The sequence below is a fragment of the Daktulosphaira vitifoliae genome, unplaced genomic scaffold (assembly GCF_025091365.1).
Source record: "Daktulosphaira vitifoliae isolate Bord-2020 unplaced genomic scaffold, ASM2509136v1 Scaffold_3, whole genome shotgun sequence".
Lineage (NCBI taxonomy): Eukaryota > Metazoa > Arthropoda > Insecta > Hemiptera > Phylloxeridae > Daktulosphaira > Daktulosphaira vitifoliae.
In genome coordinates this window covers 33,755,451-33,899,629 of record NW_026099574.1, presented here as the reverse complement: position 1 = coordinate 33,899,629, position 144,179 = coordinate 33,755,451, and the positions used below count along the sequence as shown (strand labels likewise).

At 25.0% G+C, this 144,179-nt stretch overlaps 15 protein-coding genes across 30 annotated transcripts in view; 7 read left to right on the top strand and 8 right to left on the bottom strand.

The window, feature by feature from the left end:
• The window catches only part of LOC126900583 (agrin-like), a 70,901-nt gene extending 68,729 nt beyond the window's left edge, over positions 1 to 2,172 (top strand). The window contains exons 24-26 of the mRNA XM_050676400.1: positions 1,388 to 1,555; positions 1,621 to 1,862; positions 1,927 to 2,172. Of these exons, the coding sequence (XP_050532357.1) occupies positions 1,388 to 1,555; positions 1,621 to 1,862; positions 1,927 to 1,943 (427 nt within the window). The 3' untranslated portion in view covers positions 1,944 to 2,172. The remainder of the gene's footprint in view (positions 1 to 1,387; positions 1,556 to 1,620; positions 1,863 to 1,926) is intronic.
• An 876-nt stretch (positions 2,173 to 3,048) lies between these two features.
• Positions 3,049 to 9,500, top strand: LOC126900611 (protein giant-like). The gene is made up of 3 exons (XM_050676452.1): positions 3,049 to 3,275; positions 5,793 to 5,977; positions 9,248 to 9,500. The coding sequence occupies exons 1-3, from the start codon at positions 3,119 to 3,121 to the stop codon at positions 9,386 to 9,388; spliced, it is 483 nt and encodes a 160-aa protein (XP_050532409.1). The 5' UTR covers positions 3,049 to 3,118; the 3' UTR covers positions 9,389 to 9,500.
• A 1,186-nt stretch (positions 9,501 to 10,686) lies between these two features.
• Positions 10,687 to 13,276, top strand: LOC126900606 (RNA polymerase II subunit A C-terminal domain phosphatase SSU72). The gene is made up of 5 exons (XM_050676446.1): positions 10,687 to 11,010; positions 11,262 to 11,405; positions 11,518 to 11,657; positions 12,878 to 12,996; positions 13,058 to 13,276. Exons 1-5 carry the CDS (start codon positions 10,934 to 10,936, stop codon positions 13,157 to 13,159), a joined length of 582 nt encoding a protein of 193 aa, XP_050532403.1. The 5' UTR covers positions 10,687 to 10,933; the 3' UTR covers positions 13,160 to 13,276.
• Positions 13,277 to 14,271: 995 nt separating this feature from the next.
• LOC126900590 (cell cycle checkpoint protein RAD17) lies at positions 14,272 to 16,574 on the top strand. Of its 2 annotated transcripts, none has more exons than XM_050676411.1 (2): positions 14,272 to 14,523; positions 15,020 to 16,574. In XM_050676411.1, the coding sequence occupies exon 2, from the start codon at positions 15,023 to 15,025 to the stop codon at positions 16,448 to 16,450; it is 1,428 nt and encodes a 475-aa protein (XP_050532368.1). In that variant the 5' UTR covers positions 14,272 to 14,523; positions 15,020 to 15,022; the 3' UTR covers positions 16,451 to 16,574. The 2 variants fall into 2 exon arrangements, with proteins under 2 accessions (XP_050532368.1, XP_050532367.1); XM_050676410.1 differs by lacking the exon at positions 14,272 to 14,523 and adding an exon at positions 14,530 to 14,684.
• A 46-nt stretch (positions 16,575 to 16,620) lies between these two features.
• Positions 16,621 to 17,610, bottom strand: LOC126900615 (cytochrome c oxidase assembly factor 5). Of its 2 annotated transcripts, XM_050676459.1 has the most exons (4): positions 17,505 to 17,610; positions 17,284 to 17,424; positions 17,135 to 17,230; positions 16,621 to 16,777 (listed from the first exon to the last, which is right to left on the bottom strand). In XM_050676459.1, the coding sequence occupies exons 2-4, from the start codon at positions 17,383 to 17,385 to the stop codon at positions 16,736 to 16,738; spliced, it is 240 nt and encodes a 79-aa protein (XP_050532416.1). In that variant the 5' UTR covers positions 17,386 to 17,424; positions 17,505 to 17,610; the 3' UTR covers positions 16,621 to 16,735. The 2 variants fall into 2 exon arrangements, with proteins under 2 accessions (XP_050532416.1, XP_050532415.1); XM_050676458.1 differs by having other exon boundaries at positions 17,284 to 17,547.
• Positions 17,611 to 22,450: 4,840 nt separating this feature from the next.
• On the bottom strand, positions 22,451 to 23,086 carry LOC126902122 (uncharacterized). The gene is made up of 3 exons (XM_050679147.1): positions 22,705 to 23,086; positions 22,505 to 22,619; positions 22,451 to 22,457 (listed from the first exon to the last, which is right to left on the bottom strand). The coding sequence occupies exons 1-3, from the start codon at positions 23,084 to 23,086 to the stop codon at positions 22,451 to 22,453; spliced, it is 504 nt and encodes a 167-aa protein (XP_050535104.1).
• A 5,316-nt stretch (positions 23,087 to 28,402) lies between these two features.
• On the bottom strand, positions 28,403 to 32,245 carry LOC126900593 (uncharacterized). 2 transcript variants are annotated; one of them, XM_050676418.1, is made up of 6 exons: positions 31,950 to 32,245; positions 30,886 to 31,114; positions 29,691 to 29,864; positions 29,381 to 29,621; positions 29,014 to 29,307; positions 28,403 to 28,948 (listed from the first exon to the last, which is right to left on the bottom strand). In XM_050676418.1, the coding sequence occupies exons 1-6, from the start codon at positions 32,084 to 32,086 to the stop codon at positions 28,734 to 28,736; spliced, it is 1,290 nt and encodes a 429-aa protein (XP_050532375.1). In that variant the 5' UTR covers positions 32,087 to 32,245; the 3' UTR covers positions 28,403 to 28,733. The 2 variants fall into 2 exon arrangements, with proteins under 2 accessions (XP_050532375.1, XP_050532374.1); XM_050676417.1 differs by having other exon boundaries at positions 28,405 to 28,948; positions 30,886 to 31,156; positions 31,950 to 32,244.
• Positions 32,246 to 33,217: 972 nt separating this feature from the next.
• On the bottom strand, positions 33,218 to 37,223 carry LOC126900602 (uncharacterized). Of its 3 annotated transcripts, none has more exons than XM_050676439.1 (4): positions 37,091 to 37,223; positions 34,990 to 35,289; positions 34,795 to 34,900; positions 33,218 to 34,729 (listed from the first exon to the last, which is right to left on the bottom strand). In XM_050676439.1, the coding sequence occupies exons 1-4, from the start codon at positions 37,206 to 37,208 to the stop codon at positions 34,354 to 34,356; spliced, it is 900 nt and encodes a 299-aa protein (XP_050532396.1). In that variant the 5' UTR covers positions 37,209 to 37,223; the 3' UTR covers positions 33,218 to 34,353. The 3 variants fall into 3 exon arrangements, with proteins under 3 accessions (XP_050532396.1, XP_050532397.1, XP_050532398.1); XM_050676440.1 differs by having other exon boundaries at positions 33,218 to 34,726; XM_050676441.1 differs by lacking the exon at positions 37,091 to 37,223 and adding an exon at positions 36,786 to 37,084.
• A 12,009-nt stretch (positions 37,224 to 49,232) lies between these two features.
• Positions 49,233 to 87,450, top strand: LOC126900601 (potassium channel subfamily K member 1-like). 5 transcript variants are annotated; one of them, XM_050676433.1, is made up of 5 exons: positions 49,233 to 49,502; positions 84,105 to 84,245; positions 84,321 to 84,719; positions 84,786 to 85,019; positions 86,187 to 87,446. In XM_050676433.1, exons 1-4 carry the CDS (start codon positions 49,331 to 49,333, stop codon positions 85,013 to 85,015), a joined length of 942 nt encoding a protein of 313 aa, XP_050532390.1. In that variant the 5' UTR covers positions 49,233 to 49,330; the 3' UTR covers positions 85,016 to 85,019; positions 86,187 to 87,446. The 5 variants fall into 5 exon arrangements, with proteins under 5 accessions (XP_050532390.1, XP_050532394.1, XP_050532391.1 ...); XM_050676437.1 differs by lacking the exon at positions 49,233 to 49,502 and adding an exon at positions 80,738 to 80,930 and having other exon boundaries at positions 86,187 to 87,450; XM_050676434.1 differs by lacking the exon at positions 49,233 to 49,502 and adding an exon at positions 80,968 to 80,991 and having other exon boundaries at positions 86,187 to 87,450.
• Positions 82,130 to 82,867, bottom strand: LOC126900614 (ATPase inhibitor mai-2, mitochondrial-like). 2 transcript variants are annotated; one of them, XM_050676456.1, is made up of 3 exons: positions 82,730 to 82,867; positions 82,426 to 82,567; positions 82,130 to 82,351 (listed from the first exon to the last, which is right to left on the bottom strand). In XM_050676456.1, the coding sequence occupies exons 1-3, from the start codon at positions 82,849 to 82,851 to the stop codon at positions 82,265 to 82,267; spliced, it is 351 nt and encodes a 116-aa protein (XP_050532413.1). In that variant the 5' UTR covers positions 82,852 to 82,867; the 3' UTR covers positions 82,130 to 82,264. The 2 variants fall into 2 exon arrangements, with proteins under 2 accessions (XP_050532413.1, XP_050532414.1); XM_050676457.1 differs by having other exon boundaries at positions 82,426 to 82,528.
• Positions 87,451 to 89,909: 2,459 nt separating the features above from the next.
• LOC126900604 (60S ribosomal protein L13a) lies at positions 89,910 to 93,666 on the top strand. Its single transcript, XM_050676443.1, has 5 exons — positions 89,910 to 90,074; positions 90,661 to 90,791; positions 90,873 to 90,982; positions 93,195 to 93,463; positions 93,531 to 93,666. The coding sequence occupies exons 1-5, from the start codon at positions 90,045 to 90,047 to the stop codon at positions 93,627 to 93,629; spliced, it is 639 nt and encodes a 212-aa protein (XP_050532400.1). The 5' UTR covers positions 89,910 to 90,044; the 3' UTR covers positions 93,630 to 93,666.
• A 14-nt stretch (positions 93,667 to 93,680) lies between these two features.
• LOC126900598 (rhodopsin, GQ-coupled) lies at positions 93,681 to 116,600 on the bottom strand. Of its 4 annotated transcripts, none has more exons than XM_050676426.1 (5): positions 116,168 to 116,600; positions 100,602 to 100,785; positions 100,181 to 100,401; positions 98,129 to 98,343; positions 93,681 to 93,931 (listed from the first exon to the last, which is right to left on the bottom strand). In XM_050676426.1, exons 1-5 carry the CDS (start codon positions 116,576 to 116,578, stop codon positions 93,889 to 93,891), a joined length of 1,074 nt encoding a protein of 357 aa, XP_050532383.1. In that variant the 5' UTR covers positions 116,579 to 116,600; the 3' UTR covers positions 93,681 to 93,888. The 4 variants fall into 4 exon arrangements, with proteins under 4 accessions (XP_050532383.1, XP_050532386.1, XP_050532387.1 ...); XM_050676429.1 differs by having other exon boundaries at positions 93,785 to 93,931; positions 98,073 to 98,343; XM_050676430.1 differs by lacking the exon at positions 93,681 to 93,931 and adding an exon at positions 97,625 to 97,804 and having other exon boundaries at positions 98,073 to 98,343.
• A 14,175-nt stretch (positions 116,601 to 130,775) lies between these two features.
• LOC126900587 (alpha-taxilin-like) lies at positions 130,776 to 135,096 on the bottom strand. 3 transcript variants are annotated; one of them, XM_050676407.1, is made up of 10 exons: positions 134,795 to 135,096; positions 134,051 to 134,104; positions 133,696 to 133,983; positions 133,494 to 133,640; positions 132,730 to 132,936; positions 132,510 to 132,638; positions 132,283 to 132,441; positions 131,892 to 132,225; positions 131,555 to 131,835; positions 130,776 to 130,997 (listed from the first exon to the last, which is right to left on the bottom strand). In XM_050676407.1, the coding sequence occupies exons 2-10, from the start codon at positions 134,102 to 134,104 to the stop codon at positions 130,962 to 130,964; spliced, it is 1,635 nt and encodes a 544-aa protein (XP_050532364.1). In that variant the 5' UTR covers positions 134,795 to 135,096; the 3' UTR covers positions 130,776 to 130,961. The 3 variants fall into 3 exon arrangements, with proteins under 3 accessions (XP_050532364.1, XP_050532363.1, XP_050532365.1); XM_050676406.1 differs by having other exon boundaries at positions 134,051 to 134,167; positions 134,795 to 135,095; XM_050676408.1 differs by having other exon boundaries at positions 132,742 to 132,936; positions 134,051 to 134,167; positions 134,795 to 135,095.
• Positions 135,097 to 136,056: 960 nt separating this feature from the next.
• LOC126900589 (coiled-coil domain-containing protein 174) overlaps positions 136,057 to 144,179 on the bottom strand; it is an 18,754-nt gene continuing 10,631 nt past the window's right edge. The window contains exons 5-7 of the mRNA XM_050676409.1: positions 137,741 to 137,962; positions 136,701 to 136,841; positions 136,057 to 136,621 (exon numbers count right to left, since the gene is read on the bottom strand). Coding sequence (XP_050532366.1) covers positions 136,128 to 136,621; positions 136,701 to 136,841; positions 137,741 to 137,962 — 857 coding nt within the window. The 3' untranslated portion in view covers positions 136,057 to 136,127. The remainder of the gene's footprint in view (positions 136,622 to 136,700; positions 136,842 to 137,740; positions 137,963 to 144,179) is intronic.
• Positions 139,515 to 144,179, top strand: part of LOC126900605 (uncharacterized) — an 8,052-nt gene continuing 3,387 nt past the window's right edge. Inside the window, exon 1 of the mRNA XM_050676444.1 lies at positions 139,515 to 139,761. Coding sequence (XP_050532401.1) covers positions 139,707 to 139,761 — 55 coding nt within the window. The 5' untranslated portion in view covers positions 139,515 to 139,706. The remainder of the gene's footprint in view (positions 139,762 to 144,179) is intronic.

Below are 144,179 nucleotides of genomic sequence, written 5' to 3'. Positions count from 1 at the left end.
TTCCGGAATATTTTTAAAAGTTAAGTTTTGTAAAAAAGTTTCTATTTTGAATTCTCCCCTGTGTGTAGATAAAGGGTAGGATTATCAAAAAAATTATATCAAATGAAAGGAAAATGCCTAGGGTTTTAATATAAAAAAAAATTATTTTGATTTGTTAATAACTCAAAAAGTTATGGCAGTTTTAAGTACCAAAATAACATTGATTTTTACACGAAAATTACATTTTTTGTTCAATTTAGACGGTTATTTGCACATAGCAGATAGGTCGTTGGGACAAATTTTTTTTTTTTTAAACTTATATTACATAATGTAAGATTTAATTTAACATATGTTTAAAGAACTTCAGTATTTTTAAAACTTAAGTTGAAAAAGTTAAGTTTTGTAAATAAGTTGCTACTTTGAATTTATTCTTGTGGGTATATACAGGGTCGGATTATCAAAAAAATTATATCAAATGAAATACCTAAGGTTTTAATATAAAAAATATTATTTTGATTCATTTATTCATTAAGTTATGGCAATTTTTAGAAAAAAAAATTTCAAAATTTACCAATTTTCATAATCGTAATTTTTTGGGGGATTTTCACCATTTACAGGGTAATAAGGGTAAAATTTTTAATTTGTGAGGGTAAAACTAGATACGATTTTTGATCTTTTGGCGTATCGTTGAGAAAAATCGGTCCAGTGAGAGCTGAGAAAAAGTAGTGACAGACACAAAATAAAAAAATAAACACATCATAGTAAAATAAAACCTTCCCATCTTTGCATCAAAGCTAAAATTTTAGGACTTTATTTTGTTTTCATGGTGAAAACGAACATTATGGTTGATAATTAAAAATACGATTTTTGTAAAAAATTACAATATTAAATAATTAAATATCAATTTCATACTATATTTAATTTCTATAATAAATGTTAAATCATATATTACACTTATAAATCATAAAACTTGATATAAATAAGGAAATAGGAGATCATGTTGCTTTTGGAATAATCCACCATTTTTTTTTTTAATTAATCACTATCTACAGATTTGCATCGAATCGTTTTTTATGATAGTGATTTCAATCGCTGTCAGATATCATATATACTGAACCCAACTATGCTGCATCCCCACTGTGTTAGGTTTTTTTGTCTCATAACTCTTTTGACACGATAATCATGTTTAAAAGGATATGATGTATTAAACTAGCACCCCTTAACTAAATGTGCTTCTGTGTATAATTAAATAACACGTATTTTTCTAAAAATGTTAAAAGTATAATGTTTATGTAAGGTTTTTTTGTATTTTGATATTCCTAAAAAAATTTGGTATTTAATTTTAAAATAATATATTGTATTTTAATAATTTTTCATGTACATATATACAACTATTTTAAATTTCTAGAACGGAAAACCGATTTGTAATGTCTCCAAACTGGAATTTATTGAAAATAAAAAGATTTGATAATCAAGCATCTATTCAATTAAATGATGGCAATATCACTACGGGGCATTCAAATTCGCGGCTAGTTGAATTAAATTTAGAATTACCTTTGTACATCGGAGGTGTACCGTAAGACAATGTTTAAATAAGTACTCTTACTAAACTATAAAATTATTATTTATTTACAATTTTAGACCAACAGTACAGCTAAATCAAGAATCTTCCGTTATTCCACCTTTTACTGGAGCAATACAAAGAATAGTTCTAAATGAAAAAGCTTGTAATCTTTCTTCAGGTTATAGTCAAGGAATAGAACATTACCGAGGAGCTCCATGTGGTTATACTCCATGTTTAAATGGAGGTACATGTTTCCCAGTTCTTTCTAGATTTTTATGCCATTGTGGTCCACGCCATTATGGACCATTATGTGAACATAGTAAGTTTACAATTTGACAAAATTTCTTTATAAAATCCATTTATAAGAGTTTTTATAATTACAGCGCACAACACGTTATGAACAATTTTTTAATCAAAAGGTCATTTTATTGAAAAATGAACAACTGAAAATTTGAAGTATCAAAAATCACATATACCTAAATGTGTACTATTTAAGTTTGAATTGTTTGTATATATATTTTTGTGGAAGTTCCTAGACATTTTATAAGCGAATAAAATTTTAATTTTTCTGAAATATTTATATTTAGTTAACGGATAATTTATAAATATGTATTATAATTTTTGTACATAATTTTTAATTGGTCAACCTTTTTGCTACCAATTACAATTAAAATAATTTTTGAAAAATTTGTTGAGAATTAATTTCTAAATATTTTTATGATAAATGTAAGATAATATCTATTTCTAAGAAGTATATGTTATTTTGACATAATAGAGCTATAATATAACTTTTTTACATCATAGATCATTAGAAATATCTTTTGGTTTTTAAAATATACATTCGACTTTTGATGAAATTATAATCGAGGCTACGCATTTATTAGTTAAGGTAGATTTTATAGTTATTTTCAAAAGGAAATATGTCAATTTTAATATTAATTCATGAAGGCAAAAAAGTAATATGAAAATTTTATAATATCGTATGCAAATATAATTTTTTTAATATAAAAAATAAAATTTGTCGATCAAATAGACTTGGATTTTTAATGTACGTCATAGAACAACTTTTTGTGACTTATGAGCTTTAGAGTATGTCACATAAATTAAATTAAAATGTCAAGTTAATTAAATTAAATTAAACAAATGATTGATTGTAAAGCATAACTATCCATATTATTTTTTTCTTATAATATGATTTAATTAATCTTGATATTTAACTACCCCAAATAAAATTGTGGTATCCATTTCATATCTATTCATATAATTGTTAATTCCTACAATTAAACAAAAAAGATAGAAAACCGTTTTAATTATTATCAATATTTAAAAATTGTTAGTTTACGTGTCTCAGTAAATATTTCTATTATTTTGACATTAAAAAAATGGTGGATTGTTAATAATTCCATATCAATTAATTTTGTCTGTTTTATGAATGATTATGGTATTACTCACCACAATGTTAAATCGCTTGCAAGATACAAAATAAAGTGACTAACAACCTAAAACACGCATAATAATAATTATACGTTTAAGCTAAGCATAAAAAATGTACAATTTCAATAAGAAAAAAATACTATGTACAATACCGCTAAGTTTAAATTTGTATCATTGTTCCATAATCCTTCTGACATAATTCTTTTTACTCCAGTTAATGTTTTTAGAAAACTCCGAAGAATTCTTTTTCACTATAGAAATTTAAATACCTCTATAATACATATGAATTTTGTTAAAAGTAAGTAATTTTTTATTTTTACTTAGGGCTTGACCTAATATTTTTTAATGAGATTGCTAATACATTTTTTTTTGTTCTAACAGTAACATAATTGAATTTTTGACCAAATAGACCTTTTTTGGCTCATAACTATTTTTTGTTAAAACAAACTCCAAGAATTATATTTGTAAAACTACTGCCAGTGGTGATTTCATAAGAGTTTTGGGGGGTAATACTACCCTCCTCCACAAAATTATATTAATAGTAAAGTTATTATCACTTTAATTGCCCTTCTATGATAGCCATTTAATAAAGTAGATTATGAGACTACTTTGGTATCAAATTTTTTCGTGTCAAACTTTAGTCTATGATTATCTGAGAAGGGTAGAAGTAATATCATCTTTACACCCTAAGTATAACATATAGATGAGGGAATTTTTTTTCATGAAAATTATCCGTACTTGAATGAACGCCTATAATTTTATAAAATAAAAATTTATAAATTGAAAGTAGTTGTTGCATTTATTAACACTTGTATAGTTATCGTAAAAGAATCGATTTTGTTTCATTAACAATTGATAAATAATTTTATATAATATATCAAAATTTTGTTATAAAAATTGTAATCAAAATCAGCATTTTTAACTTGAAACGGATTTCTAAAGAGCCACTTAAGTTTTATTAAAAAATTATGTATATCAAATTATAATAAAATGAAATTGCTATTAAATATTAATTATGGGTTTATTATGATTATACAAATTCATTAATTAATTTTAAAGTACAAGGCAAGTACTTTTCTGTCATACATTGTTATACAATATATTTTTAATAATATGTTAAGATATATATATAAATTACAATTCCACGATATTAAATAGTACTTTTTAAATAGAATTGAAAAATTGTAACATTTTATTAATGCAGCCAATGATATATTTTCCACTTCAGTTATAATCAATTTTTCAAGCACATATTATTTTCATAGAAAAAATACCTATACCTACTAATTTCGTTAACCAATATTTATTGTGTAACGCTTATGTTACTTCTATTCTTCTCTTATTTCTCATAACATGTACTGACAAGTCCTATAACTTAAGTTATTGAATTTTTCAGACCATAGTGGGATACTCTATATAACATAACTTCCTATGAAAAAATTTTCAGTATAAATTATGACCTCATTGTTTCATACGATACATTATACGTAGGTTATCGCAGATTTTATTCATTGAAAAAGTAAATAAAAAACTAATAACTGCTCAACTTTACATTAGAGCTAATAAGAAATGAGTTTAATAAAATACTTAAATTAAATTAGATTCTATAAATTTTTTATAATTTTACTTTTTGAAGGAATCTTTTATTATGTAAGACAGCTTGTCTTACATAAGATTTAGACATTCCATCCATGGATGGATATGTGTTACAAATATAACGTATTTAATTGAAAGATATTACTAATAATAATTAATCATTTTGAAATTTTATTTTTATTAGGAAACAAATTAATTTAATATTCAGATAAGTATATTTGAATTATATCAAATGGAATCATTAGTTTTAAAACATAATCATATGAACTCAAAATGTTCATCTTGTGTATTATATAAACTTAATACAGGTACTACAATTTTCTATAATTTTACATACATATAAGGTAACGATACCTCAGATGAACTTAGTTAGTATAAATTCTTTATAAATTTACATTTTTACATATAACCTTAGACTACATAACTTATAGATTATGAATCCTATAAAGTCTATACAAATTATAAACGATATGCAGTGAACGTTTTGTAAAAAATTCCAACATCATAACAATTTTTTATCTTCTTAAATAGAGAAAATATAATTGCTTAAGAATTTTAATTTTATTAGGGTTAAATACTAACATAAAGCGCAAAGCTTTGGGGAGACTTGGGGAACTGCGGTCACCTTAGCAAAAATTGTTATAACTCTGGTTCTAAGGCTCTAAATGTTATGCTATTACAACATATGGATGCATAAACATATTGACTACATTATGTCAAAGTCTCAGATTTTTAAAACATAATCTTATATGTATAAATATATATATATATTTTTAATGCAAATGGCTGATATTCCGTCTACCCTGGGGAATATCGGCCATACATAAATACATGCAAAAAGCTAAGGAAACAATTACTTTTAAAAATATCACTGAAATATAGTTCATATAAATTATAGATATATAATATTTTGTTTACCTTAAATTAAATTTCTTAAAAAATTTTTTTTAGATAAATAAATGCTGAAAATTATTTTTACACATTTAAACGTGAAAACGTTTTTTTATAATATCGTTCTAATAAGAATAAGGTCTTTTTTATCATTCTTAATTTATACATATGGTCAACATAATTTTAGATGCATGAGTTTATTAGATAATGAGGTGACCGGTATTACCCACTGACCATAGTTCCCCCAGTCTCCTCTAAGCTATTTGGTTAATCAATCATACTATATTATGCATAATAGGCATGGTGATAAACTATTTCACATTTACAGAATCTAAAAAATGGACAAGTGCATACGAAAAAAGCAGTTTAATCGATTTACACAGCAAACAATATAGACGTTCAGATGTAGTCACTGCAAGAGAAAATAAAGATTCTAAATATTTTGAACGTCGAAAAAGAAATAACTTAGCTGCTAAAAAATCTAGAGATGCCAAACGCAGGAGAGAAAATGAAGTTAGCTATTTCGTTTTCTTTTATCATTAAAAAAAAAACCCAGCACAAGGGGATCGCGGCATAGTGGTGACGTGGCATAGATGGGTCAATTATAATGATATCTGACAGTGATTAAAATCACTATCATAAAAGACGCTTCGATACAAATCTGTAGATAGTGTTTAATTTTAAGAAATTTGTGGATTATTCCAAAAGCTACATGATCTCCTATTTCCTTATTTATATCCTGATTACAAGTTTTATGATTTATAAGTGTAATATATGAATAAATTAATATCTATATATATTTATAATATTTAAATATATAAAGGGAAATGGTGTTATTTAAAAAAAAAGTATGTAGAATGAAAGAGGGATATAAATATTATTTCTCATAAAAAAATTGTATTGATCCATTCACTTTTCAATAAGTTATAACATTATTAAGATAAAAATGTAAAATATAAAATCGAGAATTTCCACACAAAAATAGCATTCGATAACTACTTTTTTTTTTTTCATAATAAAGTACATTACATTAGCTTTAATTTAATATATATATAAAAGTGTTACTTTCCAGAACACTTTTAAAAGTTAATTTTTGTGAACAAGTTGTCATTTTAAATCCTCCCCTGTGGGCAGTTAAAGGGTCAGATTTATAAAAAAAATATACCAAATGATAAATAAATACCTTATGTATCTATAAATAAAAAAATTGATATTGATTTGGTCATTTTTAAAAAAGTTGTGGCAGTTTAATGTAAAAAAAATGTTGAAAATTAACGATTTTTAAATTTGTAATTTCCCCTATTTACGGGGAACGAGGGAATTTTTGAGGGTAATGTCTTCGATTAGATACGATTCATGATTTTTTGACGTATCGTTGAAAGAAATCGGTTCGGTGAGAGCTGAGAAAAAGTGGTAAAAGACACACAAATAAAAAACATTATAGTAAAATTAATACCTTCTCAGGTTCCCATCGAAGCTAAAATTAGGTTAGGTTTTTTATTATGACAATGTTGTTATTCCTATTTTTAAGAAAAAAGTAAGATTTGAGAAGAATTAGTGAAATAAATTTCAGAATTAGAAGTTATACAGTAACAACTGGTTGAAACTCAATCTGGAAAGTATAATGAAATTATTGAACTCAAAGAAAAAATGATCAAATGCCAATTAGATGATAGTGATGAAGAAGATGATGTTTTATCTATTATTTTATTCTATAAAAGTTTAAATGTTATTTTTGTACAGAAGAAAAATTGTTTATAGTTATGATAAAGCAATAAAAAAATATAAACAGCACTTATAAACTGTTTTTTAAATTATTAATATTTAAAATCAAAACACTGAAACCATAATATAATAAAGAACGATTTCATCCATTGAATATAACCACTTTGTAATGATAAAGTTTTGTAACAAAAAAAAAGTGATTTCTTGTTAAGCCCTCAAAAAAAAAATTCCTATTAGATGAGTGATTAAGATGATGCTTTATTCTATAAAAGTTTAATTTCTTATTAAATTTTATTCTTGAATATATTTATTAGTGTTCAACAACGATATATTTTTAGATATCGATATCGTACCTAATTTCAGCAATATTATATCGCAATATTAAAAAAAAAATTGTATCCGATATCGTATGAAAAAATTAATTAATATCGAATAAAAAAATGATATTCAAAGATTAAATTTAATATTTAAATCTTTAATCATTTTTTTTTATTTTCAAGAATACCGTTAAGTTACCATTGTTGTAAAAATCAGGCTATGGCATACCAACCAAATAAAATGATATTAATATCAAAAAATTATAGTTATTAGCTACATCTCATAATGATAATAAAATATTTTCAAATTAATTATTATTATAAAGAAATTAGTTTTCTTTTGTTACAAGACTTTATGATACAAATTGGATATATTAAATGGATGAATTTGTGTTTTTTGAATAATACTATTATATTTTCAGTATTCTGGTTTTAAATTAAAAAAATTATTAGTGCTAATCATATTTTTTTTATTACATTAAGTCATAATTGAAAACAATTTTTCTTCTTTTCAAACATAAAATTTAAGCAAAATAAAACATCGTCATCTTCATCTCTATGATTTATTAGGGATTTTTATTTGGGTTCAGTTTCATTTTATTTTCTAGACTGAGTTTCAACCAGTCGTTGTTGTAATTCTTCTAAGTCTAAAATTTCTTTCTCTAACTCTCCTCATACCTTACTTTTTTCGTGTTTTGTTAAAAATATGAATAACAAAAATGTCATAATAAAAAACTTAATCTAAAAATAGAATTTTGTACCAATAAATATAATTTTTGGTCTTATCTCAATTCTATATTTCATAATATTTTATAAAGGATATCCTTCATAAAGGATGGACAATCAAGTAATCCTCCGTAGATGACCTTAGAGTCCTGTCTTTCTGGCGAAATTAAGTATCTGTCTGGGTCTTGGGTTTTTAATATCTTCTTTTTCAGGAAAAGTTTACTAAAGGAGTAGTTTGATCTTAGTATGGACAAGGCTTCACATTCGCACAATATGTGAAAATCAATATTTATATAATATATTCAAAGTTAGGTTAATTTTTTTTTCGATATCGATTTATTTTTTCATACGATATTGGGAACAATTTTCTTTTTCAATATTGCTATATAATATTACTGAAATTCAGTACAATATCGATATCCAAAAATATATCGTTGGCGAACCCTAATAATTTTATTCCTAACACTAGAATTAATTTTAGAACGTTTCTAATGAAAACATGGTTTAAGATGATAATAACATTTAAAATTTTGTATTATCATAACATAATAGCCATATGGCTATTATTATGTTATTATTATTATAGTAATTTCTACATTAAATCCGGATTTAGAGAAGCCATAAGCAGGAGTAATATAGTCTATCAATGGGCTCTAAATTATTATTCTTAAGTTTTACAAAAATTACATCATAATTTTGATAAAAAAGATAATGATATCTGAACCACATTCAAATAGAAGTTTAAAGACTCCAGTGACGTATACAAATAGGTTTAAAAGGGTTATTGCACCTCCCAAGTACCTATTTATTACTATAAATAGTATATTAATTTGGTTCTATTAAGAGTATCTCATAAACTAAAAAAAGAATGTCCCCCAAATAAAGTTGTTAGTTATGTCACTATAAGATTCCTTTGCTTAGAATTCCGCAAAATTTTCCACTAACACGGCATTTTAATTTTTTGATTAGTTGTTTAATTATGTTGTACATTATACATTTTTTTGTAATATTTTAGATGACTTTGAAGCTATTTCTACTGGAAAAAGAAAATATGTTGTTGAAGCTTAGATTAAGCACGATTGTCAAAGAATTACTTGCAATAAAAAATTTATCAGTTGTTTACAACGTGAATAAATTTTTTAATAGCGTTCCATAATTAATGTTTAACATTGAATATTGTTTTTAGATATAACGTTTCTGCTGATATATAGCTACTACTTTTTTAAGGCATTCTGTTAACAAGCTTAAGTAAAAAAACGTAATATTTCGAAATGAGACTAAATATTCTATTTGTTTGTAGTCTACACATCTAAATGAATTAATAGTAATGTTGATTTTAGTTAGTATGAATTTATAAAATAAAATTTTGAGTTTAAGCTTATAAATAAGTATATGTCATGAATATAAAATGTATAGCAGGTATTTAAATTCTATTTTTTTTTTTTTAATATGATAATTCTCCAAACGATAAGTAGATGTACATTGTATACCAAAGCATACTTTTAATCAACATAAACTATTTAGAGAAATAATTTGTTTTTTTTTATTTAGCTAGTGGTTCGGACTAAGGCACTATAAAGATAAGTATGTGCATCCGGCATTTTGATTTTAAGAATACTAGTAATTAGTATTAACATGAAATATCGCGCTGAAAACAATCAAAAATATTTAACTCAAAAAGCCACAAAACAAGGTCTCTGAGGAGGACCTTTTATAAAGGAGTATTTTAGGAGTGTTAGTTTATTATTAGCACTGATGATAGTGACATAGTATAGCGATTTTTTAATATTTTTTATGACTTTTAGGTTAAAAATATATAATATTTTTTAATTTTAAATTAAAATTTTAAGAAATATTAGCCATAAGAGATTAGTTCTTATTGTATAGATTACATAATAATATAAATAGATGCTAACAACCCAGAAAAACATTCCATGTTAACAAAAAAAATGTATTATTATTAACAATAAATTTTAATATCTAAAATCAATAAGGAAGTATTGTGATAATTGAAGTGTGGTAATAATAGAATTACTTTTTAAGGAAGATTATTATTTTTATTTTTTTGGATAGCATTTGCAAAGTGTAAATAAATTATTCATAATTAAAATTAATTCAGTAGAAAAAAATTTAGGAATAATAAACTACCAGTTTTTCATACCTCTTTAAAGTATTAGAAAATTATTATTTTTTAATCATTAATAAATAGTCATATTTAATATTATAATTTCTAGAATTTTAATTTAATCATTTGATAAAAAAAAAATATTTTTCCTGACCATTTTCACTAATAACAGTGGTTAGTCGGGACCACAATTTACTTCATAAATTTATTTACCACCGAATATGTAAAAACAACTCACACCACTGGTTTTTATTGATAGTGTTATCAATCAGTCTAATATTGATAAGAACAACATCAACCAAAATGATAACTATCATTAAAACAAACCAAATGATTGTAAAATTGACCAAATTATTGAGAAAAACTATTAAAAACAATCAAATTATTATAAAGTAGTACCACTTTCACACGTATTTTTTACAATTTAACTAAAATTTATTACTTTTATCTAGTGTGTTAAAACCACAATATTGAATTACAATTTTATCTATTTTAGCTACTTCAACATTAATTTAAAATATTATAACACATAATATTTAAAATATATGCTCTACAAAAATTAATTTTTCAAGTATAATGAACGACAAATTGGAAATAGCAGTTGTATGTTCCAGCAACATGAATAGGAGTATGGAGGCTCATGCATTCTTAAGGTAATTATAATCATTATTATAAAATGAGACAATCAAAAGAAAAATCTTGTTGGCATCCTGGGAATCTAATCCCAGACGCCGTGTGATAAAACTTACATCTCTACCCAATAGAACAAGTCAACCCCACAAATTATAATTCATGTATATTAAATAAATTTTAATTACATTATGTTTGTAGTTTTAATTTTTTTTAAATAACTTACTATGGTATTAACATTTTAAATTTCTTCTAATTCAAATATTTATTTTAGTAAAAAAGGTTTCAATGTTAGATCGTTTGGAACAGGTGACAAAGTGAAATTACCAGGAACAGCACTTGATAAACCAAATATTTATGATTTTGGATGTTCATATGATGAAATTTATAGAGATCTCTATAACAAGGATAAATCATAGTATCCTTTGGTTATTTAATAAATTTTAATATTTTACTACACATTATGTTTTTTAAGAATCTAAGCAATTCATTTTTCAAGTTATAGTTTTCCTTAGTAATGACTATCATAGTTATACCCAAAATGGATTACTCAATATGTTAGATAGAAATCGACGTATTAAACAACATCCTGAAAGATTTCAAGAATGCGATGAAAAATTTAATGTAGTCATTACTTGTGAAGAGAGAGTCTATGATCAAGTACTTGAATGTAAGTTATATTTTGATGATAATAAAAATGAGTTAAGTTAAGATATTTATTGTTTAATGACAAACAATTACCATGAAATTATACCTAGAGTACTTTTGTTATTGATTAAAAACATGAAATGGAAGCTTTATATTAAGAAATAAACAGAAATAGAGAAGTTAATGGAAATAATTAACTCAAGATAAGTTAAATAAAAACAATACTGTATAGTTAAAATTTAAAAAATAAATTTTAATAGTTAGTTAAAAATTAAAGTGAAAATTATTATAAGCTTAACTAAGTTAAAAAAAAATTATTAACTTTAAATCAATTTGATAATCACATAAAGGTGATATTTTTCTTTATGATATCCTTAATTATGAGTAATACTAATCATACTATGGAGACCAAATGCACAAGTTAAAAAATTATTCTCTATCTTTCACTCAAAATATTCAAAGAATTATATTTATTGTTATATAAATGTATTGTTTTATGTGGGAAAAATGTCAACTTAGCCCAGCTTCAATCTAAAGTCTATGATAAATATTTGTAATAATCAAAATAACATGAGGGCAAATTAGTAGTTTTAATAGTTATTATTTTATCAATTTTATGTACATTTTACATCAATCTATTTTAAAATTATCCTTTTTAATAAAAATAATAATAATATATATAATAATTTTGACCTAAAGAAGTTACTTTTATTTTTTAAATTTTTTTACAGTTTTGGACTACATGAAAAACATTTTTTTTATTTCTTATAAAGAAAAGAAAATGTTTAAATAGCCATTAAGCTTTTCTTACAAAAAAAATGTTGATGTGTCAATAAGAACCTTAGGATAAGTATCCATTGAATTATAATACATTTATTTTGAAATACATAGAGTTAGGGCTGCATTTAGGGTTGGGGTACTGGGTGAGATTAGCTCGGGTGGAATTAAAATATAAAGTAATATAAATTATAGATTTGTAGGCTTTTTTATTGCTTATTCAAATAAAATAAAAAGGAAAAAAATATGTTGGATGAGCAAAGGTCATTAGGGCCGGCAAAATTAAGTACGCCATGTATTACCCCTTTGTGTCTATGATATTTTATATACACTTTATAAATATACCATGCTTAACAAATTAATTAAATTATTAAAGTTATCATAAGAACCTTAATAATATTTTCCTTTTAAAAAGAATTTTTACTAATTATTTTAATGTTGGCTAAAAACATCCTCTTTGTCTAGATTTTGAGTCAATTTTAAGTTTTGGAAACAAACCTGTTCATATAATAAATATTGATATTCAAGATAACCACGAAGAAGCAACTATAGGAGCATTTTTTATATGTGAACTTGTTACATTGGTAAAATTTATGCTAACCAATATAGATGAACATTTTTAAAAATTTTATTATTACATTTCAGTTATCTCGAAGTGATGATTTAGATAATGATATAGACCAACTAATAGTAAAGTATGAAGAAAAATGTCAAAGATCACTATTTCATTGTGTTCTCTTTTATTGATATACTATTTCAAAAAACTGTGCTTGATAGTACAGTGCTGTAAAAAATTCTATGTATAAAACATTAATTTACTGTATAATTACTTATATTATAATAAAATTGCCTGATTAACAAATATTTTTAAATACTTGTTATATTTATTAAAAATCATCAATTTAAAATTACAAACATTATATAAAAAGATATGAATACCAGTATGGAGACCGGGGGTCTATTTTTGAGCTTGCACTAATCATTGACAAATGTTTTAGTACACTAAAACATTAGATTACAATTTTAGTGCACTAATGGAAATTCGTATTTTTGAATTTTATTTTTTATCAGTCTAAATATAAATATATATTTACTTCAATTTATTTATGTTATAACATATCAAAATGTTTTCAATTGAAAATAGCATTAATATTTTTATTAATTAAATTATTAATCATTAATAAAAAAAACTAAATTTTTGATGATTTAATAATTGGCATTCAAATTTTAAAACAGTATTTCTATATAAGTTTCATAATCATTCCAGTTACTTTTAATATTTGTGGTCATTGGTTCTAGTAATATCCTTTTTAGTTACTTATGTATTTTGAAAATTTTATTTGATAAATATAATTGAATGGTCAAAAACGTTATATGAAATAGAGCTTACAAAATGTTTAATTAGATATAGTAATTAGTAATTACAAATATATTATATAGTATTATATTAATTGATATATATTTAATTATTGAATTTTTATAATTGTAAAATTATAATCAGCTAAGTAATTTTCATTTAAAATTGACTTTAAATACCAATAAAATTATTATATATTCTTTCTTAATAAAAAATCTTTTCTAAATTCTTTGAAGCTGAAAATAAGTGACCTACAATATAACAACTATAATTTAAAGAATAGGACAATTATAATTGTTATTTTTTTTCTTAATGAACTTTGTGAATAATGAAAATATGACAAATCTAAAAACTTATCATTATGTTGAATTTTTTTTTTTTATATTATTGCGTTTTTAGACTTACAAAATATATTATTTTTAAATTATTATAAAAGTATTTTGAAATCTAATGAAAAATCTTAGAATTTCGTATCTTTTGTATCTAAATTTCAAGATCTATATGAATTGTGAATTTGAATATAAAATAACTTCAATAATATTGTGAGGTCTTTTTGACTGCGTTTTTTTAAGTTTTTTGTTTAAATAATTAGTTTAATCATTGCAGCCGAAAACGTTTCAATTAGTTGTTGAGCTTTCGTCGAGTAATTAGCGCTCCTAGTGATTTACTCAAGTACATATCAATACTTTTTAATCAAGTGATAAGCAGAGTCCTGACACCTTAACGAATCCGTCTTGTTAAGAAATTAATTCTAGTGAGTGATAACTGACCAAAAACGTTTCTTAAAGTTTTCATTTTTCTGTTACTTATTATTTAAAGAGAAAGTTCTATAATAAATTAGCAATGAAGTTAAAAATAAAGACTTATATTAAAAGTCTCTATTGACATTTATCTTAATACTTTAACGCATCATTGGTAGGTAGAAACTTCAGATATCATTAAGATGAAATAATTATTTAAAACAAATATAAATCTATTATTTTTATTTCATTAATATATATTAAGTTGTTAGTACATAATTTAAAATATTTACTGATTTGCCCTAATCATTTTTAAAATTAAAATTACTTACTATAATATTTAATTATATTATAATACTAACATATCTGTTAGTAAATTTAACAGTGGGTAATAAAAGAAAAAAAAATTTTTTTTGAACTATTAATAAAGTTAATCATTAATATGTTTCTTATTATTATTTATTTTAGAATTTCTTATATGTAAATATATTTTTAAATTTATACTTTTAGAAAATGAGCCCTGAAAAAAAAGCATGGATTAAACCATTTTTTCAAGATAAGGTTTCATCAATACCTAAACCTACAGTAAATAAGCAACCTAAACCCATAAAAAATGTTAAAAGACAGCATTCACAAAGCAATTGTGTTAAATCAAGCTGGTGTGATAAATATGCTCCTCAAAATGTATCTAACTTGGCAGTTCACTCTGGTAAAATAAAAGAAATAAAACAGTGGTTTGGTAGCCTGAAAAATTGTAGATCAAACAAATTCCTTCTTGTAACTGGACCTTCAGGTTGTGCCAAAGCAACTACAATTCGTTTAGTAGGCAAAGAATGTGGATTTATGTGTGTGGAATGGGTAACACCTATAACAATTGACTCTATTTACGATCAATGTAGTGAAAACTTTTATTATGAAAGTGTACAAGATAAATTTCAAGATTTTATATGGGGTGCCACTAGATATAAAAGTCTTAATTGTAACAGTTCTAATGGTCAGTTTTTATTAATCAAAGATTTACCAAACATATTCTTAGATAAACCAGATGAATTTCAAGATATTATGACAAGGTTTAACACAGTGTCGTCATTTCCTATAGTTTTTATTATTAACAATGAAAAAATTATAAGAGATTTGTTTCCTAATGAAATATTTGAGAAACTTCAAGTGAAGCAAATAAAATTTAATCTTGTTACAAGAAAATCAGTATTATCTGTTCTTGAACAAATAGTTAAGGCTGAAAAACAAAAAAATTCTCTCATAAGATTACCAAGTACTTCTGAAATGAATAACTTATATGATGAAACTAATGGTGATTTAAGGTCCTCAATCATAAATTTAAGCTTTCTTTGTATGAATATCCAAAATAAAATTACTAAAACTTCTCTTAAGTCTAAAGATGAAAACCTTGATTTATTTCATTCAGTTGGTAGGGTCATATACCCTAAAAAAGAAATAGTAAAGTCTCCTCTCCAGTTTAAGTTTACATATAATCCAGATTATATTGCTGAAAATTTTGCAATGCAACCAAATACTGTTTTAGGTTTTCTCCAAGAAAACTATTTATCTCGTTTTTCAAATTTAAATGATGTGTGTGAAGGAGCAGATGCGATAAGTGTTGCTGATGTTATTATGAATTCAAGTTTCAAATTTGGTGTATCTATTTATGAAATTAGTCTATCTTCACTATCAGTAGCAGTTCGTGGACTTATGCTAGCTAATAAAAATCCTATTAAAACATTTAGAGCTATTATTAAGCCTAAACATTTTCAATATAATAACGATGTACAAATTTATAGGGATGTAAGAGAGTGGTATCATGATTCACATGAATCACCCAAAGATATATTGTTAGATATCATGCCATTTGTAAAAGCACTAGGAACTAACCAACAAAAAGATATTGCTCTTGAAAGGTGGAACTTCAAAAAACATTTTTGATGTCCATAAATATTTACAATGATTAAAAAAAAAAATCACATTTGATTTGTTATTATTGTTAAATTTAAATAATTGTTTACAAATTTTCTATCAAAATATAAATAGTTTATTATACTACTATGAATTTGTATTTAAATATGGTAACCGATGTGAAGATCAGTTTATCAAAATAATGAAACACTAAAAAATAATTGTATATTTACTAATGCATTATTTTTACATAAATTTATCAATTAAAATAAAAATTATTTAAAATACATCACAACATTTTAAGATTAGTGTAAATTAATATCCTTTACGTCCTCGAAATCTTTGTCTGTTATCCAACTAAAAAAAAAAAATGATTTAAACTAACACATAATTTATATTTAAAACATAATTTTTATTTAAACTTCATAATTTTAGGAGATTATAACTTAATATTTATAGTAGAAGTCACAAATGCAATTATCTAGGGGGATGCATTAGTAGGTCCAAATGTAAGGCATAGATAAAAAGCAATAGTCAACAATAGTCTCTTTTTACTAAAAAAAAATAAAGTTTTTAAATTGGGCCCCACAATATCTAGCATTGGCATAGAGTAATAACAGTATAGATATAAGTAATATAAAAAAATCTTTTAAGTGTAAACTTTTTCAATCTACAAAACTATCAGCCTTAAACTAAATATAAATATCTACTTACAATGGATCTTTTGCATTCAAAAAATGTATTTTGTAGAGCTATGCATTCTGGGGGACAATTTTTTTCTCTTAGACACTCTCGTGGCGTTTTCTTTTCCTTTTAATCAAATAGAAATTAGTTGAGTTTATAAATATTGAATTATAACTCACAATTTTACAACAGTCAGATTCCAATAGACACATTTTTAAATCTGCTCTTATTCCAGCACACGGCTTATGGTCCATAAGATCACCTTCTTCATAACGCATCATTTTACCAGTAAATTTTTCTCAACCACTAATTTTACGTCACTATTTCAAGTAAAAAAATAATTTAAAACTTATAAATACAACGACATTTAAAAATATATCAATGTAGATCTTTAAATTACTCAAGTAAAATTGAATGTATTTGTGGTCTGATAATAGCGTTCATAAGTGATAATAGTTGATAACAATTATCAAGTTTTCTTTTAAATGTAAATTGTATTATAAATATCGTCTTATACTATGTAATCACGTTTATTCAGACAGGTTTGGCATTTTGGATAATCAGTTGAATTGTTATTAATAGCGTTCGGGACGATGTTACATGACGTATTCAAGTTGAAAATATCTAAAATAGCTAATTCTCAATAAATAGATAAACTACATTAGAAACTTAAAATAATTTTTTCAATTGAATTTTTATAAGTATAAGAATATATTAAAGACTTGCTTTTACAAAGTGATACAAATTATTACAAAAATTAAACAAATAATTCTTCAATTAAATGACATTTTATTTTACATTATGCAGTGTTATTGTCTAAGTGGTGTTAATTTCGTGGTGAATCAAAACTATTTTCAATATTAAAATTCAGTAATAACTTAATTTATTGATCCTTAATAATTTAGTCGTACAATCCCTTTTATATTTATCTTGTTGTACAAATCATTATTAATCGTTCATTATAAATTGTCATCGTGATAAGAAGCCGCCCAGCTGATCACTTAAATACTGTCAACAATTTAACCAGTCCCAGGTGTCTGTCAACTATGCATGCAATGGTGTCGACGTTTTTTCCTTTCCGGATCATTATGTGTTGTCGCCGTCAAGTGGTCTGGCGGTTTTGTTTTTTGGTCAGTCGCCTAATCCATATCTCCAGTCATCTACTGATTGTTTCTTTTGTATACTTAAAATTTCCATGGCTTTTTAAACTATACTAATGGCCCTGGCGATCGAGCTGTGGATGGAGACACGTTCGTTGGCTACGGCTTGTACATCATTGTATTATGATTGTGGTAACTTTTGTACAACATCACTTTCTTTCGTCCATTAAATTTTTCTATATTCGTGCATTGTCACGAGGTTTTCTTTGAACATGTTTCGTCATTAAATTAACATACTTTAATTATTTTAATATGATTATTCTATTCTATCCTATCTTTCTGACACATTCTGCTCATTGACTATTCGTAAATCAATTAATTTTAAAACATCAATTTCTTTCGTACATTCGTACATTAACTATTTTGTAATGTCTAGTGTAAAAAAAACCTCGCATGTGTTTGACCAATATAGACGTGTTTAGCAGTCTTAAAGTTCGGTATAAAAGGCCTACATCCTTATTGACCGATGTCAAATTGGTCGTTTGAGTATTATTGCAATGATAACCATTTTGTTACATTAAATATTACTAAATACACTCCTAGTCCTTGGTCCAATAGAACATAGTCAAAACAGCAGTATCAGAGATTATTTTTCTCTATTTATTTTATTTGTCCTTGAGATCATTTAATAATTTGTAATAATTTTTTTATCATGAATTTAAATAGGTATTAATATAAAAGAATTTGTAACTTTGGTTTTATAATTTGATCTATGTATTTGACAAGAAGAATAAATTAAAGATTCTAGCAAACGTATTATTTGCATAGTATGAACAAATAATTTATATAAAATAATAATCAACAAAAATATTTTTTAATTTATTTTGAATTAGTCTATTAAGTAAAAAAAGTCTTCAAAAATAGTACTTATTTATACAAAAAAAACTTTGTTATAATTGAACCTTTTTGTTCTCAAAAAAATTATAAAATAATTACTGAGGAAGAGGTTTTATAATTATAATAATTAATTATGATATTGAAATAATTTCCGCGCATCTATTTAATAAGTATTAACACGATTAGGGTTGCAAAGACCTCAATTAAAATTCAATTAGGTTCCTTTTATCTTCGATTCGAAACTGAGTAGGTATTAATTTGACAATGATGATACCTAAGGTAATGATATAAAAAAAATGATTTTGATTCATTTAGATTTAAAAAAGTTGCCATACCTGTAAACTGTCATAGTTTAAAGAATAAAAAAATAAAAAAATGTCAAAATTTACTAATTTCTAAAATCAAATTTTTTTGTAGGATTTTCCTCATTTACAAGAAATAAGGGAGTTTTTAAGGGCAATGACTTCAATCAGATATGATTTGTGTTCTTTTGAAAAAAATTGGTAAAAGCTGAGATAAAATGGCGACAGACATAAAAAAAAATTATTAATAAACACATTATAGTAGATTTAATACCTTCTTAATTTTGCAACGAAGCTAAAATTTACAAATAATTTTGTTCTTATAATTTTTTTTATCGTATCAACCACCATTAGTTTTTTAAAATAGTTTTAAGATTCGGATTCTAAGTAGTAAATAATCTGTTTTAATGGGCCATAATTTATTATTATTACTTCTGTATACAAAACAGTAGAATAATAATAGAAATTTGGTTTAAAAACGTTTAACTTTAACAAGCTGAAACTGACAAACGGTTGATCGGATAAAAAAATTATGAGAACAAAATTGTTTGTAAATTTTTTTTCTATCATATTCTTAAGTTAAAAATAGGGTTTCTCATTTAAAAAACTTAATGTTATGATTTTTTATACCTGAACTAATGAAAAAATAATTATTTAACTACATATTATTCTATAGTTTTTTTAAACAAACAATATTTGACTTTACAAAAATTACAATTTTCAAAAGTTTCTGAGAACATGAGTATCCTTAATGAATCTGTCTGTATATGTATTAGTAATACTAATGTGATGGTGTTACGTTACCATTGTTGTGAAAAATTATTATAATAAAATACCGACAGTGCATCCACTTCTAGAGACTAATAAATAGACGATTAATATTTATTGCAAAATTGGCAATCGTCTGAATTACTTAATCCATAAGACCTGGCCATCGAAGTCAGTCGATTCCAATGCTTTGTATCATTCATCAGTCTCAGTACTCGGTTGTCGCCGTCCGGCTTACTACATAAAGTCAAGTCTTTGTTTTTCCTTTTTTACTTACCTACTCTAGTCCTCGACATTTCAGAGTACTTATGTCTTGTACTTCGTCTGCACCTCGTACTCTGTTATCTTCCTTACCTGGTACGCCAGGAGCCCAGAGTATGAGGTGCAGACGAAATGCAAAACACAAATACTATAGTATAAATTGCATATTTTTCGATTTGATGTTAAATTATGTTATGCTCGCGCGTAAAAATGTATCATTTAAATAAAGAGGTTCTAGGACTACAGAAGACGCCAGCAGGAAGCAAACGTGTAATTTAAAACCTCTATTACAACTTGTAGAAGTGCGCCAAGTTTCATACACAACCAGGCGTTTAATGGAATTGTCTTGTTCGTGTTAACGCCATATTCTATAGAAGACATTATATGTTTGTGCATACAAACCTAAACATCGAAATTTGAGGTCTATTCAAAAAATATTCTGCATTTTTATAGGCATATCTAATAAACAATCATTGATAACTAGTATGTTATGTAACATAAAAACAAAAAATTAGTCTTTATAAAAATTTAATGATACACAATTTATTTTAAAGTTCTAGTGATACTATTAATAGATTTAGACAATAATTTGGTAACTTACGTTTCATAACTATGATAGTTTTGACATTTTAGTTAAAAAGTGTGTATTTTCTAAAAGCTCAAATTATTATAAGAGAACAATGGATACAGTAATATAAAGAAGGTGTATTAAGTCACAAAAAAAAATTTAATCAAAAGTAATTGATTTAATAATGAAAAATTATTTCTGTATTTTTTATAATCATGCAAGTCATAAAAATGAGTTGCTTTACAATTGCAATTATCCTATTTAAAAGAACATATTTTGTTTTTTTTTTGAGGGGGGAGGGGCATATGTTAGTAGCCTGCTCGAGACCGCCCATTCAAACTGTATTTTACCTTAGAGACCGTGACCAGTAGGCTACATTTCATCAGACGAGCATCAATTCTCGATCGCACATCCCATAATGAGTACAATATCAAAACATGTTCTTTTAAGGTAGGTTTTATTAAAACTAACCTACTTTGTAAAATTAATTCAATATATTGGTTTGATAATTAACATTTTAAAAATAGACTAAAATACTACTTCTTTATTTTTCTAGTCATACCAGTTTTTAAAACAAAAAAACTTCTCATAAACATATAAATTTATTAAAAACAAATATAGTAACAAAAAATTTTTAGAGAAATAAAAACAAATGTAAGAAAAAAAAATGTATAACAATAAAATAAATTAGGCAAAAGGCAAGAAACGAAATGTGTACAGTTCGTATTTTTTTCTTTGTATATAAACAAAATATAAAATAACGATAATTTAATGATTTTAATAGGGATGATAAAAGGAACGTAAAGTTTTAAAAGTTTAACAAATTTGATTACATGAAATAACTTGGGGAGGTAACTCAATTAAAAATGTTCTTCGACACTGTTTGATAGATTATAAAATAATTTTAAACTTTTAAAATGTTATTCGTGTTCTGAATGTTCTTTAGAATCAGAATCAGAACTAGAATCGGAGCTAGAATCAGAACTAGAACCAGAATCACTACTAGAATCACAACTTGAAGAAGAATCACTACTAGAATCAGAACTTGAATCAGAATCACTACTAGAATCAGAACTTGAAGAAGAAGAAGAATCAGATTCAGAATCAGAATCGTCCGAAGAATTTATTTTTGAAATCTTTAAGACTATTCTGTCTTCCAATTCATCAGGTTGGGCCAAGTAAATCTCAACGCTACTCGAGTATTTGAGTCTATTCGATGATTTACATGCGTCGAGAGCGTCTGTAGACCGTGTTGTGTTAGAGAAAAGTCCTGTTGAATTTTAAGAAATAAAAATGCGAATTAAAATATTATTATTATGAATGTTTTCATTAAAGTGTATAAATCATTTTTTTACCATCGCAATCATAGTCAGTTTCTGAATAGTCTTTATTTTTCGATTCATCGTCTGAATCATATGTTGAAGATGTGGCCCTTATTTTCAATACTACTCTATTTTCTTTGTATTTACTCGAATGAAACTCCACACAGCTTGAGTATTTACACCTCTTTGGTGGCTCATATCCATCAAATGTATTTGCCCTTTTCAACGATTGTGAACTATTACATAGTTCAGTCGACTTAACCGAATTAGTAGGATGTATATCCATATTTTCGTAACCTGATAAATATTAACAAATTAAGCATGACTATTATTGTAAAAAATAACAAATATAGCCGATGATTAAAACAATTTTATTTCATACTTTTTTGACGTTCAACTACATAAGTCTCATCGTCATGTTCGACATTTCTTTTCGTAGATGATTCGTCAAATTGTGTTGAAAACAGTTCTACGAGTATTTCGTGAGGGTCCTTCCAATAAGATGCACGTGATCGGTCAATTTTTTCTATTATTTCTTTGGCGAGCGGTTCATAGTTTTCTACTGAAACTGCATTGGATCGAGTAGATTTGCGGTACGAACGCTTAGGCATGTCTTTTGCTGTAGTTTTAATATTGGATTCAATTTTAGGATTGTCACTCAAACACTTATTTTTATTGACAGGAGCCTGTTTCTTAAACGGAATTGTAGGTTTTCCACGCAATTTTTTGAGTTGGGCAAACATTTTTTTAGTCTTCGTGTTCATCGTTACAAATAATTTTAATAATTAAAACTTGAAAATGTCAACGACGTTAGTTTTGAGAATAATTAAAAAAATTGATGATAATGTTGAAAGTCAAAAAATTCTCAAAGTTAACCTGAGAGTAAAAGTGTTTGCTAATTTACAAATAAACAATTTTATCCATAGAAACTATTAACAGAAAACTTAATTAAATATATTTTTTTAAATATTTGGAAACGTACAAAAATTGCTTGTTTATTTTTCTTAGTAACATGTATGAAACAGCATTAATTGAACNGTTTATTTTTCTTAGTAACATGTATGGAACAGCTTTAATTGAATAATAAAGTGCTATGTATTAGTAGATTATTTCATTAAAATTTCAATTTAATATTTTGTGATTATGTAAAAAATTGATTTATAAAATAATTTAAATACAATTCTTTTGTCTACAATCAAATAATTCGTGAAAAATCTAGACAAAGGGAGTTGCTTTTAAACAGCCGTATTATCATAAATTTTCAAAGAAAAGGAAAAACCCAATTGTTTAAACCATGTGGACTTTATGTAAAATTTAATTAAATTTTTCCATCGGATTTTTAAGATATGGTTTAACTACATTTTCTCGAAAAAAATAAAAAAGTGATTTTTGTGAACTTGATAATTATTTCTTGTAATTATGTAGGTATGTTGAATATAATGAGAGGACCAGAACAGGATTTAGGATTAGAATAGTATACTATTGTAACATTACTCATGTTTTTTATGTATTTTTGAAACATTGCAGAAATTATATATGGAAAAAATGCCTTTTAGTTATAAAATAATTCATTCTCGCTTATATTTTTCCATTTTCCAACACTAGGTAGATATTGATCTAATTTTTCTTCTTCAGTTTTTACTCAAAATATGATACATGACAATTTTTTCTCGAGAGTCTGTAATACCATTGATATTCATTCGTGATCTCTATCAATACTAGTAGTTAGATTAGTGTCCATAATAACCAATTGTTTTAAGAATTTTTATTTACATTAGGAATTTCTGTCAACTATTAATATTAAAAACCCAGCACAGTGGGGTCGCGGCATAGTGGGGATGTTGCATAGTTGGGTCCAGTATAGATTTAATCTGACAGTGATTAAAATCACTATCATAAGAAACGCTTCGATGCAAATCAGTAGATAGTGTTTAATTCTAAGAAATTGGTGGATAATTACAAAAGCTACATTATCTGCTAGTTTCTTATTAATACCCTGATTAAGATAAAGTATGTCGAATGAAAAAGGGATTATTAAAAAATATTATTTCTCATAAAAAAATTGTGTTGATTCGTACACTTTTCAATGAGTTATAGCATTATAAAGTTAAAAATGTAACCAACCCAACCCAACATCAACTCCTATTTCCTTAATTATATCCAGATTAGTAATTATTTTAATTATATATTATATAATTTTTATAATTAATTATTTTCAAATTATTATTGATTTTTAATATGTTAAAAGTAATCATTTTGAACCTACTTCTTTTTGTTCTTTAAAGTGAAAGTTTTAATAAAAAAAAAATGAATTTATTACCATAACTTTTAACTCAACTTGCAAGTTTGAAATAAATATTATTAAATAGAAAAAAATGAAATTGGTAGATTATTTCAAAAACAACAATAACACTTATTCCCTTAATTTTACCCCGATTTATAACTATAATATATGAATACATAATAATTACAGTAATTAAATTGAGTATGAAAGTGGTATTCAATAATATAATATTGTAATTTTTACGGAGATATTATAAAAATAAAAAGGAGTTGTATATTCATATACTTTTAATGCGTATACAAATTTAAAGGAATTTATGCAATACTTTTTAATAAAAAAATTTTGTTACTTATGAATAAATACACTAAACAAAAGGAACTTTCATCAGAAAAAAAATATACTTTTCTAAATAAACTTTTCGTGATGTTTTCAAATGTGCAATTAAACTTTTTCTATTACTTCTAAGTTTTAATATTATTACTTATTATTAAAAAATAAGTATTTACATATAAAAAAAAATAATTAAGAACAAAAAAAATTGTATTAAATTAATACTGATTTTGATTTTTAATATGTTAAAGGTAATCATTTTGAACCTATTTTTTATTGTCTTTTAAAGTGAAAGTTTTAATGAAAAATACCTTCTCAGCTTCGCATCGAAGCTAAAAAATGAATTTGTTACCATAACTTATAGTTCAACTTGCAAGTTTGAAATTGACATTATTAAATTGAAAAAAATGAAATTTTTAAGATTAATATGCAATCTGGAAATTTTATAATTACTAATTACAGTACATTTGTCAGAAAAATTCGATTTTTTTACATTTTTATCGTAATAGATAACTGAAATAGAAAGAATAGTAATCATATCCTAATAACTTTTGGTGTTTAAAAAAATTCTGCAATTGAAATATTCAGAACTTAATTAATTTTAATAATTTACTTTAATTAAATGAACCAATCAAACCAAAGTAGTTAAAAAGATTTACTCAATTGAGCATATTATCAAAAATATAATTATAATTGTAAAACTCCATCGTTAACTTCAGGTGAAACTAAAAATCATTTTTTTTTTAAATTTATGATTTATATAGCAACATATTACTAAAAAATTTGGCATATTATAGACTGGTAGTAGCACACAGAAATAGAGTTAAAAAATTAATAAATTATAAAGTAAAATTATTTACTTTTGTAGTTGAATACTTTTATCATATCAAATTTAATTCGACAATAAATAATTTAAGAATATTAAAAATTAATGATTTTAATTGTTTGTATGGACAAATCTAGTTAAGCTACTTTTTATTTGAATAAGGAATATTTTTTTGATTTTTAAGAGTAATAACTTAAACTAATCATTAACTTAAATATCATAAACTTAAATGAATCATTTGACGTATCGTTGAAAAAAGTAGGTCTAGTGAGGGTTGGCAAAATAAATCGTAGCCAGAAAAAGAACCACATAGTAAAATAATATTAACATGAATATCAATTTCTTCTCACGAGGGGAGACTATAGTGATAAGATCCTTTATATTTATTGAAATTATTGAATCTAAATGAGATAAATATCAAATGATTTGAAAATTCTATTCTAACTCAAAAAAAAAATGCAAAATTTTAGAAGCCACAAACGGATTTGAACCTCGTACCCTAGGCGTTAAAGATCAAGGTGTTACCCATTCGGCAACTATTCGTTGATTTTTGTTGCATGATAAAATTGGCTATTTAAGCTAACTCAAATTTAAAAATTACTTTTTCGACTTTAAAAAAGTAAAAAATGTTAATAAGTATAATATCATATGTCTTATGAACTTTATTCTATGTCAATGAAATTATATAATATTCATGAAAGTCAGTTTATTCCCCTAATAAAATATTTTAAAATAAAATAAAATACAAAACCTAGAATTTTAATAAAAAATAGCATATTTTTAAATACGGTAGCCTTTTGCGCATAGAAGATAGGTCGTCGGGACAAATTTTTTTTTTTCATTTAGTAGTACATAAAATAAGCTTTAATTTGATATATGTTTAAAGGACGCAGTATTTCCGGAACATTTTCAAAAATTAAGTTGAAAAAGTTAGTTTTTGTAAAAAAGTTGCTATTTTAAATCCCCCCTGTGAGCAGAATAAGTGTTAGATTTTCAAAAAAAAATGATATCAAATGAAAGAAAATTACCTAAGGTTTCAATATAAAGAAATATTATTTTGATTAGTTAATATTTGAAAAAGTTATGGCAGTTTTAAGTACAAAAAACATCGTTATAAAAGGTGATTTTTATCGCAAATATTACATTTTTTTTATAATTTCGACAGCCATTTGCACATAGAAGATAAGGTGTCGGGACAAATTTTTTTTTTTCATTTTATAGTACATAAAAAAAGCTTTAATTTGATATATGTTTAAAGGACGCAGTATTTCCGGAACATTTTCAAAAGTTCAGTTGAAAAAGTTCTATTTTTTATACAATGTTTCAAAGTTTGAACCCCCCCTATATAAGGGGAAATTGTCTAATTTTAATAAAAAGTATGTCAAATGGAAGATGTACTTATAATGTATTTAGAAAAAAAAAAATTGTGCTGATACATGCATTTTTCGAAAAGTTATAGCATTTTTAAGTTGAAAATTAAAAATTGAAAATCGAAAATTTTAACACAAAAATAGTGTTTTTTTAACTACGGCAACCGTTTACATGCAGAAGATAAAGTGTCGGGACAAATTTTTTTTTTTCATTTTATAGTACATAAAATAAGCTTTAATTTGATATATGTTTAAAGGACGCAGTATTTCCGGAACATTTTCAAAAATTAAGTTGAAAAAGTTAGTTTTTGTAAAAAAGTTGCAATTTTAAATCCCCCCCCATGAGCAGGTTAAGTGTTAAATTTCCAAAAAAATTATATCAAATGAAAGGAAAATATCTAAGGTTTTAGTTTAAAAAAAAATTATGTTGATTTGTTGATTTTTGAAAAAGTTATGGAAGTTTTAAGAAAAAAAAGTGAAAAAAATGACAAAATTTGTCGATTTTTAAATTTGTAATTTTTTTGGATATTTCCCCCATTTGCGGGGAACGAGGGAAAATTTTTAAATTTTTAAGGGTAATGTCTTCAACTAGATACAATTTGTGATCTTTTGACGTATTGTTAAAAGAAATCGGTCCAGTGAGAGCTGAGAAAAAGTAGTGACAGACACAAAAAAAAAAATAAACACATCATGGTAAAATTAATACCTTCTCAGCTTCGCATCGAAGCTAAAAAAGAATACGTTTTATAACTGATATTTCTAATAATTCTGCATTTCAAACATTGTAATAAATGTTACAAGGAACAACTTAAATATATGAGATATTTAATTTAAGCAAAAAAAAAAATATTTAAGTGTATCAAAGTAGAAAATTTAATTAAATGTAATAGTAACATTGAAGAATTTTATAGAACAACAATTTTGATTATGATTTTCCAACGGAAAATAAACAATTATTTACTAATAATACTTCTTTAAAAGTAAAAATAGTTATTTTAAACTCAAGAGGGCGAAACATAGCTTTTTCCCGAATACTACATCAATAACGGTACAGTTGGTCTTGCATTGAAAGCATTGAAGATGCTGAAACTGTCTATGTAATAATCATTTATTACATAGACATATTTAATGCGTTTATATTTAAATGTATTTAAGTAAACTTGTGAATCAGATATCGGTAAAATTCATCATATCGATTTACTCTAATTTGTACTATTATAAAATAAAATATTTTACAATGGCAACAAAAAAAAACACACTTGCGTTATTACAAATTTTTATTTTATAAAACATGTAATATTTTATATAAATATTTCTTTTATAAATTTTAATGTAATTTCAATATTATATATTACGTATTTGTAAATTAAATACTTAAAAAAATACAATACGTTATTTTAAAGAATGATGATATATGTTTGGGTGTGCTATGAACTCAATTTAACCCCTTCTATTATTATGTTTAATAATCTATGTACAAAAATGAAAGTTACTTTTTTTGTTAATTAATACGATGTTTCTTTATTATGAATACTTCATAGTAACAAAATTATTTATATTGATTAAAAAAATGATTTCAGAGACAACAAAATTGTACATAATCATATAATAAAAATTGAACGATATACTCCTGTACATCCACACAGTCTTGCTTTGAGAGCCGGTAGTAACTTTGCTATCGACGTAAAGTCTTGAAGTAAATTTGAACATTCACACATCAATACATATTGTTTATCGCCATTTGATTGTGATTTGTGCAACGTAATTCTCCTAAGACCGGTAGATTTAGGTAGATAATTATATATCATGCGAGCACCTATATAATAAATTGGAAAACCTGAGTTTTAAGAACTGAAAATATCAAAATTTAAATAATTAGACCTGTCCAGTAGAGCCAATGTTTTTCAAATTTTTCACTATCATCACCATCGAAAACTTTGTATACAGAAATTATGTAAGCCGTATGGGAACCTCGAGGCCTTTTGGTCTGACTGATAGGAGGGCAAACAATGTTGGCGACTTCGGTGAAAAGATCAAATGTATGATCTGTTGTATGTTTAATAGCTCGTGGATCAAACTTTTTGAGAGTTGTATTCCGTACGTTTACTGCCACCTCACGCGGATTTGATACAGACGATTTATTTAAAACGTAGTATGTGATAAACGGAAAAACTGCTATACTATGCGTAATTAAGACTGATATGAATTTTTAATCTATAAATGTAAACAGTTAAATGGTAATCATTACCGTCTTTTTCTAAATTGGCTAACAACATTCCTTCTGATGCAACTTTTGTTCCGGCTATTTCATTAAGCAGCGAACAAGCAGCAGCCGTTTGTCTGGCCATAGGGTCTGATAAAGGAGATTCCAAAATTGGATCAATTGGTTCTAAAATTGTCATCATGTGAAACATGAGACAAGTCTTTGGGTCATCGACTTCAACCATATTCAAGGAATTAGGTTTGTTTATACTTGGTGAGATAGGAAGCTAAAATTTTAATAATCTTTAGAAATTTCATTTATTCTATTATTTTTTAATTTAACTATTGTAACATACGTTTACTCCATCGGGAAGAAACCTATCAAGGTAGGCTATTGGAATAATAAAGCAATCTTTATCCAAGTTAGAAATACTCGCAGAGTCGACTTTTCTAACATGTAAAGGCATTTGTGGACTAGTACCAGTTGGTGTGTTTGGCTTAGAGTACGAACCGTGACGACCTCTGCAACCCTAAAAAAAAGTAACCAAAAAAAAAAATATATATTTAGTAAATAGCGTATCCAACCCATTTTTATGAATAAGTTCTCATTTGAGCTTATTCATAAAAAGACTTTTATTTTATTTTGATTAAACTAAAACACCGGATAAGACACTGATTGCATAGCAAAATTATCATTACTTCCATTAACAGTCTCTTTAAAATTCCGCAATTGTCAATTTAATTTTTGGATAAGACTTTCTATGAGATGTGTATAATCAGTTCTAAATTTTACAAAGAATCAATTATTGTTTTAAAAATAATGGTAATGGATTTACTAAATGGAATAAATTAATTATTGTCAAGTATATGTAATACAGTCAATATAAAGATGTAATACTAGTCATAATAGAATATTATTTTAAAAAATAAACTTTAATTTAATAAGCTTGTAACCTTGACATAATATAATGGACATATTAATACATTATTTTCAAGGAATTACAAAATATTTATACAAAAAACTTTTGTTTTACATAAAAACCGTCAAGGTTACAGCATTACGCCAGTCTTCTAAATTATATATTGATAATATTAAAAGAACATAAAATGTTGATATTATGTATTGTATATGTTAATGTTAAATTTCCAAATTATTTCATAATATTAAGATAAAAAACATTTGAGTAACATCAAATACTATTCAGGTGGCGAGCATTCTTTCGTCTTACCTACACTAATAATAAAGTGAATAATAATTTGTAGCTTTTTATACGACGGTCTACATGTACTTGGATTTTTATAAATAGTCAACTTTTAGGAGATTTATTTGTAGAAAAAAAACTTTTTAAAAATACAGAAATACCTAATACATCTTTCCGATATCCATTCAAGTCCTACAATAAGTGTCCACAAAAAAATGCTTATTTACGCTCTTATCTCTTAATCCAAAATTCAACAATAATAAGTTCTGCTTGATATATAGATTATAAATTTTCAATAAAAATAAATTTTATTAAGATTATGTAAACTTTTATAATTTGTCATGCTAACCTTGTCATTTGTTGTATTATTTGAATTAGCAACATTGATAAAAGAATTGGTACCATTGGAAAATGAAGGAGTATTAGAAATAGTATCTGCTTTACCGGTTGACTGTTTTCTTCGAATCCATCGTATTAGTGGAACTGCTGAGGTCTGTTTAGGAGCTGTTAAAAGTGGTGGCCCAACAAAGTCTTCGAATTCTTGAGGAAAGTTTGCATGGCCTAGTAGAATGTGAGTTCTAAATGGGCAAGTGTGATCGGGATCAGCCATTGCCGAACACCTGTATTTTCAAAATATCAGTTTCGAAAAAACTATTTTTATTAATATAAACATTAAGTTGGTAAAATATTATAAAGATAAAAGAATTTTTTCCTAAGTTGTAGAATATTTTCACTTGAAATTGTAATAAATAAAACCTTTTTTTCCTTCAACATTAATTTCTATAACTGTTCTTACAGCTTCCAATTCCTCTCTCCTCATAAATAAAAATTAATTTGTTTGTAGATATATTATTTGAAACATTACAAAATATTTTCCATCATATTTTACACAATTTATATTTTCATATAATTTAAAAGTTTACAAAAATGTATTCTATATGATATAGATCTAATTTGAATATTATTAAAATACACAATAAAAATCTTAATTATCACATGTAAATAAAATGAAAATTTAATTTTCAATTTATATTTTTGTCCACGTGAGAGAGATTTTACGCTTTAATTTTTTCTTTGTTACGCTACCGAGATAAGATAATATACTATAAAAATATTTTTGAATTAATTCATCACTGCATTGTGTTTTCAGATATTATTTTATTCTAAAGTATACTACTAACTAAAGAGTAATACTTACAGTAATACGAAAAGAGATATCATAGGAAAATTTGCAATAAAACTATTATGCTGTAATCTAATACTATAATAATGTTATTCTGCGAAACATTTGTATTTTTTACACCTGGCTAGCGTATATATTTTGACGCGTTAAATAGGGTGCTAGGGGTATATTATTCAATTGTCAACACTAAACAGTATGAGATATGAATATAACGGTAAACAGCTGCAAACCTGGATTCTCTAGTTCTTCTTACAGTTCCTAATGCTCCTGTATTGCCTGATGTTGTTCTCCTACCCAAGCCACTGGTATAACTCCTCTCCTTGGAGGTACCTTCGGTTTGAAAGTTTTTACGGAATAATATATTCATGGTAGCACGGTATCCACACCATAAATAGACGTCACGAAATTTTTAACCAAAAAATAGTGTAGTTTTTTCTATTCATTTTGGAACATTGTGAGTAGGTTTTAGCACAATGAACAACGGCACGTTACTGCGTGTGTTTTTGGAACGTCTTATTAAACTAATGTGTAGCAAAATCTAATGCTGTCATAAATATACAGTGGCTATTTATAAAAGTTGGCGGTCCTTGTGGGAAGATCCCTTGCCAATTTGATTATAATATACACTCTAAAGTTTGAATATTATGAAATTAATGACATTCATTGGGTTCTAATAAAAACGTAAGTAGAAAATTTGATAACAAGTTGCTACATTTTGTTTGACATCAAACACCGGGTAAACACAAAGGACGAAACATAAAAAGTATACATTGGCAATGCAGTAATAGTATACATACAGGTCTTATGGTCCAAAAATCTACTTTTCAATCATATCTGCCCAATAAATATCTATTTAACAAAATTATCTACAATTACACAGTTGTCGTGAAACTACCCAATAATGTTAAATAATATTATCATTACTAATTTAACTCTCTTTTTAAAAGCAGTTACTGATTTATTTATTGACTATGGAACAACTACGTATTATTTTTTCTGTCAATAAAGAATTTTTACTAGACCAAAAAATTAAATATACCATAAAAGAAGCGCGAGTAGAAACTTATACACTAGCGCCGCTCTCTTAAAGATACATATAAATTTACATTTCTAACAACAAATAATTATTCAAAAGAAAATTTACATCATATTCATCTACCTAAATCTATTTATTTTATATTTGAGAAACAGTCAACAGAATTTGAAAGTCGAAAGTCTGTACTTTAGTTAATTTAATAAATATAGTAAACATTTTTTTGATTTTGTTGATATTAGTTATGAAGAAACAAAATGTCAATGTGGCCTTTATAACGTAGACAAAATATCATGGTGTAGGCTTAAAAAAGTAGAACAAATGTTATTGGCCAAAAAAATTCATGTTTTGACTAGAAACCAAAAACTATTAGACGATTAGAATATGTCCCATACTAACATTGTTTATGCATAATAATTAATTCTCTTTTAGATATCTATGTGTAAATCAAAAATTATTACACAATTATTCATTTAATAAAATAATATATTTAATAATACTGTGTATATTCCTTTTTATTTTTTATATTTTTAGTATGCATTTAAGAAGTACAATTTTACATAAAATAATCTATAAATGATACTGTAAAAAAATTAAAAATTACTAACAAAAAATTATAACAACTATATATATATAAAGATGATTGTAAGATTAAAACAATTTTAAATTACATTAAAAAAATGTTTAAATAAATGTTGAAAACAAAAATAATTTACAAAAAAATTAAATTGTTATTAATATTCATATATAAATAAGTAAAATTATTGTTAATTTAATTATTATATTAAAGTTAATAGTTCAGCACTTTTTTTTTATAAATTAAATAATTATATCGTTATTTTTTCAACTAGTTTATTTGATAAATTAATTAATAATTTAAACTAGAAACTCTTAATTGAGGCAATACAAAATATACAATTCATTGGAACAACAGTCACACAAAAGTTAAATTTATTTAGTCATAATTGTAAAAATAGATAGTAATGTATAAGTTTAACAAATTTTATTTAAATATTATTTATTGTAAAGTTTTATGAAATCTTTCAAATTTAGTTGAATATTGTCAATTAGAATTCAGTACAGTACGAAATATAGTTGTTAGTACTTAATTCATTAAAATTAACAATATTTAATTAATAATAATGACTAGAATAACTGGCAGAATATATATCACAAGTACAGAGTATTTACAAAAATAAATAAACATAGTTTGGTTGCAAGGAAATTGATATAGAAACTAGTTGTTAAAAGCTACTTCAAACATTTTTTTACTAAATGCATTTAGGACTGAATAATGTACATTACAATTACTCAAATCAATGAAATCCACAAGCCTAAAACTTACTAAATTTCAATAGGTTTTTTTAATAAATTGCACTTTCTGAGTGTGGTTAACTTATTCCTTAAATTACCAAAGCGAAAACCTTAAATATTTTTTCATAGTAATAACAGTTGGTATTGTCTAAGTTTTAACTGCACTGTACTAATCTTACCAAATCTTTGTTCAAAACAAGCATTTGACCAAAATTGGTAGCTTCTTATTGTTGTTTAAGGTAGTAAATCAAGTGGAATGTTAAGATAACACGACATTTATACTTTGTTTAAGGCGATTCTAAATCAGAAATTCGGCGTATTGATCTATATAGATTTAAAGGTGGCATATTGGGATGTTCTATTCTTGTAGGTGACGATACACGTGGTCTTATAGTTTGATATTCAGGTATGCGTCGAATAGTGTCTATTTGTTGGTATATATGCTGTTGATCATAAGGATAGAAGGCTCCGTTTTCAAAATTTGGATTGGCAATAGTTTGCGGATGATGATGTACTGGCCGCCTAACTGTAGCAGTTGTATCAATGTTGCCCGTAGGAGATAAAGTAGCCCAGAATGTTTTTGGTGATATATCTATAGTGTCATACAAATTAGGACTTTTCTTGGGTTCAGGACTGTAATCAGATTTACTCCAATGTTTTCTACTACAAAAAAAAAAAAATTATTTATAAAATTTAATTAAAAATAAAAAAATCAATATATTTATTACTCTTTTAGTCTCATTATAACAACTAATATAATGGTTCCAACTAGCATTACTCCTAATAAGCATGTGGATACAAACATCCAGAAAGAATATCCCTCAATGATAGGTCCTTAAATAAATTTAACATTATATCAATACTTTCTTTCTCAATTTAAATATTCTTAAACGATTCTATGGATCATATTTTTTTAAATTTACCATGCTGTGGTAGCTCTACAAATCCGACACCTTGATCTACATCGCACATTGATTTACAAGGTTTACCCGGTTCTAACTCATTTGTTTCGATTAGAATATTACTGTGCGGTGAATTTGATTCATTGTTTCCCAATTGATCGTCTAACACAGCGGCTAAAAATGAAGGCATTGGAGGTGGTGGCATTTCCAATATAGATGGTGGTGGACCTAGATCGCCACATTCATGCCCAGTGGTCCCAAAGCAAGCAGCCGCAGCGCCCAAACACAAGGCTGAACTGATGAGATAAATCTTCATTTTTTCTATATATACAAAAATAATTGTCAATTATATAAAAAAATTTATTTTACTTTAAATACCCTTTTGACCACCAAAAATATAGTACTTAATGTTTTACAGTAACATAACATATTTTTCTTGAATTTTGATTACTTGTATTGAATAAGATACTAAAAATCATTATTAATAATTTTTAATTATATGTAACACCATTTCAAGCTAATCAAATGGAATAACGGACCATTAAAGCTTTCTACAGCTTTATCTTTATCTAAATAAGTAAGGTTCATATCATTTGTTTTTTAAACATTTTCCATTAACTACGTGTTCCTAGTGAAAATGAAATTTTATATATAATTTGGAAACAATTGTATAGATAATAATTTTTGCACTCTTTAATATTTAGTAGATTAAATACGCTAAAAATAATACTTTATATACAATGACAATTGAAAAATAGGTTCAAGGCGGTGTGCATCATTCGATCTACTACAAGGGAGTTTGAAATGATGATTGACACTTTTGTTACTTATGGTACAATGATGTCACCTTTGTTCTTAAAAACAGTAACAATCAAAAGTAAATATTACTAAGTATGCATACAGCTTGACTTTTTTCCCTACATATTATTTATTAAAATAACTATTTTTGATTTTTTATAATTTAAACAATTATTGCCGCATTTGTTGTACTGTTATAAACATAATAATTATGACTATTATATTTTTTACTTTTGCTTATAATTATTGAGCTAATTATTATTTTAATAAAGGCTATTAAAAAAAACTATAATAATAATTAATTATACTACATGATATTTAAATAAAATTTTAGCTTAATTCTATAACTTGATTTATTTGTTCTGTCCAAATGAATTGTGTATCACAGTGACATAATATTAATTATTTTGGCTCGAACGCATAATTCTTAGTATTTTACTGCATTAATTATAAATATTTTATTTTAACTCCCGATTAATAAAAAATATATGTTATGAAAAAATTTCAAATAACTAACTATTTTTCTACACATTTTAGAATATTTATTTTTTTTTTTAAACGATAAAAATATTATTGATTATTTATTATCATATATACTATATGAGAAACTATTATTGGACTGCTAATATCTTTATGGGAGAATCTTTTATGCCACCTATATTACTTCTTAATTAACTTCCTAAATTAATTAAATTTTTTAAATTACTTAACTCCAAATCTCGGTAATTCTGTTTTAATATAATTATAAAACCCTTAGTACTCTTTTATAATTTATATAAAGAATCACTAACTTATTCATTTGATACAATATTATAAACAACCATATGACTTATTGTCATATTATTGTTATATTATTGTATTCTATTTTATGTTTATTCACCAACAGTATCAAATACTCACACTATTAATATTTTTACACGAAATTGTTTTAAAAATATTTACTAAGAATTATGAAAAATGTTCATGGAATTAAAATATCTATTTTAAACCTGGATATTGTACCATTAAATACGACTTACGCAAATATCCTATTCCCCTAGAATATTTGAAAATATACAGATACGCACACGCCAAATAATCTATTAGCTTTATTGGTTGCTATGTAGAAAACAATGCGGAAATTAGACGGTGTTACTGTATTTTTTTATGTTTAATATCAATAATTCGTGCACAAAATCTGATAACGGTAGACATTAGCCAATAACGAGTTCTCATCAATGAAAACGCTTAATAAGTAATACGGAATTTGTCACAGTAACGTTGTGTGATTGGTTTTGAAAAAGTATTTTAAGCTTAAATAAAGATAATAACATTCATAACTTACTTGTAACGTGATGTCTTTGTAGTTCGGTGACTATCTGAACTGGGTAACGGCGGGGCAGATGCGCAAAATCGGCTTTCACGACCCTTGTATCGATCTCCCCGCTCTGACAGCGCCCCATATCCGATCACCCTGGTAACCGTGTGGAAGCATACAAGGGAACTCGTTTTAGAGACAGAAGAAAAGGGCGCCTTTTTAAATGAGTCTGATGAAGTTTTAAAAAGTCTTTGGCGTTTGACTTTGTGATATCGGCATTGCGTGGGCCGTGAAATCGCAACAGTACGTACAATCTCCTACGCCTTTCTATTGGACAGGCAAATGCCGTTAATATAGATAATGGCGAGGACAATGAAACTTTAATATCCTATCATCCGTTTCACCATCAACTGTAATGAACAAATACGTTGTTTTTGCTATCAAAATAGAAATAATAAAGATAAAAGCACAAAGCGAGTAAGTGGCAGATGAAAACGAAAATATTATCATAGAATGCAGAAAGTACGCCACTTTAACATTTTTAATATAATACTGTTTATGAAAATTCTATGCAAGTCTGATCTCGACAGAAAAAAACATTGTTTATTTTATACCTATCAACTCGTGTTTTGAATATATTATGATTGTGGATTTTATCAGAACATTGAAACTTGGATATATCCTTATTTGATATTTTTTCCATCTGCCATAATCATATTATATACTTTTGGCTTCGAAACGTGTGTAGAAATATGAAAATCGGATTACTGATCGGATACAATGATACAGTACTAAATATGACTTATCAGTTATCATGTATAAATGGAGTGAAAATATTGACATTTGACAATGAGTGTTCCATGAAAATAAAAATATATTTATTATATGTTGTAATGTGTAGATACACATTGATTGTTTTTTTTCATGTTTCAATTTTTACTCACCATCATAAAAAATATGTAACCATCATTTATGATATAAATCTATATATGTATATACAAACATGACATTCTGTATTAACTGTAAAATATATATTCAATGAAAACATCAATTAAAGTTTTATCAGATTATTACTGCATAAAAATCAAAATGGACTAGAACCTTTTATATATATATATATATATGTATATTTATTTTACAGCACTTTCATTTGTTTAAATGTTAAAAATATATTTTTTTTATTCGTAGCAGTATATCAAATTTTAAATTTATTGAAAGAAAAGTTGACTTTTTTTTAATGTATATATATTGTAAAACTAATGACTTAAAAAAAATTTTCACAATTTTTATGAGTTGTAAAATAAAAACCTATAAAATAATGATTTCATATCGTAAAGATGTATAACTATCTGAAATAAATTTTAAATGTAATAAACTATTATAAATCAGTTTTGTTTTGAATAATTAATTAAAGTCATGTAACTAATTATAAAACTATTTAACTAAATATTTCAATGAGTAAAAATTATTTACTTATTTTTTACGTTAGAATATTGTTGAAAAGTTTAACTCTTAATTTATAAATTTTTTTTTTTTAATGATTAAAAATTAAAGGCAGTTTTTTTAAAACTAATTAAGTTAATAAGTCCATTTAATGAAAAATTGAGGATTTGTTGAACTTTAAATTGCAATAACTGGCATTTTTTAAATGTTAAATACTAAATCATAAATCTCAAAATTTTAATGATCAAAATTATATATTCATTGTCTCTAATATACTTTCATGTCAATATTGCAGTTTAAAATTTTTAAAATTAAGTATTTATCATTAATTAACAAAATTATTTGACTTTCTGAATGAACTAAACCCATTTACATAGAAGGTAAAATGACGCTGTAGTATTTGAGTGTTACATTCGGTATTTTCTTCATTAAAGAACGTTTTACAAGTAATGCTTGGTATAAATAAGACTAAAAAAGTTAAACAATTTAAAAGTAAATATTATTGTAAGTTGGCATTTTCAGCACAAGGATGGAACAGGACACATACCATGGACCTACGCATAGGAGAACTTTTAAAAGGTTCAATATTTGATTAAAATGAAACAAATAATAAGAAATAAATTAATGATTTTTTATTCTATTTAACTGTGTTGCTAAAAAGGCAAAAGTTAAAATGACGTGTTCAATTTGATACCGATAAGCTTTTTAATACATTCGTCTCAAAAAATTTAGTCTGACTTTTCAAACAAATTTTAAACACTTGCCTGTTCACGTAAATCATAAATTCATTACAGATTGATAAGTAATATTGATATAATTTTTCAACTTTTGAAACGCTTCGAAGAAAATATTATTAACACGAATATCTCCCTTATTATATTTCTATAAATATAACGGTTTTTCTAGCAAAATTATACGAGACAAGTACATAGCTATTTAGTTAAGTATCACATAACACTAAATTGTAGAGGGGATTTATGAGACAGCCGCTGGAAAGGGCGGTAAAGGGAATAAGCAGAGTTCACGAAACGTGATACAAATAATAAATTTAGTTTACAGTATTTTAAGTAACTCAAAATGTCATGGTTGTAGGCGGTATAATAATGAGTATGTATATTGATTAATAATAAATAGTGCTATAACAATTTGTTCTGAATAAAATGTTAAACTTTTTTAGTGTATAAATATTGAGTTTATTTTTAGCTTCGATGCGAAGCTGTGAAGGTATTGGTTTTACTAAGATGTGTTTATTTATTTTTTTTTTTTTTGTGTCTGTTACCACTTTTTCTCAGCTTTCACCGAACCAGTTTCTTTCAATAATACGTCAAAGATCACAAATTGTATCTAGTCGAAGACATTACCCTCAAAAATTGAAAAAAATGCCCTCGTTCCCCGTAAATGGGTGAAACCTCCAAAAAAATTACAAATTTAAAAATCGCCAATTTTCGAAATTTTTANTTTAAAAATCGCTAATTTTCGAAATTTTTTCAATTTTTTTTACTTAAAAGTGCCATAACTTTTTCAAAAATGAACATATGAATATAATTTTTTTTTATAGATGCTTGATGTCTTTACCTATCATTTGATATTTTTTTTTTGTAAATTTGACCCTTTATCTACCCACAGGGGGAGATTTAAAATGACAACTTTTTCACAAAAAATTAACTTTTTCAACTTAACTTTTGAAAATGTTCCGGAAGGTCTGACACTTTTATATATATCTTAAATTAATGCTAATGTAATATTCTTTATTATGCAAAAAAAAATTTCGGACTTTATTTTATCTTCACGGTGAAAATGGCTACCGAATGTTATTTTTGTGTGAAAATTTTCGATTTTGTATTTTACATTTTTAACTTTATTATGCTATAACTTTTTGAAAAATGTATGGATCAGTACAATTTTTTCATGAGGAGTAGTATTTATATACATCTTTCATTTGACATACTGTTTTTTTAAATCCGACCATTTCCCTATATACGAGGGGGGTTCAAATCTAATATAGAAAGTAGAAAGTAGAACTTTTTCAATTTAAATTTTGAAAGTGTTCCGGAAAGTCTGACACTTTTATATATATCTTAAATTAAAGCTAATGTAATATACTTTATTATGCTAAAAAAAAATTTCGGACTTTATTTTATCTTCATGGTGAAAACAGACATTAAACTTAATAAAAAAAATACGATTTTTGTAAAAAAATTCTTTTTTATATTTTTAACTTTATAATGCTATAACTTTTTGAAAGATGTATGGATCAATATAATTTTTTTTTTATAGATGCATGATGTCTTTACCTATCATTTGGTATATATTTTTTTTATATCTGACCCTTTACCTGCCCACAGGGGGGGATTTAAAATGACCACTTTTTCACAAAAAATTTACTTTTTCAACTTAAATTTTGAAAGTGTTCCGGAAAGTCTGACACTTTTATATATATCTTAAATTAAAGCTAATGTAATTTACTTTATTATGCGAAAAAAAAATTTCGGACTTTATTTTATCTTCACGGTGAAAATGGCTACCAAATGCTATTATTGTGTGAAAATTCTCGATTTTATTTTTTACATTTTTAACTTTATAATGCTATGACATATTGAAAAGTGTATGGATCAACATTATTTTTTTATGAGAAATAATATTTTTTAATAATCCCTTTTTCATTCTACATACTTTATCTTAATTAGGATATTAATAATGAACTAGCAGATCATGTAGCTTTTGGAATAGTCCACCAATTTTTTAAAATAAAACAGTATCTAAAGATTTGCATGGAAGCGTTTTTTTTTATAGTGATTTTAATCACTGTCAGATATCATTATACTTGATCCATCTATACCACGTCACCACATTGCCGCGACCCCCCTGTGCTGGGTTTTTTTTTAACATTCTAACACATTTCTGTAAAATATTTGATTTAAAACATGAAAACATTGAAGTTTAGAGTTTTAGATGTTTGCAATTATTTTTTCATCAAATTTGTATTAATTACCTAAGTTATTATAATTTTTTGATTGTATATATTATTTTTATATCAATGATCTCAAAAAGAAGTATTTGCACTTTTAAGAATTATCTTGACGTTTCATTTCAAATTTTTATCGCCATAAGAGTCAATTTTAATTTTAATGAATTTTTTCATATGATATCAATATATCAATATAATAATATAGGAACAATTTGTTTTTTCGATATCACGATATAATATCGCTGAAATTCGATATGATATCGATATCCAAAAATATATCGTATAAAAAATATAATATAACGAACCCTATTAAAGAGTCATAACCAATTGACAAGATAGTTATCATTTGCCTACACTTATTGCATACTCAAGTCATTTTGTGCTCTAGACAATCAATATATAAACAATTTTTAACTCAAATATTTTCAATTCAATAACCTTTTCAATTATAAAAATATAAATATTTAAATTTAGATTTGTAATGATTTAAAATATTTAAATAAATGTATGGAACTTTAAATGTTGTTACAAAGAAGATTAAAAAAAAGTCAAATGCTCCATCTTATTTCGTGCTACACTTCTCTTAAATATTCAATAGGGTCGTTGAATTTGAAATTCTGTTTAATGGTAAATATTTATTTTCGAATAATCAATAAAATGTACAATAATACTATCTAATATAACGTTTTATTGAATGACATACAGAATATTTTAAATATTTACTTTTTTTTGTGTCATGTCAATATCAAAAAACTTTATAAAATCTTATAATATTACCTCAAAGTACCTCAAATATATTTTATCAATCATAATGAAAAATATATATTGCGAGTTCATAATTTACAATTGATAAATAATAATTGCATAAAATTGTATAACGAAAAACTTAAATCAAGAAACTTATAAAACTTGATAGATTCTGTTAACTAGAATAAACTAAATAAATTAGATTACGAACCTACTATTCTTATAGTCCTTACATTATGATTTGTTGTACAAATTTCGTTAATTGGGTAATATAACAAAAATAACACTTAACTAAGTAGTTATATTATTAAATTTGATTTTATTCATGGAAGAAACCTCAGTTAATCAGTTTAACTAAAAGTATTTTTAATAAAAATCTAATTTAAACTTGATCCAGTTTTAAGTGTTAATAGGTTTAACTGTTGAGAAATTATATCATAAGATTATTAAATATATAGAAATAAGTTATGGTGGGAAAAATATATTTTATTATCTGATTATTTTATTTTAATACGTAGATATTTTAAAACTGAACCATATTTTAGTAAGGGATGTATTAGCGTGAATAATAATATTGTTGATGACTACAAACAAAAATATAAATATAAATATTATGGAAATAAATAGCATTTTTTCCTCAGGCTACTCAATGTATATTTACTTTTCGTCAAATATTCCCTTTGGTAGAATAATCTGCATTCATCAACTTAAAAAATATATATTTATATGTGTGTGTATGTCATAAAATCATACATATATGTACATAGAAATGTAAAATTCACCCGACAATAATATTTCCATTTACAAATTCATTTTACTTGTTACTTGAAAAATAGTTTCCTAAACTAAAACGAACATATATAATAACATTATGGATGAATAACTTATAAATTAAACAAAAAAATATATAATAACTCACTTATTAATGAAAATTTAAAAAAATGAATAAATATTTGAAACTATTATTAAAGAGTTTTAATTTATTTTTAAAACGAGAAAAAAATTCAATTTAATAAACGTTTAGTAAAATAGAAAAGAAAAAAATTAGTTATGTAGTTTTTATTGCAAACAATTTATATATACAGCTGTACGAGGTGTGTTTGGAAAATAACGGGAATTTTCGATTTTTGAAAAAGATATCTATTTATTCGTCTACATTAATGTTTCCGTCTTCAAAAAAGTCCCCATTAGATAATATGCACTTGTGTCAACGCTTCTTCCAATCCTCGAAACACTTTTCAAACTCTATCTTTGGGATAGCCTTCAGTTCATTCAGCGATGCGCATTTAATGTCATCTATGCTTGTAAAACGAAGGCCCTTTAAGGTTCTTTTTATTTTTGGAAATAGAAAAAATTCACACGGAGCAATGTCTGGCCAATATGGAGGCTTGGACATCGTTACAGTATTTTTTTAACCAAAAATTCACTAACAAGTTATGAAGTGTGAGCAGCAGGTGCATTATTGTGGTGCAAAAGCCATGAATTCTTTTGCCACAAATCCGGGTGTTTTTTTCAGATTGCTTCAAGCAAACGACTTTGAATTTGTAGGTAGTACTCCTTTTTGACCGTTTGACTTTGTGGTAAGAATTCATAATGTACAATGCCATTAAAATCGAAGAACACATTGAGCATAAACTTCACGTTAGATCGCACTTTTTCGGTCTTGGCGATCCAAAATGCTTCCACTGGGACGATTGTTACTTAGTTTTGACGTCGTATCCATAAACCCATGTTTGGTCACCTGTTATAACATGTTTCAGTTATCCCATATCCCCCCACGATTACACTAGTGTAAAGGCAATGAATAAGAAGTTTTAGCTTCGATACGAAGCTAAAAAATTAAATTTTTTCAACTTACGTTTTGGAAATGTTCCGGAAATACTTCGAGCTTTAAATATATGTCAAATTAAAGCTTATAATAAATACTATAAGTTTAAAAAAAAAAATTGTGCTGACACCTTTTTTCTATGGGAAAATGGCCATCGAATTTATCCAAAAATCTAATTTTTATTCAAAAATCATTGTTTAACATGAAATATTTTAATACTTAAAAATGCCATAACTTTTTGAAAAATTAACAATTTAAAATCATTTTTAGCTTCGATGCGAAGCTGAGAAGGTATTAATTTTACTAAGATGTTGTTTTTTTTTTTTTTTGTCTGTTACCACTTTTTCTCAGCTCTCACTGAACGGATTTCTTTCAATGATACGTCAAAAGATCACAAATCGTATCTAGTCGAAGACATTACCCTTCAAAATTGAAAAAATTTCCCTCGTTCCCCGTAAATGAGGGAAACCTCCAAAAAAATTACAAATTTAAAAATGGCTAATTTTCAAAATTTTTTCAATTTTTTTTACTAAAATCTGCCGTAACTTTTTTAAAAATACGATTTTTGCAAAAAAATTCTTTTTTATATTTTTAACTTTTTTCATTCTATATACTTTATCTTAATTAGGATATTAATAATAAACTAGCAGATCATGTAGCTTTTGGAATAGTCCACCAATTTTTTAAAATAAAACAGTATCTAAAGATTAGCATCGAAGCGTTTTTTTTTTATAGTGATTTTAATGACTGTCAGATATCATTATACTTGATCCATCTATACCACGTCACCACTGTGCCGCGACCCCCCTGTGCTGGGTTTTTATAATTATAAAGCCCATACTTAAATTTAAACCGTACAGTCTTTTTTATATTGTAACCTTAGATATTTTTCTTTTATTTGATATAAATTTGTTGAAAATCTGACCCTTTATCTGCCGTTAGGAGGGGATTTAAAATAGCAAATTCTGCACAAAATTTTAACTTTTTCAACTTAAGATTTTAAAATGATCCGGATATACTCCGAGCTTCAAACATATATTAAAATAATGATAATTTTATGCACTATAAGTTTAAAAAAAAAAAATGTTGTCCCGACGACTTATCTTCTACGTGCAAATGGTTGCTGTAGTTAAAAAACATGCAATATTGGTGTTAAAATTTACGATTTCAGATTTTTATAGTTAAACTTTTTCTACTAAATTTTTGACAATTTTCCGGAAATATTGACAATTTTGTTTAATCTTAAATTAAAGCTTATGTAATATACTATACAATGAAAAAAAAGTTAAGATATAATAATTATATAATACAAAAAGATTAATTTTAACATTTGAATCAGCTTAAATTGTCAATTTTATTAATAAATGAATGCGACGAACGTTTGCCGATTCAGTAAAAATCGTGGCAATGATTTTTTTGAAATTTTTCCTTAATTCTTTTTGAGGTAGAATTTTGCTTTTGGTTTAATCCACCAATTTCTTAAAATTAAACACTATCTACGGATTTGCATCGAAGCGATTCTTATGATAGTGATTTTAATCACTGTCAGATATCATCTATACTAGTTTCAACTATGCCACGCTAACACTTTGCTACCGTTTTTTAAAATTAAATTAAGTTTCTTTTGTACTCTAGAAAGCTTAAATATTACAAACATAAATGTGGCATTCATTATCAATTTAAAACATGCAAACCTTTAACAATATTTTTACCGTAAAATTCTTTCACGAGTCTACAATTATCGAAACCTTAATTTTCAAGGGTCCAAAATCAGTCAACTTTACATATTTTTCAAAAAATCTTTCAATCAACAAAATAGCTACTATTTAAAAATAAGTTAAATATAAATAAAACAAAATTTTTAATAAAAGTAAGGATAAATTTGATATCATTTTTTGACTAGATTTCTGTTTGTAATTTTTTTACTCTTTCAAATTATTTTTGGTGTTATATGTTAATCTATATTAGTTGTATTAAAAATTTATAGATGTTTTTTTTTTTTTTAACTTTAATTTATTTGAGTAATATATCTTACTATTTATTTATTTCAGTGAGTATTTAAAAAATAATTTTCTTTAATTGTTTATTATCTATTCTCTGTTTCATGAATTATTCTACTGCATTTGTTAAACCATGAGAAATTGACGAAAATACAGAGAGCTCTTCTACAATGTTATGCATAGCATAAGTATGATAGGATTATAGAAGTATAAACAAACTTTGTATCGTGAGCTTTAAATATAGATAATCCTTCAATTAATAGTATAAGTATCGATCATATGCGTAATTCCTAGTAATTTATTTCTATGTGGTATATAATGCACGTAATAATTATAAAATTATTACTTAAAATTTAATTTTAATATTGTTACTCATGTAGAAAATTAAATTTTAGTTTGCCATTTGTGATTTATTTATTATGATTATTTATTAATGTCGATAAGAAATTTTATGTGATATGGCTTGACTTTTTACTTTTAAAAAAAGTTCAATAAAACTCTAACCTTGCGGGCAAAATAAAGAGTACTTTTCTGTCATGACGTTACATAGTAATACGTTTATAGCTATAACTTAAAATAAGTTAACAACTTTTCTATTGTGATTATTCTCAAGATTCAATTCGATTTCACTAATTTAATTTCAGTATTTCATACAAGTATTGGTGTTCTTTAAAACATAATATAATTAAGTTTTCATAAAACTAAATAAATACAATATAATTTATTTTTCAGTATTTAATTTTATTACCTGTACTTTGATTACATATATATGTATATTTTTTCAATTTTTTCTTGTTTAATCATCTTTCAATTGTATTCTAGAACCTACTCTATTGGACCGTTAATAATAAATTATTATTTTGATACCTAATAATTCATTTTTTATTTAAATTTGAATTATAATAAAGTCACCAAAACTAGGATTATGCAGCCCAAAAATAACATTGTACTTATAATATGTGTATATCAATATACGTAAGGTAAATTATATCTTTATTCTAGAGGAGAGAGCGTTTAATGAGGACAACAAATATAAAATAGACATTTATATGTCATACATGTTCTTTCTTTATTAGTCCGTTTTATGCACTATAATGATTATTCTTGATCATTTTATATACATAAAATATAGAACTTCTAAATTAAGATGAACAAAGGCAATGTATTTCTCTTGTTCCTGTCTTCAATCTATTTCTTCACATTTAAATAGTATGAAAATCTATTACAACATTTCGAAAAACTCATTTTTTGTATACTGATATAAAATGATTGTTAAATGACACCCTGTATAAGTCACATGAAAAATATTTTTTATATTGAATACTAAAGACTTCAATATCATAATTGTTAAGGATTTAGTGGATTCGTTTGTTTGTATAAAATATTATTCATTTGGTTATTATTACTAATAAGAGGAAGTTTAAAATGGTAAAAGTTAACAAAAAATAAATAAATAATTTTTTTATTTTGGCTTATAATTTCATTACTTAAGAAAATATGATTATCGAAGACTTCCAAAAACTTCCTGAACTCTCAACCCGGAGACTTATGTTGTCTAAATCTGGACATAAGATACATGTTTGTAAAATTAAATTTTAAACTCATAAGTATTTAAAGTTTTTTTGAAAAATATTTTTACAATAATATTTAATATTAAATAATAGTAGCATGCTAAAACTGTATTTTAAAAAATTAAAAACTTATAAATATAAACATCTTATAATATAATTATTGATTTTTCATAATATGATTATCTAAAAATTAAATGCATAACGTCGTTTTCGTGGAAAAACTGTTTAACTCGAAAGAAGAAAATAAAAAACCTTTTTTGTATTGTTAACAATTTAAAAAAGTTTTTTAATACTCGATTATCTCAAAAAATAATACGAATATTTTATTTAAAAAACACATAATATGCGTAAACATTTGTATGGATTATTAAAAAAAAAAAAAAAAATACCGAGTTACGTGGTTTTCATATTGAGTCTCGATAAAGTGAAAAATGTTTAATTATTACAAATCCAAAACAAAATCGGACACTTATTGTTATTTTTATGACTAAGTCATATAGTCATAAAATTGTATTGAAGTGTTAACATTTATATTTAGTGTTAAGAACATTGATTTAATTATGGAGGTATATGGGTATCATTACCCCATAACAAAAATAATTATTATATAACAAAGATAAAATTATTTTTTCGGACGAAGAGTGAAAAATTGTCGAATGTATATTTGTCCCTCAAGACGAAATCCTTTAAGAAACAATCTTAAATAAAATGGTTTGATAAATGATTTCTTTTCTTGTAAATAGAAAAAGATATCAAACAAATTAGCTTTTAAAAGAAAAATGATTATTTCGTCATTCAATTAGTTCTAGAACCACGTATGCTCATTACTACAGTAATAATTTTAATTTTCAATATAATGTTTATATATTCAAAAATGTAATTAATTTAAATGCACATTTTAGTTTCTGTTTTTTCTTTATGTAAACTAATATGTTTAAAGTCATAAATATTTTAAATCTATTTGATTGTTTATTTCATATTAGTACTTAAGATTATAACATCAAAAGTTATTTAACACTTAAAACTTCTTTTCAACAACTACAATGATTAATGCATTCCAAGAATTCGACTGAATGTGATACTTTATGATGAATAATGAGAATTAAGACACATTAATCTGAATTTTGATTAAATGCAAAAATCAATAAATAATTGTAGAAAATAGTTTGTAGATTAATGAAAACTAATTCAGTTTAGACACAAATGAAAGATTTGAGCGTTTCACATCTTATATATATCAGACAATTTTTATTAATAATGACTTAAGTTATGCCTTTTAGTGATATAAGAACTGGCAATAACACCAAAAAGACCCTTATCAAGTTATGCCTAATTCTTCTTTTTATAAGTAAATATTTTATCCTTATTGTCGTTGTTGTAGTGAAATAAATTCCCTAAAATGTTCATTTGCATCTCTTGAATAATGATGAATTTACTATCATAAAGGTTGACGCTCAAAACCCTTAGAAATTCTAATTTTATTGGCTCCATTGTGGACTGGATTGGCTGTAAGGCGTCATTCTAGGCAAATGGCAGCGCATGGCTGACAGACGTAGCAGTGGCGACCGGAGATGTACTAAATGGCGTCCTTAGGTCGCGCCGCACGCCACCCGAAAAACAGTCAGTCAGTCACCGGCCGGTCGTGCGTTACGATGACGCGACGAAACCTTGCGTGCCGCCGGCCGCAGCAGTAGCTGCCGCGCGGTCACCATGTGGTCGCCGGCCACTGTACGGCTAGTGGTATTCTTAGGCTTCTATGTGTCCTTCTTGGTCATAGGAGCGTTCGTGTTCTCCGCAATCGAAGCACCAGAAGAAGCTACTCGAGTCAGAGAGCTTAAGATACTTCGACAAGAGTTCCTCGACAAGCACAAGTGTGTTCAAGGTACTTATATACGACGGCTCTCAGTATTTTTGTAAAAAACTTTATTTAAAATTGTAAATACTTTTTTTTGTTAATATCATGATGTCACATCACAGTCCCTTAAAATATGCAAATTACAATAACTTAATATATTCATATAAAATTTTTAAGCGGGATTATGATAAAATGTGAGAATAATCAGTATAATTAATAAGGATCTAATAATAGTAGAATAATTAAAATTTACAAGTTATTTGATTAAAAACCTGATAAAATTTTTAGTATTTACCTTAAGAGAATTTACAAATTCTTGATTAAAACAAATTTTGAAAAATTTTTATTATATAATAAAACCGGGAAACGTTGACATTTTCATGTGTGACGAGACAAATAAAAATTACATCAAAACCATAAGAAATGACATTAAACTGGCATTTATTAAATTCCGACGTGAAAATAATACAATATTGAAATATAGAATGTCCCACTATGATTTACTAATTTGATTATATAAAGCAATAATAAAATTAGTAAATGACCGTGGGGCACCTGTTTATATTTCTGATTATTAAATAATAGGTACTTTTCAAAACTGTTATTTGTAGAGGCGATTTAGTACAACCAATATCACTCTTAAATATTTTTAATATAGTTTTTTTTAACTTAAATATTTTTAAGTTCCATGAACATTTTAAGCTATACAAAACACATGTTAAATTAGTTGCTTAGTACATACTTCAAAGAATCTTTGTCCAACATAAAATTATTTAATTTTGTTTTTGTAGTGTAATTTTATTAATCACATACGTATTTCAAAATTTTGAAGATTGCACGCTACTGATTTTTTCGTTTTTCTAAATTAAAGAGAAGCTATTATTAACTGAAAACAAATTTTGGGGATCTTTAACGGAATAAATGTTGTTAGGCACTGTTTTAGACAAGAAAATACACATTTAATTGATGAAAAGTTTTTAACTGTTCAGAGGAATAAGTCTCTTTAGCGTGATCATTTTTAGTGCATCTACCACAAATAATTTAAGATTCTCTAGAGTTCATTTAAAAAATAACTTTTTAATTTATGAAAATTATAATTACACAATATTCTTCAGAAATAAGCTGAAGAAATTTTTCAACATAAATATTTTAAATTATGTCTTTTTTTCGCATAAAATGAAACATAACACAGAATAAAATGTATTCAAAATATTATTTTTGGTTATTTCTTGAATAAATCAAAGTGAAATGATAATAAATTGTTATCATTGTTTTGTGTGATTACATCTTTGTTACTTATTAAGACAAAAAGAAAAACAATTAAAAAGTGTTTAATTTTAACAGTTATTTTTATGACAATTTTAGCTATATAACTATTGTTTTCAGTTATTTTTTACTGTCGCAGCACGATTATTACATATAATAAGAACGGTTATAATTTTATGAGAATTCATTGTTATAAAATGGTTATTAACAATCTAATAACCGATGAAATGTTCTCAAGTAATTTGTAAATCGTGTCTTAAACAAGAGTATTCATATTATATTTATTTTTTATAAATACAACTAAATGTACTTACTTACAAATGCATACAACCACCTAGAATAATATTAAATTATTTTAGCTTCGATGCGAAGCTGAGAAGGTATTGGTTTTACTAAGATGTGTTTATTTATTTTTTATTATTTTTTTTTTTTTGTGTCTGTTACCACTTTTTCTTGGCTCTCACCGAACCGATTNTTTTTTTTTGTGTCTGTTACCACTTTTTCTCAGCTCTCACCGAACCGATTTCTTTCAATGATACGTCAAAAGATCACAAATCGTATCTAGTCGAAGACATTACCCTCAAAAATTGAAAAAAATCCCTCATTCCTCGTAAATGGGGGAAACCACCAAAAAAATTACAAATTTAAAAATCGCTAATTTTCGAAATTTTTTTTACTTAAAAGTGCCATAACTTTTTCAAAAATGAACATATCAATATAACTCTTTCTTATATAAATGCATGATATCATTACCTTTCATTTGGTATATGTTTTTCATAAATTTAACCCTTAACCTGCCCACAAGGGAGGATTTAAAATGACTTTTTCACAAAAATTTAACTTTTGAAAATGTTCCGAAAAGTCTGACACTTTTATATATATCTTAAATTAAAGCTAATGTAATATACTAAATTATGCAAAAAAAAAATTTCGAACTTTATTTTATCTTCACGGTGAAAATGGCTACCGAATGCTATTTTTGTGTGAAAATTCTCGATTTTATTTTTTACATTTTTAACTTTATAATGCTATGACATATTGAAAAGTGTATGGATCAACATTATTTTTTTATGAGAAATAATATTTTTTAATAATCCCTTTTTCATTCGACATACTTTATCTTAATCAGGATATTAATAAGGAACTAGCAGATAATGTAGCTTTTGGAATAATCCACCAATTTTTTAAAATTACATACTATTTAAATTTAATTACTAAAATTGTTATTTATTCATATATAATAATTATAAATCAAATAACTAATCGGGATAAAATTAAGGGATTAAGAGTTATTGTCGTTTTTTAAATAATCTACCAATTTCTTAAAATTAAACACTATCTACAGATTTGCATCGAAGCATTTTTTATGATAGTGATTTTAATCACTGTCAGATATCATTATACTTGATTCAACTATGCTACGTCACCACTGTGCCGCGACCCCCTTTGCTGGGTTTTTTTTAAATTTACCTTTGGTAAACTACATTCTTATAAACCATAGTAAAATGATCGGAAATAGTAATTTTATGTATAAAATAAAAGTATGCGTGTACGAATTTCGTGACTTTTTTGGAACACAAAAATAGATACTTATTTTCTTAAATTCGCCATCTGTAGAATATTCTGCTTTAGTTTTCAATCCTTTTCACCTCAATACAGAAAATAATATGATAATAATACGACCTACGCTCCACTCATCCCATTTCTTAACATTGAACTCACTAAGATTGAATCGATAACAATATTATTCCCTATTTTTTTCCATGTTGCATAGGATTGTTATTTTTTGAAACTCTATCAAGAACTGTAAATGCGTAATTGTAGGGTAAAAAATCATAACATGGTACTACAAAAAAAAACATTCAGTAAAATATATAAATATGGAAATAACACATTTTTCCACTCAACAAAGTATCAATAACATATTGTTTTGATTAAATTGAAAATCATTCTATGTATCTCAATACCACGTGATAGACATTTTGATTAAAATTTTGACATTATCACAATTCAACAAAACCTATTTTAGTTTCATGTATATATTTTAAATATAGATCAATGGCGTACACCAGGATACTATAAATTAAAATTGAATTAGCTTTTTATACCAGTAGTTTTATTTATATCTGTAATATACATAGAATTTTTAAATTAAAATTTTAACTATTGAATTATTATTTTGATAATTATATATAAATATAAACTTTAACAGTTATAATTCATGTACATGAATAAATAAATAATAAATTTTTTTATTATAGTTTCGTTATTTTTTTGTAAAAAATCATTTTTAAACAATTATAAACTATACATTATCTTGTTTATGTCGACAGATATTTTAAAATTCAATAGTTTTTAGGTGATCTATGTGTATGAAAAATTTCCATTAACACCTATTCTTGATGAATATTTAAAAAACATCAGGAATTTGTCAACTACTGTTGGTAAATTGAATCCTTAAACTCGGTAAAAATATGCTAACTAAGTTTATTGACATAACTTGCATTACTCATTTCATTGAACTTAGTTTTAAAATATAGAATTTAGAATTAATACTCTTGTATGTTCATCAGTCAAATATATTTCATTTGCGTTCTGACATGTATACAATAATGAATAATTTTTGTAATACATTTCTAAACGTAAATATTTTCTGCATGAATTTGATTAAAAGAATGTTTATTAATTTCAAAAATTACTCTTAAAGGGCACTATTCTTAAGAATTTTCATTCACAAAGTCAGTGACATGGAGTTTCACTTCCAATAGCAGATTCTGAACCAAAACCAGAATATTACATTATACTATGGTGTATAAATTTACATACGTTGTCATTTGTTATGTAAACACCTAGTGGTTTTGTATCTACAAGATAAAGGGTAGAGATGTGCACATAAATCACAATGTATACAGCCAGCACTGATTCATATATTAAGTATTAAAATGAAGCCAAATTATAAATAGAATATTATTATAATTACGAGTAAATAAGATCAGGAATTTATAATATATCCAGAGCATTTTGAATTTGTCATTATTTGAAGAACAGTTTTCAATATTTGTAAGTATAAATTACTAGATGAGAACATAACTATTCTCATCTAGTCAATTTTCGTTAACCAAAATATATGAAAACTCATTTTTTTTGTACTTACTAATACGAACTTTTAATTCGATGCAAAAAGGTTTTTATTTCGACCTGCTTTAAAAACTACGTTTTTATTGACAGTATATTAAATTAATATATATATATATATTTGATTATATAACCCTTACACGTAAAAAAAGGGTTACTGTATTAATTACTACTTTTTGAAAAATTTTAGAACGTTATTATGTACATTTAATTCACTTAATATTTCTACAGAATAGTGAACCATCTAAGGCTAGCTGGATGAATATACCCTCTTAAAAATATTATAATGTTTCCATTGCTACAATATAACACTTAAAATTATATTTAGCAACATAAAATGTGTGGAACCATAGGCGTAACTATAATAATAAAAAACATACCTAACTTTCTAAATTTTTCCGGAGGGTTATTTCGTTAACTGGAAGGTTAAAGTCCTGTCAATTCCTTTTCTGGAATTGCGCCTGTGTGTGAAACTTGAAAATTTATATTTTAAAATGTATATTAACATTAAACATGAATAATATTATTCTAAAGTTTTAAATATAGGAAGATATGACTATAGGTGTATTAACAGATTAGCAGATATAAAAACTATAACAGATTAATTTTTTTTTTATTTTATACATATTTTCTAATAACGTTATATTCGTAACATTGATAATTATTGTAACTTTATCTTTAATTGTGTTTTAGGATTGTGGTTTCTAAAAATAGTTGATCAACGAGTTATGATTACCAATATTTTAATTATTTTTAGAAATTACTTTTTACAAATTTCCCCTATGAAATATAAATAATTATGATAATCAGTAGCTATGTATTTGAGCTACTGAAAACTATAATAATTTTATTGACGCCATTAAAAATAATATCATTAACAAAAGCAGTTCTTTGTCAATACAACTACAAAAAAAATAGCACATTACATTAACGTAGCTACTACAAGTAGTGCGCTGATTCCAACCACCGATTTAATGATATGTCATTATTATTTTAATACTCGCTTAATTAAAAAATATGTTTTCGCTATTAAGTTTTTACAATATTTCATTGCTTTGTTACAATAATGCAATGCATTTTAATTTAATAACATCATACTATATTATCATTGTTAACCTGTCAACCTTACATAATTCCATAGTTTAGTTTCTTAATGACATAAATATAAACCACTTATAAAAAATCCTCTAACTTTTAAATATTTTTGATGTGTATTTTCAAATGAAGGCTGTTCATTATATTTAAAAATTATCTTTTCAACTGTCGTCTTTAATTATAAAAAAAAACATTGTAATACTGTACAAAATAAATGATTTAAGTTAGCTAAAATGTATATTATTATAGTGATATATTGTCAATAAGGTCGGGTACCTAATTATTTTACAGTTGAGTTTTGATTAAAACTTTTAATGATAAGTACAAACTTTCTTTATTCCTTGAGAAATGAAATGAAAATTTAATGACGGTAGTTTTGTATTTTATTATTATTAGTAATATTAATGAAAAATGTTTACAAAAAAGTTTTCTATAAATATTCATCGCTTGAAACTTTATCATAATCGAACTTAACGTACTAAGAGGTTTGCAAGTTGTGAAACCAGTACGTCGCAATTAAAGGTACACGATAACCACAAATAAAGTGCTGAAATTTCAAAATTAATTGCAAAATGCTTACATGTAACGATTAATACAAATGAAGCATAAAAACTTATTGTAGACTTTAATCTTCATTAAGTTTAAAATTTTGCTGGTACAAAAAGGACCATTAATTTTTCAAATAAAACGTAAGCATTGTTTTAAGCTCTTGCGCAAATGAAAGTACAATGAAGCCATTTAAAAGGTCAAAGATAAAAATTCACAAAATCTCATTTGTACTTTACATCAATCTTTAACAATTAAATGATTATTATGCAAAAACAATTTATTTATATTTACAAATATACAATTGTTTTATTTGAGAATTTTAATATGTGATCACTAATATTTTAGATGTATGTTTATTAACTTGTATTTTAATAAAAAATATGCTTTTATTACATTTTTTCACTAGTTTTTCTTGGCCAAGAATAAAATAAATATTTGTAATTTCCGTTTGAGCTTTGCTTTGAAAGCATTTTTTTTATTGTACACCATTTCACAAATTTGTTACTTAAAGGAAATCGTACTAAACAATAAATTCTTGTAACAACATGTTTCAACCCACATGCGATAGAAACGTTATTGGCAAATAAAATGAACAAATGTGCTAACATGAATAGTGATGTCAAATAACCCTTGACATAAAAATACATAAATTATTGACATGTCTTTATCGTATAAAGCTTTGGGATTAAACAACTAAAATTGTAATTAAAAAAATATTTTTTTTATAATTGGCATGTATAAAACGGTAAACAATTAATCGTTCTTGTAAACACAATTTTTAAAAAAAAAGTGTACTTCAATGATTATTCCTATTGATTGGGAAGCAGATTTTAAATGAAATTATACTTTAATCAAATTTATTTAAATATTTATACAAAATATGTACACTTATATGAGCATTAAAACTAAAATTGATTATTTTTCTGAAATAACATGATATATAATTTGTTAGGTTTCAGTTACAAACATATCATTTTTAAAGATACTTTTTATTACGTATAATTGGTGTTTTGTCATTAAAGTAAAGATAATGAGTTACAAGAAATAAGAATTTTCATTTTAAAATTATTTTCTTCCAAAAATATTATGAATCATTCATGTATTTGCTATAATTTTTTTAATATTTCGAGTACAAAATATTTTTTTGATAAAAATATATCATTAATAATTAATGATAAAATAGAATTATTCTATTTTATCATTTTTAATTATAAAGTTATATTAGTAATAATTATGTGGTTTTATTTATGTCAAAGTTAAGAAAGATCAATTAAATAATGCAATGGCTTAAAAACTTATTTAAAATACTTATAGATATATCTATAAAAGCTTTAACAGATGCAGGGCCGGATTTAGACATTTGGATGCCCGGGGCAAATTTTTTTTTGAGGCCCCTAACAGTAAAATAATAAAAAAATACTCATTATCGAAGTAGTTAAGGATAAAAGTTTTAAAATTCCCAAACTTGCACTTTATAACTATCTACCTAAAACGTGTTTATTTCAAGTTTGAAACACTGCTGTTCATGTAACACAAATTTCAAAATTCATTTAAAGATAGCAATATTACAATAAATTTATTAAACCTTCATAATTTGAAGAGTAAAAATAAATATAATAATCTTACAATTTAATTTATTAAAATTTTTAAATTCAACCTCCATAGCAGCTACGTTAATTATAAATTATAATAAAAGTTTAATTAATTTTAATACTTTAAAATTTTTATTGGCAGTAGGTAGTAAATAGTACAATCAAAATTATTTAAATCAAAAATATTAAATAAAAATATATTTTTATAAATTTGGTACTTTTCTTGATTTTTTTCCTGCAAAGTCTTCTATAACTTCATCAAATGATAAAAAATCTAGTACATCATTTTCAATGCTCATAATAGATAAAAAATTTAATCGCTCTTCATGCATTGAAGTCCTTAATCTATTTTGAATGATCTTCAACCTTGAAAAAGAGCGTTCACCACTACAATTAGTTACCATTATAATGAGATATATGCGTAGTGCAACTTCAACATTTGGAAAAGCTGTTTGAACGTCTTTTTCAATCAATGTCTTGTACATAAAATGCTCATTACTCATTTGTGTTGGTTTAGATATAGAATAAAGTTTCATAAATTCAGCAAAATGAACAATTTCAACACATAACAATTCATCTAAATCATCTTTGTATACTGTTACAAGTTGTTTAGCAGCTTCTTGCAGTTCTTCATAGCTAAGTTCATATAAACGACCTAAAAAACCAAAACGATTACATATAACTTCATATGCTTTTAATCTCTGATTTATTGAAGTTGACAGTTGGTCAATGACAGGTAGAAAACAATTTATTTTAAAATTTTCCGAAGGATTAAGTTCGACACCTGATGAACTTTTGTAATCTAATGGATCTAATCGAACATTGTGTTTAAAGTTTCGTTTTCTAACATTATAATCAACAGAGTCTGATATAACCTTGCCTTTTTCTTCATACACTGGAAACAAATCACGTTGAGCATCAATAAAACACTTTAAAGACTTGACACACACAACAGCATTATTGAGGTCTAATGTAGGAGCTTGAAGGATTTTATTAGTGGCATTAAACCGATCTAGAATTTCGTGCCAAAATATACAATATACACCTGTTTCAAGTAGACACATTTTTTTGTACAAACCATTTGATTCATAGCGTGTTTTTGGTAGCTCATTTAAGTCCTCAGAAAAACTGAGCAAAGTAGATTTTATTTGAGGATATCCTTGAACTAATGCTTTAGTTGCATCGGCTCTGCATGACCAGCGAGTGGTAGAGATTCGTTTTGGTACAAGCACGTTTGAATTTTTTTCATTTGATTTTAAGTTTTCTGTTAATACATTATAACGATGCGTCGAAGAAGTAAAAAAAACATAAATTTCTTCTAAAAAGTTAAAAAAAGATATGGTGAAAAAACAACATTCAGCAGCAGATTTTCCTACTAAGTTTAAAGAATGGGCAGCACAAGGAACCCATGTAGCTAAACTGTTTTCAGCAATTATTTTGCTTCGAAGACCGTTATATTTCCCACTCATAGCTGACGCATTGTCATAAGATTGACCTCGACAATTTTTTATGTCTAAATTACATTCATCAAAAAATTTCATTATACCATCAAACATTTCTTGAGCCTTATGTCCTTGATTTGGCAAAAACTTTAAAAATCTTTCAACAGGATTAGGGCCTTCCATAAATCGAAAAATTATGGTTAGTTGATCAACATGACCTTCGTCAGGCGATGAATCTATAGATATGGAATAGTACTTTGATTTTTTTATGCGCGAAATTATGGTGTTAAATACTTGATATCCCATACATTTTATTAGTTCTTCACAAATAGTTGAGGATAAATAATTAGTATTGCCACTTCCACAATTACCGGTTTCTTGAATATGTTTTTTTAAAAACTCGTCATATTCGGCAATAAGTTCTAGCAAACCAAGATAGTTCCCATTACTTTGAGATCCAATAATCTCATTATCTCCTCGTAAAGCCAACCTACGCTTGCATAAAAACTTGATAACACTTACAAGTCTCGTCAAAACCTTTTTCCAATAAAATTTTTCTTCACCCATTTGTTTTTGAAGTTCAGCATCAATACGACCTAGAATAATTGAACGATCTTTAAACGCTATAAATGCATTGAGATGATTCTTTGAAGTCTCATGCTCGAGAAGTCGTTCGTTAGAATTTTTCCAGTTGAAAAATCCTTCTGTGTTAAACTGTGTACGCAATGTACTTGAAGACATTAATTTACATATTGAACAGAAAAGGCGACCTTTGGAAGGAGAAAAGCATAACCATGATCGTTCAATTAAGTCACCATTTTTACATTTTCGCTTAAACATTCCAGTGTTACACTTACGAGTCCATTTACCAGTACTATTTTTTTGCACCAAAGATTTTTTTTTAATTAGCTCTTCATTGCAATTTTGTAAATGTATAATACCTTTGTTAATCCAATAATCTACATATGTTGACATATTTTCAGGCCATAATCCAATATCAGTCATCATTTCAATTGGAGAATTTTGAGTTGTCTCTGTTTCAGAAGTATCTTGAATTTGAAGAGAATAGGGTATTTGATTTAATTTAACAAGATGCGAAGCACTGTCCACATAATTTGAATTTTCTTCATTAAGCATGACAGAAACATTTTCACAAATTTAAGAATCTGTTGTAAAAATTTCGGCATTCAAAGATTCTATTTTTTCAGCACTAGTATCATTAATGTTTGTTGATTTTTCAATACTAGTATCATTCATGAATGTCGGATTAATAATTGTCTCAGAAGTATCAGAAGCTTTATTTTCGCTTTGTAATAAGTCTGACTTAAAAAAACTAGATATGCATTTTGTTTTTTTAATTTCATTTTCAATTTTTTCTTCTTTTTGCTTTTTTAATTTTCGGTTAGCAGCGCCACTTGCCTGAACTCTTTTCATAGTTTGAAATTCGAATTCCCTATAGTCAATATGTGATAATAAATTCGAAACCAAAAAAAAAAATTTAAATCAATATTAAAAATCAGAATTATGATGAAATAAAATTAAAATTGATTTAGAAAATGTTCATTATTGTTTTGTACGAGGCAGCTAGACCGTAGGACGGCTAGTTGTGCACCGCACTAGAATGACGTTTTACCTTAAACCTGTTTAAATCGTTATTATTGATGCGGGAGTGGGTCACCTAGGAGATGACGGCTAATGGTATATCCAATAAGTAACGAGAGTAGACAATATTTAAATCACAAATGAACATATACAGAGTGATTTTTATATCATAACCCACTCAATTACTTATAGAATAAATATATTTAAACATTTTTTTTTTTTGTTATCTTTAGTTACACATTATTCTCGAATTATTAACTATGTAATACTTTTTAAGTTCATCCCTTATGCCTTGTAAGGGGGTCAACTTTGTTTTTTTAAATGGAAACACATATTTTTAATATAATTAAATGTTTGAGTAGCTAATTGTTTTTTTATGACATTAATATTCGCAGGTACACAGCATTGTTATTATCAATGGTAGTAAGGCACATTGTTGTGAATTTATAAATACACTAACTAATAATATAAAAAGTATATCTATTGATAGTCATAATTGATAATGAACAATCCATGACTGTGACAGCAATGTTAAAAAATCATTTAGCTACCTGTATTTGTAATGCCTTGTGTATTATACATGTATATTAACTAAAAAATTTGATACTTTAAATGTTTATATCTAATAAACGAATAAAGTTATCTTAAAAATTCAAATGCCATCTACTATTAAATTAAAAACTCAAACATTTAATTAAATTAAAAATATGTGTTCCCATTTAAAAAAACAAAGTTGACCCCCTTACAAGGCATAAGGGATGAACTTAAAAAGTATTACATAGTTAATAATTCGAGAATAATGTGTAACTAAAGATAACAAAAAAAAAAAATGTTTAAATATATTTATTCTATAAGTAATTGAGTGGGTTATGATATAAAAATCACTCTGTATATTAGAAATTCCTCAAAGAGTATCTTAAATTTAAGGAGTAACGGGGAGGTCCTTAAATACTAGTGGCCGTCGAAACGGCATAAAACAAAATAGTTAATCTCAATTAGAACAAACAATAAATAACATTAAAAATATTATAAACTCAGCTGAATAGATGAAGTTGTTGATAATGATGAGTGGACTATATAAGATTTTGTGGTAATGGTGTCGAACATCTGAGTATAACGAGTCAGAGTGTAGATCCAGGCACGTAATGGCAGATGAGAACAGACTACGTCAATGAAGATGTTTATTGATGGTCAGGGCCCAATCACTAGTGGCATGCAAGGGCACGTAAACTTTGAGCACAAGGGTGCAATAAACAAGTAATAAAAAACTATGGCGTACAAAGGCCGGACAATTTACCATTCAAGCGAAGGCGCTTGTTACAAAAAAGAGTGACACAAAAAAACAATTGACTGACTGACTTGTGACAATGAACTGTACACGGATGAAAACCGACACGGAGGTCATCGATTTGCCGAGATGGATGGGCAAGGGGGTGAGTAAAGCAAGATGCTGGTGATGAACTGTCCCACGAAATAATATAATCAATGATCTTTGTAACAACTGGTCAACTAGATCCTTCTAAAGGCATTCTGTACCATAAAATTGTAAAAATAAAATCAATTTTTAAATGAAAATCAAGGGCAAAAAAACATTGACATCAAATTTAAAATTAATTAATCAATTAAACTGGAAAAAGTACCTATACATCGCCTAAAAAAAAATCATTCCACAAGCCACTATCACATAAACTGAACAATACTACACAATTATAACACATTTTTTACCAACATTGAATGGAACTTACAATATTTATTTCAGGAGTATTCAGTCTTCGGAGTTTTCAGCCTCCACTCGGCACACAGCGTATTTTAATTTAAAAAAACAAAAATAAAAAAACCGAACAAAATTACGCACACGATTACACGAAACTGAACATGCATGTATGCAAAACGCAGTAGTTCGATCACTGGACACTGAACGTTTGAATTAGCTGTTTGTAGTGTGTTTATTCCTTTATTCCAACTTTGATAGGTACTAAGATGTTTATAATAAAAAGGATAACCAAGATACGTGAAAACAAAATAACACAATGACGAACGGCCTGCGCTAATCGCTATTATAATATGGTATCGCGATTCGTAGAAGTCAAAGTCACGTCTTATCAAACCCGGGATTTTCGGGCACTACCACCACGCTGTTTAATAATAAATGACATAATTACTCGAACGTTTATACCAATTTACTAAAGTATTATATTGTGTTTTGTTAGGGGCTTGTTTAATAGTTGAGGATCTTGGTCAAAACCAAGAATCGGAAGCTACCCGACGTCTGCCCAAATATCGTCCCTATCTCCTTAAATGAGTTTTAATTGCCTGAAGGAGACACAGGCAATCGTGTACCTTAGTTACAGGGGATAGATTATTAAATAAAATTAGACTATTGTTTTATATCAACGGCAAAGTAAAGTTATATTTTAGATGTTTAGTAAATATAAGTTATATGTAATGTATAATACGTCTGACCTGAATCCTAGTACAGTTGGTTAATAGGTATATCCAAGTGAGACGGAGTTGGTTGGCTATGATGACAATTGGCGATAGACGGGTCGTTGAATAAAACAAGTTAAGTTATAAATAATATAAATAAGACGAAAGTAATAATATTGAAAACTATGTCTATAACGGCCACTCAAACACAACTGCCTTTTGTTATGTTAGTTCGACGTCAGTAGCTCCGGGCTACAGACGAGTAGAATTGTCACATCAGCATCTCCCTCTATGCTAATTAATATATATTACGAATTAAATAAATAGAAATAAAACGTGTGTAATATAAGTGGTAAGAACATAGTAATAAATGTTCTTACAGTTTGCTGTATGCCCCAATGTCGTTCTGTTATCATGTGACGTATATCAGTATTAATTTTGCAGCCAAAATTATATAAATACAAAACAATATTTATTTTTTAAAGTTGATTTTTTCATAAGCCGAGGGTTAAAAAGTTTAAAAATTTTTTTATAGTATTCGGCATCCGGTTGCCTCCAAACATCTGCTGCCCGGGGCAAGTGCCCTTAAAACCCTCCGTCAAATCCGGCCCTGAACAGATGCATACGTTTAACCAATTGTAATAAACTTAGTTTTTAATGAACCTGATGTAAATTTAACTTAAAATTTAAAGCAATTAATACTCTTTTTCATAAATCCCAATACAATTTCATACAGTATTAATCGATTTAAAAAGTTATACAAGAATAAAATATAATTTTATGTAAAGGTGGGCAATTAACACCTTTTTTTTAACTAAATAAGTTAAATACTACGTCAAATTCAGTTTTAAGCTTATTCGTTTATATTTTTAATTTTTAAGTAAAAAGTAACTAAAAATTTTTTTTTATATTATAGTAAAGGATTTGAATATAACATATTATTCGTATTAAAAACTTCTTTTTTGAAATCGTACAATCTGTAATACATTTAATTACAATAAGCACAAGTGATGTTCATGTTAAGCAAATATAAAAAAATAATATATAGAGATAGTAAGCTTGATAGAAGAGGCCAACCAGTGCTGGTACTTTATAACGTGTGAAATTGTGGATTAATCAATCAATAGATCGCGGCATCACGTTCGCTTTAGGCATATTCTGGGATCACCAGGAATAGAGTAGACGGATAGATCAGAGATCAAAGGGTTTTGATGGTTTAAAGTTTTGAGTGTAAACGCTTCTTGAATGTTTTGGCAGCTTTTTAGACTGTTGGAATGGAGAGATCATTATGGAGGGTATCATTGGAGACGTAAAATGGGACTTTTGTTATTTGGCGGAGGCGTTTATTTTGGAAGGTTTGTATTTTATTGATGTTGGATGATTTGGTGGGTCCCCAAAGCTAGATGTCATAGGTCCAAATTGGTTCAAGGAGTAGTTTGTATAGAAGAATTTTATTTTTGAGATTGAGATGTTGTGATTTGAGAAGGAAACGAAATTGACGGGAACGGTTGTTTAATACGAGACGTTTGGAATGTATATGAGTAGCCCAAATAAAGCGGCAGTCCAGGTGTAGAGCATTAAAAAACTAGTTAAATTTAAAGTTATATCCCTAAAAATGTCACCATGTTAATTATATTAACATAACATTTTACTTTTTAACAAGTTAATGCCCAGCCTTTATTTTATGTTACATTTTAAATTATTTATTTTATACATTTGTTATTAAATTATTAACTATTCGGTGGTTATATATTACTTTAACTTTGTACAAAAATAAATAAATAAAAAAAAATATATTATAATTAAACAAAAAACATTAAAAATCGATACATATAGCAATCCAATAACGTATGTAACGAATAAGGATATCAATTATTTGATCCTTCATCATATTAAATCTGCTTTTAAAATGTTCAGAGACATTTTTTAGACTTAAAAGAACCATTGTTGTTTTTAGTCAATAGATGATTAAAATTAAGAATATTTTGTTCTGTATTTACTTAATAACTTTTTAAATGATTTAAATAAATATTATTAACGTGTTTACACATATCATAACACATTTTATTTTATAACAAGTTAATTTCTGACAAATTAATTTAAGACCAGCCATGATATTCATAATAAGTAAATTGTGTAGATTTTTAAAATAAGTTTAAGATAAGTAGTCATTAAGTAATTATCAAGATGAGTAGAAGGCAATTTTTCAAAAAAACAGCAGGAAAATTATTTAAAAATATGAAATTATTGTCAAAATTACTTTTAAAATTAGCATAATGAAATTAAAAAGATTTCTCGAAAAATTGCAATAAATAAAACGAAAATACAAAAAATGAGCTAAATAAAAATGTCGTTGTTTTATTAATTTTTTTTAGATATCTAAGAATAGGTCATCTTAAAAATTTAAATACACAAAGAAAAATTATGCATGTGATTTTAATTTTATTAAACAATAAATAAACTTAGTGTAAGCTTAAGATTATTTTTAAGTGTATTATAATTAAATCTTTAAAAATGCATCTAATATTTTCTATAAGTAAAAATAATAAATAATAGTTTAATCTGTAAAGCTTTCATGGAATTTTGTATTATTCAAAATATTTATAGGCTGAAGGTGATTCATGTCTTCAGTTTTGTTTTTAATTCATTGTGAAGTGCATCTTTAAAACAATAGTACAAGTCCCAGACTGTAACTAGCTGTAATATTATGTTTTTGATGCAAATCTGTAGATAGTGTTTAATTTTAAGAAATTGGTAGATTATTTCAAAAACGACAATAACTCTTATTCCCTTAATTTTATCCCGATTAGTTATTTGATTTATAATTATTATATATGAATAAATAATAATTTTAGTAATTAAATTTAGTATGAAATTGATATTCAATAATTTAATATTTACGGAGATATTATAAAAATAATAAATTAGTTGTATATTTCTTTACTTTTAACGCGTATAAAAATTTTAAGAGCTTGGCGCAATACTTTTTAATAAAAAATGTTTATTATTTAGAATAAAGTTATAAGTTTTATACACTGGACTAAAAGGAACTTTCATCAGAAACAAAAATGTAATTTTCTAAATCAACTTTTCTCGATGTTTTCAAATATGCAATTAAACTTTTTCTATCACTTCTAAGTTTTAATATTATTACTTATTATTAAAAAAATAAGTATTTACATATAAAAAAAAAAAAATAAGAACAAAAAAAATTGTTTTAAGTTAATACAGATTTTGATTATTAATATGTAAATAATAAGGAAAATGACATATTTAAGCTATTTTGTTAATCATTAAAAGTTGATTTTTGTGAAAGTTTATAATAAAAAAAAAATTTATTTATTACAATAACTTTTAGCTCAATTTGCAAGTTTTATATTGACATCATTAAATAAAAAAATTGTATTGTTAAATTAATATACAGTCAGGAAATTTTATAATTACTATTTATAGTAAATTGATCAGAAAAACTCAAAATTATTTTGAATTTTTATCGTAATAGATAACTTAAGTAGAAATAATAGTATTCATTTCCTAGTAACTTTTGGTGTTAAAAAAGATTCTACAATTGAAATATTTAGAAGTTAATTAATTTTAATGATTTACTTTAACTAAAAGAATCAATCAAAACAAGGTTATTAAAAAAATTTACTAAATTGAGCGTATATTACATTTGATTTTAATTGTAAAAATCCATTATTAATTCAGGAGAAACTAACAATCATTTATTTTTAAAAATGATTTATATAACAACATGTTAACAAAAAATTTGGAATATTATAATCTAGTAGTAACACACACAAACAGAGTAAAATATTATGAAATTACAGAGTAAAGTATTATGAAATTACAAAGTAAAATGATTTAATTTTGTAGTTGAAACCTATCACATTAAACTTGATTTGTCAATTAATACTTTCAAAACATTAGAAATTAATGATTTTAATTGTCTGTGTAAAGAACATGGAACAAGTAACTGTTTTATTGATAGATTAGAATTTTTTTTCAGTTTTTGAGGGTATTATCTTCAACTAATTGTAATAATTTGACGTATCGTTGAAAAATGTAGGTCAAGTTAGAGCAGAGAACATAAATTATAGTCACAAAAAAAACCTTCTCCGCTTTGCATCGAAGCTAAAACCTAAAATATAGTAAAATAATTTTAATATGAATAAGAAATGTCATCTCGCGAGAGGCAACTACAGTGATGGGATCTTTTAAAGTTATTGAATCTAAATGAGATAAAAATCAAATGAGTTGAAAATTTATTCTAACTTAAAAAGAATTAAGAAAAAAATGATAAAAATTCCTTGCCATACGCGTGTTGGAACCTTGTTCCCAAAGCGCGTAAGATACAAGTTTTTCACCATGAAGACAAATCCAGAGGTAAATTTTTTTTTCAAATTAAAGTATATTACATAAGCTTTAATTTAAGTTATATGTAAAAGTATTAATATTTCTGGAACACTTTCAAATATTAAATTGAAAATGTCCTAGTTTCAATATGCATGTTTAAAGTTTTGACCCCCTTGTATAAAGAGGTATGATCCGATTTACAAAAAATATGTGTCTGATGAAAGGGATATACCAAAATTATTTATAAAAAAATAATAATATTGATCCATATATTTTTTCAAAGACTATATCAATATAAATTAAAAAATATAAAATGGACAATTTTTTCAAGAAAATCGTACGTTTTACTTTAACTTTCTCAATGAAAACAAGTCCAGAGGTCAATTTTTTTTTCAAATCAAAGTATATTACATAAGCTTTAATTTAAGGTATTTATAAAAGTGTCAGTATTTTGGGAAAATTTTCAAAAGTTAAGTTGAAAAAGTTAATTTTTTGTAAAAAAGTTACCATTTTGAAACCATTCCTGTGGGCTGGTAAAGGGTCAAATATTCACAAAAGTATATAAATGATAGGTAAAAACCTCAGTATCTATAAAAAAAAAAATTATATTGATTCGGTCATTTTTAAAGAGTTATGGCAATTTTAGGTAAAAAAAATTGAAAAAAACCCAGCACAGGTGGGTCGCGGCACAGTGGTGACATGGCATAGTTGGATCAAGTATAATGATATCTGACAGTGATTAAAATCACTATAAAAAAAAAAACGCTTCGATGCAAATCTTTAGATAGTGTTTAATTTTAAAAAATTGGTGTATTATTCCAAAAGCTACATGATCTGCTAGTTCCTTATTAATATCCTGATTAAGATATAGTATGTCAAATGAAAAAGATATTATTAAAAAATATTATTTCTCATAAAAAATTGTATTGATCCATATATTTTTCAAAAAGTTATAGCATAATAAAGTTAAAAATGTAAATTATAAAATCGAGAATTTTCACACAAAAATAGCATTCGGTAGCCGTTTTCACCATGAAGACAAGTTCAGAGGTCAATTTTTTTTTTTTCAAATTAAAGTCTATTACATTAGCTTTAATTGAAGATATATATAAAAATGACAGACCTTCCAGAACATTTTCAAAATTTAAGTTGAAAAAGTTAATTTTTTGTGAAAAAGTTGTCTTTTTAAGCCCCCCCCTGTGGGCAGATAAAGGGTCGAATTTACAAAAAAAATATACCACATGATAAGAAAAGACATCAAGCATCTATATAAAAAAAAAAATTACTTATCTATACATTTTTTAAAAAGTTATAGCACTTTTAAAGAAAAAAATGTAAATTATAAAATCGAGAATTTTCACACAAAAATTGCATTCGGTAGCCGTTTTCACCATGAAGACAAGTCCAGAGGTCAAATTTTTTTTTTCAAATTAAAGTATATTACATAAGCTTCAATTTAAGATATATATAAAAGTGTCAGACATTCCGGAACATTTTCAAAAGTTAAGTTGAAAAAGTTAAATTTTTGTGAAAAAGTTGTCATTTTAAATCTCCCCCTGTGGGCAGATAAAGGGTCGAATTTACATAAAAAATATACCAAATGATAAGTAAAGACATCAAGCATCTATAAAAAAAAAATTATATTCATATGTTCATTTTTGAAAAAGTTACGGCAGTTTTTAGTAAAAAAAATTGAAAAAATATCGAAAATTAGCGATTTTTAAATTTGTAATTTTTTTGGAGGTTTCCTCCATTTACGGGGAACGAGGGAAATTTTTTCAATTTTTGAGAGTAATGTCTTCTATTATTCTCAATTTTTTTCTGGTTTTCCCTCGAACGCCTAATTCTGTTCGTAAGCAATTAAGTATCGTCCAGACTTCAACACATATGTTGTTGTGTATTGGGGGTAATTTTTCTTCGACATTTTCCTTGCTCTCTATCTCAAATAATTTTAATCTTGCTGTCTATGCGTTATCTTCTAATTTCTTCATACATTTTAGGAAGTTCTTTCTTGATTTTAGTTGAAAACTTGTGTGTTATACAACGGGTATTTTCCATCAGGATCTGTTTCGTCCGTTCTATGTCACTAGCAATTTGTCTACGTAAATGCGATACCACTATTTCTGCTAGAGGTTATAGTTTATCTACTGGTGTTGGCTTTAAGCAGCCTGTTATAATGCATACCGTTTCATTTAACTCAATATCAATTTGTTTAGCACGTGTTAATCTTTTTGAATGTATATTTAGCCACAGAGAATCATAGAGCAAGTGCAGAGATTCTAACTGTTTCCGGATGAGCTCCCTACTTTGAGCTTATCAATTTTCACAATGAAATATTTCTAGTGCATATTTTCCGTTATATGGTAACAATGTGTTCTTTAAAATTGAGTGATCTGTCAAGGTTAATGCCTATATATTTAAGATAGGGTGTGTATCAGGATTCTTCTCAGGTGATGTTCAGCTTTCTAGTCGCTATTCTGTTTTTCAGATAGAACGCATATATTTAAGTCTTCATTAAATTAAGTTTCAACTTCATGATTTTGTAGTGGTTTGTGGTGGTTTTAAGTGAGGACTCTAGTTTAGTTTTTACTCTTTTAAAGATGTTGTCTTGAACTACTACCGCTTTGTCATTGACGTAGATGAAATGTCTGCCATCTGGAATAATCAGTTTTCGTTCGTGTAGACATTATTATATTTTTATTATTACATTATAACAATATTTTTGTTTTTGAATAGTTAAAATTTTTAGTATTATAGAAAGTAAATGGAACATTTGGTGGTTTGTATATGGACGTTACTGTGAACTTGACTAATTCTATCGTTAGAATTTTTAGTTCTTCAAAATTTTTCATATCTGATGACTCGACTTTCAACATAGGTATAGTGGAAAAGACAATTCCATATTCATTATGTGGTATTACAGCAATCAATTTCATTCCGCGTAGTTTTTATTAATTTCAATTTTGTTGCCTATAAGTATTTCTTGGATACATATAATATCAAATAATCTTTCCTTGACATATATTAGCTAAGAGTATTTTATTGTCACTAGTCAAACCCACGATATTTAACGAGGTTATTGTTAGGGCTGGCCCTAAAAAGGGCATTTTGGTAGCTGACTTTGGATTGGTATTTATCATGTTTCAAAACCCGAACCACGTCGTGAAAAAATTAACCGATTAGTGAGATTGTCACTGAATCGTTGCCTAGGTATTCTAAGAGGTTCTTTCCTGACACCCAGTTGAATAGCCCACAATACCTGCAAAAAATGCATTTATTTTGATTCAGGACAATGGCAACATTTAAAAAATATTCATTTGAACTGTTAATGATGCTTTACAACCAAACTTGAAACGTTTGTACATTTTCAACAATAAAAAATTTTGATTCTATAGTTTTTTAATTATATATCATCATAGACTATGATATCAATCATTTATGTTTAAAATATTGCTATAAAGTCATTATTCAAATAAAAAAATGAAAATTTATTATGTTTATTTTATTAGAGGGTGACTAAAGAATATTATTATTGGTTTTACTAAAACCAATAATAATGTAAAACCATTTTACATATTACTCCAATTGTTAGAACATAATAACGAGAATAATTATAGTTTAGGTTCATATTTTAAATATTGCAATCATTATTTTTCAACCTAAAAAAAAAGTTTTGTTTGTAAATGTAATTATTTATATTTCGTTTCAAAACTTTTCTTTTCCCACTCAATGCACGATTTGTAAATAATATCAAAAAAATAAAATATGAAGTAATATAAAATGTTTACGACTCTAATTAAGATAATTAATTTTCTTGATTGGCGACAATCAAATTAAAAAAAAAATAAAATGTAAATATATTAGATTCTTTAATACACATAAAAATGTAATACTATTAATCTACAATGCTGCTTCTAATTTTTTAGAATTATTTTATAAAGCTACTTCAAACTTGCTTACAAATAAAAAACATAGCATTAAATGAGTATAAAAGACGATTTCATGTATAACATGAAATTGTTTATTATTTGAATCAATAATTCACAAATGCCTTATTTGAATAATTGGGTACTCATGCAAAATTTAAATAAATTACTTTGTCAAGAGATTCTAGGAAAAATTTTTTTTAAAGCCACACTTAAGATATCAAGCAGAGAATAATTTTGGAATATTTCAGTTTTAATTTCAATGTGATGCGTTATAAATAGATTTATAATGTTTGTCATATAAATTTAAAATAAGAAATATGTTTTGTTTTTTAAATCTTCAATTAAAATATTGCTCTTTAAGTTGCAAAATATGTCAACTCTCTTTAAAAGATACTCTTTTTTTTTAAATATTATTATTCTGTTAGGGGCTTGTTTAATAGTTGAGGATCTTGGTCAAAACCAAGAATCGGAAGCTACCCGACGTCTGCTCAAATATCGTCCCTATCTCCTTAAATGAGTTTTAATTGCCTGAAGGAGACACAGGCAATCGTGTACCTTAGTTACAGGGGATAGATTATTAAATAAAATTAGACTATTGTTTTATGTCAACGACAAAGTAAGGTTATATTTAGATGTTCAGTAAATATAAGTTATATGTAATGTACAATACGTCTGACCTGAATCCTAGTACAGTTGGTTAGTAGGTATATCCAAGTGAGACGGAGTTGGTTGGCTATGATGACAATTGGCGATAGACGGGTCGTTGAATAAAACAAGTTAAGTTATAAATAATATAAATAAGACGAAAGTAATAATATTGAAAACTATGTCTATAACGGCCACTCAAACACAACTGCCCTTTGTTAGTTCGACGTCAGTAGCTCCGGACTACAGACGAGTAGAATTGTCACATCAGCATCTCCCTCTATGCTAATTAATATGTATTACGAATTAAATAAATAGAAATAAAACGTGTGTAATATAAGTGGTAAGAACATAGTAATAAATGTTCTTACAATTCTATTATTATAACTGTTTCATAATTTATTATTGTAATTAATAATTTTGATTTTAATTCCATTAAGATTTATACCAATTGATTTACAAATTAATCTAAAAGTCTGGTTTACGAATTGTTTTAATTCAACGATGTGTAATGAGGAGTTTCAACATTTCATATATTATTTTAGTATTGTAAATTAAAGTTTTACTTACCTTTGCAGGCATAAACAATAATCATGACGTCATTTTATAGCTTATTTCATTAAAATTATAGAGTGAGATGTAGCTAATGGATATCATTTGTATTTCATCTTATAAAATCTATTGCTGTCAACCCTTGTCACTTTTTTAATTATAAATCCATCATAATTTATAAACTTACACCTAAGTAATAAACAAACAATAGAATTCGTATATTACTTATTTAATAATTAGGTCAATAATATATTTTTCTTTTCTCATAAATAATAATTCAAAAGAAAGTATTACAAGTTTTACAGTTTGTTAATGTCTCCTTACAAGGATGCATTGTTATTAATTTCTTACTTCTCTATAGGTATAACTTGATTATAAGTTTAATAAGTATGCATTGGTTAATATAAAATAATGAAATAAAATGATACGAGAAATTTTCAACTAAAGTAATCTATAGGGAATTTTTCATTTTAATAGGGTTTCTTTTGCTGCAACCTTAGATTATGTGTGGTATATAATAATAATGTACCGATGCCTGTAGGAAGCAATTGCTACGAGGTTTTTTCCAACAAATATATCTGTACATCTACTATAACCTTTTATTTTACTTTTTATAGACCTATAATTCCCATAAGAATTACTGTGTGCTTTATTCCCATCAGCAGTAACTTATCGACTTACCTTTTACTCAATTCTATTTCGCATGCGTGGTATTGTATCCTTCGCAATTTCTCACCAAGTTGATATTAAATAATATTTGATAATGCCCTTTAGCAATTTTTTACATGAGACTCTTTAAAAAGACACTTCAATATTAATGTAGACAATTTAAAAGCAAGTAGGGATTCATTTGCAAGTCCAAATGTAAAAATAAATTCCTCTCATAAGTTATTAAAATTAGTATTCCAATTTGAATTATGGTTAATTTTTCATAGCATTAATGAATAAAAATTTACTTTTAAAATTCAAATTTTTTAAATATTTTGTTTATTAATGTGTTCTTAATTTCTTATTACAATTAATATTGTTGGTTTAAAATTCACTTTACAATTGCATGGTACTGTTAAAATTAATTCAATGAATAATAACAAATATAGTGATGTATTTTATATCTTCGATAAATAATAAATTTGATTTCATTTTTATAAGTTCTGTTCTTTAAATAAAATATTCCTTTGAACAAGTAAGTTATAAGAGTGTAGTTAATAGTTTTAAACAAGTATTCATTCTACTATAAATATTTTAGTTGTATAAAGTTTTGTCTTAATCTCATAAAATAAGCTACCAACCTAATATGATTTTTAAGACGTTGAATTTAAAATTATTTTTTTGTAGTATTCAATGTAAAACAAACTAAGCTGAACAATATTTTCGATGACTCTTACTTATACCTACAGCACTTATTTCATATTTAAAAAAGTTACTACAAAAACTGTCGAAAATTTATTTTATGTTTGAATGATAATATAAAAGTTTTTTCTGCAAAGTATATTCGGGAACACATTAATCGCTACAATAGGTTCATTTATTTTTTAGCTCTAAGAAAGTATAAATGTTTTTTGATATAGTTTATATATACAATAAAGTTATTAGTTTGTCGATTTATAAACAATTACAACAGGCCAGGTAAGTACTATGGTAAATTATGATAACAAAAATCACCCTATATTCAATTGAAAATAGAATACAATTAAAATTCGTTTAATATTTTTCATATAACATTTCAATGCAAATTTAATGTAATATTACAACGAAAAAGAAAAAAAATTATTGCAGGTGGTTAAATAAAATAGGTATTTCTCATTAAGTTAAATTAAAACAAGGGTGTTATTCTTTATAATAATAAGAACTGCAAAATTTACTACTAGATTTTATCAGATTAACTGTAACTTTAATTTTATTTAAATAAATTATATCAAATGAAACTAAAAGTTATTGTGATTAAATTATTGTAAAAGGCTTTCTGTAGCAGTTCAGATCATTTACATTTTTGATTGACTATAAAAGACGATCAAATGCTAGCAAATTTAAAGTTTGCATGCATTAAACCTTTGGCTTTTATATTAAACCGACCGCTATTATTTAATATAAAAGCATTCTAGTATCGGGACATATCTAATGATATTTAAATAGCATATAATTTAACATACATTTTGTAAATAGGCTCAATATTACTTATTGATAATTAAATAAATAGGTTCATATTTAATAATACTTTTAAATTATATTTTCCTTTGAGTTATTAATGTCATTAATTGTTATTAATATTTATATGAAATGAAAATTATTAGGATAAATAGTGGAAAAGTTGACCCGAAGACTACAGAATAAAAAAGAGTAAATCTTATTTAATTAGTAATTATACTTAGGAGACCCGAATTCAAATTGTGACATTAATTAATGAATTAATAAAAATAATGTTATGTCAATACAGAAATATTACTAATTAATTCAACAAACATTAATTCATAAATTAAGTAAAATCATATAAGGAAAAAATTCTTAATCCTATAAATGTTAGTATTTTTTTTATTATTTTAATTATTTTGCTTTTTCTCAAACAGTAATATCTATAATTTAACTTTGCAAAACATAATTACTCTATACTATCAAATGGTTTTTGGTCAATACTCTTTTCAAAGATTCTCGAATTATAACCAAAAGGAATTAAACTTAAACAACAAATAAATACAAGAACTCACATATTATTGTAACTTGATATAATTATTTTTTTTTAGTTTCAAATAACTACAACCATCAATTTAAAAAAAACCCTAAAAAAGAGCATCTGAAACTTGCATATTTTATTTGAGTGTAATTTGTTTTTTTAGTACATTGATATTTTAGTTACAGGCTTAAGTAGAACAAATCTAAGAAAAATATAAAACTTATAATCAAAATATTATAATTGTATATGAATTTATGATTATAATAAAAGCATTTCAAAAATCCAAAGTGGAGAATTCATACAATAAATAACAGAAATCCAAATAGATAGATTTTTAGTAACAAGATTTTTACATGATGATTTTGTACTAAAATTTCAATAAACGTTTAAGTATATATCTTAATTAATATCATTAATTGATAAAGGTATTTCATGCCTATTACATAAAGATATTGGAAAATACGCCTCCTAAAGGTATTGTATTGACAATATACGCCAGTAAAGATAAAAAATTATCATTAAACATAATGTATTTACAAACGATTAATAGAAGCAAAAATAATATTTCTTCTCCTATTAAACATGTAGATGATTTTGCAACATAAGGAAACATCATGGTAACAATGTTGGAACTTTTGAACATATGTATATACATATATAATATATATTATATATGCATATATATAATTTTTGAAGAACATTAAAAGGTAACAAATTTTTAGTAGGCTCCTACTGGCAGACTATACTTACTATACATGGCGTCCACCGGATTGTCATTTTTGTAATAGAAGATTTTCTTACGAGTATTGTAAGGTTTATATTTATATATTTTATAGCCTCTACACGCTAAGAAGGTATTGTTTATGCAATATTATTTTTCTTTACAGTTATGTCTATAAAATCTTGGCCCTTACTAAGACAATATTGTTCAACGATACGTAAAAAATTTTCAATTTCTACCAATATAAGAATATATTCTTGGATATAAAAGAAATACTTACAAATCTTAATAGTTGTAAAGAATTTTCAGAATATAATAACTTTTGTTTTAAATAACTAAAAAATATTTAAAAACTAAAACTTAATGAAAAATATTTCGATATACATTTTAAATATGGTGAAGTGGTGTAATTGAAAATGTATTTAAGCTTTTATTTCGAAATTACACTTCATATAATAGCAAAACATATTAGGACTAACCATTTCTAATACAAAATCTACTAAATATTCTACAAGAAAATATTAATTTACAATTATAACCATTTTATCCATATTTATGTTAATACCTTTTCAGTATTAAGAAAATACTAATAATATATTTCACACATTAACTAGTATCGAATTAACTTTTTTATTGACACATTTTAAAGTGTAGAATTTTCTATTTAGTAATAGTAAAATCTAACATTTAAAAAATTAAATTATCGTTCAGTGAAGAAGTTTATGTAAAAGTATGATTTCAAACCCTCCATAATAAAAGATTTTAGATGTTATCAAAATATATAAAAAATAAAAGGATGGGAATTGCACATTCAAACATCTCTCCCGTAAATAATCTATACCAACGCCCCTGGATCAGTGATTTCTTTGCAATACAAAATTTTACTGGAAATACCTCAAAAGAATACAAAAATTATATGTGTGCAATATAATGTATTAAAATCTTATGAAAAAATAGTAAACATGTGGAAATACATATTTATTTAATAATGACAAATATTTTCACAAGAATCATTAATTTAACAATCATAAACTAGAAATTGTATCAACAGTAATGAAATTTTCTTATTTAAGTTCATTTATTTCAACTTAATTTGCCAAAGTGAAATTAAAATTTATTTTACTTTTATTAACTTTGCTAAAATAAATGGCAAATACTAATCACTATATTGTTAATACAAAATGGAAATTGAATTATTTCATCTAATCTTGAAGCCATGCGATCATGATTATAAGCATTAGGTGGTGCCTGGTACAACTCGATTAAATTAAGTCAATGTATATGTAATCTAGATTCATTACATGCAGTCATTAATAAGTAATAGTTATTAATTTAAATTTTACTAGACTAACATAATTCATTATATGGTATATTATTTAAAAATGGCCTGATTATATTATTGCAGTTCTTATTATTTACATTATTTTGTATTTACTACACTAAAGGACTAGTTTGACATAATTTTTTTTTTTTGAAAATCACATAGTATCTAGTTAATATTGTATATAGTATATGGTAATTCTTTTATATTTTTCCACTTAATACTTCTTAAAATAATTATGATTATAATAATTTATTTTTTACTTTCGTTATTAACATAAGCATATAGGCAAAACTCGATCAAAACTTCTGGGGATGCTAAAAAAAGGTAGACTTACAGACTTGTGGGGAAATTCGTTCTCCACATCCGTTCACGTTACTATCGCTAAAATAGGAATGATAAATGAAAACTAAATTTACGATCAACAATCATTGTTGTAGAATCATAATTGTTATTTATAAATAGATGACTATAATTAATAGGCATAGCACGAATTTTGGATTATTCTAAAACTATAATTCTGACAACAATGAAATAAAAACAAATTATATCAATATTTGTACGGCAAAATCAAGAAATGCGTTCTAATATTATTGGGGATATTAATTTTGAGTTAGGACATGCTGTACTCTCATAGTATCCCCTAGTTGCGCCTTTTCATAAACATCTAAATTTATTTATTATTAAGTTCATTTTTGGTTTATCTCTTACTTTAAAAGGATATCAAATAATTTTTTTTAATATCAACATATATATTCAACTAGTTAATAAGATAGAAAATGATAAAAAAAAAAAATGACTGACCAAAAACAATTTTTGAACCAGCATTTTAAAAATCATTAACACTTTGAAGTAAATCATGAAGGTGAGACATGGTTTACAAACTTTTTTATAGTTGTTTTTCTTAGTCACGCTTCTCATTCCATCAGAACATAAAAATATTCATATATTTCGAAATTATAGTCCAAAATATGAACCAAAAATTCTTAACGATAAATAAATAGAGATACATTTATAACTAATAAAAGCTGAATAAAAAATTATTATTCCAAAATATATCAAGAAACGAATGATAAATTACAATTTTTACTATACATATACTAAAATATCTCGCATGTTTTCGATTTACAAAAAACCAAAATCTATAGATAAAAAAGAAGAAGAATCAATAATTGAACAAATGTGAAAGCAAATATTTCAAAATGGACATTTAAAGTACCCGTATTAGATTTCATTTCATTCGAATACTCGTAATATAGTGTCTTATTCATTTGTATTTTATACTCTTATATTGATAAACCATGTGGGAAATACTTCGTCAACGATTCAAATTTTACAACACAGCTATGTGTAATACAAGAACAACATATATAAATTGTATGAATTGAATGACGCAAAATTGGTCGAAATAAATTTCCATTTTAGAGTAATATACCTAGTCTGGTACAATATGTTCTTAATAACACAAGCTGATTCGCTTCTCAATTGCTAATAATCATCTTTATTGCTTCCATTTCTAGTTTAAATTAAGGTTGTGAAAAAGGGAAAACTAATATTTTTTTACGAGATGTTATATTTTGTAACGAATTGAGATTGTTATTTGAACAGCTATTCTCCGCCAGATTAAAATATGGTGCCCTAAATTTCTTTTGTTCTTATTTATATGGAAATATTAATTAAAATATAACTTAAAATATTATCAAATAACTCTTTTACGACCGACTAAAAGGGTAATTTCACTGCGTTTTTATAGTTAATTTCATTCTTCTTCATCAAAATAATAGTATATTAATCTAATAAACTCAATTTTACACAAATCAAAATAGTATAATGTTGTATAAATTACAAAAAATAAAGTTGAGCATTTATATTTATATTTTTGATCATACGAAAATTATTAATGCGGAATAATCAGAAAAAAACTGTTAAATGTTCTTATTAAACCAAGAATCCAAATAATTAATTGTGATTTCACAATTAATGATGAATTGAAAATGCAAAATTGATTCATTAATTTATTTTATTAGTTATTTTCTATATATTTTTTATAATTATTAGTAATACTAAAAACTTATCAACTTTTTTTGAAACAAACTATAGTGTAATTTGTTTTATATATTATATAAAACAATATTTCTAGTAAAAAAAAATTATCTAATTTTTTTAAAATTTCATCTTAACTATTAGATTCAAAAATATATAAAAATCAGGCATTTATTTTACCTTGAAACATTGAAGATGACACAGTAAAATGTTGTACTTAACGTCAAAAAAATCTATGTAAATCATCAAGACAATTCATTTAAACTTTTCAATTTATATTTAAATTCTACTAATGTTTTTACGTTTCAAGTAGAAGAATACGCATATTTCTTACAGAACGTATTGAAAATTTTAGAATAAGCGAGGATAGCATCCTCAAGGAAAGATATTTCATTAATTAAGATTTTTCAAAAATATTCTATTGGAAAAAAGGAAAACCACACTTTTGTGTAATTTATATTGAGAATAAAGTTTTAAATACTCCGTTGTTTGAAGAGAAATAGAGATTTTTTATTTTAAAACACTAAATATATAGAGTGTTCAGTAAATAAGTAAACCAGTTTCTATGGTTCTCGTTATTTGCAACGATTGACCTGTTTCCTCACTTACTGAACTCTGTATTTTATTGTGAATACGCTTTTCTTGAAAAAAATTACAAAATATTGAATTACGTTTTTTTAAAATGGATAATACATTAAATTCATTTAATTATTTTGTATAAATGAATATTCAGAGATGTACAGTATATATGATTTATATAGGAAAAACTCAAGATAAACGAACACCCAGGACACAATGAGTAATGATATTATCTCAAAATCAAAATCTCATAAATTAATTTTATAAAAGTACAGCGTAATAACTACACCATTTACTTAGCAGTCGTGTGAAATAAGAACAAACAATTATCGTTTTTCGAAAATTGAGCAGTTTTATAAAATATTGTTAGAAAAATACTTGATATTCTAAAATAATTCATACAATTACATTTCGAGTACTCAAAAGTATCTATATATTTTTTTGTATTACACAAAGTGTTCAGTAAGTAAGGAAATAGATCAATTGTTACAAACAATGAAAACAATAGAAACCCGTTTCCTTATTTATTAGTTGACCAATATTACGATGATAATTGAATATCTTCGTGATATTGATCAACTGTATTTCTAGTTATAAATTTTTAGTTAACAAAATCGGTTTTCGTAAAGTACTTAAGAAAAAGTGAAAAAGTTACAATTGGCTGAATATCTAGTGATCTGTCATTTAAAACAAAAACGTTATGATGGTATCTCTTAATTATATTCGTTAAAGCATTCTGAGAAATATTTTATGTTTTATATTTATAAAGAAAATAATACCCAAGTAACTATATTAATAAACAATGTGTAAGTGAGTTTCTTATGCGTAAAAGATTAAAAAAAGACATTTAGGAATTTTTAATTTTTCAAAAAGATACATTTTTTTGAAATAAATTGATATTGGTTAAAATATTTACTTTATCTAGGAATTCGGTAAAAGTGGACAATCCTACTGAAGAAATCAGTCGTTACTTCTACTGTAATTACCTCTTTGATTTATAATAAATGTGGTAGTAAATTATTTTTTTACATATTATTTGAAAATCTAAGAATATTACTGAACAAAAATTATTTTTATGCATTTATTTGTGTAGATACTTACTTCAATGGACGTAAATAAAAAGAAACATTTTAAATTTTATCTTATTATTTTTTAATTAAATGAGTTGTCTACATAAATTATTGGAAAAACACGGATTGAATTAATGAGTTTTCCTGACTGTTTTAATTTAATTATTTTGTTTATACTCTGAACAATGTTTTAACATATTTGACTTTTTCCTACAACAATCTCAATATGTAAATTGGTAAGCAAACTTTCAATCATTTTCTCTTTTACAGCGATACTAGACGTCTTAAGGTACATGGGAAAAACAATCACAAAAACCTGTCAGAGTACAAATCGACCTATAAACTCAAAGGCTCAGCGTGTTGAAATATTGAAGTATTACCGTATCGAAAATTCACTTTATCTACTATACGACGATACAAACCTATTAGTTGTTTTTGTCTGTGAAGACATGATTTATTTTGAGTACTATTTATTCCATTTTATATATACATATACTGATAAAAATTGAGCTTAGTTGGCCGACGTAAGAATCAGAATTAAAATTACTTATTTAAATTTTTAGAAGTTCTTAAATTGTACATATAATTTGCTAGGAATATAATTTCAATATTTATTAAATTAATAATCAAATTTCGATAGAACTTAAATGTAATTAGATTTATTTATACTCTAACTAAACAGGGGTTTTTTCTTTATGTATTTGCATTTAATTTTTCAACTAAAAGATTTAATACTAAAACAATTTAAAACCGTAATTAAATAATATAAAATCAAGTCTTAAATGAATATTTCATAGTTAATAGATGAATTAATAAATTTCTATAAGTTCTGTTTATCAATAGTTTATAATTATAATGTAAAAGTCACGAAATATTATTCTAGAGGGAAACTTTTGAGTTGTCCAAAGTTTATACTTGGTCTCCTTCCAATAACTTATCGTCGAGTTTAATAAGTTTAAACTTATTGAGTTTTAAAATTAACAATTACAGCTAATAGTATTCTATACTTGATTAACATAATACGAAAATTATCATTAAAATACTCTAATAAATTGTAATTAATAATATGTATAATTTTTTTGGAAAACACACCTCACAACATTTTTAACCAACCAATGGTCGCTAAAGGGAATAATTCTAGTGTCTATTCAATAATTAGTTTAATTAGTAAAGTAAATAAAAAATAATACTGCATAAAATTTAATAAATTTCAATAAAAAGGTCAATAATGTTTACTTCAAAAGATTTTAATTAAATAAATAGAGTTTATAATAAAAATAAAAACAACTAACCAGAATTTTACCAAAATTGCTTTTTAAAGTATTTTTTTAATATATTTTCAAAATCTCAAGAATTTAATGTATATTATAAGATATTTTATACTTTTAAGCAGTTAAATAAATGTTTTTAAAAATGAATAACAAATTTGAGATTTTCTTTTAAGGTGGTTTAATTTTGTGCTATAATAAACATTTCAAAAAATCGAAATTGTAACACAATTCAAAGAGCGCACATCTATAATTAATTTGACAATAAGATTTTTTATGTATTTTAATACATGTTTCATGTTATACATAACGTGAAAGAAATAAAAAAATCAATGTTTAATGCATATCTAGATTCTTTGTTTTTAATTTCGGAATAAATACACCAAACATGCGAAAAAATATAAAAAATATATTAGTGATTATATTTTAAGCTATATATTTAATAGAATAATTTACATAACTAAAGCAGAATACATCAATATTACATAAGAATGATTATTTAAGTAGACACAATTCATAAAAAATTAGTTTAATCTTTTTTATTGTCGTCTTTTGCGTTGCATTTTTCTTTTTTCTTAGACAACTCTTCTTTCAATTTTCGTAATTGCACTTCTCTCTTTAAAAATGAAATTGTAATAATTAAAAGTTTTATCAATTAAAAATGCACGTCCGTGTTGCTAAATGCAATACCTCTTTACGAAAATATTCTTCTTCTAAAGCTGCTCCGCGTTCTCTTATCTTTCCACCTAACTGTCTTATATATCCACCACCTCTTCCGCCTTTTCCCGCTCCACTATCCATGTTCAATATGTTTATTATCAAATAGTTTTTACTTCAAATATCAAGTAATGAATTATAATTATAATTATTAAATTTAACAACAAATTGTACATTTTAATTATTTGAATAACGATAAATGAATTACTTTTTGACTATAAATAATTATCTTAGTTGTTCAGATTAATATTACTTAACAGTATATTGTAATACTTACACTGAATTAGAACAAAATAGCATCATTTGTCTTGATAACATTTCATAAATGTAAACGGAAATTTTGATTGTATGAATATTCACTTCAAGTACTAAATCAAACTGAAAGTTGTTATTATGCATATTAACATATTCTATCACTAACGTAATTGTTTGTTGTCAATTTTATTAACTAGAGTATTTTTATACCAACAAATTTTATTTTATTTCAAATAGTAAATATGTACTACTTATTCTATTAATTAAAAATTAATAGAATTCTCATTGATTATTTTCATTAATAATACAAATATATTTTAGTAATTTTAAAAATAAATGTCACTAATTTTGAACAAGCAAAATCTCAGATTATTTATTTGAAAACTAAATTTGAATAAATAAAAAACTTTTTAAATTATTAGTTAAAATTGTTGTTTAAAATATTAAATATTCGCAGAATATTTCTAACTTAGCTTTTCTTTTTTTTTAAGTTTAAAAATTATTCAACACAATTGTTTTTACTATTTATTGTAATTAACGAATTTTCTATTTTAAAACGTAACATAAAATTAATGCAGTCGCTTTAAAATTGTCTATGTGTTAATTAAGTAAGAGGCCAATGTTTTCCTGGTATAGTTATCGTGACTAAGTATAAATAATGGAATACTTTCATTAAAGGCATCGGGTTTAGTACTTTTGATTAAGCTACAAACACGTGTACGTAAACTTCTCTCAATTAATTTTGTAGTTGAGTTAGCGTGAGTGAATCGTTATGGAAGTCTTATCTGTGTTGTTTAATAGGGTATGTAAATGACCAGTGAATAAATTTATTCTAAATAAAGTAAAAATACATCAAAAACGTAGCTAACAAGGAAACTATTTATTATAGCTAAGAGTCATGTACTAAAATTTATTAATGTTTTACCTACACTTTTGAACTTAAAACATACTAAAAGCATCATTTTAATGTACGGTACTCTATAGATTCCTATAAATACCAAGCATTTGTAGTTTTATTATACCAAAACTATAAATATTTTCTGGGGCATTTTTCAGTTTTTAATGATCAACGAATAGTATTTTAATTATTTTTTAACAATAATTCAATTAAAATAATAGTCAGTATGGCAGAAAGTAACTTCTCTTTTAAACTGACTTTGCCAAATGAAAATTCATATATTCAGGTAAATATTATACTCAATGAATTTATGGGATGAATTGAAAAATTTAATAAAGTAACTAATATTGCTTAGTGTATAAAATCATATTAATTAAACAAGTTAATTAAATTTTGTAGTTTTAACTTTTATGTTTAAAAAAAGTTTCACTTTTTCTACAGTTATTAAATTATAAAATCTGCACTTCACTTTTAACCTAGTGTTGTTTTGAATTTTTAGATGAATCAATGGAAATATTTATAAAAGAAGTATTAGCTGCAAGTAACAGAGGTGTTTCTGCGGCTAATAATGTTTCAGGAGAACCAAATTGGAGTTTTGGACAATCGTTGTTCTTTGCTTGTACCGTTATTACAACTATAGGTAAATGTGATAAATCATTTTTTTAAACATAAAATATAATAATGTATTTCATATTATTTGAAATATTTACTTTAGGTTATGGACATGTTACTCCATTGTCACAGGAAGGAAAATTATTTTGCATGATGTACGCATTATTTGGCATACCTTTGACCTTAGTATTATTGACAGCGTTAGTTGATCGATTGATGATACCCACCACAAAATATTTGCACTTTCTCAACAGCCGTCTCGGTCATTTATATCCGCCATTTACTATCAGACTATTTCATTTTGGTACAATACTAGGCACTTTAATATTTCTCTTCCTTTTGTTACCAGCAGCGATATTTACATATGTGGAACCAGAATGGAACTACATGGACTCTTTGTACTACTGTTTCATATCTCTTACAACTATTGGCTTGGGAGATTACATTCCAGGCGATGCTCCTGATCAAAAATATAGACCCCTTTATAAACTGATGATAACTGGTATTTATACTTAAAAAATGTTTGAAGTTATATTTAATTGTTTTTTATTATGCATTTTTCCACCAGGTTACCTAATCATAGGTCTTGTTTGCGTGATGCTTACACTATCAATTTATTATGACATAAGACAGTTAAACTTTGGAGTTCTATTTATGTTGGAAAGGGAAGAAACTCGACAAACAGACCCAGAAAAAATGCACTTACAGCAGTCTAGAGTCAATCGGACCAAATACACAAATGAAAAAGATTCACCAACAAGTTTAGACGATACTACTCCTGTCAACGGCATTCCTTAAAAATGTACGAAAATTAAATCATGGTGTCTTACAAATAATGACCACAACAAAAGTTTTTTTTACTAATAAAAGATATTAAGAACCTCGCAGAATTATTTCGCACCAAGTCTTGCGATTTTTAGCGCCTGTCCTGACTATAAACTAACTAAAATGATATGAAGTATTAAATAATCCCATATTTTTAATAAAAATATAAAAAAATTAAAAATTAAGTTATAAATAATAAATTACTTTATTTTACTATACTCATAACTAAAGAAAAATTACTTAAAATGTATTTAAATTATTTTTTGACATATGAGAAGTAATTAAAATAATTAATTACATTATTCAAACAAGTCTTAAATATGGATAAAACAAAACAAAATTATATATTTAAACTTTAATTCATGCAGGTATTCCTGTGTATAATTACCAAGCTACAATAAAATCTAAAAATTAATCTACTTGTTGCTCGAAAGAATTAAACTTTTATATCTTACATTAATAACTATATATTTAACTGGACAATTTTTTTAAGTAAACTCTTTTATTTAAGAGATATTCCAATAGGATTTTTAAAACAACCAAAAAATTATTATGCAAATCATGAAAAATTATTCCCATGAAATAAAATTGAATAAAAAAAAATTAGCATAAATGAGGTAAAGTGGGGTAAATTTATTTGAACAAAAGTTATTTTTTCTAGAATATTTAGCAGATTTTTTTTAAGATTCAAGAGTTCTGGCCCTTTAATGTATTGATATCATATTAAACGTAAGTTTGATATAAAAATTAATGCATTTATCTAAAAATTACGTGTACAGTTACCATTTCACTTAACAATTTTTAATAACTTACTAAACCAACAAAAAAAAATGTACAGGAGAGAAACATTTCATGTATTAAGTATTACAAATGTTTAATTATTTTGAAAATCGAGCGCCTTGATGTAAATTGTTTTTCTTTCTAAAATTATTTATGTGTTAATATCCCGTATCATTCTAACACAATCTTTGGCAATTTACCTAAGTTAATTTTTGTACATGACAAGACGATTAGTTAACTTGCGTAAAAAAATTTTGTATTACATAATTAAATTTTAATACTCTTTAAGTATTTAAATACTGCTCTAATAAATCAAGCATTTTTTTTTATTATTATTTTTTGATGATAAATTATTAATTTTCAGGCTAAAGTTTAAATGAATTCAACTATGACATTTGCAATGATGTTGCGTTACCTATTTGACCAAATTAATCTCTACTGGATATTATACTAATTATTATATGCTGATTTATAGATGAATATTGTTATTATTTTTAGGATATTAAAGTGACAAAAAACTAAAAATATGAGTATTATTACATTTGTCATTTAATTTATAATTTTAAATATTTAAACATATGTCTTTAAGTGAGGAGATGCTAAGGAACTCAGTCCCTTATCACTCAAGATGGATAAAATGCGCCCTCTCTGAGATTTACTTGAAATATAAGTAGTTAAAGTATGGATACGTAGTGCTATCAAAATGATATAGTGATAATATTCTCCTTTATGTTCTCTGTCACTTTAAGCCCTGTTTAACATGTAAATTGAAAAATTAATAAATGTTTAATGATAAAAGTTACTATCAGACATGTAACTTTTTTTAAATATAAAAAAATTAAAAAAATATAAACCATGGTTTTATAATTTTTCAAAAAATTATTTCTTAGTTCACAGTCAAAGTCTATAAATTTAATTAGATCATCAATATATAATTTGGAGTTATTAATATTAAACACATTCTGTAGACCTTTATCCGACGTTATTAATATAAAAAAACCAGCACAGGAAGGTCGCGGTACAGCGGTGACGTGGCATAGTTGGGTCAAGTATAATGATATCTGACAATGATTAAAATAAAAAACACTTCTATGCAAATCTGTAGATACTGTTTAATTTTAAAAAATTGGTGGGTTATCCCATAGGCTACAGGATATAAATATTTCCATATTTATATCCTGATTACAAGTTTTATGATTTATAAGTGTAATATATGAATAAATGTATTTATATATAATATATAAAGGAAATGGTGTTATTAAAAAAAAAAGTATGTCGAATCAAAGAGGGATATAAATATTATTTCTCATAAAAAAATTGTAATTATCCATACACTTTTCAATAAGTTATAGCATTAGAAAGTTAAATTCTCAGGTTCGCATCAAAGCTAACATAGCTCAATATTACGGAGAGAAAATGTTTTGAATGAATAAATTATTCTTTGGGAACAAAAATGTAGAAACATCCTATTATGTTATTCGTCTAAAAATGCAAATTTAGCTTTGTTGTAACGTGTTCTATAAGTATTATTTTAGATAAGCAGAGTATTCATATAGATTAAATTAAAGTTGTGTTTATTTATGTTAAAACTAATACACTTTTTTTTACAGTTGTTGTTTTTGGTAATAAATGTGATTCATCGCATCATTTAGTTTTGTATAAAATTATTATGGCTAGTTTTCGTAATTAGTATTAATCAAAATTAAAATGATCCGTTTTATATGTTTTGGATTTTTATTAATTAACTTCGAATGTAAAATTAAAAATAACATAATAACTGAATCCTTAATTTGATGATAATACTGTGTTCTTACATTTTATATAATGGTTAAAAATATTAACCATTTTCAAAAATTATTTGATTTTTTTTCATTTATAAATTTGTTATTATTAATTGTTTTTTGATATATGTACAAAATACATTTCAAGTTAACTTGTACTTGATATAATTTTATAACAGTAAAATTAAGCTGAAACTTTAAATAATTCAATTTTTAGGAACTTGATAAATTTAAAAACAGATAATATCTGTTATTAATTAATTAAGTGTTCTGTATATTGTACAGGACACTTATTCATACTAACTTCTTTGATATACCACACGCGAAAATGTTCCGACTTAATAATTAAACGATAGTTCTTGAATTCTAAGTTTTCTTAATTATATTTTAGCGAGTTTAGTTGTCTACATTCGGTAGCTTCATCAACTTTGAATAATTCTGACGCATTGTCTAAGTTTATTTCATTACGTTGGTGTTCCTTTAGTTGATGCGTATACACGTGTGATTATAATTACAATGATTTATTACCATTTTCTGGTAAAACTTTTACTTATATCGATTGTAGTAATCTCTAAAATTATTAATTGCAATTTGTTAAGGAAAGTTATATTATTCTTATTAAATAAAAACAATTTAACCTTTGTTTGTTTAGCGTATTTATAGATCCGTGTTAAATTTTAATACGGTTCAATAAATATGTCAAAAAAAGTTATTAAAAATAAATAAGTTTTGTTGAAACTTAGTTATTGAAAGTAATCTGGCATTTTATATGTGAAATAACTTACAAATACTTATTAAAAAAAAACTGCCTATTCAAACAAAATTTTATTTAAAAATTAGAAAATAAAATCGCTGGAAATAATTTGTATTGTAAAATCTAAATACTATTCATAGATTTTTTAAAATTACAACATTTTAATATACTAAAATTTATCTCTGGTCACTTTTGTAAAAGATTTTCTGAAATGGAGCATATATCTTTTCCCAGAGAGATATATGACTGCTATTTTTCATTAGGTAGTAGACAATTGAGCTGTTATTACCAGGCTTCATCTCTCTTTCCTCAAAAATTATTCTTTCGTTATTGATCTTGTTGTTTATATTGAAATAAATAAGCACTGACGTAAACAGAGGGAAATGACTTAAAGTAAATTTTAAATTTGTATTATTTTTTATACTCGTATTGTTACACAATAATTGTTTACGTATCTCATTAAATTGAATCATTTAAGACATAAGATAATATAAAGCACAGAAAGAAAATATTTTTATTCTGTAGAAATTATACCACTTATTCTCAAGTACTATTTTCGCCATGTTTATTAATGAGTAAAGCTAAAAGAATAAAATGTTAGTTTAAAGTACAGATATACTAAGAGTATAAACCAACCTAATATTGAAAATAATTACATGATATACATTAGGAAAGAGAGGTAAAAAATTTTCTTATACATAAATGTAATTTATTAAATAATTGATAGTACGTCACTAGTATCAAGTATTCCACTCACTGAAGTGCTAATATCACTTATAGTGTTACTAAAATGCAGTGCCGTATTTATAGTGCTGGCCTTAGACTTTTTCATGCAAACATTTTTTGGCATTAGCCCTGTAAAATAAAATGTATAAAGTTTTATTTTAAGTATCAAGCAAAAAAAAAGTAAAAGACTCTTATTATTAACACTCATGGAACATCGCAGTTTTCTTGCTGAACCCCTTGCCATCACTCATGTCAATCATATCTAAAGCTGACATTACGTATTTATGACGAAGACTCGAGGGGCATGACTCCTTCACTCAACATTCTTGCAATGATCAAATTTTTGACTGAAATTTGTAGAGATGCTAAATTAATTTTTCCCCTTTTTAAAAATATTTTTAATTACAATTAAAATAAATGTATAAATTTTTGAAAAAGTTAATTCTAGGAACGTTAAATTGTCTCTAGCCCTCCATAATTGCACGTGTTGCGTATATCTCTTTTTGCTTGAACTGTTATGAAAAAATAAATTATTTTTATTAAGCTTTAAATTTATTTACAATAACACGAGAAATAATACAAATTGTACCATGCTACTAACATAATTTTGCATTATGCAAGTTTTTGTACATAATATATTTGTAATGCATAAATACATTTAATACGATTCTAATTAAAGAGGGAAAATTTATAAATTAACAAAAACATTCATAACAAATGTCAAATGATATTCATTTTAAAATGTACACCGTTATCTCATAAGGTAGTTGTTTATTCTTCCATGATTTTTGTTTATAGTTTTATTACTCCATAGCTCTCTCCCTCCAACATAACACATCACTGTGGATGAAGATACCATACCGTTTCTTTGCCGTGTGTTTTCGTCGTGGATGTCTATCTTCTCGCATTTCAGTTAGGTTTTGTTAATTAATATATTTTCTATACTGCCTGTCCCGACATAATGGCTCCTAAACATGGATTATTCAATAAGGTATATTTTACATTTTATTAAAGAAACTATTATAACTTAAAAAACTTTAATAATTTTGAAAATTTAAAATTGTCTTCTTTTGAGGTTATCTTAAATGTTTTTCTTATGCTAAACTTTTAACCTACTATTGCTTACTATTCATCAAATTGTTGAATTTAAAGTGTTTAATTCTATTCTAAAATAAACTTTATACTTGTCTGTTATTACATAACAATGATGTTCCTTATTAAAATATTTGACACGATTAGTGTTGTCCTCAATTAACCCTTCAATACATATTTTATGTTCATTGTTTTATATTAACCCAGCAAAATTGAAAATAAGGTTAGAGGAGTTATCTTCAAACATTATTTTATAAATTTAGTTAAATGCTTGTAGTTTTTAAATTAGCACATATATATACTAATGTTAATATAATATTTATAATATTGTTACATTAATAGTGGCACTGTCTTTGTTAAGTATATTAAATCTGTATGATATTTAATCAAAATAATATATTATTATATTAAAGATGTATAATTTCTTTTTTTCATCTTAAGATGTGTTAATACATGTTAAAAATGATATATTATTTTGATTTCAGCGCATCTATGTTGACGCTAAAGAACATTTGCTTGGAAAATTGGCTTCATATGTTGCTAAAGCTATCCTTCAAGGAAATAAAGTTGTTGTTTTTAATTGTGACAAAATAAATATTGCAGGAAGTTTTTACAGGTAAAATTTAAAATATTTTAAAACCAACAATTTTACATAATTTATATCTGTACATTAATATATCTTATTTTATTTTTATAGAAATAAAATCAAATATTTGTCTTTTTTGCGTAAGAGATGTAATGTCAACCCTGCACGTGGACCATTCCATCATCGTGCTCCCAGATGTATTTTCAGAAGAACTGTCCGTGGTTTGTTTTAATTTCTTTTGTTCATTTTTAGAATTAAAAAAAATCAAGGGTGACTAAAAATAATTACTTTCATAGATTTTTACCTTTCATTATTTAACTTAAAATTTTTAATAATTTAAGAATTGTTTATGAGCTTACAAGTTTTAAATAAGATACATATTTGTAATAATTGAATACAAATATATTATACTTACTATATTTAAAACTTTTTAAGTTAAATAACTAATATTTTTTTACCAATATAATAGAAATGTGTAGTATAAATTTAGTAAAAGAATTTTTTAGAAATAGTATGTTTGGCGAACCATTCTTTACTCGTATATATGAATTTTATGTTACTTGAAACCCTATTCATTTTTATAAGAGATTTTGAGTTATGTTAAAAAAATTTACATTTAATTTACAAAACATAATTTTTTACTGAGATTCTTCATTTCTAATTTTTACAAAAATATATGTTAGAATTATTACTTTAATTCCATTATGAAGTACAGTGACACAACTAGAGTAAAAACCCAAGGATGCTAAAATTATGTAAAAATTACAAAAATGTGAAGGTTCCACCTTCACACTTTCCAATCTACTAAATTATCATAGATAGCTGTATAAATGAATTAATAATTATGATTGATAGTATTGAAATGCCCCAGTATGCGCAAAATAACAATTTTATTTGCTACAATAGTAGTATACTGTTAGTACATGTATTGCAGAAATAAAAATTTTAATGAGATAAAATACATTGTTGAAAATAGTGGTAAGGTGCTAGAGCTTACTACTCCAATAGTTGTGCCACTGTGAGGTACGTACAATGGATCTTTAAATCTGAGTAAACGGGCAGTTTTCTTGTCTACTTAAACTACTAAAATTAAAATAAATGTTAATACCTATTATTTTTATCTATTTAACATAATTATTTTTAATCATATTTAATATTCTCTTTAAAAGCTATTGTTTGTGCCAGAGAGGACGAAAAAACATACATAGTCCATAATCAAATACCGAGTGTCAATTATAATAAAGAAACTACCTAAAAAGTATCAATTTGATATAAATGGCCACTTTTTTATGATTATCTTAAATATCCTTACCTACATTAATTGAATTTATTATTATGAAATTATTTCAAATTTATATGAAAAAAGTTGGTTGTTTTAATAATTTATATCTAATATGCTGTACATATATTATTTTTTATATGATACTTATTAACAGGATATTTTTCTATAACAATATTTTCTAAATAATATCAATATATAAAAAAAAGAATTTCTATTACCCTTCTATGATAGTTCATTATCTTATCAACATTAATGGATATTATATGAAAAAAAAAAATGAGAAGATATAATAGATGTTGAGATAGACAGTATTTTTTTTTTTATTTTTTTTTAAAAAATGTCAATAAAAATATTTTTTTTATATAATATTGGTCTTTTTTGCTTTAATTTGTGATCTGTTTTATCATAAATATGTCTATTAATGCGCATTAGACATCAGCATCAGAGATAAGTTTTCTTCTGTGATGCGAATGTTGAAAATTTTCAGATTTGTATTTCTGTATCTACACACCATTATGAAAAGTTGTCGATGTCAGCACACAACGTATTAAATAATTTTACTTATAATTAAAGCATTTCTTAATTGTAAATGTAATGGTTATACATAATGCATTTTTTTAACATTTATTTAGTACTCCTTATTTTGATTAAAAATTGCTGTATTTAAACAAAATATTATTAATGTAATAATCTATAAGTAATGCACTACTTAAAATAGTGTATTCTTATCAGTGTATTAGTCTTATTTTAAAAAAATTTTTACAGTCTTAAATGATTATAAAATATTATTAACCTTACCTACATTATTTGAAGTAAGTAGTGAAAAAAATAGTTTATGAAAGGCTGATGAATAATAATTGTCTTATTTTGTACACATACAATAACAATTTTTTATATATCTTGTTGTATATTATCTTGAGTTGAGCTGGTGTCTTTGATGATTTTAAATAAAACTTAACCTTATCTACATTATTTGAACAATTAACTAATGAAAAAAATAAAAATTTTATGAGAAGACTTCCTAAGAAAATAAATACTCAGATAAATTTTAGATATTTATGTTTTTCATTTTTGAAATATTGTGACAAATATAAATTCATAAGTACATAAAAATATATATAAGTCAATAGTCATAAATGTTTATGTTATAGGAATGATCCCTCATAAGACAACTCGTGGACAACAAGCCTTAAGACGATTAAAGGCTTATGAAGATATCCCTGCCCGTTATTCATCTCAAAAGACTATGGTAGTACCATTAGCAATGCGTATGTTATGTCTTCAACGAGGACGCAAATACTGTGATGTAGGCCGTTTATCTCATGAAGTAGGATGGAAATATCAACATGTAGTTAAAGATTATGAAGCAAGACGTTTAGAACGTGAAGCTAAACGTGCCAAGAGATTGAAGATCAGACATGTAAGTTTTCTTCTTTGATTCAATGTCTAATATTTTTAATTCACTATAAACGTAATTTTTGTTTTAGAAATTGACAAGAGAAGCCACCAAAAAAGTAAAGAAAGCAATTGAGCCCTACAACAAAGTTTTGAGGGAATGTGGTTATTATGTACCGGCATTGGCTTAATGTATTTGTTGAAATCATTAAAAAAAAATTTAAAATCTCCCTCTGTGTATTTATTTTAAATTGTTTGGTAGATTTTAAAAATATTCTTCAATACATTTCAATACTGAATAAATCATAAAAATCAAAATTACTTATTTACATTATTAAAAAAAAATAAATAACTTTATTTAAACAACCATTAAGTACAAAAACAAAAAATTATCACAGAACAAAATATATTAAGAATGGAGACTTGCATAATAAACTTGAGTCTGACTTGCTATTCAAATAACCAATTTGGCCAAAAAATACAGGAAAATAATCTAAAACATAGTATTGGAAAACAATCAAACATATTATACAATATTAAATATCAAAGTTTATAAAAACCTATTTACTTCAAAAAAGCATAGTAATTGTAATTCAGTCTTTATTGTATATCTTATTCTATTGAACTAATACATATATCAACTACTATTTGTAGATCATTTCAATTTAAAAGCTTTTATTTGTAATACTAAATATGTTTAAAAATGTAGAGCTAAATACTTTTTATAGCACAAGTTAATTTTTTGAATTGGTAGTTGTATTAAAAAATTGAATTAATAATAGCGTAATTTAAAATTTACTTAAAAAGATTTATTAATATTTTCTAATTGCTTCAGAGTAAAAAAAAATAATATCTTCGCCATTTAGTTTCAAGCGTATAGAGTAAAGAGATATAAGTGTTGAAATACATCATAATTGGCATTCTACTAATCTAAAAATAAATTTGTATTGTATGTGTACTTAAGTTATAAATATTTTGAAAATCAATTAAATTTTTTAATGTAATATGTTTGAAGGCATAAAACAATACATTTTAAATCTATATTATTTAAATATTTACTATATATTCGTTGCATGATTATAAGAGGCACTTCATTTAGTAGGTGTGTGAACTTATTTGTCATGCTTATAATTATTCTGACATTAAATACTTTTTGGAAATTACTGTTTTTTATCTTAAGCCATGAGTATAAGTATTATGATGAAAAATCATAATTTTGATTGAGGATATCTCACAAAAAGATAAAACTTTATCAAGTTTTCCCTAATTAATGAGTGCAACATTCATTTGTTTTATGGATAAAATAATAAATGTTAAAATTTATTTTAGTTAAATTAATTCATTAAATTTGTTTTATACAGAATTTTTCTGTAAAAAAATTTATAGAGTATTATTGTATTAACACAATTTAAATTATTCTAATAATATTAGAAATGTTATTAACCTTTAATTGATAATCTATAAATCTTATTCCTTTTACTAACTAAAATGAAACAATTCTCGATATTACCTAAAAATGTTCATCTAAATAAGATCAACACAAGAAAATTAGATTATTGTTGACTTTTAAGTGATTTACGATTAAAATCTTATCAAATAAAATAAAATCGTATTACAATCTTTTATTTATTTCATATTCTAATCAAAAACTAATAATACCAGAAATAAATATAATAATTTTGATTGACCTGTGTTGACAAAGTTTGTAGGTTACGCTGCTTAATATTAAAAATTGCCCATAAAAATTATTGAAAGTGCTATTGTCCCCCTAAATACAGAATTGAATACCACTTAAAAAAATTTAAATACGCCACTAATATCTATCACTGTATACCTATTAATATAAAAAAAATGAACATGTTTGTTACTGAATATTAATTCCCTGTCATGAAAATTTAAAAACTAATTATTCGAATAAAGCATACAAAATAAATATTTAGTATCAGATAAAATAATATTTATAAGAATATAATTATAAAAAAATAATGATGATTTAGATTAAAATTATTAAATATTAAAATATTTAAACAGTTTAAAAATATATTTTAAATCAACAAATGTTTAATAAAATCAAAATGATATTTTTCTCTTGATGCGTCTTTTAAATATCAACGAAAATATGCAGTAACAAAGTTAAGTATAGTTAATAAACCCTATTACCTACGTACCGATAATTTATCAATTATTAAAGTTCGACTTTTGTAATTAGTTGAACTCAATAAAACTTATTTTCAAAATCCTTCATTAAATTCTAAAACCTTTTTTAAGTGTTTAAGTAAAAATGTCATTTTAAGAGTGTCATTACTTACATTCCAATCTCTTTAAATGAGACCGCCTATTGTCCTACATTTTAAAGCTTATAGAGGTGTCGAGCCTTTAACGTTAAAGGAAAGCAAGTTTATAAATCATGTTATCTAAAATTATATCCTTAATTAAATCATTCTTTATATTTGAGATTTCTGTATGATATAATTATACTTTTAATTAAAAATATATATATATTATATAATTCAAAAGTTTAATTTAATAATTATTTGAACTGTTTAAGTTGTCTTTTAAACAACGCTTATTTCTATAAAATATCAAATTATTATACTTTTAATTAGAAAATAATTATTCTTGTAAGCAATTCATAAAAATAATTATTTTAAATATTGAACCCTAATTAAGATTTTTTCGTTGTTTAAATAATTATTTAAATTATATCTACATTTTTTTATTATATATTCATACAATCAAATAAAAAAAATAAGAATATTACTAACCAAATAATATTATATCCGAACACATTAGTATTAACAATATTAGTTAATACGTTTAATATGTTAAGAAAATATTATTTACTTATTTCAAGTATAAAAAAAAAATAATAAAAAAATCATAGCTCTGAAAAACTTCTACGAAAAAAAAATGTATAGAAAAATATTTTAACTAACTCAATTGTAGTATAATATTATATATTTAGGGACTTATTGTAATTTATATTATTAGTAATTAGATAACATTTTCGTGTTTTTGCAAAACGTTTAATATTTATAAACAACAAATTTAAACAAAAAATACTTTTAGTTGTTATTTAAATAAGTTTAAAGACGTTTGTCGTTTTATAGATACAAGTATTGAATATTGTCATGTATACAATTTAACAATGGAATTTTTATATGATTGAAAATAATTACACGAAGAAAATTAAACACTCATTTTAAAAAACTTGATAGTGAAATGTTACAATGACCTTAAAAATTTTTAAAATTGAAGAAAATAAAAGGAGAATTAAATAAAATTTATTGCTAATATTTTTAAACGTTTATGGACACTTTACTAAATATGAAATACATTTATTTAATAAATTTGTACAGTGATGATCAGATTGAACAAAAATATATACAAAAATTTATTAAGGAACATTAGTAGATACATATTATTCATACATATATTGTCAAAATATAATTAAATTAGGAAGACTTAGAATTCATTTTAACATAAAAACCTTACATCTAGTAGAATTTGGAATGTCAAAATATTTAATTCATAAATTTTAATATGCCTATAAACATATTAGCTAAAATAACCTAAAAATATATTTAGTAAGACTTTTAAACATAATATTCCTAGAAGAAATATATCATATCATATCATTTTACTAAATTTCTCCTAAAATTTCAATAATTTTAAAAAAAAAATTTTTAATTTTGTTTATTTGTATATATTTCTCGATTTTTTAATGTTTTAATATTCCTTTAAATCTATACCTTATCCTTTATAAGGGTACCAGATTAATTTTTTGAATTGCAAAATCTATATTTAACTATTTCATATAATAAATGATCCAACTAAGAAAATGACTAGTCAACAACATCTGGTTGAAAATTGTTATCGATCAGTCATTTTCTTAGTAAAATCATTTTCTATTATATAAATTTGTTGAATATAAATTTTGCAGTTTAAATAAAATAAAGTTGATACACTTATAAAATATAGGGATAGACTTAAAGAATATTAAACACTTGAAAATCGAGAAATACTTACTAATACACAAAATCAAAAAAATATTTTCAAAATTATTGTAATTTTAGGAGAAATTTAGTGATCAACGATAAATAAATACCTTGTACACTAAAGTTTAAAGAAATTTGTTGACTAAGCATGTTTCAAATTCCTATTCACAAAAAAATAAATCAAATAATGTTATTTTGCTTTACAATTTATTTATACGCCTTTTAGATTTTCTTCTCGATCACCTAATACAATTAAACAATGGATTGGATGAAATATTAGCCCATAGAATTATACATTTTATCGGCCAATAATTTATTTAAAATTTATATTTCATCTCATTTCCTGACACGCCAACCCGCCATTGGGCCTATAAATAATAACTTAATTTAGGTATACTTGGTTATATTTTCTTAATGTATTAAATATTAATACAAAAAAAATAATAATAAGTTAATAATAATAAAAATAAATGGCTGTTAAGGCCTATTGGTAATAAATCAAAATCACTGGCTTGTCTACTAGTATAACTCGCAATGTTAAATGTTTTTTATAAGTACAAAAAAAAATTTTAAGTTTGATTCAAACTAAACTAAAAATGTTATATCATGCCAAAAGTTCAATCACATAAAACACACATTTTGACGTGCAATAATCATCACATCAAAGAGGTTGATGAGAAAATATTTCGTACGTGGTTTTCATGGAGCTACTACGGCTAACACTAGTACTGCTGTTTGCGTTTGTCTTTTTCTTGGGTCTAGGACAAATTGATTTAATTAATGTCCAATGTTGTAATACATAAAGATAAGGATCAAGTGCAAAATGTAGCGCAATTAACAAGTCTGCTGCAATGTAAAATGGTTTGGCTTTTTCTTCAGAAGTCAACCGGGCCAATGGTATTGATATCTATAAAAAAAAATAATTATATCACAATAATGTATTGACAAATGCTTTAAAACACTTTTAATTTTAGAAAAATAAAAATCTCAAATTAAGAATTTTATTTTAACCAACAAGCAATTTGATAATTTAGAACAAAATTATTAAAAAATTTTAATTTAACTATACACTGTACTCGGAGTTCAGATTAAAAAAATAAAATGGATTTCTAAAATGAAAATCATAAGAATGTAGAAAGTCACGTTTTTTGTGATAACTCAAAATATTTTATACATTTGAAATTAATAAAATTTAATAGTATTTTCGAGAGATATTTTTCCAAACATTATTAATAACAACATATAAATCTGTAAGATTGATTAGATTTTTCCAGTAAGAAAACAATGAAATACTTCTTACGTCAGTAAATACCAACAAAAATATTTCCCTTCAACAACTTACTATTCACTTTTTATGACTGATAAGATTTCATACTAAAATATAACTGCAGCATTGGAAAATATATACATACATACATTTGTTAACTAAATTTAATATTTTTTATTTCATTATCCTTTATTTTAAAAGTCAAAGTTTATTTTTATTATCATAAAACTTTTAAGTTGGTCCATTTAACATTCAGTAGCATACAAGATCGTTCATCCACCGAATGTTTCAATTGTTAGATCAGCGACGTTAGCAAAGTATTTATATTCTTAACAATAAAACTTAATAAATGTGGTAACTAATAAGTATTTAAAAACCTGCTTTTATTTGCCGTTTTATTTTTAACAAAACAGAGAGAACGCAATGAACCCATATATTTTTAACCCACTGCCTACACGTTTACAATACTTAAATGTTCGTCATTATTATTTTTCTTAAAATATATTCTTTGTACTATTATTTGTTATATGTTATTAAGCGGATGTTATATAATCATATAAGTAAAGTAAAAGAGTATTTTATTAATTAAAACAGATTATGAAAAATTTGAATAATACTACTCAATAAGATTTTATACCTACAAATTAGAGTGGCAGTTACTTAAAAATTGTTGAATTCTTTCGAAGTCTAATATTGTATCTAGAATGAAATTAATCTCTACAAAAATTTTTTAATTCGATAATATTTACATGTGACGACTTAAGACAAGTAAAGTTATGAAATAACAAGTTTAATGACACAGGAAAAATCTCAGATTCATAAACTTATTCCTGTCCACTACTATTATTATTAGTATAACTTCATTATGTTTTTAGATATATTTAAGACTTCTTTATATTTTAGCACGTCTGTGGCTTTTATTTTTAAATAATTTTCTGAGTTTTTTTCTTTATATGTACTTTTATTTTTATTATGTTAATAGTTATTGACGATAAGAAGTAATTTTCAAAAAAAAAAAACACACACACAAACATATGAGTGTCAGACTTCATTAGAAGTCTAAATTTTTTTCAATAGCCCATATCCTAAACACATCAAACGGAATTTGTTTAAAAAGAACCAAAAAGAAAAATTTTTAATTTAAAAGTTTCAGATAAAAATGATAATTTGCGTAATCATAGGAGCTTGTATAATAATAGTGAAATAATATATTTTTACAAAGATAGCATTTAATATCATTTAAAAGAAGCAGTAATATATTATTCTCTATATTACTGCGTATTAAGTTTTGATTACGAGATGACGTCTTTTTAAAAAAACGTTTTCTTTTTAATTGTATTCTAATCAATTATATATATATATATATATATATACGAGCCATGATTTAAATACGTGATGTCAGCCATTTATTTGTAAATGTTTCTAATTAAATTAATTAATACAGACAAATTACAGAAAATGTATTAACAAAATTTACCATTTGAGGAACCCAACAAATAACGAACGCAATACACAGCAAAAACATGAGCCATCCGAATGCTCTTTCTTCTCTAGTTGACGCATTGCATGTTAATGATGAGCCTCGACTTACTCTTCTCATCAATACATTTTGTTTATTATGAGGATTCTTGTCTCTCATACATAAAGCTTTCATCACTGCTAAATTTGTGTAAACAATGGCTAAGCACAAAAATACTCCTAAAAATATTTTCAAACATTAATTGTTGGCGCAAGTTTGATTCTAGAATTATTTTGTTACTTGATCATATAATTTGTTATTAATTATGGACATTTTATGTTAGAAAGATATAATTTATTAATTAATAATTTATTATTACTAACTTATACTATACTGCATTTTATTGAAATGAGAAGAACCATAGTGTATTATGACTTACCATAGCTAAAATACATGTAGGCATAAAGTATATCCAATGGCTTTTTAGCAAGCCTATAACGAACGCACGTTTGTGAATCTTCATCCCAATATAGGCCAAAACCAAAGAATGGGGCGCAAACCAAACATAAAACTCCTAACCAAAGTAATATCATCATTCTTTTCAGTAGACGAAGGCTAATATGCTGAAACAAAATAAAATAAGTTATTGTATACTAGTTTCAATCTCATTTTTATATTTTGTCTAAATTAATGAACAAATAATTACTAATAGTAAAATAATATATTATTTGATTATTGCAACTAAAATCTGCTGAGCTTTTGATCATGTTAAAGTATTTCAATAGATCTTAAGTTTATGAAATACGTATGTACCATATGAAATATTATGGTGCATGAAAATACGCTTTAACTCGTTAAAATAATTAAAGTCAGCTTTGAATAATCTTCGGGTTTTGTTTGTCGTCTAACTAACGATATGTCAATCATTTTATGTAGTCTTGAATAAAGTTCTATTGAATAGATCGAATTAGAATAACTTTATCAAAAGCGTAAAGAAAGGTTACGTTACATGCGAAAATACAATACTGAATTTTCTGAACAATTATTACAGAAATATAAATGAATCTGATCATGAGGTTATTTCATATTACTTTTCTTTAAGACTTATCGTGTAAAATTTTAGGCATAATTTCAAGGTGTGACACGAGTTACACCTTACACCTCACCCAATAATAAGTCAAGCTAATAAACACAAATAATAAGTTATAATCGAATTGTCATCAAATAATTAAAATGCTCATAAGTACCTACTATTATATAATGCTTACAAGTTTTAAATAAGCACTACATTCAAAGCCCACGATTTTTCACAACTCTAATTACAATAGTATAGTACTTACTATGTTTATTAAATCGTCATTGCAACACAAATACTAACGAGGCAGTCGAATTCACTTGATGAATTTTAAATCAATTTAAAATTTAACGAGAAGTTTTACTATTGCATTTTATTTCTTGGCCATCTTGTTTTTTGAAGTTTTACAAACAATTTTTAGTTAATTTTTTTAAATAAATTTACAAAACAAAAGTACAGTGTTTTAAAGAATTACTAAAAATTAAGATAACTTGATATTTAGCTAAACTAAATGTGTATTTATTTCTAAATACGGTGTTATAAGGAGGAATAAAATAAATAAATGATCAGTTTTACATCCTTTTTTTCCCCAAACTTAACATGCTACAGAGGGCGACTCCTTTTTCAAATGTTAGGAAGTCAAAGGTGATTCTTGGCTAAACTAATTTTTATTTAAAAACACAATGGAGCATAATATGTAACCAGGGCCAACTTTAGATACCATCTAAACATGGGACAGTCCAAATAAGACGATTATTATTAATAACAATTAGCTACATCATTGCGTATCTTTAACTTCGAAAATTAGAGAACTTATTTCATAGATGTACTTGCATAACTTTTAATATTCGCAATTTCCAAAAAAAATTAATACAATAACTCTTATTTTATTAGTTGTATACATTTTATTGGAATTTTATTAAAATAATCGATGTTTTTTTAATATTTTTTTAAAATAATATTTAAATTAATTATAATTAATAATTTTTTTAAATAATCAAAATTATCGTTATTTTAACAATGTACGTTAACCCAAACATTATTTTAGTGGTAAAATACTTGATTTGTTGATAACTATATACAATAAATATAAAACTAATTTTATTCACAGTAAACATAAACACATACTAACACACCAAAAAATAAAAATAACAACGTGCAGTTGACGAAAGATGTCACAAACCTTTTCTGTAAAAAATTTTGGTAATAAAATGTATTCAAAACAATTATCATTTAAAGGGCATACGTTAGATTTGTTACTATCGCAACTGTCTGTAGAAATTCACATAACGAACAAAATTCAACGTAAATTTTGTACTGCAAATCGGGTAGATAAACGATATGACATGAAAAATGTACAAAATAAATTATTTTTATTAGTTGCCAATGCAATGTTGCATTGAAATATTACACTAAATCAAATGTGTTCATATGCTGTTTAATCAAAAAATTCAGAGACCAAAATTGTATTGTATAAATTTATTGCGAGTGTGATTCTTCATTATTTCAAGTATACATAATTATTTGTTTATCTTATTCAAATACGTATAAAGTATAAAATATTTAACAAATATTTATTTGGTTTTTTTCATCAATTATTACTTTCTCGGTTTATTCCTCATACTTTATAATGGTGTTAACTTTAAAATAGAAAATAGAAAATGACTTTGAACCATTACTTAGGAAGTTTTAAAATTATCATTTTAAACTATAGACAATAAGCTATGAGTGTGGATACGGCTATTTTTATTAAAAAACATTCTCCTCTTATCACCTAGGTAAAAAATATAAATACTTTCCGAAGTACTGATCCAAAAAATGATAGCGACGACTGTATCTTAACTAGGTATTTTATAAGTTAAATGTATTTAAAACCATTAAAAAATTAGGTTTATACTCTTATAAAATATAGGGTATGAAACAAAAATGTACTTAAATATTGATAATTCAATAAATATATTTAAATAAAAAAAAAGCAAAAGAATAATTTTTAAATAATTTTTATTTTGTAAGTTATTAAGACTTATGATAAACGGATACTTTGTATATTTAAATATATTATTTTTATCTTTACTCATTTCTTACAATATTGATCTGATGTCATGACTTAGTACGTTAAAAACACTTATCAAAACAAATTATTTCACTTAATAATTAATATCCCTTTTTATATCATCTCAACTATATTCTTCAATTAATCTCCCGCTGGTACAATATCGTAAAAAATAAAAACAATTCATCCGATAAAATAAGGTCAAACGACATCAAACTAAGTTACTTTACGTCATAGACTGTAAACACAAACCAATAACTTAAAAACATTTATAAGTTATAGAACTATTTCATTAATATATTTTTAAGCTCGCTTTTTACTAAAAGTTAAAATATACTGACAACGACAGTCAACAAATAAAAAACTTAATAAATATTTTGATGTCCGTAAGAACAATTGGTTGATTTTTAGTTTAAATTAATTTATTTATATCATAACGTTTATCAGATATGAAATTTTTATTTCATATTTTAATTAAAATAAAACTTACATTCGATGTTTCACCTTAAATATATTATATAACCAAATATGCAATTTCATGCAAATTTTTAATCAAGCAATATTGTCTTATTTAATTTTATCTTATCTAGTATTAATAAAATAATATACAAAAAGGATTTCAACTTTAAGTTTATCGATAATTAAGAAAAATAATACTATATTATTTAGAAGTTATTAAGTAGTAACTCGATAATAAATTGTTATTAATATATTATGATAATTTATGTAATTGTTTTAACATTTATAGAAATATAAATTTAATTAATTAATTATCATATTTACTGAAAAATAAGATAATATTTATTTATTTGATTCGTTTAAATGTTCTTTGTCATTTTTGTCAAAATTTTACATATTACAGTATTTGTTATAAAAAATATTATAATTACAAAAAAGTATTATAATAAAAGATCAATACTATGAATTTTCTATGAAAAAAATAATCATAAAGCATCTTCTCGCACATCACTTTTAAAGAATATAAATGTTTCTTAATAAATTATAACACTTTAATATAAACGATTTCAAGGGTGTTTATGAGTATATATTATTTTTATATACTATTTTAGACTATGTAAAAACTACGTAATATTGTCTATTAAATCAAACCAATTATATACTCTTGCAGTACAACGTCAATAAAAAGTATTTTTTACTATTAATATTTAAGTTGTTTTTTTAGCAAAAAGATACTTGATAAATTAATCTGAACGTTTTATTTTATACATAAATTATTTTTACATTAAAAAATGACACGTTAAATATTTCCTGAATTGCCCAAGTTATAATTAGTCGACTGTTATGCATTGATTGTCATATGTTTTCAAATGACTTATTGAGGAAACGATATCTTCATGAGTTAATATTCTGTTGACATAAGTTAGATAGTTGCGAATTCTTCGCCATTAAATTCCAAGGAGCACTTAAATATATTAATAAAATTAATATATAAAAAAAACAAATACACGAGTTCAAATATGTGATCGGTGTTAGAAATTAGGATGTATATAATAAAATACAGTGTCGATGAGCATGTTAAACATGTCAATGGGATCCGTGTTAGCTCACGTTTCATCCGGAAGTTTATTTATCGCTATATAACAATTAAATTTCGTACATATAAATTAACTTTTTAATTAAATAGACTTAGGAATAACTTATTTTCATGGCTACATAAAAATGTATTAGTAAAAATAGAATAACGATTAACAGAAAACAACGTCATGTTTAAAAAGAAATACAATACAAATGTATTGTGTTAAGTGTAGGATAAAAATAAATGTAAACTATTTAATTAAATAACTTGCATTTGTGAGTCAGGTTAACCTATCTTACCAGATATTACCGCAAAATACCAAAATATTAATTAAATTTATTAAATTTAATATTTTCTGTGATCCATTCAATTTTAATATCTTCAAAAACTCATTGTTTAATATCCTCCGAATTACAATTTACATTATCAAGGCTATAAAAGACATTTTTATTTATCAAGATAATCGCCACAGTCGAATAATAAAATTAATGGTTCAATTAAATGTTAAAAAACAAATTGAAATCGTTGTGTCATTAATTATTTGGAACAGATAAATGCTTACAGCTTAATAGGATTCCTCAACTCTTACTTATTTAAGCAATTTAGTTTAATCCTTGAAAATATCTTTAGTATTAAACTATCATTGTCTTATATTGATATCAAAATCATTAATTCTTCAATTTTATCTTAAAAAAAACACGTATTTTTATTTAAACAGTCGAAAATCGATTTAAATATTCATAATTTAGGAAATTTTAAATGGACTTTGAGATAATTGCTCAAATAGTGGTCAGCGATTTGTAACTATGTTAATAAGTTTGTATTTACCAAACTTCATGTAATAAATATCAATTAGCAACCGGCCTATATTTAGTAATATTAACTAGTTTAGAAAACAATGTTTAAATAATTCAGCCATTAAATATTCTTAGACAAACATATAGTAAACGTACAATTTTTTTTCTTTAACGATATCTTCAATAGGTCTACTTGAGGTAGTTAAATATCTATTATTATTTATGTTGTATCAATCTACAGTACTAGTAAAATATTTACTAGTATTGTTAAGAAACACAAAATATTTATTGATAAAAATTAAGTGATGAAATCTGTAAAATATTTAACTGTCCCAAGTTAGCCTATTTGACGGTTCTCTAAAAAATAATACTTATGTGCTATTTATATTGCTGGGTATACCCTAAAATAGAAATAAAAGGGTTCTTTGCGAAAACGCTACTCTCTAAAAACTCTATAAAAATATAATCTTTAAAAACTTAAATTTTACAGTTTTGACACAGCTAAAACAACTCATTTACTTAAACTAACAAAAAAAAATCGTTTTAAACGTCAAGAATCAAACCAAAATTACTTTGAATTTAGTTACTGGAGTGTGTAAACAATAAAATAAATTAAATTTCATTAAATTTGGTCACTTTGTGTGACAAGGTGGTTTTATATGGTACTTAAGTACGTTCAAAGCAGAATAACAATGAACCTCCTTAAGTAACTGCTGACCAATATTTATGTTTTACTACTATAATAGTAACCTGTTAAAATGAAATATTATTTATTTGTTAATTTTTACTAATATAATTTATTTTATAATGAGATATAATTTAAAAAAATAAATTATTCATATTCTCGCAATTTATCAATGTCAAAAATTTTTGCAATACCTAAGAAAAAGCTAAAAAAGGAAATATCTGTTTAAAATAAGTTGTGTCGTGTATCTATCTAGCCTACTAGATCTAAATAAAATTTATAGTAGCACAATATTTTGAACACAACCTCATGATAATTCTTCATTATATCTATGTATTATTAACGTATATGTACGTGAGACGATAAATACTAATGCTATAACCCTTATATGTTTATTCGCTGTAAACATAAAACTAATGTAAAAAACACTAGTACGACTACTTCATACAAATAAAATAACTAATTCAAAAAAAGTTTTCCATGTTAAATTCACTTAAATATAAAACTAAGTAAAAAAATATTGAATAGCTGAGACACTCATTTGATGTAAAAAATAAATAAATATTGCTGATAAACAAAATACTTTGTCACTTTTACAATTTTTATTTCGTTTTATTTTATATATTACTTAATTAAATTTATATTAATCGTTTACTTTGTATACCTAAGGTATACAAATAAAATTGGCAAACGTCCATCTAAACATTTGTTAATTTATAAATAAACAGACAACACCAATAACATATATTATGAACAAGTGATTTTTTTTTAATCGCAGGTTTCAACACCCGTTAGCCTAAAAAATCATTATGTTAGCGTAAATCACTGAAATACTTCTTCGTTTCAATAGTTCCTATTTAGCAAATTAATTATTTAAAAGGATACGCGTATTTTGTCATTACTTAATTTAATGTGGTATGGTAAAAATTATATATCAACATTTTATTAATAATTAATTGTGTCCTTCCAAAAAGTTATTGCTTTTTCTAAAAAGCAAAAAAAACCTACACGTCCAGTGCAACGAAATCGAGTCCCGATACCTACACCCAGAGAAAAACCTCGATCTATATAATAAATTCATTGTTCAATTTGATAAATATATCATTACTATTGAATCTATGATATATTTATCAATATGATAAATTTTTTTCTTGTCTTGAACAATAATTATTTATAAGAATAATTATTTTGTTCGTATTAATAAAACATTATCATAAACACTTGATAAAATTTCTTTATCAAAATTGATTGAGGTTTTTCTTTGGGTGTATACACCGATACACGAGGCATTACCGACTAAGCTAGTAGGCCGTTTACCTAGATAAATTAAAAAACAACCTCAAGGATGAAATAAAAGGAGGACAAGGAAGTTATATAACCTTTAAAAACGTTTCCTAGGTGGCAATAGTAGATTTGTTATTAGTAGTATAATAAAATAGTTTTGACATTATTAATTTAAGTGATCAAAAAATAAAACAATTTTTGGCCATACTGATAAAAATTAATTTTTGTTCGCCTTAAAAAAACTGAATTCCATAAGCTCTTTTAAAGAATAACAAGTAAAATAATTTATAACAATGTAAGAAAAATAAATAATAAACGTTAGGAAACCTTTTTAAGAACTGTTAAGAAAATAAATGACTCGAGCAACTGAATTAGAAAAATAGAGTTCAAATTTTTACCCATAATCAAATTTACACCATTCTCACAGAAAACAATGTCTGACTTACGTTAGATGAGGTAATGTGCTGTGAACTTTATATCCAAACATACATTTAAACAGGTAAGATGATGCTATAAATTTTTATTACTTCAGTTTTCTACACACAAAAGTTAATATTTATTACATAAAACATTGTTTTCGAAATCATATTTGTCTTGAAAATTCTAACAGAATTTAACCAAATCTAATAACATCTTTAAAGATTACATGTATAATACTTCAAATGTTGTATGTACTTATCATAAATTACAAACAGTTGCTTATAATTGTTTCCTAATCAATTATTTATTATCATCACAAAATATCGATTTAAGTTTATAGATTTCTATTACAGAAAAAATAACTATATAATTGAACCAAACGAATTATGGTTTATTTAGCGACAAAATAAATACATAGTTAAAAGAACTACTTTATTTAGCTGAACCAACTACAAAAAAATTATTAACTTAATTTATTACTAAAGTTATAACTGATATTATAGTGGGACCAACTAATTAAGTTAGTTCTAGCTACTATACATTTATTTTGTCACTATATTAACCATAATCACAAAATATATTTCTCTCTGTATTTTACCCTATATAAAAAAACAGAACGAATAAACTCGTTGTAAAAACATATTTACCTATAGCTGCTTGTTATATTTTTAATTAAAACTTTATAATAAGGTTTTGAGTCATTTTATCACTTAATCATTTTGTTCAATTATAATAAAAAATTAACTATAAAATCCAATATAAATTAGCACTATTATTATTTTAAGTTTTCTTTAATAAACTAGCATTTTGGTGACTAAAATAAAATTGCTATTATTTATTTAGCGAGTTAATCTTTATTTTTACTTTTTGGGAAACAGGAAATAAGAGAATTATTATAAATTATAAATCAGCTAAGCTTTAGTTACATTAATTATGATGACTAGATTTTTCATTTTTTTTTTTTTTCATAATTATACTACAATTATAAGAATTATTGATTATAACTATAAATTAAAAGGTTATCAAGAAATAAACTTTTTTAAATATGGATACATTACAACGTAATTCATGAGCAAGTTATTACGACATCCCTGTATCAAACGATCTTTTACCTATTAAATTCAATTTAGTTCTATTTTTAGAAAATTTAATTTTTATATCAATTTAAAACCTATACATAACCTATACATTTTTATATCAATAACAATAATTGATAGCTAATTAAAATTTACAGTAATTCAAATCTTTCTTGTACTAAAGTGAAGTCTAAACAATGATATATATTTATCATTAAAATTAAATAAACCTGAGGTTTTCATGAATTAAATTTTGATCATATTATCATTTATGATGTTAAAAATACTAAATGAATATTTTGTATGGAATTTGATTAAAATAGATTTAATTAGGCTGTAGAGTACAAAATGTATTCTCTATATCCTATAAAAATGTTCTCTGGATAACTGACGAAATTCATACATGAAAACTTTAAAATAATAAACATTTATTCATATGCTATAAAATAACACAATAAACTATTCGTATTAAGAACAGTCTATTTAATATTCAACAATGTTTTCGAAAAAAACATTTATTATGTCTTGCCAGTATAAATAAATAAAAATTTGTATGCGAAGTATTTTAATTTTTTAATACAACACGTGGAGTATCGTATCACGTACACAAGGTACGAAAAATATATCTCATTGAAACATCTCAGGGCCGTAATAGTATTTAACATGGAAAATTTTATAACTTACAGTTTCACAGAATACAAACGTTATAAAAAGCAGAAACTGTTTCAAAATGTTTCATTTTTAAATAAACTTTGCTAGAATAAAGTTGTAAATCAATTCAATGTTCTTATTTACTTTATTCGTTATATGATACTACATAAACTAGATACATCAAAATGAAGGAATCTATTCTCTCGACAAGCTAAATTAATTTTATTATCCATTATATAACTCCAAATAATATTATTAGCACAGATATGATTGCACAACGAAAGGCAAAAACCAGATTAAACTAACTTTGGCTGCTCAATAGCATAAGATATACATTGCAATTAATGATATCATATATTTGTATTAAAAAAAAATCATGCAATTTTACCGCAAAACAATAGCGATATAATTATTACATAACAATAATAGGAATGACTAATAATAAACATATAACATTGACCTCCTGGTAATTTACTTAAATTACGCATGTTGATAGTGTATCGGTTTTATTTAATAATCAATACAAGTCAAATTGTGAAAAATGACGTTACTTCAGTTTATGTAAAATCGTTTTTAAAATGAAATTATATTTAATATTGCAAAGCAATCATTTACTTTACTAAGAATATCGTTTCCTTGACTCTCCAACATCTTTTTCGCTCTAAAAAGTAAATTATTTTGATAATTAGTTAATTAATTAAATCGATTTCCTGACTATTCGTTATTAACAACATAGGTTAAAGATATTTATTTTATTATTAATACGTTCAGTATAGTAACCGATACTAAAATGACAATTAGAGTAATTAAATACCATTTTTCTGATATTTTCGTCAGTTTTTTTTTTCCTCAAAGGAAAATATAATAATTTTTACTTTATCGAACAAAGATTAATTACATAAGTTCAATAAATACTTTTAGGAATAAACTGATTTTTTAAAATTTCAAATAGAAAAGTTTGAAAAAAAACTTTTAGAGAAACGTTGAACAATTGTTGCTACTATTATGGGTGACATGTGGCGATAATAATTTTTTCTGGGATTACTAAGCTAAGCTTATTATTAGAGTAGGATTTTCTTTTAAAAGGTTAAGCTATTGATTATTCTCCAGAAATATTTTCATGAAAAGGTTAGGTACAAATTTCTTAGAGTACCATACGAAATTTAAAATTGCAAATTGAGAACCAATTAAAAAAATACTTTAACTATCAAAACAAATTAAAAACCAATGAATTCTTGACATATTTAAAAAAAAATGATTGATGTTTATTTAATAAACATAGGTAATATTATGTAACAATATATAAACAGGTAATACACAAAAACTAAATGGTCATTTATATAATCAAATTTTTTGATGATAATTTTTGTTATCTCTCTCATATTCAGATAATATAAGTGATTTGTAAGTATTTATAAACAAAGTACTACTGTCAGATTTTTATACGAAATTATATTTTCTTACGTCGCATTTTTTATGATAGTATAATTTTATTTTATGAAAATAAAACAACTCCAATAAATTTTATAAAATGTATTTTTTTTTTCAACTATCTTGGAGTTTTTTATTTTCAAATTATGCTGTAAATTACTTAATTAAATAGATCTTTTATTATGAAACTTGAAAATGTCAATATTTTAGTTTATATTTTTTGCCTAATATTCGATCGTAAACAAGCTCTGTGGTATGCGCAGGATGTTGCAACTTAAAACTGGTTAAGATCTAATAATTATATTAAATCTTGCTATTAATATTGTGAGAATGTATTAATTATTTGAATAATTAACAGACAAAATGAATTCCACGATATTTTATCATTGTTTTAATGTTTAGATTATATTTAATGCGATTATCTTGTTTCACGAATGACAGAAAGTTCCAAACACTAATGTGCTATGTACATCTGAGTGACTTTAATTAAATAAATGAACAATGATCTTTGTACTTCTAATGCATTAGAATTGCACTCATGTATCGCAATATACATACCACTAGTTTTAATTACAAATTTAAAAATCCAATGAAATGTCATTTTCCAAAACGAAAAACCTACATAAAACAACAATAAACAATGTTTTTACATTTACCAACAAATAAATCTTATTGCCTAATATATAAAATGAAAAATTAATAAAAAGAAGAATAATGTCAATTTCAATTAATTGTTTCGAATTTTTAAACTACAACTTATTATTGTATAGGTACGTACGGAGACATCTGGCAAAAAACTATAAATTTTACCCTTTAATCGCCTTACAAAATAATTTTAGACAATTGATCAAGTAATTTATGTGTCAAGCATTAAGATTTAATACACATTATATTATAAAGGATTATACTTTCTAGTGTATGTTAAGCACTGAGCTTCCCACCATCCAATTATGTTCTAAGGGATTTACCCTATTAACAATATATAGAGCCAATAAAAACGTTTATGTAAATACTGAAAAATTGGCTTTAAAAGACTAACAGCGATCTTAGAAATTTGAAGTACCACCAAATTATTAATTCTGATTCCTTATAACTAAAAAAAATTCATTGTAATAATTAAATATTTTTATAATTTAAGTTAACGCATTTCAATGAAAATATTTCAGTAAATACAAACACCCGACTATTGGTTCTCACCCTTCGGGGTTTCTTAGATTATTTTATGAATTTCAATTTCAAAAATTCACTTTCAATTAATTTAATTATCTGTAGAAAATAAAACTTCAATACTTATTAAAATATTTTAAATATTATTACAACTAAAAAGAATTTGCAATGTTATTCTATATTAATTTACTGAACTATTTAAATGTGAACTTTGTTAACCGGCACTGTTTCTTACTCAAATATAAATACTTTTCAGCTATATGTCTTTAGTGAAGTAATTCAAAACTTATTAAACCACCTTTCAATTATATTTGGTCACTAGTTTAAAAAAAACAAACTACGAGAATTTTTATCCAATCCTCGGACAGAATATAAAATGTTCTATTCAAATCAAAGATTACAAAAATATTATAAATTTACTTTATAATATACTCATACATAAGTATACTCTTATAGTAAGTTTATAATCTATTCATAAGTATTACTCATACCCTATTGAAATACACTTAAATGAAGCGCGAATAAAATGATAAACTATTTGAATATAAAAGTAGTTACATAAGTACTATTGAGTAAAAAATATGTAGCATATTTTGTGAACCATGAGATACAATTACAATAACTTAAAAATGTGTGTGTTAGTTTATTTATATTAAATAATCGTTAATCAGTTATTTTTTACGTCTCCGTTTTGCTCATTTTTCATCTATAGAAACAAATTAATTTTGTAGAAAATATCAACGTAAATATAGTTAGGTGCTTTAAATCTGTTTAATTAAATGATTTTTTACTAGGAGAAAAATGTAAAAAATAAACAAACTGTTGAAATAATAATTTTAACTGATAATTGATAGATACAATTAATTACAAAAAAATCGCGTATATATTTTTTTATAATAATAAATATAAAAATTTATATTTGTTTTCAATCTAAAAAAATGAGCATAAAGCAGTTATGTTTTTGACAAGACAAAATTTTACATTTTTTTTTTAGTGAAACCAATACATAATCTAATAAAATAAACTAAATTATAATGTGACAACTCAAATTGCATCAGTTACGAATAATACGAGCAAAAAACTTTATCAAATTAAAATTAAGATTATAAATAGCGGTGTCACTTTTTAAGCAACCAACTTATAAAGATAAAAAAATTTCAAAAGAAAATAATTTAGTAACAAATATTTTGTTGTTAAATTTGTATTTCCTTGATCTAATAATGTACTGTTAAAACTTTAAAACTATCAAATTAAAATGCATTTCAGCCCTTTAATGTTGAAGAAAATATCTGTTCAATATTGTTAAACTAATCACATATAATATCACACAAGTATCATCATTAGCTATTAACGTTGAATAAAGTACATAAACATAAATAGTACTTATATTTGACCCAAATAAATTTCTGTGATCTTATTTGATCTCTATATAATTCCCTAAATTATCATAGTCAAGCTAGACATACTTTACTTTTAATGTGATTCAAAAAAATAAATAAATGTAAAACGTAGAAAAGTACAAAAAATACTTATTGAGTCGTATTATCTATATGTAGCTGTAACTCATTGTATATAAGGTGTCACTCTTTAGTTAGACAGATTAATCATGATTAATCTTTATTGTGTTTATAAATATCATACAACATGAAAAAAATCAATATAACGGAGATTAGTTTAATAACAATTTTAGAAGTACAAGTTAAAATTACTCGATCTGACAACTGTATTGCCACCGCGTTTTAATTTTTTAAACTGGTATAGTATACTGTCCTGTAATATTTACTTCTTCGGGTTATTTTTTCTTTTAATTGACGATGAAAAATTCGAATTGGTTAATAGCGGTAAACAAATTAATATTATGTAATAGTACCGTATTAACTTGACTAATTTAAATATCAACTACAACAAATCGTCCGAAAAAATAAACCTTCTTCGTTGATAACTTAAACATAATAAATCTATAAAGTATCTTTGCCGTTAGATTTTATTGAATAATATTTTTATTTATTAATAATTAATAGAACGCTACAGTGTTTTAATTTCAAGAACAAATATTTTCTAATTATAAACTATCCCAAAATAGCTTAAGTAGACGTTAAACTTTGACATCTTTTAACATCTAAATAATCAGATATTTAAAAAAAACAATTGAATAAAACCGAACATATTATTTTTTTTAACATGATATATATATTTCTTTAACTAACAGTAATAAATATTTGCAACTCGGATAATTGCTCGAACAAGCTTTTAAGCTTCAACAAAAATCATTTTACGATTACCTAACTTAAAGATCATTGTAAATTTATTTCATAAAATTTGATCAATTTGGTCTACGTAGCAGAATTTCACTACTACTTATTTATTTATTTTTTTTGTATTTAATCCCTTGGCTGAAATAATAAACAATAAATTTTTAAGTATGCAGCACCTTAGCTGTTTCTAGAGTAATAATAATGAACGTCTTTGAAAAAAATTGTGTAGCAATTTTAAATAACTAAATGAATTTACTAAGAAATTTATTAGCGAAGAATATTCGCAAAAACTTAATTAAAAATGTATTAATTTAATTTAGTAGTATATTTAAGGTAAATTAAATAGCTGCAGTTATTTAAATTTAAAAAACATTCGGCAATTAAGATAAATTTTCTATATCTATTCTTCGATTTTTATTTTCGCCCGAAGAAGTGTAAACATCGATTTTTTTTATTATATCATTAAATAGTGAGCTTTTTAAATTCTTTGTACATAATTAAACAATTATTAGTTTTATCACTAAAATAGCGAATTGTGTAAGCAACACTTTTCAACACACAGCATAACAAAAGATTTTCATGATTTTCTACTCAGAAAATTACAAAAGGGATGCGTCGTTAAATTAAAGTAGAAAATAAAATGATAGGTACTAATTGTATACAACTTTAATTTTTAGATAAAGAACATTGTGTTTACAACAAATTCTCTACATTTTTTTCATGCAATATTCGCATTATAAAATAAACATAACTAATTAAGTTTATCATAAACAATCAAAATCAATATATCAAAAATTAATTACACAGCTCTTTAATCATAAATTGATGTATAAATCTTCAATAGATAAACATGAAAAAATTTAGACCTTCAATATTGAAAGAATATATTTTTATACCATATAGTAATAATAAAAGCTTATATTGTTGCTCGATGATAATTTACTTGGCCCGAATTCCATTGATATGTGTTTATTAATTATTAATAATATTTTTCCTTTTCACCTAACACCGCAATCGCTAGCGCATCAAGAAAGAATGAAATGGAAACTTATCACCGTAACTCCAAGCTATGCAGATCGCGTTACCCTTTTTCAGACATCTAAAAACATTTTGCAAAAAAATGTTTAAAGGAAGTTATATTAAGGGGATATTATATTCGCTATCCTCTCTCCTTCGGCATAGATAATACCGTAACATTATTGGTTATTTGACCACAAATAAGCCACTGTCATTTTATCCCTAACTACTGATTAGCTATTACTTACATGTTTCAAATTAACTCATTAGACATTATTCTGGATAATTTTTTATTGTAAAATAAACTTTTAACGTTTTTTAATCAATGCTGCGATAATTGTCAATGGTACTTTGAAACCAGATTTGTTTACAGTTTGATAATCAATTGAGTAGTACCTAATGTGATTTGTGATCTCAAACCTATTGTGTTTGTCGTGTTTTTTAAGTCGTTATCGTTTCAACGAAAGAACCTACTTGATTATAATGGACCCCACAAAACACACTCCTCCCAGCAATTAACAAAACCATTTAACTTCTACAAAATTAACATTACTTACTTTTTGGTAAAAAAACGGTTTGGTAAGGGCAAGCCACCGTTCGACGGCCATAATGATAGCTACACACCCGGACCCAAGACCGAAGAAACGCCACAGGACTCGAAACCGGCACGACCAAACGCTCTTGGTGGTTTCCGGCCAGTACAGGGCGACGTACATTTGCACCAACATGCCGGTAAGTGCGATACAATCGTTTGTAGCCAAACACCGCAACATGAAACCGTGCTTTTGATTGCTACTAGACCGAGTCCGGTGCAATATTAGCAAAGCAAGCAGGTTACCAAAAATACCCACAGTATACGATACGGTTACGCCAACCTGGACTCCCAAACCCGGGACGTACCGGCACGGCGGCGACGGTGGAAGCACCGACGGCGACGGTGCGGTTACGTTGGACACGGCGGTCTCCATTACGGCACAAACGCGTTCTGCCGATCGGACTATCAGCTGTCCGCGGCCTCCCGATGCGTTTCCGTGCTCTCTCCCACCCCGCGATTAACGTACCCGCTGGCGCCCCCAGCACAAAGCGCGACCACCGCCGAATAGTAATCTCAAAATAATAACGCTTAGTATCGCTTTTAGTATTATGCATACAATATCAATAGTTGTTTAGTTCAATAAATACCCTACAAATAACTAGACATTTGAATCAAATATCTCATTTTGAAACGAGTTTCAAAATTTTAAATTTTGATGCATACTAAAAGTTCACACGTGATCTAGAATACAAAAACAGTAGAAGGCCCTCTAGTTTTCTATGTGCCCATAACACACCATATAAAAAATCACAAAGTTTTACTACAAAATATTTGGTTGTGGTTAGATAAATGTTCTTGTATAGCATTAAGTAGTATACACGCGTATTAAAATACCATAGGAAAATTATTAATGAAATAGTAAAATCTGGCGATGTGTGATGTTTTAATAAAATACCATTATTAAATTACAATTATAGCAAAAATACGTTTTTTGAATTTTAATAGTGTTCAAATACTTTTTCGGACACAAATAAAGAAAATAGCTCAATATTGACATAACGCATTAGTTTATAAATGATCAATACCAATAATTTTCTGCGAAAAAGAGTACTCAATTTCTTTAAAAACGATAACATAATTCAGAAATCCCTGACAAACTTGACAGTTTATACTCGTTAAACCTCACAATAAATTAACACGTTACCACACACCTCACACTTCTCGAAATAAACCGTATACTTATTTAAGATCGTATTTTAAAAGACACAAAGAAAAAACGATTTTTATTCACATTTTTATCTTTTCGTGTTTTATTGGTAATAATTATTAATTTCAATATTAGTTTTGAACAAATGACTACCAAAATACGACAAATTGAAATTTTTTTTAATAAACTGTATTTTCATTTCTTCTGACAATAAGTATGAATTAATATTATTAATATTAATATTATATTAATATTAACAATTGTTGGTTTTATGTAAATATATACTTATGTTTTATATTTTGCTAATATTATAAATACAGTAGTGATACAAAATAAAAATATAATTAATATTTACGAGATAATGAAATGTATTTCATTAAAACTTACATAAAATTCATTTAATTTTGTCAACATTTTATATAAAAATTTGTTGTAGATTAAATAAAGTATTCTGCTGTACAATTTTTTCGAAGACATTTTATTTTTACAATATTAGTTTGGTATATCTATTGTTACATAGATAGTAAAAGTCTAATTCATGTTCATTAGTTAGTAATTAGTGTAGATATTTATACCTTAGAATTTTTATGATTAAATCATTAAATTCAATATTTTTATGTACATAGTTAATGTATTAGCATTGTTAGAACATTAAATAGTTGTTGCTATACAATAATTAACAGGGTAACATTGTCATAAATTTACATAAATATTATAACTTTCTTACCTTATAAAGAAATAATTTAAATTTTTTCTTTCAACAAATCTATTCAATCAAATAAACTTATAATTGTAACTAACTCATTTTAAATATAAGAAAAACGATATAAAGGAAAAATAACTAAATGTCTTTCTTCAGTAAAAACTTTTTTTCAACCCCTCCCTAAAAATTAAATTAAAAATATATATCTAATTGCCTTAACCCTTATTTTTTGTGGTAACATTAAATAGTTACTATTTGTTTTAACATTCAAAGTGAAATGTATTTTATGCTCTTAGTGTATTTAATGACTATTTAATAAGTATCAAAGAGTTCTTATAAAAAGTATAATTTATAAATCAATCTTCATGATTTATAAAAGTTATACTATACAAATTAAAAGACAAAGTAAAAAAAAAAAATAAGTAGCATTATAGACATATAGCTACTGTGATATAGATAAATTGATTTTTTCATTAATTTAAGTAAAACATAACCATAATATGAAATGAAGTTTATAATTTTGAATGCACTTTAAAGGGATTTAAATTAGATCGTCTTATGTTTAAATAAATCAGGGTTTCTAAGAAGACTATGATCTACTACAAATTCTAACGTTTTCAAATTTTTAAATCATTATACCAATTTATTAAAAAAGTTATTGCAATGAAGCCTTTGGACGATTTTCAAAATTAAATCAATTTATTGATAAATAAACTTTTAATCCACCTTAGTCAGTTAGTATATATAAATTTTATTTTATTTTTCAATGTTAAAAACTTGACGTATTATTTGATATTTGAAAAAAAGTAGAACATGGAAGTCAAATGTAACATTTGTTGGTCACTATAGCAACCACACTTAATAAATATGATGCTATGAAATACAGCGACAACAGATTTTAAAACAATTGATGGTTTACTTTTTGGGTTTATGCAATTTTTTTTCCTGCATTAGTAGCCACTACTCCGTAAACTATTAAGCAATAGTAAGGTTTCAACATTATTGATGAATAAAATAAAAAAAAGAATTAATGTATTTGAATAACATACAGAAAAAAATCTCTAAAATAATTACTAAAAGTGCAATTAAGCTTAATATATAAGTATCTAATACTCGTTTCATTCTATTATGTTACTAGACTGTTTTAATAGCATTAAGTCAAGTATTAGAAGGCAAGTGTTAACCAAAAAAAGGTACCATGCTTTAAATAGCTTTAAAATAAGTAGAAAATGGCTAAAAACATAAGTTAAATAAAAGTTTTTCCTTTTTCATCAAAAATTAAATGAGTTGTAGGATTGATCCAATATTGGATAAATTATAAAAACACATTGGAACTCTTCATAAACATATTATTCCTATGAAAAAAATATAATTTGAAAAAAAAAAATTATCCAACTACAAAATTAAAAAAAAAAAGAATTATTTATATAATATTCACCCTTAAATGTCTATACCGAATATGGACTGCTTGATTTCCAAACCTAATATATCTTGGTCATTGTTAATATAGTAAGTTCCTTATTATTAAATAATGAAGAACGTAATAAGGAAATGAAGATTAAAAAGATTGAACCTTAATTCAAGCAATTAGTACCTCGATATATCATTCGAGTCACACAGCGCTGAAGGTTAGGCAACTCAAAATTTACATTATTAACAGTAAAATGAGTATATCTATGTTAATAACAAATAAATAATTAACTTATAAAATAGAACATGATTTAGTTAAAATGATGACAGATCGAAATCAACTTTTGAACGAGTGTATCGGTAACTATTTTTTTTAAATGTGCATTTTTGTGCATTATTCAATAACATAAAGGTTACATATATTTTACTTTTAATTTTGTGAGGTTACAAAATAATGCTTGTCAAGTACTTCGTAATATACCTAATATGCCTAACGCAAGTTGAGTGATGTTAAAAATGTGAACTTTTCACCAAATCTTCTATACGAGGTCAACTGGTTATTACTTTATAATAACGGAACATCGCATAGAACTCAAAAGAGCTAACATTATAAATATTTAGAAATCTATGCGATGATATTAAGGTCATAATCAAGTTTGTTAATTTCACAGGATATTCAGGCAACATTACACTACATAATATTTTGGCAGTTATAATTCACTAATTAATAATCTCATCTTGAAAACTTAATTTTTTTATAAAGTAATTATTAGATATATTAGTTAATCATATTCAGGCGCATTAAATAAAAAGGGGTTTAGCAGCCTTTCACTCTATATATCTTTAAAAGCATATAGGGTATTGACATTTTGTTATTAATATAAAATCTCGTTAAAAAAATCAATGAAATGTTTTTATATATTTTTTAATGAAAAAATTCTAAATATATAAAACAATTTTAAAACTTGAGACCTGTTTAAATGAATGAAAGGAATTATAGCCCATTTTGAGCTTATTAGCTTCGATGCGAAGCTGAGAAGGTATTAGTTTTACTATAATGTTTTTTTTTTTTGTGTCTGTTACCACTTTTTCTCAGCTCTCACCGAACGGATTTCTTTCAACGATACGTCAAAAGATCACAAATCGTATCTAGTCGAAGACATTACCCTTAAAAATTGAAAAAAATTCCCCCGTTCCCCGTAAATGGGGGAAACCTCCAAAAAAATTAAAAATTAAAAATCGCTAATTTTCGAAATTTTTTCAATTTTTTTTACTTAAAAGTGCCATAACTTTTTCAAAAATGAACATATCAATATAATTTTTTTTTATAGATGCTTGATGTCTTTACCTATCATTTGATATATTTTTTTTGTAAATTTGACCCTTTATCTGCCCACAGGGGGTGATTTAAAAAGACAACTTTTTCACAAAAAATTAACTTTTTCAACTTAACTTTTGAAAATGTTCCGGAAGGTCTGACACTTTTATATATATCTTAAATTAATGCTAATGTAATATACTTTAATTTAAAAAAAAAATTTGACCTCTGGACTTCATGGTGAAAATGGCTACCGAATGCTATTTTTGTGTGAAAATTCTCGATTTTATTTTTTACATTTTTAACTTTATAATGCCATAACTTTTTGAAAAATGTATGGATCCACACAATTTTTTTCTGAGAAATAATATTTTTTAATAAACCCTTTCTCGTTTGACATACTTTCTCTTAATCGAGATATTAATAAGGAACCAGCAGATCATGTAGCTTTTGGAATAAAACACCAATTTTTTTAAAATTTAACACTATCTAAAGATTTGCATTGAAGCGTTTTTTTTTATAGTGATTTTAATCACTGTCAGATATCATTATACTTGATCCAACTATACCACGACACCACTGTGCCGCGACCCCCCTGTGCTGGGTTTTTTTATTTCAATTTTAATTATAATAATTGAAACTCAAAATTCTTATTTTAATGATATTTTTTTTTTAATGAAAATTTTCGATCTAATTTACAATTAATATTTAAAATCTCTTTTCATTTATTTTTTATTCAACTAATTATTATTAATTATGGAAAGACCATATAACTAATTATAATCTTTAAAAGTATAACGTATTTTTACAATCCACAAAATGTAATAATTTAAATTATAACTTATAAAATAAAGTTTCCCTATCAAATATAATTAAATTTATATTACTTGAAGAATTTAAAAAAAAAACATTATATTAAGATTCAAAACCTCCATTTATGATAATTTAAACATTCTTTTTGGTTCATTAGTACATAATTTCGAGGCTTTATAGTATTACATAAGAAGCCACTGTAATCAATCTAATTATATCAATGGGTTAAGAAGTAATTAATCATCTTTAGTTATCTTATGAATAAATATTCTAAGTTTTAATATCAAAGAAGCGAATAACCTTAAAATCTATTGATAACTTTAAACGGCAAGAGTTACTAAATTATGTATAAAAAGTTTCTATTCTAACTTTTTTCGTGTGTGGCCCTTTTATTGTCTCTTGGCAACCTTTATATGACGTATACTAAAATACGTCGTATGCGAATGTTTTAGCATAAAAATGTTGCTATCTTTCCGTAGAATTTTTATTAAAATTGTGCTTAACAAATCCTAATAGTATGAAACTTCACCAAGCCAATAAATAATTTGATTATCGTCCAAAAAAAAATCTATAAACAAATTATAATTATTGTCACTTATCGTTTAGTTTGAATAATATATATAATAATGTTTATCATTGTGGAAAACATAGACATATTAATAGATGAACTGGATGTGGGTGAGCTACCCCGCAAAATGAATGTCACGAATAAATTTTTAATTTAGAAGGATTTTGAGCAAAATAAAAGTAACATTTATAACATAATTATACAAATTTTCAGCTCCCTTCCCAAGTCATAGTTTAAAATAAAATGATTTTCAATTCAGACAATCGGGTATACGTATTTTGGACTAATAGTACCATAATCAGTGCTAAACATATACTGTCACTATTTTGGTCCAACTATTCCCTTATACACCCTCATTTACCTTATCACTACCTAGTAACGTTATCACTTAGTAATGTTATTACCTGGTCGATTGTCATATTTTGCCAATTTGCACAAGTTTAAATAGAATTTTGCAGTGGACCTAAATCTCAATTAATTAAATTTTTCTTATTTTTTAAATTTCTATTACTTTGTTTATATCAAGTTCTTTGAAATTATTTACTTTTTTATCTAGTTAAATAGTTTTAATGGCTTAATTATGAGCCAATAAATGTTCAGACGCATGAGATTTATCAACTTATTAATTTTTAATGTTTCTTTTTGTTTGGTCTTCGTAACATTTATCACATTTTTCTTCTTTTTATACTTTATCTTAAGTGTGATCTAATAAATCTTTTAAATTATTATTTAATATGCTATGATAGCAACACCAAAATACTTAGAAATTCTAGCAAGCCTATTACGAATGTCTGGATAATATAAAATAGGCGGCTAATTAATTTTTGTTTCCTACGTGGTATGACAAAAACGGAAATTTAAAATTATTCCAATTTATTAACACAAAAGTGAAATAAAAAAAGGAGAGTAATACAGTACCAGTATTTAAACTTGAATGGTTAATACAAGTACTAAACTTGTATTTAATTATTTTAGAATTACATAACGTTGTTCGATTCAAATGGATAAAACTTTTAACATTTATAATTAAAAAAAACTTGATACTTAGAACACATTACATATTTTATTGTTTTTTAATGATAACTTAGATAATACAATTTATAAGACTTAACAGTTTTGGCCAAGATATAGTAAAACTAAAGAGTCATTGAGATTAATTATTAACATTTATGTATCATATAAGCACATATATTTATAGGGAAAACATCTTTGCCACGAACTGATAATGCTCCGACATTTACATACTTCGATATTTGACAAAGTAGTAATTGTTTCGAACATCTGGTACTCCGACCATCTTATACCACAACCACGACAAATTTTACTCCGAAATTTAATTAAAAAAATAAGACGGTAAAAACTCTGACATTATCGATAGTTTAACAGTTCGATTATGTATCGAAAGTTATGTTATATTTTGATTATATTATTAGAAATAGAGCACATCGATCGCATGTTGCAACGTCAGAGTCACGTTCCTTTAACGTTTATTGTGTTTTGAATTTATTATTAATATTATAAAATTTAAATTAAAATTACAATGTTTTTTTTAAATTGTATTTATTTTATTCATTTTTTTCACGAGTATTCCTTGATATTTTATTTATCAGTAATGAAACATTTTATAATACTAAATAATTGTTGTTCCTCTTAAAAATATGTACTTATCACTTTTCTTTGTTATTAATAAAGTAACAAATATGTCTAGTCCATTTTATTTATTTTATACTGTAACTTATGTATCATCATTACTATTAATTAGTAAAAATATTTTATTGATTAATTTTAAAATTATATCTTAAATTGTAATTACCACTGTTCCATGAATCTAATATATTATTTAAAAATATTTTAACACAAAAATTAAATTTTATAACATTATTATTTAAACATAGTATTTTGTCCTATTCGGAGTAATCACCGTCGTAGTAAATTCCAAATTGTTATAACCAGGTATTCGCAGTAATTGTTTATGGAGTAAATATATTCGAAGGATTTTTTTACAATATAGGAGTATATGAGTGTTGGAGCATTATCAGTTCGTGGCAATCCCCGTAACCCTATATTTATATAATATATATATAGATAAATTAATTAATGATAAATTTCATGTACATAATATTTGTTTAAATAGAATGATATTTTTTTTAAATAAGTTTTAATTTTCTCTAATATACAACAATCAATATAAGTTGTTTGTTCTATATTTCTCTAAGCCATTTGCAGAAATTTATTTCTTATGTAGTCCGATTAAAAACCAACATAATTTAAGGTTCAGCTGGAAATATATTTTCTCTACTCCTTAAAGTTAAATGAACTTTTAATTACACTAACTAAAATTTTACTATTTCTAAAATAAATGTAGGATTTTAAAATAATAATTGGTAATATAACATCAAAGTGTATACTCTTCTTTTCTTATAAACGAGTTAACAATAACAACTTATACGCTAATATAGGTTTGGTTTACATAAAAAGTAACGATTGTTAATTCACAGGACTGTAATTTTCTGAATTGATTTATCCTAGTCCATCAGTAAATAAGTATGTAAATGTAGACTCGAAATTTATTTAATAGGTTTATTTATATGTTCCAGATTTAAGAACTTTTTATTTTTATAAAATAACATATTTAAACTTGAAAAGGTACCAATAAAATAATTAAATATCTAATTAAACTAACTATAAATACAATATGCCTGAATACTCAAAGGATAAATCCTGGATATTTAAACGTTATATATATGCAATATTATAATTATAGAATACATTAAAAAGTATATGGTATAAGATACAAGCTAAATTGTCAATTATCTTCGATTAAATTTAAAAGTTACGAAGAAACTTAAGCAATTAAAATACAAAACTTGCAGTATTTTAATGATGGTCAATAAATGTAAAATAGTTAAGTGTTACTTTAAGATTCATTTCGCATTTATCGTGTTGTTTCATTGTTCTATATATTACTGTTTTATAATAAAAATTATCTTAGATTGAACAAAATTTAATAATAAAGTTATGAATGGCTAAGAGGAAATGGTTGCTATACGGGTATACGGATGTGAGGGAATAATTATACATTTCAAGTTAGTGATCTACCAAAAGTTTTCTTGATAGCTAAAATATTAAAATTATATTTTATGATTTCAACTAATGAACTAGTGTATTATGATTCCATAATACACGAAAAAAAATCTGTAAAAAGTAAATTAAACGAATCTTTTTTGTATATCTTTTATAAATAGATGAATTTAATTGTATCTTTGAAACTAAAAATACTACATTTATTTCAGATATAGTAAAATTTTAGTTAGTTAATTAAAAGTGCATTTATCTTTAAGAAGTAGAGAAAATATATTTTCAGTTGATGTCTAAATTATGTTGGTTTTTAATCGGGCTACATAAGAAATAAATTTCTGCTAATGGCTTAGAGAAATATATAACAAACAACTTATATTGATTGTTGTATATTAGAAAAAATTAAAATTATTTTAAAAAAATATCATTCTATTTAAACAAATATTATGTACATGAAATTTATCATTAATTAATTTATCTAAGATATTTCAATTCTCCTATAAGTGAATAAAAATATCAGACAATCTCTTACTCATTCACTATATTGTATAAAGTCCTGACAAGAATTAGACCCCTGAAAGTCTCATTCAAGAGAAGATTCGGACGTAGTTGCGTTTGTCTCCCCATTAATGGTGGTTGGGTGTAGGTCTAATCACTCTATCCTTTAAAAAACTCTTTGATTTCGGAACAACAAACATTGCCTCGAAACGTGGAGCCTGCGGATTTATGTATAGGAGCTTGGAACGTGCAATCAATGTATAGGACTGGAATCATGACGACAATCTTATCGTGTCTTGAGCGATACAGATTGGATATAACGGCAGTTCAAGAAATAAGGTGAGACGGAACTGGTAGTAAAAGGTCACAAGGAAACACAACTTTTTACAGTGGCGGAGAAAACATGAAAGGGGAGTAGGCTTTGTTATTAAGGACAAAGTTTTATCAGGTGTTGTTAAGTTTGAACCAATAAGTGATAGAATATGTTATATGGAGTTTAAATGCAGATGGTTTAACATTATAATAGTAAATTGTTAGGCACCTACAGATGATAAAATAAAAAAGTAAAAAATGTTTTCTATGATAAGCTGAACAGTGTATGTGGTGGATTACTGTCCGGAAAGCCAAAACTCATTATTGATGACTTCAACGCGAAAAAGGATCTCCCTATAGATTTTATAGACCCGATGGACTGTAAAAATTATAGGGGAATCTCGCTATTGAACGCAGTGTATAAAATACTATCTAATATTCTACTTATTAGAATAAAACCTAACATAAAAGAAATTATTGGAGATTACCAGGGGGGGTTTATGGCAGGAAAGTCAACCCAAATATATATATATGTATATATATACAAATATATACAAATATTATATATATAATATATGAAATAGATCAGATACACCTCTTGTTTATATATTTCGAGGCCACCTACGATTCAGTAAACAGAGAGAAGCTATGGAGTATAATGTACCAATTGGGGATACCTGAAAAGTTTGTTAGACTAATCCATGCATGTGTAAATCAAAGTGTAAAGTGAAGTTCGGAGGTGTCGTGTCGGAGGACTTCGAGACTCAGACAAAATGATACCTTGTCCCCAGCTCTATTCAATATAGCTTAACTACGACTGGAATCAGTCATAAGAAAAACCCTAGTAACAGCGATTGGAATTGACAAACAATTAGTAGTGGCTGCATATGCAGACGATTTAGTCATAATGGCAGAAAATGAAGTGAGTCTAAAGAGTATTACAAGAACTTTGCTGGGATATGAGAAGATAATTGGGTTAACAATAAACGAGGGTAAGACAAAATACATGGTCGTAACTAGGAATAACCACAGAATAGGATAATTCGATATTAGTAACTACAAATTCGAATGAGTAGATAATTTTCAATACCTAGGAGTGGACATCAACAAGGACGCAAATAGCCACGAGGAAATAAAACTTATATTAACAGCAGCAACACAGATGTTATTTTGGATTGATTCCTCTATTTAAATCAAAGATTTTACCTTGGAAGTTAAAAATAACTGTTTACAATGTACTATGTTACCGATAGCCTTGTATGCGTGTAGGGCGTGGGCCACGATAATGTCGGATAAATGTAAACTGGCGACCTTTAAACGAAAGATATTAAAAAGAATATATGACTCAAAAATTAATAATGAAGAAGAATATGAGATAAGGACAAACCAAGAAATTTAAAACCTATACGGAGAAACAAATATCATTGGAGTTCTAAAAAGTAGTAGATTGAGACGGGCTAGACACGTGTAGAAATCGGAGGGTACAATTGAACAGGTAACTAATTGGAGACCAAACACTAAGAGTCCTAGGGGATATCCTAGACAAAGATGGAACGATAGAGTGGTCAAGGATTTGAAAAAACTCGGAGTAGAAAATGGGGAGGAATTGGCGAGAGACAGGGACCGATGGAATCAAGTTGTTATTGCGGCAAAAGGCCTAAATGGCTTGTAAAAGCCTCGAAAGAAGAAGAAAAAGAAAATTTTCACGTAATATTAAAGTAAAAATCAAAAGATATAGATTAACTTAATTTATTTTTAGAGAACGAATTAATAAATATATCAGTAATTGAACTCAAAATAAAATAATAGAATCATATGGAAATGTTGTATTAAAAAAAATTCTTAACTTTGTTAATGAATCAAGATATTTTTCTGTATTGGTTGATAAAACAACTAATACATCTATAAAAAAATAACAACTGTCATTATGTCTTAAATATTTAACAGGGTTATGATAGAGCTAGNAAAACCTCAATCAAAATTGAAAGAGAAATTTTATCAAGGGTTTATGATAATGTTTTATTAATACGAACAAAATAACTATTCTTATAAATAATTATTGTTCAAGACAAGAAAAAAAAATATCATATTGATAAATATATCATTGATTCAATAGTAATGATATATTTATCAAATTGAACAATGAATTTATTATATAGATCGAGGTTTTTCTTTGGGTGTAATATTATTGGTTTTTTGAAGGAGTTCAAAGTATTATTAGAACTAAATACCCGTAGCTTTATTTTATAAGCTTTTTTTTTTAAATAAAAGAATAAATAAAAGACAAACTTACAGAAATAATTCACATATAAATGATTATCAAAACAATGAGTCTGACCCTAATGAGTATTATAGAGTCACTATATTTCGTCCTTATATTCACTACTTTATAAATCAAATGGAAAAAAGGTGAAAGGTTTTTGACAAATAATAATATATTTAAAGATTTTTTTCAATTAATAGGGAAATTTATCAAAATAAATATAATTATTATTGGTATAAATATTTTGTACATTTTCTAGGTTTCTATGTTTATTTGAAAATGGTTAAGAATCTGAAGACTTTGATGAGCTAGTAAAATGTTATCTTCTATATAATAATCAAACCGTAGAGTAAAACTACAACTATGAAAAACTGAACTTTCAAGATTTGGAAATCCCTCAAAAATTAACTGAGTATTTCAAAATTATGCAATTCTGAAATTTTTTTTTAATATCTATAATTTATTACAAGTATTATGCGCACTACTAATGTCAACAGCCATTACCTATAAGAATATTTTCTGAGATTAAAATCATATTTAAGAAATAGTATATAAAGGTAAATTAATTTTTATATTTTTTTAACACCTAATGTCCAAATGCGGCCCTAGAATTAAGCCAGCAAAAATATGTTTAAACACACGGTACAGAAGAAATTAAAATGAAAATAAAAATAAATATTTTAATATAAAAATCAATGTCGTAAGATCCGAATTTGCATAACTAAATCAAGCATTTTAATTTAAAATAACTATTGATCTTAGTAAAAACATATTTGTAATATAAAAAAAAACCTTAACGCAAACTGATATTACTCCAACATTTGAAATCCTTCCCCAAAGATTTGTAACACATTTTATAATATAGAAGTATGTGATTGTCGGAGTACTATCAGTTCGTGGTAATCTCCATAACCCGTTTATAATACCGTCAGACGAAAGCGCGGAAAACATGTAACCGATATTTATACCAACACACAATACGTGCGTGCTAATTGTTTTGTCCGAAGAAGCAGTAGAAAGTACTGCAATTGCGATAAAAAAAATTGAAATTAATTGAATGATAATGTTATTATTAGGTACAGTAGAAGGCCTGTTCTTGTTGACTGTAAAGTTGCTGGTTATGTTATACACATTTCAGAAGAGATGTATATTATTAATAAATTAAAACAAGTAATTTAAAATTGGAACATTATAACGACATATTCTCAGGAAAGGAGTCGTCATATAAAAAATAGAATTGACAAATTTGCAGAATTAATTTAATACCAACCATTTAAACTACGTGAAAAAGGAAAATGCACTATGTAGTAATTATTACTATTATTATTTCATTTTTATAAACCTTAGTAAATGTAAAATTCATTGCAAAAAAGAATTCTTAAGGTAGATTAAAGGACATAACTTTTAAAAGTTTAATGGGAACAAATTATTTTTCTATTATTGGAGAATGGTCTTAATAAAATTTTACCTGATTGATAACTAGTTTTGAATAATCACTTTTTGAGATATTAACATTTGTAAATTTAGAAAAACTGAAGCTAGGTATCGTTTAGAGATATTTCATTTTAACCATAACGCATAAAAATCTTTCATTGCGCATTCTGCTTGCCTTTAACACAATACTTATCAATCAATCATAATTTTATTTAGACCATTCTCCATTTAACAATACAAAAATAATTTGTTCCCATTAAACTTTTAAAAGTTAACCCCCATAACATACCTTTAAGAATAATTTTTTTTGTAATAAACTTTACATTTATATATAGGTTTATAAACATAAATTCAACTTTAATCTATACATTTTTGTGAAAAAATCATAATTTAACAAAAAAATGGGTGGTAATATGCATAATAAATTACTTTGTATACATACATAAAATATAAGATAATATATAATGATGTAGAATAGAAATAATTCTTCATAGTTATCACTAGAAATATTAAAAATAATCATGATATATATTTAATAATCAGAAATGCAGTTTATATTAAAAGAAACTCAATATTTATTATATAATTTTAATAGATCAATTTTCAATTTAAAATCTGAAAATTCTTATTTTTTCTAGTGTCATGCAGTTTAAATTTTAAACAATGACAACACTAAATTTTTATATACAAGTCTCTAACCTTAGATACCTTGAATACATTTTTTAATAACTCAAGAAAAATGTATTCTAAAAAACTTGATATTAAATATTTCATTAGTTCACAATATTCCATTAGTTAAAAAATAAATTTATAAAATCTTTTTCGTTTTGTTTATTTACTGTGGCACCATTCATTTAAATGTTTATAAGTATTAAAAGTATATTAATTTGTTAAATTTTAATTGACAACTAAAAAGTTCTATACTATTTTTATAATATTTTGATATTTAATAAGGCAACAAAATAATGAAAATTTTTTAATTAATATAACTGCAATATTGATTTAAAATAAAATAAATTTTCATAATTAATAGTAAAATATATAATTAACAATAGAAATAATAGAGTTCAACATTTAATTAATTGCTTATAATGAAAGTAAAAATAAAACCAATATTTATAAAATAAAAACCTGATATCATTGAATATAGATTTATTTATGTTTAAAAAATTGATGTTAATAAATTACTACTACAGACTACAAAAGCAAACTCTACGTTTTCTTTGACTTCCTTTTAGATTGTGTTTCCTGAAACAAATAATATAAGTTAATGTGCAAAAAAAAATTAATTTAGTTTATGCACATATTTATAATCTTCTTTAGTTAAAAATTCATTATTTCAATTATTTTGGCTTAATGTCTAATAAATCAAGTATAATTTGTGTAATATAATTTAAGTATTTTATGTAACATTAAATACTTTATTATAATTACTGTTTTAATTGTTTCTACTCAATAAAAACAAAATTTAGAATAACAGATAAAATCCCTCTAAATAATATTATATAGGAATATGTAAATTAAATAATTATAAGTTTAACTTATAAACAATTTAAAATTGAAAAAAGGATAAAAATAAGAGAAGAGAAAATAACAGTTTACAGAGTGTTCAGTAAGTAAAGAAACAGGTTTCTATTGTTGGAAATAATTAACCTGTTACCTTACTTACTTAACACCCTATGTATTTATTTCATATAATATAATATAATAATAGTTATGCTAGAATAATTTCCATTTAATTTAAATATAACATAATTATATGATATTGAATCCGCTAATTATAATTTAAACAAAAAGTGTGTCACCTTTGGTTTTTTTGTGTCAGCTTGCTTTGAAGCTCCATCAACTATTTCACTTTTCATATTGTTTTCAACTAAACATTCTATTTTATCACCATTTACTGAAGAACTGCTGCTTACTCCAGTATCATAAGCAGGTTCATCAGACAAATGGGATCGAGAAGAAGTTGGTGATTCAGGGGATATTTCTTCTCCATTTCCCTGTTGTAATTGCTGTTCAATAGATTCCTTGACCAATTTTAATTCATTTTCCATAACTGTTTGCAACTCTTCTTTTAAAGCATCAGCTAAAATGCAATAACTAAATTAGCAAGTAACAAACAAAAAAATAAAACTGAATTACATTTAGACTTTGGATCTTCAGTTCGCGCAAACCAATCAGCCATAGTACACATGCTAATATCTGTAAGTCGTTCAGCTAGTTCTTCAGATATGACATCAGTTGGGACATCAGATGACTTTTTACCTTGTTCCAATTTAGATAGTAATGTTTGTCGTTCAGAGTGTAATGTACGACATAATTTTTGTAAAGTACTTAACTGTCGTGTTGCCACTGATAAATCACTTATCATTCTAGCTCGTTCATTGGTCATTTCATCCAACAACTGTTGACAACGTTCATATCGCATTTTCCAACTTGCAGATTCTTTTTCTTGTTTTACAATTTTTTTGGACATCTATCAAAAAATATATGTTTTTTTAATTTAAAAACAATTTTTTTATTTTTTACTCACTAATTCCATATCGCCTTTAAAACCAGCAAAAACTTTATTACTGCGAGCTAGTGCATTTTGAAATTCTTCATACTTTTCATTGTAAAGTGATATTTGATTTCGAAGATCAATTTCTGTAGCTTGCATTTCTTCAATTCTAGTTTGATACTGTCTGATTTCCTACAAAGTAAAATATATATATATATACAATTATATACATTTAAACATTATGCATAGTTAAAACTCACTTTTAATAGGTGAGTTTTTTCATTCAATAAAGTCTCTCTTTCAACACTTATTTCCATATTAGCCTTAGCTAATTTTGCATCACATAACTGAGTTTCAAGCTCTATTTGTTTTGCTAATTTAACAACTTGCTAAATAATTAAAAAAAAAAAAAAAAATTAAGTCATAGAGAAAAAATTAAATAATGATAATTAACAAATAGTTAAAGAAATATGTGCTTACAGCGCCATTTACCTGTTCTCTAAGCTCATACTGTTCGCAAACATTCTTAAGCCTAGAAGACATATCTATATTATCATCTCGTAGTTTGTTACTTTTTTCACTATTTTGTTGCATGACTGTAGCTATTTCTCCTAAGGTATTTTGAAACTTGTTTGTCATTTCTATACGTTTATCTTCTGCTTCTTTAACACGTTTTAGACTCTCTTCCTAAACAATTAATAAACAATTTTAAATTTGTATCAGGCCATCAAAATTATCAATAAGAAAAATCCTAAAAATAGCTTTTTTAAAATTTCAAAAATGCTAATAACTTTCAAAGAATTACTCCAAAAGTTGTTATCAAGCAGTCATTGTCTTGATTAGATAATTTTCAATTTTATAAGTTAGATTAACACATATGTTACTATAAAAAAAAAAAAATTACATTCCTATAAGATATAAATATATCTAAAAAATTTATTAGTTTAAGAGAAATTGGGTGGCTAAAATTAAATGGATCAACTTGACTAATAATTTTATATATTATATAGTATTACAAAAAAAAAATATATATCAACACACAATAAGAATTTTATTTTTTCATTAAATTACTAAATCTTTATTTTTACGATTTCTTTAAATTTCAATAAAGATATAAGTTCAAGATAATATTATCATTATAGAACCCTTAATTAATTTGTTGAATACATGAATCTCATATATTATGTAATTTTTAATTAAATTAACTTTAAACCTTGAACTATTAATTTAAATAATATTTTTACTCTAATTGCTTTGTTCTGTTTCTGCAATTCTCTGCATAAACTTTCTAATCGACTTCGAGTCATTATAGCTTTATTCATTTCACCCTTTACGTTATCACGTTCAGTCATAGCTTGAGTAACTTTTTTTTCAGATTGTTTATAAGCTGTCTAAAAAAAAAAATGAAGTTGGTTAATAATATACATTTTTTATTTTATCATTTACTTTGAGTTTGGTATTTTCATCCATTAAATCTGCATATTTAATACAAAGAGCTCCCAACTTTTCTTCTGGAGTATTAAGAGAGTTCATACTATTTAAAACTGTTTTTAATGCTTGAGCCAGATGTCGATCTTTCTTTTTACGGTTTTTTTCATTAGATTGTAAATTAGAATCTATATCAATATCTGAAGCATGAGTGGCTGCAGGTATGGAATTAATTATATCATTTGGTTTGGATGAGGATGATAATGTTGAACCATTTGCAACACAAGAATTATCTTTTACGGCAACCTTAGAAGAAATAAATCAAAAAGAGTTAAAATTAAAACCGCATTTATAATATATTAATGAAAATTACTTTATGAGTGATATTTAAAATAGGTTCTTCTATAGAAGTAGTTGCAGCTTCCATCTTAATAAATTTAAAATAATTATTTAAAATTTAGTTCTTAAAAGGCATCAAAAGTAACAAAACCTGCAGTTAAATATAAATAAATAGTTAAATTCAATTTGATTTCTAAAAAAATAAATACTTATTACCTAGATAAAAAATGGGAGTACTTAAATTTCATGAGTATGATTATAAAAAATTCAAAACTCAATCTAGTCTAGAATAAAATGACTATCATTTAGTTACAATTTTAATTTGAAACATTTACGTCATAGGTAAAAGTAAAAAAAAAGATCATATAATAACCACATCAATAGGAAAGGAAAAACAACATCTTATCAATATAAAATTAAAATATTTTTCATTTTACAATAAATAAATCATAAAAACAATTTTATAATACTAATGAGTTATACTTACACATACTTGGGATACAAAAAATTCTAAACCATAAAAAAAAAGTTAATTGAGATTGCACTAATTTTAATTTTAGTCATCAAGTCAAATTAATGTTTTTCAACTTTAAAACTATAAATATCAAACAATTTAAAATTTATGTTATTTTATTTGAATTATGGTTCAATACCAAGTAAAAAATTAAATCTCCAATTTAACTTTAATATTAACTATCAAAACCAACCTAAGGAATACTTATTCTCATTACTATTTCACATACATTAACTAATTCAATAACCAATGACAAAAACTTACTAGTTTTAATATGGTAAAAATACCACAAGCAGAATCGATGGTGAAATAAATTAAATACTTATTTTTAATTTAATTTCGAGTACGATTTTCTAAACTTTTTCCAATAATTATATTCGCTGATCCACTGGAAATAAAAATAATTAAAGTATGTACGACACTAATGACCTAAAACGGTAATCAGTCGGTCTAGACACTGGTGACCGGAATTGAGAAAACGGGACGGGTAACGATGGAAATGAACATTAAGGGACAAACCACAGTAGTTTCTACCAGTAGTGATCGTGGTGATGTTTCATAATAATTATCGTATGATACTGTTACCCTGCAGTGACATACGTCTGTAGTGTACAGTAACATGCGTGATACCTATGGGACAATTGACCACACTGTATAAATTAGATAAACACCTACTGAATATACCCGCCATTATTTAAACTTTTAATGATAAATGAATAAATTTATTGAACATTAACAATATACGGCAATTTAAAAAAAATGACGGATGATGTTTTATTACTATATTGATAATATTATACAATTTAAATTTAACTTGTTCATTAATAATGCATATTATCATACAGTTTACAATAAGCCATATCGTACCATACCAAGAAATTAATTTACAAATATGGTAAAACCTACATAAACTATTTTACAAGTTTTATTACTCATTTAAATTAGTTAATATAATTTTTCATAAAATTTTATTGAAAAGTAATTTCATTTTCAGCAATTACTTTTTTAATACTAGCTAGTACTTTCAACTTAAAATAAACGGTGAAAGTACCACATTGTTACGAGAAATATAAATATCAATCTTTAAGCGATTTACACAGTAACATAAAACGTTAAGGGTTTTGTATGGAAAACCTATTTTTAAATGCTATATTAAAATATTTTGATTGTTTTTTTAATATCTTGTAAGTATTATATTATATTTCTTCTGTAATAATTATCAGTGTTACATCCTTTCATTTCTCGAATATAATATATGTTAGGGATGACAATGATGTATGAGTATTATGACTGGCTTGTACCAGACACCAGCAATGAGAAAATCACAAGATAAGTCTTGTTGGCACCCTGGGGATCGAACCCGGGACCCTGTGCGCTGAAACATACGTTTTCACCCACAAAGCCAGATCGATCCCTTATCATAATCCCTCATTAATTTTTTAAATCCTCGTAAATAAAACATTGCATAACTAGTGCCCAGGACCATGTACCAATGATTAAAAATATATTTGATAAACAACACATCATCAATACAATTTAACATTTATTAACAAACATATTTTATATTTAATATACAATTTAATAATATCCAACATTTTTAGTCTGAATTTTCATCTATAATTCCTTTTACTTTTTTTGTTTTACAATTATTTTTCACTTCAATACCAATTAAAATAGAATTTTTCATTTCATCCATATTTATAGATCGAGTAGAAAATTTAGGACATTTTATATTAGGTCCATAATATTCATAAGTAGGAGGTGGAGCAACTTCGGCTCCTATTTTAGGTTCTGAAGGTAAAGGAATACTATCCAAATAATTTTCTATGTTCATCGTTTTACTTTTGGTAGTATTTGATTCATCATCTAATTCATTTTTAATGGGTTGATTATAATTTTTAACCTTAACCGAACACTGTTCCTCAATATTATTTGATTTTGTGAACATATCTAAAGATGGACCAACCATGTCGTCCTCGTCGGAGCTATGCTCACTCTTACTGACTGATTTTGATGTCTCAGAATAATCCCAAGAAAATTCGGTACGCCTTTCACTACGTTGTTTTTCATTCCATTCATCTTGAGTCATAACTAAAAATAAATTATTAAGTTATAAACATAAGCTGTACATAATTTTTATCTATTAAAAAAAACTTATTTAAATATTTACGTGGTTTTTGAACTCCGTCTTTTCCGTAATCCCAAGGTCTAACGTGAGCAGCTTTTCTTAACTTCTCAAATGCCTGTTGTGCTTTAATGTCTTCAATAATTTCCGGAGAAGGGCTTTTAGGAGGCAATACTTGCTCTTCGTCTGAAAATTTAAGTTTAATATAATAAAAAAATTTTAAAGACCGAAATAAATCAGATTTTTTTGAAGCCAATAAAAACCTTCAAGGTTATAAATAAATTCACAATTAATGATTGAAATACAAATCAGCAATGTTAAATTAATTTTTGAAGTAATTAATTATATATATAAGTACTTTACAACAAAATCAATCAGAAGTGGATTTAGGGATGTGACGATTGGGTGCTGTAGTGTTATTAAATTGTAAGTTCCCCTTTTTTGCTCTAGATTTAAAAAAAAATATATATGACAGGTAAAAAGTCATAAAATTTTAAAATGGTCACTAAAAAATAATTTACAGAAGTAACCAATTTGTTTTCAGAGTATATGGTTGAATAGGTCGACGTGAGTTTCAATATATTCTTTTATAATTAAGAAGATAATATTAAAACTCAAAAAATCACGACTATACAATATATTTTCTACTTATCATTTTTATTAAAAAGTGTTATAAAATAATTAATTTTTTTTTTATGAACTAATTCTGAATATGAACTGTCATAAATAATTTAAGAGAAGGTAAAAATGTGATTTTTTAAACAATTAAAAAAAATAGTTTTTTTATAAAAATATTGTGATAATATTAAAATTTTGAGCATTTCATGTTTTTTTACTGTTCACAGTACCTATAATAATACTAGCTATGTTAGAAATATAAAAACTTTAATTTTAAAATCCTAATAAAAATTCTTAACAGCCATAAAAAAAATTATAAACATAGATTTAACCTAAAAAAAAGTGACAGGGAAAAGTTCAGATTTTTTTTTTGTAAAATGACCGTCAAAATTAACTTTGAAGTTAATAACTTATACTCAATGATTACATTATTTTTAAACTAACACGATAGTTAAAATTTGACAAACCTGAACTTGAGTCTAATGGAAGACCAAGTTTTTCTTTTTTACGTCGTTTAACAGCTTTAAGTCGTGCTGCCATTTGTGCTGCACGTTTTTCTTTCAATTTCTGTACCGCACTTTGCGTTTCTTTAGTTTCTTCGCGAATCTTTTTTAATTCAGCTTGTTGTCGATGACGTTCTTTTTCGTCTGTTGAAAAAGCATAATATCCAACTCCATGTTCTCTGACCTCTATAAAACGAAAAATATAAATGTTATGAGAGCTAGCTTGTCAACAAGATGTATAAATAAAACCATAATTTTTTAATACTTTAAAGACAGCTTCTTTTAAACAAACTTAATATTATGACAATAATCAAATAATTTTTCAGTATGGTACAAATAGACAATTATTTTTACTATTTTATTTTTTCATGATAAAGGCACACTAAAAAATATATTTAATACACAGTATTCTATGTATATAATATTTAGTTCAACGTTTCCTAATAATAACAAATAATAAATTCAATTTATTAGATACTTATTTATTCAAATTTATATCTAAAAAGTATATTTTAATCTAAAAAATCTTTTAATTTTTCTATTCATATCAATGTTGTAGTTTTAATGCATTAGTTATTTAAATAGAAAATTTGTTGAAAAAAAAATTACATTACGCTCACTTGCTCCAAAAAATTATTGAAAGGATTTTTAGTTGTATAAATTAACTACGCTAACCCAACCCAACCCGTGTGATTATTTATCCTTGTTAGATAAAAGAAAACCCAGCGATAATTGTAAAAAATAGACATTGATTAACTATAAATAAATATACCATTCCATAAAAATTGTATGCAACATTTTTTCGGACTTGTTAGGATTACTATATGATAAAATATTTAATTTTAATTACTCACTAAAAAATTTAAGTTTTATCTTTTATATTAAATAATTTCTCATGTTAAAAATCCGTATAGTATAATCATTAAAAATAAAATCATCAGTGATGAAGTATAAAATGTTTAATAATAATGGATTTATTAAAATCTGTTATGAATAGATCGCGGATTTATAAGCATTAATAACTTTGTTAAGTAATTCGGAACAAACCAACAGCCAGTACAAACTTTTATTGATTGACTTTATAATACGATGTTATCGAGGTTATAGCATCAAGAGAATTAAGAGTGTTTATCCCCCCAAAAATAAAAAATATTTCTACCCTACTATATAATCTTACAACGAAGTTGCACAAACTTCGGATCCTTCAAAGTGACTTAAATAAAAATTTTAAATGCATATAATTTCGAATCCTAGTTATGATTCACCAGCAATCAAAATATTATTGTAATTATTTGTTGTATTAATTTTGAATCAAATGAAAACAAATCACTTCATATGTTGTAGTGCGTAATCAAATTTATTTAATTTGATTTTTCTTCTCAATTCGTATATTATACTTTCTTATAGTAATTATATTAATTATACTTGATTGATTGATTAAAAAATAAAATGAAATAAATAATTAAATCGATGGCAAGAGGCCGTGAATTAAAAAACAAATTGCATTGTTTATTTGATATATAGATTAAAGTAAGCAACATATTAAATTTAATAAATTATAATATTATTACATCAATGTTACAAATATTAGCTTTTGATTAATTGTTTGTGTAACAGTATAATAAATTGTATGAATCGACCCTATGGTATGGTGTGCCGTCACCATGACGGGTAGCAGAAAGGAGGAAATTGCGAGAGGGAGTTTAGTTGATTTCTCAAATGTATAACTGCACTAGCATATCCATAATGTATTGTTTTCAGTAATCGCGTGAACAGCATAGAGGAATGTCTCTCACACTGTTTCATATTTTGTAATAAGAAAATTATTTACTACATTGTTCGAAAAAAATAATTAGTTTATCAAGTTAACTATGCTATATTTATTATTAATGAAAACTTAAAGTTTCGATTCTGCTAAATTCCTAAGATAATGTTCTTTGGGACTCGATGGACAAAATTTGCTATTATGTGGCTCATAACAACTAGTAAGTTTACATTAATCGTTAAAATCGCAATATCTGTGATATGTATCAATCCTAAAATTTTATTTTAAATACCTGCACCACATCATATTAGAATTAAAATTCGATTAAATAATACTAAATTATTGTAGTGCATTGAGTATATATATCATTATTATTGGATTTATATAATATGTACAACATAGTCTATTACATATATTAAAGATGTAAAAATTGTGCATGCTAAAATTAACATATCACTAATTGAAGATGTAATAGAAAAGAACTTTTTGAAAAAAGTATTTTATTCGGAAAAAATGATAACACGCTTTATTTCAATTTATCTAGAAATCCAAACAATATTCACGAAAAAATGTAAATAAAAAACAAAACCAGTTCTTATAGTTCGTTTATCATTTTCTTACCTAATAGTATTTTATAATTTTATTCAATATAACCAAATGAAATAATTAACTTACATACTAAGCATAATTTATATTAAAACTCTGTAAGTTATGTAAATTTAAATATAAACCTAAATGTTCTAGCATTAGTTATAATCATAAATTGAAGTCAGTTTTCTAAAAAAATATTTTTTATTTTTTAATAACCTTTCATATAGTGTAAAGCAATAGTATTTAAAAAATATATTCCATATGTATAAGAAACAATAAAAGACTAATCACATTAATATACATAAAAGGTCAGTAAAAATTTAAGGTCGACTTATTGAGTTAATTGAAACATACAAAACAAAGATTCCTAATCATAATATAAAACTCAATTTTAGCATATTGACACATAGTAAATCAAAGAGTGTAAACAAATTATTAATTGTCTACATTCCAAGTTTAAAAGCAAATAAATAGTATTATACTTAAATTTTATAAATTAAAAATAAATAATATTCTTGTAAAATTAATATTTACAAAATATAAATAACAGTTATATTTAAATTTAACATATGTAGTTTACTACTCATCAATGTTATTCTCTCTTTATAATTAAATCTATTGTATAATAAAACTAAGAGAAAATTGTCAATCCTGTAAAACTTACTTAATACGATCTGCATTTTTTTTATGAAAGAAATCGGCAACATTAACCTTCTAAAAATTATTTTATTTACTTATTACTTATTTATTCTACTATCGGAAAAAAGTTTTAGCACTTCATGAGCATTTGAAACTTTTAGTTTTAGCTTCTATGTGAAGCTGAAAAGGTAGTGGTTTTGTGACGGTCAGTGCTTTTAGCTTCGATGCGAAGCTGAGAAGGTATTGGTTTTACTAAGATGTGTTTTTTTTTTTTTTGTGTCTGTTACCACTTTTTCCCAGCTCTCACCGAACCGATTTCTTTCAATGATACGTCAAAAGATCACAAATCGTATCTAGTCGAAGACATTACCCTTAAAAATTGAAAAAAATTCCCTCGTTCCCCGTAAAAGGGGGAAACCTCCAAAAAAATTACAAATTTAAAAATCGCTAATTTTCGAAATTTTTTCAATTTTTTTTACTTAAAAGTGCCATAACTTTTTCAAAAATAAACATATCAATATAATTCTTTTTTATATAGATGCATAATATCATTACCTTTCATTTGGTATATTTTTTTCATAAATTTAACCCTTAACCTGCCCACAAGGGGGGATTTAAAATGACAACTTTTTCACAAAAAATTAATTTTTTTAACTTAAATTTTGAAAATGTTCCGGAAGGTCTGACACTTTTATATATATCTTAAATTAAAGCTAATGTAATATGCTTTATCATGAAAAAAAAAAATTTCGGACTTTATCTTATCTTCATGGTGAAAATGGCTACCGAATGCTATTTTTGTGTGAAAATTTTCGATTTTGTATTTTCCATTTTTAACTTTATTATGCTATAACTTTTTGAAAAATGTATGAATCATTACAATTTTTTTATGAGAAGTAGTATTTATATAGATCTTTCATTCGACATACTGTTTTTTTAAATCGGACCATTTCCCTAAATACAGGGGGGATTCAAAACATAAAAATGCATATAGAAAGTAGAACTTTTTCAACGTAACTTTTGAAAGTGTTCCGGAAGGTCTGACACTTTTATATATATCTTAAATTAAAGCTAATGTAATATACTTTATAATGGTAAAAAAAAATTTCGGACTTTATTTTATCTTCATGGTGAAAACAGACATTAAACTTAATAAAAAAAATACGATTTTTGTAAAAAAATTCTTTTTTATATTTTTAACTTTATAATGCTATAACTTCTCGAAAGATGTATGGATCAATATAATTCTTTTTTTTGTAGATGCATGATGTCTTTACCTATCATTTGGTATATTTTTTTTATAAATCTGACTTTTTACCTGCCTACAGGGGGGGATTCAAAATGACAACTTTTTCACAAAAAATTGACTTTTTCAACTTAAATTTTGAAAGTGTTCCGGAAAGTCTGACACTTTTATATATATCTTAAATTAAAGCTAATGTAATATACTTTATCATGGAAAAAAAAAATTTCGGACTTTATTTTATCTTCAAGGTGAAAATGGCTACCAAATGCTATTATTGTGTGAAAATTCTCAATTTTTTTTTTTACATTTTTAACATTATAATGCTATAACTTATTGAAAAGTGTATTGATCAATATAATTTTTTTATGGGAAATACTATTTTCTAATAATCTCTTTTTTATTCTACATACTTTGTCTTAATCAGGATATTAATAAGGAACTAGCAGTTTATGAAGCTTTTGGAATAATCCACCAATTTTTTAAAATTAAACACTATCTAAAGATTTGCATCGAAGCGTTTTTTTTTTATAGTGATTTTAATCACTGTCAGATATCATTATACTTGATCCAACTATGCCACGTAACCACTGTGCCGCGACCCCCCTGTGCTGGGTTTTTTTATATTGTACCACGAAAAATCTCAACTTTTACACAACCGATTTTAATAATCAATATGACCAAAGAAATTGAAAAATAACATTTTTCAAAATACTAGCAAATATAAAAGCAATATTATCAATAAGCCCGACAAATAATAAAAATCCTTTAACAATATATTTAATTTTGGGTTTGTAGTCAGTATTTTTTAAATTTATAATTAACGACATTTAAAGCATTTAAATATAAAATAAAAATACAAAAAAAAAAGTATTTAGAATACCATTCAAATATATATATATATATATTAAGTATTCAGAATAAAGAAAATATACAAAAATACTTTCATTAGAATATTTTACAATACTAGAATATTAAGAGCGTATTATTTAAAAAAAACCTTAATACTTATCATCACTAAAATAAAAATATTTAAAATTATTTTATAGTTTTACGTGAAATAAATGTGATAATAATTGGATCAGCAAAACAAAATTAATATTAATTTTTAACTAAAAGAATTAGCCCTTATTCGTCATAAATGAACTTATATTTGGTCAAGATCATATTACGAATATTTGGGGTCAATTTAAATACCAATATTAACCAGGGTTGGCATTAGATTAAATTTTTATTAATAAGGATTTTTTTTTTAGTAATTTACTTGATTTACAAGACCATCCAAAGCGAGGAGCCTCGTCATGGAGTACTCCATGTAAAGTGTACACTTTACACACCCCTTGCGCCGACTCTGATTTCAACTTTAATATTAAAGTTATTTTATGGATTACTTTACAGGAATTAGTTACGCGTTGGACTTTTATTCTCTTAACGTAATAATTTAAAATGAGTTAAAATAAACATCTTTTGATAAATTAATCTATTTACTAAAAAAATTGCAATTTTTACCACAGAAAAATTATGTTCCCTTAGCGCCAAATTTTTAAAATACATCCTTGATAAAATGTATAGCCCATTTATCACTCCAGTATATTAATAACTATTATTAATATATTTTTTAATACATTTTCAATACCAAATTATTTTAAATATCAACCCCTTATAACGCCCCCCCTCCCCTCAAGAATGTTAAGGCAAATTTTTCAGTAATTTTCATAGGCCTGTGGTGGGAACAGAGATGGGTCGATCACCTCTAAGTGCTATTGATACCCAAATTTTATGTTTAATATATCACTCGAGACATTTTTTTATTTTTAATAAATTAAGAAAAAAATGTTCATCAACATTGTTACAGCAATGAATCGTTCTTCTCCTACTAACACAATATAAAAACACTTATATCTTTTAAAATATATAAGTTAAGGTAATGCAAATAATCCAATAAGATATAGTATCAATGGGTAGATTAATTAGCATTATAATTGTTAAATAATAGTAGATTTTAGACATATTATATCGTAAACTTATTTTTCAACGCTAAGAAATAGCTAATGAAACTGGATTTTTTTTTAAATATTTAAACTTAGATATTTATAAATGTTTTATCTATTTAATGTACTATTGAAAACTTCAAGAAGCGAGTCCATTTGCGTGGGCTAAGGAAA

Excerpts from the sequence above, each read along its gene's own strand:
- LOC126900611 (XM_050676452.1), top strand. The coding sequence starts at position 3,119 with ATGTACAATACCGCTAAGTTTAAATTTGTATCATTGTTCCATAATCCT. Across the intron at positions 3,276-5,792 it reads ACATATGAATTTTGTTAAAA|AATCTAAAAAATGGACAAGT; the intron begins GTAAGTAATTTT and ends TCACATTTACAG. Across the intron at positions 5,978-9,247 it reads AACGCAGGAGAGAAAATGAA|ATGACTTTGAAGCTATTTCT; the intron begins GTTAGCTATTTC and ends GTAATATTTTAG.
- LOC126900606 (XM_050676446.1), top strand. The coding sequence starts at position 10,934 with ATGAACGACAAATTGGAAATAGCAGTTGTATGTTCCAGCAACATGAAT. Across the intron at positions 11,011-11,261 it reads GAGGCTCATGCATTCTTAAG|TAAAAAAGGTTTCAATGTTA; the intron begins GTAATTATAATC and ends TATTTATTTTAG. Across the intron at positions 11,658-12,877 it reads CTATGATCAAGTACTTGAAT|ATTTTGAGTCAATTTTAAGT; the intron begins GTAAGTTATATT and ends CTCTTTGTCTAG.
- LOC126900590 (XM_050676411.1), top strand. The coding sequence starts at position 15,023 with ATGAGCCCTGAAAAAAAAGCATGGATTAAACCATTTTTTCAAGATAAG.
- LOC126900615 (XM_050676459.1), bottom strand. The coding sequence starts at position 17,385 with ATGATGCGTTATGAAGAAGGTGATCTTATGGACCATAAGCCGTGTGCT. Across the intron at positions 17,231-17,283 it reads AATCTGACTGTTGTAAAATT|GAAAAGAAAACGCCACGAGA; the intron begins GTGAGTTATAAT and ends TTTGATTAAAAG. Across the intron at positions 16,778-17,134 it reads TTGAATGCAAAAGATCCATT|TTGGATAACAGACAAAGATT; the intron begins GTAAGTAGATAT and ends TTTTTTTTTTAG.
- LOC126902122 (XM_050679147.1), bottom strand. The coding sequence starts at position 23,086 with ATGAACACGAAGACTAAAAAAATGTTTGCCCAACTCAAAAAATTGCGT. Across the intron at positions 22,620-22,704 it reads TGTAGTTGAACGTCAAAAAA|GTTACGAAAATATGGATATA; the intron begins GTATGAAATAAA and ends AATATTTATCAG.
- LOC126900593 (XM_050676417.1), bottom strand. The coding sequence starts at position 32,086 with ATGAATATATTATTCCGTAAAAACTTTCAAACCGAAGGTACCTCCAAG. Across the intron at positions 31,157-31,949 it reads AGAAGAACTAGAGAATCCAG|GTGTTCGGCAATGGCTGATC; the intron begins GTTTGCAGCTGT and ends TTGAAAATACAG. Across the intron at positions 29,865-30,885 it reads ATAATACAACAAATGACAAG|GGTTGCAGAGGTCGTCACGG; the intron begins GTTAGCATGACA and ends ACTTTTTTTTAG.
- LOC126900602 (XM_050676439.1), bottom strand. The coding sequence starts at position 37,208 with ATGGGGCGCTGTCAGAGCGGGGAGATCGATACAAGGGTCGTGAAAGCC. Across the intron at positions 35,290-37,090 it reads ACAAAGACATCACGTTACAA|AAAAAATGAAGATTTATCTC; the intron begins GTAAGTTATGAA and ends TTGTATATATAG. Across the intron at positions 34,730-34,794 it reads GTTATAATGAGACTAAAAGA|TAGAAAACATTGGAGTAAAT; the intron begins GTAATAAATATA and ends TTTTTTTTGTAG.
- LOC126900601 (XM_050676433.1), top strand. The coding sequence starts at position 49,331 with ATGTGGTCGCCGGCCACTGTACGGCTAGTGGTATTCTTAGGCTTCTAT. Across the intron at positions 49,503-84,104 it reads CAAGCACAAGTGTGTTCAAG|ATGAATCAATGGAAATATTT; the intron begins GTACTTATATAC and ends TTGAATTTTTAG. Across the intron at positions 84,246-84,320 it reads TACCGTTATTACAACTATAG|GTTATGGACATGTTACTCCA; the intron begins GTAAATGTGATA and ends TATTTACTTTAG.
- LOC126900614 (XM_050676456.1), bottom strand. The coding sequence starts at position 82,851 with ATGCATAATAACAACTTTCAGTTTGATTTAGTACTTGAAGTGAATATT. Across the intron at positions 82,568-82,729 it reads CTATTTTGTTCTAATTCAGT|TAAAAACTATTTGATAATAA; the intron begins GTAAGTATTACA and ends TGATATTTGAAG. Across the intron at positions 82,352-82,425 it reads AAGAATATTTTCGTAAAGAG|AGAGAAGTGCAATTACGAAA; the intron begins GTATTGCATTTA and ends TCATTTTTAAAG.
- LOC126900604 (XM_050676443.1), top strand. The coding sequence starts at position 90,045 with ATGGCTCCTAAACATGGATTATTCAATAAG. Across the intron at positions 90,983-93,194 it reads TTTCAGAAGAACTGTCCGTG|GAATGATCCCTCATAAGACA; the intron begins GTTTGTTTTAAT and ends TTTATGTTATAG. Across the intron at positions 93,464-93,530 it reads AGAGATTGAAGATCAGACAT|AAATTGACAAGAGAAGCCAC; the intron begins GTAAGTTTTCTT and ends TTTTTGTTTTAG.
- LOC126900598 (XM_050676426.1), bottom strand. The coding sequence starts at position 116,578 with ATGGAGACCGCCGTGTCCAACGTAACCGCACCGTCGCCGTCGGTGCTT. Across the intron at positions 100,402-100,601 it reads CTACATGTATTTTAGCTATG|GAGTATTTTTGTGCTTAGCC; the intron begins GTAAGTCATAAT and ends AAATATTTTTAG. Across the intron at positions 93,932-98,128 it reads AGTAGCTCCATGAAAACCAC|ATTATTTTCCTGTATTTTTT; the intron begins GTACGAAATATT and ends ACTATGTTTTAG.
- LOC126900587 (XM_050676407.1), bottom strand. The coding sequence starts at position 134,104 with ATGGAAGCTGCAACTACTTCTATAGAAGAACCTATTTTAAATATCACT. Across the intron at positions 132,442-132,509 it reads AAAAAACTCACCTATTAAAA|GAAATCAGACAGTATCAAAC; the intron begins GTGAGTTTTAAC and ends TTTACTTTGTAG. Across the intron at positions 132,226-132,282 it reads TTAAAGGCGATATGGAATTA|ATGTCCAAAAAAATTGTAAA; the intron begins GTGAGTAAAAAA and ends ATTTTTTGATAG.